Source organism: Camelina sativa, chromosome 14 (assembly GCF_030686135.1).
Source record: "Camelina sativa cultivar CO46 ecotype springtype chromosome 14, ASM3068613v1".
In the NCBI taxonomy this organism is placed as follows: Eukaryota; Viridiplantae; Streptophyta; class Magnoliopsida; order Brassicales; family Brassicaceae; genus Camelina; species Camelina sativa.
In genome coordinates this window covers 17537733-17678124 of record NC_141893.1, presented here as the reverse complement: position 1 = coordinate 17678124, position 140392 = coordinate 17537733, and the positions used below count along the sequence as shown (strand labels likewise).

Here is a 140392-nt window from a genome sequence, read left to right as displayed (position 1 = left end):
TTGTTGCCGCTGCATCTGAGCTCAAGCCGGATTCCGGTGTCAATCGTAAGGTAAATCAGTGTTCATTTGTGGTGTAAATTGCTAATATCAGTCTATCATGTAGAAACTCAGCACAGATTGATGTATGATGTAGCTGAAAGTAATTTATATGAATCCTTAACTTAGTATCTGTAAATCCTTAGAATTACATGTCCATTTCTAGACTTAGTATTCTTTATCTATCTTGCTGTCTGAATCACTTACGTCCATTGTCTGGTTCAGTCTAGTAGAAACAAGGAATTTGTTCATGTTTTCATATTTTCCCAAATCAATTTTGCAGTTGGTGGAGTTGCTCTCTGTTCGTGCTCCTTCCCCAGAAACTAAACTGAAACTTCTCAAGGAAATTGCTGAAGAACATGAACTTGATTGGGACCCTGCTTCTACAGAAACTGATCTCTTCAAATCGCATGAAGATCTCCTTGTCAGTACTTCTTTCTTCGTACTTCCTTTCTATCTCTTCTCTTCATATAATGTGTTTAGGTGCTTTAAATTTGTGTTTGCATCAACCCAGTATTTAGTGTTAGGCACTGAATCTGCATTTCAGTGTATCTAATTGTTTCTCGGACCTCACATTAAAGATGTTTGATATTGGGTCTGCATTAAAATGATCCGCCCATGTTTTCTTCTGTGTCAAAGATCTTTTTTCCCTTCTTGGACCCCTGTGTACAGTTATCCTCGGCCTTGAGTTTCTTTTTGTCACAGTCTCTCTGTTTTTCCTAAATTGTCATCTTTCTTTTCAGGATGGACCAAAACAATTTGGTGGGGGATCTAAGCTTCCACTACCGGAGGAACAAAATGAAGGGACACATTTGACATCTAATTCAGCGCCAAAAGAGAAGTCTGATTCAGACTCAGAGTATGATATATTGGACTTTCCCGAGGTTCCAAATGTCTTGCTGCGGCCAACTCCTGGTGCTACCCCTGTAAATGCACCGGATGCACCGAAATCTGCTAATTATGAACATACCTCTCACAACTTGCACTTTGATTCAGAGAATGTAGGTGTCGAAAAACCGGCTTCGAAAAGGGATGAACATCCTGCAAAAGCTAGCAGAACTGCCGGGGAAGGCCAACAATCTTCACCCATTGTGATGGAATCTTTGGAAAGGAAAAATTATTCTCCACCTTCTCCACCATCCGTTGATGTAGTAGAGCCCGTCCCTACAAAAGAGAGTGGTACATCGAGGGATACTATAAGGAAAATATCCGATGGAGACTTGCAGGATGTCCTAACGGCTGCTCAAGCTGCTGCTGACTCAGCAGAACGTGCAGCAGCAGCTGCCCGTTCAGCTGCAAGTCTTGCACAACTCAGAATCTCTGAGCTTACCAAGAAGAATTCTGATCAGTATCCAGAAAGTCCGTCAGAGAACCCTTTCCATGCTACCTCAATAGAAAACCCACATTTTGATCATCAGCATTCGCATTCTTCGGCCAGCAGTAGCGGAGATCTTACAGAGTTCCAGAGAGCAGAAACTTCATCACTTTTCAACTCTGGGCAGAACAACCACCAGCCACAGAGACTCCCTTCAGTGGGAGAACCGCAGTTTGATCATCAGAACTCAGCATTCAGCAGCTACGATGATCTTACGCCACAGAGACTCCATTCAATGGAAAAACCGCATTTTGATCATCAGAACTCATCAGTCAGCAGCTATGGTGATCGTACGCCACAGAGATTTCCTTCAATGGAAAAACCGCAGTTTGATCATCAGAACTCATCAGTCAGCAGCTATGGTGATCTTACAGAGTTCCAAAGGCCAGAGTCTTCATTACTTGACAGACTCAACCCTGACCAGGACCACCAGCAAATGAGACTGCCTTCCATGGAAGATGACCCCTATTACTCATACCCCAATCTGTTCTCATCGCAGAATCCTGATCGCTCATCTGGTTCTCATTCATTGTCAGACAATACAAGACCTGCCCATGATTAACTCTTACATGTTATAATGCAAGCTTGGTGTTTTTCAGTGTGTCTGCCTGTGCGGTTCCTTCTCTTGCGGAACAAAGAACTCAAAACGTTTTTTGAACACAGCCTTTTCTTCCTCTTTATTCAGTGGAAGACATATGTAATGTATAGAACTTGGTGTGCGTGATTTTGTTAAATTAAAGGCCTTGGTTTGCTCAAGAAATGACTCGGACTACATTTTTTTTTTTCAACCAAAGAATACAAAGAAGTGATTTGCCTTAATTTTTCTCTATTCTTTATCGTTTCTGTTAGACAAATTACAATGTCTTTTATCTCGGACCAGACAACTCAACAGCATGAAGATTATCCGTAGAATCAAGGATCCGCATGAGAAGACAGCTCCACTTCTTGCCTGAGAACTTCTACTTTCTGCCACTGGTCCCATTTCTCAGCCAAACCGGTCACCTTCAAGCATTCGGACAACCTCAGACATCTTAGGTCGTTCTATAGGTGAGCTCTGTGTGCAGAGAAGAGCCGCTTGTATGAGCTGTTCTACTTCTGCTTCTGTGTAATTGCTCTGCAGATCAGGATCCACAAGCATCTCTAGTTTCTTTTCCTTCAAAAGCCCTTTCACCTGAGAAGATCATCAAAAACAGAGAAATTAGCTTCCAGAGTAGACAGAGATACCCAAATATGTGCTGAAAGACCTGTGTATTATACCCAATCTAGGAGCATAACGTCATCGTCATTCGCCAGTCTTGCAAGATCAAAAGCTCTCTGACCTGTAATCAGTTCCAAAAGCATGATCCCGTAGCCAAAAACATCGGTTTTCTCTGATGATTTTCCAGTTGAGAGATACTCAGGAGCAATGTGACCAATAGTCCCACGCACAGCCGTTGTCACATGTGTATCCTTATAATCCATAAGCCTAGCCAACCCGAAATCGCCTACCACCGCCTCAAAATCCTCGTCCAACAGAATATTAGCAGCTTTCACATCACGGTGGATAATTTTGGGGTCGCAATGATCATGAAGATAAGACAAACCCCTCGCTGATCCTAGTGCGATTTGCTGTCTTATTGGCCAGGCTAGTGGCAACTGTGATGGTGGACGTTCTGCAATCATTTCAAACAAGCTCCATGGAAAATTTGTACATTATTGTGGAAATCTTTCTACTTTATGACACAAACAGTCAAGATTCTAAGGTTACCTCTCAAACAGGAAGCAACACTTCCATTAGCCATGCAAGGGTAAACAAGCAATCTCTCGGTAGGGGTCATACAGAAACCGCGTAGTCTGAGGAGATTTCTGTGAACGGCCATGCTTATCATCTCCACTTCTGTCTGAAACTGAAGCTCACCACCTGGGGTGCGCTCTTCTTTAAGCCGTTTTACTGCCACAAGTGTTCCATCAGCAAGACGGCCTTTGTAGACTTTTCCAAACCCACCTCGACCCAAGATGTTCTTGTTGCTGAAGCTATCCGTCGCTACTTGCAGTTCTCGTAGTGAGAACCGCTTCAGCTGTCCCAAGTGAACCTCAGGGTCCTCCTCGGCTGCATCACAGAACCGAAAATCAAGTATTACATACTAAACCAATTCTAAAAGGAAACAAAGCTTGGTAATGAAAAACCCATTGACTAACCAGGAACATCAAAAAATAATTCTTGAGGTTTTCTTCTACGCAACCAAGCAAAAGCTAAAGCAGGAGCAGCAAATAGCAAAGCAGCACCAGCAGCAACTCCTCCTGCAATGGCTCCAGTAGCACTATATCCGCCTTCAACACAATTTTAAGCAACAAAATAGTCAACAATCCAAAGACCTACCAGAGAAGTTAACCTATTTCCAATCAAAATCCAATATGTTTCCAAGAATGAGTGAATATAAAGATCTAACTTTACTGTCTACTTCATCTCATTACCTGGTGTAGGAATTGTGGGAGGTGGTATAAAAGGTGGAGGAGGAGAAAATGGGGGAGATCCAGGACAGGGACGGCTAGTAACTGGGCCGCATAAACCCAAGTTATTAGCAAAACTGTGCAGAAGAGCACAGCTTGTGAGGTCAACTGCTAATTATTTTCATATCCACCAATACAAGTAACAAAATGTGGGCAATGTAGTATGTATGTCTCTTGACAAAATATGGTTAAGATGATTAAAGGAATCTTTGGTTCAGACTTTAAATATAATAGCCTCTTGTGTTTGATCCTAGCTTTATTCTAGTATGCAGAACACAATGAATTAGAGAAATCTATAGCCTCAGTTCCCATAATGCGAGTGGTTAATGTTTAATAGTATGAATTCCATCAAACCTGATGGGAGTGAAAAGCGAGAAGGACCCATTGTCAGGAACGGATCCAGATAATTGGTTGTTCGACAGATCCCTGCATTTTGCAAGATAATAAGGAAAACTCAGAGGATCCATTAAGAGTGGAAGTTCAAAAGAGCATTACGTGAAGTTGAATTAGTGATACTTACAAAACTTGAAGAGTCGTGATATTAGTCAATGACAAGGGAATTGGTCCGGTAAGACTGTTATTGTTGAGCCGGCTATCCTTGCAACAAAAACTCATACCACATTACCACCTTCCCATTCAGAGTTCAGTCAAACAAGTTATGAATATGTTGTACTCGAAATTTGTCCTAAATAAATTTCTAATATAGCAAAACATTTGGCCAGTGCATGATGAGGAAGAGAAGACTAAGATGTACTTACAGAAAGCGCAGCTTGAAGAGGTTTCCCAGAGAATCTGGAATGGGATCAATGAAGCTGTTCAAGTAAAGATCCAAGCTTACTAAGTTTGTCAGATTTCCAAGATCACTTGGAACCGGCCCAGTTATGTTATTACTATAAAGCTCCCTGCAATTAAGAGTATCACATCCTCAGAAGAAACTTAACAATCTAATGACAAATGCATATTTACGTAAATAAGTGCTAACTAAAATGAGAAAACCAAATTGCCTGTAAACAGCATTTTGGCTACCATGTGTGAGAAATTACAATTCACTGAGCAAAAATAGTTACAAACACACCATGATTTGATTGTAATCATATATTAATAAAAAATGAAAAATCACAATGTAAAATTCATCATACAATAAATATATTAATTGTTTATAAGTGCAAAAAATAATCATAATGATAAATTAACTATATATTAAGAGTTTATTGGTCAAATGATCATTAATAGAAATAGAAAATGTGATAAAATGACCACTAATTTTTATTTTATTTAACACAACCACTAATTTTCTTATAAAATTTGATAAATGCAGATGGTCATTTAGTATGGTGATTGCAATTGGTAATATTTTGAGAGACTTGTTTATTTTTACTGATCAACATGATTCACATGAATTACTTGTTTTCCTATTGGATTGTCTTGATCAAAATTTGACAAATGGCCGAAACGACTCAGTCATAAAAAGATGTCTTCCAAGGATAGTTCAAGTCAAATCTGGTTTGGCAAGATTTTGGAAGAGAATCAAGTTCCATTAATCACTTCATGTAGTTGTATTTCACATGAAACGGTTCGCCTATATCAATACTGTCGAGAATATTGAAACATTGGTAGATTTTCCAATACACTATCTATATTTGCGTAAGTTCGTAGATAGTAAAGATACTCAGTATGTTTATGAACTTTATGGCATAAGTAATCCCAAGGGTGGTGGCCTCGTTGATGATCTTTATATTGCGTCTACTGTTCCTGACATCAAGACTAATGGTTGCCTCTCAACTGCATACTTGTTGTTCTATCATAGGGTTATGCGGTTAGAAACAATTAGAATAGGCTATTTTAGGTTATTTTAAACAACACATAGTCATTGATTTTAGGGAGAGAGCTGATAACAAATCATTTATCACTAACATCTTCTTTCTGGGTGTGACCATGTTTTTTTGGCTTAGCACGTTAGTCACATTGTACAAAAATATCATTTTTTTATACCTTTTTGCAAAAATATATTCTGATATAGTCCATTTTCAATAATATCAATTTCTACATACAAAATGAGTAAATTGTAAACCCTAAACTCTAAATAATAAACTCTACTCTCTTCAAAACTATACATTAAATGTAAAATAGAGAATCCAAACCTAAAACCAAAAATTTAAAAATGAAAATGACCAAAAAAAGTAGTTTTGAAAAGGATATCTATAAAAGGGTATTACTAACAATTTTTCAAAGATTAATTAATAGACCTTATACTTGAGATAGTATATAGAATTTTCTAAGACTAACAAGTGCAGCAACAATATTGACATCTTCATAAGCCATCAGGTTCTAGCCTATCCACCACGAAGATATCCTCTAACATGATAATATTGCTCTCAATCTACAAACACGAGAATTGGAGAAGCGAGAGAGATGCTTGCTATAACTTGTTTATTTTATTTTCAGCAACATAAGTTTTGCAGTATCTGTTGGTTAATATCGTTGTTGTAGTTTTCGACAATCTCAAAAGTCCAAAAAGGTATTAGTTTGAGACATCAATTTTTTATTTCGTAAAGATAGAATATATTTTTTTAGTTAAATAACTAACTAACTCCCATCTTACACATCATTTATTCATCTTGAAAATGAAAAAAATCTAGAGAAAGGGGGAGAGGTGGACGCCCAGAGCAGTGAGGTATACATCAGAGCTTCTTCCATAAAATCAGAGATCTTCGAGCCTCGTCCTCTTTCAGGCACAAAGGGCATACCCTCTAATAATCCTAACAGTAGCGATGTTTTGCCCTTGTGTGACCGGAACATGATGGAGGTGATGTTACTCTCAGTGTAAATCCCCTCGACGGCTTCAATGTAGTCATCGTCGACAACTATAATCTATATGTTACCGTTGTAGTAGTAAAACTTGACAAAAATGACGTCAAAGTTATTAAAATCTACAATTTTTTTTTTACATCTTCAAAGAAACCATTGTTCTACTCGTCTCCTCCAAGGCTCCAACTCCAACGCTCACTTGTACTCCCCTCGGGAGCTTGAAGCGGGATTCAACCTTCTGCTGTTGGGTTATACCCCTACCGCTCATCGTGAACGTAGGAACTTGCATCAAACTTGGAAAATAGGTACAATGACAAGGACGATACTGACCAATCAAATTTTTTATTTTAGTTTCACGGAACTTATCTCCCTTGGCGATATAAATACAAGCATTTCCCTCCTCGTTATAACAACATATTACAAGAGGCTCATGAGACTTTTATCTTAATTGACGAAGTAACTTGGCGGGTAGTAGCTGACATCTAAACTCGACCATTCAGGCACCTACACACTCATCAGATTCACCCACACTACAGCTTCTCCATCCCCATTTTTAATCTTTTCTTTTTTCACCCAAATCTCAATATTCCTATTGTAGTAATCTTGCTCTAAAATGAAATTGATCTTCCCTAAATACGGCAAGAAATAGTTACGATTGTGATCAGATGTGGTCTGCTCTGTTTTATTTTTTTTTTTAATTTTGGTGCAATACGTAAATATTATTATTTGTTTGGTTCAAAGAGTGTAAATAATTCGAGCAAACCAATTCGGCGTCCTTAATCCCATTAATCGGTAAGCAGTTATCATCACAAAGTTTAGAAATATACATGTAGCTAAATTGGTGACCCAAAAAAAAAGAGAGGAAAATTAGCTAAGTTTTTCTAATTTTCTAATATCTTTAGGATTTAGTATGAAAATTGGAAATCATTTATATTTAGCTAATGAAAAAAGGAAATATAGTAAAACCTTAATGTGTAAATAAGGAAAATCTAATGGGATTGAGTTGAGTCTCTCTCTATATATATACCACAGAACCCCATCATTCACACATTAGGATCGAAAGTTTTCAAACCCTGTAGTCGATCATCTTAAATCTCTCTTACGAATTTTGTCTCTCTCTCTCTCTCTCTCTCTTTCTTTCAGGATGGCTCCTTGCGGGAAGAAACCAAACAAGTCCTCGAACTATTTCAAACAGATATTTCCTGCTTTTAAGAAGAAAGCGACAGAGCTCTCTGTTCTTTGCGGGAACTCTGTCGGTTTCATCTGTTACGGCCCCGACAACGATCTCCATGTCTGGCCTGAGCCTCAAGATAACCCACAAGCGTTACCGGAGATTGTTGGTGTTGGGCTAAACTTGAAGTGTGACTTGGGGAAGAAGTAATCCTAATAAAGATTAGGATTAGAGTTATTTTAGGAGACATCTAGAATAAACAGTTGTAATAAGTTCTAATGAGATTAGGAGATATCTAATCCCAAATAGTTTTAGGAGAACTATCTCTATATATAGAGTTGCCAAAGCTTGTGGTAAACCTATGAGTTTAGAGAGAGAAGTTTTAGAACTTGAGAGAGAAAGCTTTAAGGTTTTTGTGTAAGATTTCCTTTTGCTGAATAAAGAGAGTAATTCTTTACATTCTTGTTCTAAATTTTTCATTGAAACAATAATTGGTATTAGAGCTACTCAGGTTTTAAGATTCTGAAACAAGTCTTATTCGAGAGATGAGTGAAATCGTTGAGATGACCAACAAGGCAAAGGAAAACGTCCGGTCCTCCATACAATGCCCGATGCTGACATCAATCAACTATACGGTGTGGGAGATGCGAATGAATGTTGCGTTACGAGTACACAAGGTGTGGGAAGCGATTGATCCTGGAACAGAAGAAGAAGAAAAGAACGACCTAGCAAGAGCACTTCTATTTCAGTCTATTCCAGAATCAATGATCCTGCAGGTTGGTGAACAGAAGACTGCAAAAGGTGTATGGGACTCCATCAAAGCTAGGAATCTTGGTGCTGAAAGAGTAAGAGAAGCAAGATTACAAACCCTCATGGCCGAATTTGATAGACTCACAATGAAAGAAACTGGGTCAATCGACGATTTTGTAGGCAAACTTTCTGAAATTTCTACAAAATCAGCCTCCTTAGGTGAAACTATTGAAGAGATCAAGATTGTGAAAAAGTTTCTTAAGAGCCTACCGAGGAAGAAATATATACACATCACTGCAGCCCTTGAACAAGTCCTAGATTTGAAGACAACCACCTTTGAAGACATCGTTGGAAGATTAAAGACCTATGAAGAAAGAATCAAAGAAGAAGATGATTCACAAGAGAGTCAGAGCAAGCTCATGTATGTTAACTCTGACTCATATGAAGGATACTATGATGGTGGCAGAGGAAGAGGTTCAAACCGTGGGAGAGGTAGAGGACGAGGAAGGTCTGGATATCAACAGAAGGACAAATCCAAGGTTACCTGTTACCGTTGTGACAAAGTTGGTCATTATGCCTCCAACTGTCCAGATCGTCTGCTCAAACTGATCAAAGCACAAGAAAGCGCCGAAAAAGAAGAAGAAGACAACACCCATGAAGCCGACTCTTTGATGATGCATGAGGTAGTGTACCTAAATGAAAAAAATGTGAAACCTATGGATTTTGAAGAAGACTGCTCAGGGAATACTTGGTACTTGGACAATGGAGCCAGTAATCATATGACCGGAAACCATACTCTGTTTTTCAAAATGAACCGTATGGTCACATGACGAGTTCGATTTGGTGATGACTCTCACATAGACATAAAAGGGAAAGGATCAATTATGTTTATTACAAGAGGAGGAGAAAGAAAGAAGCTTGTAGACGTTTACTACATACCGGGGTTAAAAAGTAACATCATAAGCTTGGGACAAGCAACGGAATCAGGTTGCGACGTAAGAATGAAAGAAGACCTCCTCACTATACACGACAGAGATGGACATCTATTGGTTAAAACAACAAGGTCGAGAAACAGATTGTACAAGGTAAAATTGGAAGTTGAAAACACAAAGTGCCTGCAACTTACAACCACATCAGATTCAAACATGTGGCATGCACGACTAGGACACATTAGCACTGACACTATAAAAACAATGGTTGTGAAAGAGCTAGTTACTGGAATCCCTAGTGCACCAACAGAAAAGGACACTTGTGCTTCTTGTCTACTTGGAAAACAGACAAGACAAACATTTCCCAAAGCAACACCTTTTAGAGCAACACAAACCTTGGAACTGATTCACGGAGATCTTTTTGAGCTCATCGAACACAACATCTCTACTAACCACAACCTTCTTGTTTGAAGGATCAAACAATCTGTATGCCTTTGAGCCTAGTTCGGTACCAAGATATACGAGCATCCTAGATCTATCTTCAAGTTTCCTGAGATGTGGTGTTTCAATTTTGGCATAGGCCACACAACCAAACACTCGTAGATGCTCCACATTGGGTTTCTTTGCCTTGAATACTTCATATGGTGTTTGGTTGATCAGACTCCTTGTTCCTACTCTATTAATGACATAGGTTGCGTGCCTTACTGCCTCTCCCCACAGATAGTTTGGCATATTTAAATGCTTCAGAAGGCTTCTAGTCATCTCAAAGAGTGTCCTGTTCCGTCTCTCCACAACCCCATTCTGTTGTGGAGTGTATGGTGCTGTGAGGTGTCTGTTTATGCCCTCCTTCTCACAAAATGCTTGAAACTCGTGAGACATGAATTCTCCTCCTCGGTCTGTCCAGAATGTCTTGATTGTGGTTCCAGCTTCATTCTCAACTAGTGACTTGAAGATCTTGAATTTTTCAAACGGTTCATTTTTCTCTTTTAGAGAATAGACCACATATACCGTGAATGATCATCGATCAGGACAAAGACATAACTCTTTTGTGCAGCTGTAGGAGGTGTGATTGGACCGCAAACAAGAAGGAGGCATACAGATTGTTTGATCCTTCAAACAAGAAGGTTGTGGTTAGTAGAGATGTTGTGTTCAATGAGCTCAAAAGCTGGAAATGGAACAACTCTGAGAAGGACTCTGCTGATTCAGGCACATTTACTCTCAGCATCAGTAATGTTTTCAACACAGCTTCTGGAACAGAGAATGAAACAAACGCAGAAGAAAACATAGAAGATGGAGCAGACACAGAAGGTGACGAAAATGACATAGAGGGGAGTGATAATGAAACTGCAGAGGAGCAAGCTACTGTGGAAGAACAACCTCAAATGTTGAGACAGTCAACAAGACAAGTTAAAAGGCCTATCTATCTCAATGATTATGTCCTGTTATCAGACATAGAAGGAGAAACTCTTCTACTAGCAGTTAATGAAGAACCATGGAATTTCCAGGAAGCAAGCGAGTTGAAGGTATGGAGAGACGCTTGTGAGGATGAATTGTCAAGCATAATAAAGAACAAGACATGGAGTTTAGTTGAGCTACCTTTCGGAGTAAAACCAATTGGCCTGAAGTGGGTGTTTAAACTAAAACGGAACATAGACAATAGCATAAACAAGTACAAGGCAAGGCTTGTAGCTAAAGGCTATGTACAAAAACATGGGATTGATTTTGAAGAAGTCTTTGCCCCCGTTGCTAGAATCGAAACAATTCGCTCTATTCTTGCCTTAGCAGCCTCCAGAAGCTGGGAAGTACATCATCTTGATGTAAAGACCGCATTCCTCCACGGAGACTTGCAAGAAGATGTCTACGTCACTCAACCAGAAGGGTTTGTCGTGAAAGACCATGAAGAAAAGGTGTACAAGCTACACAAGGCCCTCTACGGACTGAAACAAGCACCTCGTGCCTGGAACATCAAGCTTAACAGCATTCTCAGTGAGCTAAAATTCGAAAAATGCAGTAAAGAACCATCTCTTTACAGAAAACAGAACAATGAACATCTTCTGATTGTGGCAGTCTACGTAGACGATCTTCTTGTCACAGATTCATCATTGAAACTGATTTCTGATTTCAAGAATGAGATGGCTGGAAAATTCGAAATGAGTGATTTAGGAAGACTCACCTACTATCTTGGCATTGAGGTTTGCTAAAGTGAGAACGGGATCGTGTTAAGACAGGAAAAGTATGCAAAGAAAATTCTTGAAGAGACCGGAATGAGTGAGTGTAACTCTGTTTTGTTGCCAATGGAACCGGGTCTGGAGCTTTCAAAAACTCAAGATCCAAAGCGCATTGATGAACGAGCTTATAGAAAAAGTATTGGCTGTCTGAGATATTTGCCCCATACTCGACCAGACCTATCATACTCTGTTGGAATTCTGAGTCGTTATTTGCAGGAACCTGGAGAATCACACGGAGCCGCACTGAAGCAGATTCTGAGATATCTTCAAGGCACTTCTGGCTATGGTCTACACTTCAAACCAGGAACTCAAACAGGACTAATAGGATACAGTGACAGCAGTCATAGTGTGGATGTGGATGATGGGAGAAGTACTGCTGGTCATGTGTTTTATCTCAATGAATGTCCTATCACATGGTGTTCTCAGAAGCAACAGGTGGTGGCGCTATCCTCTTGTGAAGCCGAGTTTATGGCAGCAACAGAAGCTGCTAAGCAAGCCATTTGGCTACAAGAGTTACTCGCTGAGATTACTGGAACAACGTGTGAGAAAATAACAATTTGTGTAGACAACAAGTCTGCCATTGCTCTCACAAAGAATCCTGTCTTCCATGGTCGCAGCAAACACATTCACCGAAGATATCACTTCATACGGGAGTGTGTTGAAAATGGACAAGTTGATGTGGTACATGTTCCCGGGATCGAACAAAAGGCTGATGTGTTAACCAAGGCTCTCGACAAGATCAAATTCAAGAATATGAGGAACCTCATCGGAGTTCATGAACTGTCAAAGAAGGATTTCAAGCTTAGAGGGGAGATTGTTGGGCTAAGCTTGAAGTGTGACTTGCGGAAGAAGTAATCCTAATAAAGATTAGGATTAGAGTTATTTTAGGAGACATCTAGAATAAACAGTTGTAATAAGTTCTAATGAGATTAGGAGATATCTAATCCCAAATAGTTTTAGGAGAACTATCTCTATATATAGAGTTGCCAAAGCTTGTGGTAAACCTATGAGTTTAGAGAGAGAAGTTTTAGAACTTGAGAGAGAAAGCTTTAAGGTTTTTGTGTAAGATTTCCTTTTGCTGAATAAAGAGAGTAATTCTTTACATTCTCGTTCTAAATCTTTCATTGAAACAATAGTTGGGAAATTCAATGCGTTGAGCGATCACATGAGGATGAGTCACGCGTCGGATCTCTTCGACTTGCCATATCTCAAGGGTTTGTCGGGTGACGAGTTGAGGAACCATCTCATTAACCTTGAATCACACTTACTTGGGATCAAACAAAAAAAGTTAAGAATATCAACAAGAGAAAACTCCAAGCCGAGTGGGGATATTGGTGTTTCTGCGCTCCATCCGTCAGGGTTTGCTTGCGGGGACTATCTTCCGGTGGATCCAATGGAAGTTTGTACCAACAACGAAGGTGCTTGGGATCTTTGTCGGATAGATTTTGGGTTTGCTTCATCACTGTTACCTAGTTAGGAGCCACTGATTCTTTTGGAGCTGTATTGTGCGTTCTGCTCCAACGCAAATCCATGTTTGTAATTGTAAGGTTGGTAGTTACTTCTCTTCTTGTTTGTTTATTATTTGATGAATGAATGAAATTCTTCTCGATCACTATATATGTCATCTCTAACTCATATCTGCAATTGCTTCTTCAACCTTAATTCTCACAAGGTATATATCACTAACATTCAGGTTATGCATTTATGTACTAATCATTGCTTTCTCTTTTGCGATTCTCGGAACCATCACCTCCTTTGCTTTAGCTTAGGACTCTTTTGACTTGAACCATGCATCACCTCGGCTTTCTCTTAACCGTAGTCGTTCCTTGAACCCTCAGTTTCTCCTTTTCATTTTCAGGTTCAAAGGATTGGAGCTTGTCAACACCATTGCTGCCACCTTATTTGCTTCCTCTTTGATGCAAGGCTTCATTGCCTACATGTCATCTTTGATGCTGCAACCAAGCTTGCATTGGTGCCTTCTTCCTTGTTCTGCTTCAGGTACAGATTTCTTCCTCTTGGTTTGGCACTTCACAGGTTTGTTCTTGGCATCAGCCTTCTTCTCAATCCATCTCTGTTGAAGCTTTGAATTCTGTTTATGCAGGATAACCTCTTGAGTTTCTGTTTTCTTCACGGCTTCTTTGCCGTCTCACTCTTTCTTTTCCTTTTCAGCCTCATGCTGGACTGATATATTTTTTTTTATCCTCACCGTCTTCCCAGTCTTCTTCGTTCCACATATTATCAAGTACAATCAAACAATTACAGGTTTTCAACAGTTGAGATAGTTTGTCTTGAAGCTCGTCTTCTGCAGTCATATTTGCGTCTCTATGCTCATCATGTTTTGGACTAAGCTTCTACAAAATCGTCTGCCACACATATTTCCTTGTAAACACTGTTGTGCTATACACACCCCCACCCACGCAGCTCCATCAAAATGAATTTTACCATCCCAGTTATAGAAATTACTTGATTGCTACCTTCCTCCTGTAAGAATATAAAGCCTATGTGTCTTTTGATTTAATAATAAAGTTCAAGTTTATATTTAACATTGTAAATTCTAATATTAAAGACGACACCGTGATGAATCGGTTTCGATTAATGTATTAGAATTTGAGTGTATTGATAACCCTCTTCCCTTCTCTTAATTATATCATATAAGTAATATATATACATGTATTAAGAGGTGCTATTACGAACCAGTACAACTCTTCAAAGGTGATTGTATATACATGTATATATATGTGTGGCTGTTGAATCATTACTGCAACGGTTGTGTTCTCGTAACGTGAGAAACACTACCACACCAAATACACACCAGAAAAAGAGATTAGTAATCTTCATCAAAGATCACATGAAAGCAATAAGGAGTAAGGGAAGAAAAAAATCAATTGCTGAAGACTTGGATCCATCATCAAGCATAATCAAGCAATGGATCCAGGTTAGTGTTTTCTTCTTCTTTAATAACATGTTTACTAGATTAAGACCCGTGCTAGAGCACGGGTTGAAAATTATTTTATTTTTATTTTAATTTTTATATAAATTATAATTTATGTGATTGTTTTTAAAAGTTTTTTTGGATAAAAAATTATGCAATCAAATCATATGCTAAATATGATGGCATGAAAAAATACACATATTTTGTAAATTTTATATTGTTAATGATTCTAGATAAGTATTCGTGCTATAACACTGGTTAAATTTTATTTTATACAAAATTTTGTATATTTTATATTTCAAAATAAAATTTTAATATGTTGTATTAATTTATGTATGTGAATTTATTTCAACAATGTATATCTACACCATGACTTGAATGTCATTATAAAACATAATTTTGGAAATTTGGTTTTTAAAAAGCGAGTTATTATATTATGAGTAATTTAATATATTTTTATACTTTTTTCTTAATATACTTGGTTTCTTGGTGTTCTTTCACGTTATAGTGACATATTATTGACATTGTTATAACAAATCAATTTAGAGTGTTTATAGTTTCTAACTTTTATATCAACTTTCAATGTTTTTAAAATATTTCAAAATAAATTATTTGAAGTTTATTATATAATATAAAATTATAAAATTCAAGAAAAAAATATGAAATTGAATTTAAATATTCAAATTTTGACCCGTTACTCAGTAAATTTTTTAATTCAATAATTTTATTTTTAAAGAATAATATTACTAAAGCTTGAATAGTTTATAGATTGAACAATTTCTATTTGTTTTTAAAAATTCAACTTATGGTATATCCAGAAATAAAACTAATTTTAATTATAATAAATAATATGATAATTTATTTGTTTTACAAAATAGACTCATAGATAAAAATGAGAGGTGAAGTATAATGATAATTAACCAATTAATATGTTAAGTTAGATATCAAATGATTTTCTTTGATGAATAATTTAATAAAGGAAATTAATGATTTAAAATGATTATTTAGTCTTTACGATTTTTGGAAACAATGTGCTCTAGTAATAAAATTTTCCAAAAATAAATTAAGGTTGCACCCACTATTTAACTTGTAACCAATTAATCTATAACATATTGTAATCAACTTATTAAAATTATATAGTCTATGAAACAATGTTGTGTAGTTCCGTTTTATTATAAAGGGGATGTTTGAATTAGATCTAATCTAGATGATCTCTGAATTTATATTTGGTATCTGAGCAAACTAGATTTATTTAGAGGAAGGTATTCAAATGAGGATTTTGGAGGATTTTGGTTTTTAATTAAAATCATCTGTTATTCAACTTATGATTTTTAAATCACTATCCAAATCCAATGTTATTCAATTTGGAATTTCTATAAAATCATTCAAAACCACTCACAATATCTTGTTATTCAATCAATAATTTGTCAAAATCATATAGAATCAACTGTTATTCAAAATCTAACTTTTTTAAAATAGAAAACCAAAACACAGATTTTAGGAGACTTTTGAATACATTCTTACATGGGAAATCCAATAGAAAAAATCACACCTTAAGAGGTATTATTTTGTTTTTAAAAAAGAAATAATCAAAACATGTCCCTATGTGGTGTCGTTTATCCTCCGGAACTCTTATGCGTGCTTGGGAGCACATCAGCCATGTTCATTCTGTGGAGAGAAAGATGAGTCAAGAGATCACCTCTTCTTTGCTTGTCCATTCACCTTCACCGTATGGTCTGAGCTGATTACTCTTAAATTACACAATGGGAGACCTGACTGGTGGTGTATTAAAAGACTTCTTCTCACGCTTAGGTAAACTCTTCCTTAAGTCTTGCCACAATCTTAAATTAGGTTCGCTTAGGCTAGAGAGAGAAAGAAAAACTCTGAACGTGATCATGCTTTTCAGGGATATCGAAACTGTGGTTCAAGCCAGCTTACAACCCTTACACCGAGCCAAGTATGGAAATTTTCAGCTACCATGAAGGTATAGGGAAGTGGGTGGAGATTGGTAACTCGGGAATGTTCAGACCCAAAATGCTTCTTCCAATGGGTCTCCCGGAAGATGTTAGAGTAATTGCTTGGGGTCTTTCTCTTGAAAGCTAAGAATTTTTAATTTCCCTCAACATTTCAGGGTCGTTCGTTGCTGATTCTTTCTTGGTTTTTTGTTCATAAACCAGACCGACAATGATATCCGAGATTTGTTTGGACACAAGGTAACCAAGAGATCTTTACTTCTTCTGACTTCTTTGTATAAACATCCTCTTCTTTTTGATTCAAGTTGATGCTCCTTCTTTCAAGTTGATGCTCCTTAACTTTTATTGGTACTAGACCGGATCTCTCATATTGTGTGGGAATTTTGAGTAGGTATACGCAGAGTCCAAGAGTATCACACGGTGCAGCATTGAAACAGTGTTTGACGTACTTGAGAGGAACTGTAGGCATGTGATTATTTTATGAGAGATCGAGAGTACCTAAACTAGTTGGTTACAGTGACTCTAGTCATAGTGGTGATCTAGTTGATGGAAGGAGTACTTATGGACATATTTTCTATTTTGGGAACAGTCCGATCACATGGTGTTCAAGAAATCAAGATGTTGTGGCTTTGTCATTTTGTAATGCTGAGTTTATGGCAGGGACTGAAGCTGCAAAACAAGCAATTTGGCTGCAGGATTTGTTGGCAGAGATCATTGGGACTTCGTTTGAGAAGGTCATTATTCGAATTGACAATGAATCAGCAATTGCATTAACAAGGAATCCGATGTTCCACGGACGTAGTAAGCATATCCACCGTCGATACCATTTCATAAGGGAGTGTGTTGAAAACGGACAAGTAGAGGTGGAGCATGTTGCAGGTACTAATCAAAAGGCGGACATTCTCACCTAGGCGTTAGGAAGAACCAAGTTTAAAGAAATGAGGGAGCTCATGGGAGTTGAGGACTTGGCAGCATTGGAGTTCAAGCTTAAGGAGGAGTATGTTGGATTAAGCTTCAAAAGACCTTGAAGTTATCCTAAACCTATTTGGAATTAAGTTTCTTGAGGGATAAGGACTTGGAGTTGTTTAGGAGTTCTCTACACATACATTTCCAAATAGGGTTAAGACTAAAAGGTTTTTCTGGTGTTATAAATATGGATGCAATTGTGTTGCAGAACATATAAGTTTTACAAGAGAGATTGTAGTTTGAGAGATTGGGAGAGCCTTAGGTTTTGAGTTATTTTGCTAAGGATTAAATAAAGAGAGCAAGTTCTTTGTTTATTTTTCATTCTTCAAGCTAAAACTTTGTGATTCTATAGTACGTACCTCATTTATTTGCAGATCAGCCAATTTAGAGTAGTTGATGGCATCCGTTGTATAAAACCGACTAATTGATAATCTTTGTATTAAACCAATATGCGGTTTAAAAGTACCCCATCCATAAACGTACCTTTGATGAACAATTGAAGATTTGTTACAGGACACATCTGAAGGATGTGATACAACTTACAAGGATAATATGCAATCAGTTCTGCCCATGGCATGGGACTCTACGAATACATTGAGTTAGACGAACAATTCGCTGGTATGTTTAACCATGGTATGTCAGAATCTTAAGTGTTTAGAAAATGTGCATACAGTCACTGTTTTATTGTTTCAACGGCACTAAACGAAAACCAAAAACAAAAGAAAATGAAGAGACATCTCAACGACCTCGTCTTAATTAGTGTTTCTCGTTTTTATCATCGCCGTGGAATTGGGGAAGGGACAGAATACGACAATCCAAGTGATTAATGTTGAGGTTGTGACTGATGTTGGGACAACTGCCTCCAACTTGAGCTTGCTCGCCATTAACATGTCTCTCTCAGACTTTTACTCTACTCGTCCAGAATCTCGTACCAGGCTTCTTCTTAACTTTGCCGACTCGAGGGACGATGTTGTTGGCGCTGCAGCAGCTGGTATGTTATCTCTGTAATGATTTGATTGTTTCTTTACGTAATCGTGAAAGGCAAATGAAAGCAAAATATTTCGTTTGTTTGTATTTTGCGTTTCCACGTTACTATATATATTATAAAATCTAAAAAGGGTTTATATAGTTCAGAACTGTGAATTTTCTTTCTGAGTCAAAACTCCCTGCTTCATTGGGAAACCTTGCTTATCACAACCACCCATGATCTTGAGAACGTAACCCTTGAAGTCCTGCAATAACATTTCATAATATTATAATTCCATCATCTGTTTAAAAGAGATAAAATCACAATCAAAGATAGACGAAATCTACGCACCTCGCCCAACGCATCTCCACTGACTTCTTAGAGAGTCTTTTGACTCTCTTGTCGAAAAACGCACGTCTGCATCAACATAAGCCAAGCTCAATACTATATACTATAATCTAGACATGTTTTTGAGCAGATACGAAGCTTAACTTTGTATTAATATTGAACATAGACGGAACATACGAAAATATATAGAGCAATTCGCAACAATTTTTTTGTAACCTAAGAGCTACCAATTTCCAAGTGATATCTACAAGCATGAATCAACAGATCTAGAGAACCTATCGCGAAATCTACAAAAATGAGTAAAGATGAATACAATAGAGCAAAATCTTACAGTTTCTGGTCATCGACGATCTCGAGCTTCTTCTGGCAACCAGTGGTTGGATTTGCAATGTGGAACTAAAACACAGAAACATGAAAAGAGAAGCAAAACAAGAGACGAGAAACGAATTAGGAAAATGTAGACTCTGCTCGCCGTCACATACCTTCATCTTCTCAGGCGCTTAGGGTTTCTGAGCTAGCGAGAGTAGCAAATTCATACGAAGAGGCAAGGTTTATTTGGTTTCTTTTTTATGGGCCGTTTGGCCCATTCATCTTTTTTTTTCTTCTTCTTAATTTGATGATGAAATAATAAAGTCAAAATGACAAAACATGGTGTATACTTTCTCTGTCTTTATATATACCGTAGGAGTATTTTTACTTACATAATTTTGAGTTCAAAGTATTGTAAAAAAAAATTTAATATTTTGCATTTCTAGGATCTGTCTAAAAAAATTAAGATTAACTTAATTCAATACATAGACTGAAGAAAAAATTTGTAAACTCAATTTTGTTTTGGTTTTGAATGATCGCATTTATTTTATCTTATTAGTCTGCCCTAATAATAGAATTTTGTAGACAAAAAGTGTGAACAAAAAAAGAAGAAATAGAAATAGAACTTTAATAAATTGTATGATTTATTAATTAATCCGTTACATCCGAACGAAAGAGAGGAAAATATAAATATAACTACATATTGAACAAAATTTTTCCTAAACCCAAAACAGAGGTTACAAAAATGACTTTATTTTCATACTTGATTCACGATGATGTTTTATGGCTATTGTCTTCTCCTCTCTGTGTGCCAACGGCTTTGTTAAACGACGTCTATGGTTCAGCAATTTTTATACGAGACATAATGTTTTAGTTTCGTTTCATTTTGATGGACAAAAATAAATCACGTAAAAAGAAAGAGTTGAACACGTTCCAAGATTTGAAAATAAAAAACAAAATCATCAACTGAAAAGTTATACTCTTGCTGAAATCCTTCAACCATCCCTCGTTGATATATTATCTGACCACTTGGATATGTCCTGGTCATCCTGACACACTACGCCTAACAAATTATAATTAAGGTTTGGTTATACCATATGCTGTATCTTGTGTCATTAATTAAAGTATCATCCTTTAGCTCATTGATATATTAGTTACTTCTTCCTCATTGATCTCTGGTGTCACTTCTTCGTTTGCCTAACATCACCCAAACCAACCAAGAAGCTTAATACCGAACTGTTTTATGCAATTAGGTTTGCTATTAATATATATAGCTAGCAAAAATATATATATATATATAGCTAGCCTCCACTGGGAACTACGTCTTTCATAGATTGTCACGTGGGTTGTTCCTTGCTCGGCTAGAGATCTCATACCGAATTCCGAAACCCTTGCATGCAGCTAGAGATTTCATTTTAATAATTTATGATGGCGGTTCACAATTTATCCCTCGTCAAGTCTTTATGAATTACATTATTTCCATATATATATATATATATATATATATATATATATATAAAAATTTGACATATTTATATATAAATCGATGCAAGCAAAATTTAGATATTGTTCAGCATAAACAATTTTAGACATAGGGTAATATTTTTAGACTGATATATATCAGATAATGTTTCTTAAAAATAAAAATATTAGGCAAAAATCTGTAGTCATACGTACATGGGTCAGGGTCACCAAATCAAAAAGTCGGTACACTTGGTTTTGAGATATCTCCCTATAAAATGGTGCAATAAGTCTAACTGTTAACCATCCTATCTTCCCATCTCTGCCTTCTTCAATTTTATTTCCAACCAACAACAGCAATGGAGAACCATCTTCAAGAGCCCTTAACCACTTACTCTAAACCGGGTCTAACCAAAGAACAAGAACAAGTTGCCGAAGAAATGATGAGCTTGCAAGCGTTGAGGATCACGAACTCATTGGCTTTTCCTATGGTTTTCAAAGCTGCCTTGGAGCTTGGCGTCATCGACACAATTGTTGCTGCTGACGACGACGTATGGCTCTCGCCTTCCGAAATAGCTTTTGCTCTCCCTACCAAGCCCACCAACCCAGAGGCGCCAATGTTGCTAGACCGTATGTTACGGCTACTCGCGAGCCACTCGATATTGAAGTGTCGTATAGTTGAAACCGGAGAAAACGATCGAATCCGAAAGACCCAAAGGGTATATGCAGCTGAACCAGTTTGCACGTTTTTCTTAAACCGTGGTGACGACTCGGGTTCCCTCATGTCCTTGTTCAAGTTGCACCAAAGCGAAGTATTTTTCAAAACTTGGTACGTACCTCATTATTTGCCAATCAGCCAAATTAGTAGTTGATCCTCAATTATAACAAACCGGCTAATAACCTTCTTATTAAACCGCCAATATACAAAAAAGTACTATCTATACACGTCCTTTCAGTGAACAATTGAAGATTTGTTACAAGACACATCTGAAGGATGTGATACAAGAAGAGAAAGATGCATTCAGCTCTGCCCATGGCATGAAACTCTTCGAATACATTGGGTTGGACGAACAATTCGCTGGTATGTTTAACCAGGCAATGTCAGAAACTTCTAGCATGATCATGAAGAAGATTTTAGAAGTTTACAAAGGATTCAAAGATGTAAATACTTTAGTTGATATCGGCGGAGGACTTGGCACCACACTAAATCTTGTCACTTGCAAGTATCCTCAAATTAAGGGTATCAATTTCGATTTAGCAGGGGTTTTAGCCACTGCTCCTTTGTATCCAGGTACAACAGAGTAGATCATTAGTCTGACATGTTGAAAATTGAAGTGTTTTCCAAAAAAAATCAAAAAAATACTTTTTCAGTTTTTTAAAATCCTACTAAAAATATGCTATAGGAGTGGAACATGTATCCGGAGATATGTTTATAGAAGTTCCAAAAGGGGATGCAATCTTCACGAAAGTAAGTAAACTGCATTTAAATGAAAAAGGCTAATACTTTTATGATTTAAACAGTTCATTCACAAACTAAGTTGAATAAATTGCTGGCAGTGGATATTACATGACTGGAACGACGAAGATTGTGTAAAGATACTAAGAAACTGTTGGAAGAGTCTTCCGGAAAAGGGAAAATAGGTAATCGTTGACATGGTTACACCAACGGAACCAAAGAGTGACGACTTTTTCTCTAACATAGTCTTTGGCATGGACATGTTGATGTTAACACAATGCTCGGGTGGTAAAGAGAGGTCGTTTTCACAGTTTGAAGCTTTAGCCTCTGCTTTGGGTTTTCATAAATGTGAAATAGCTGCTCTCGCTTACACATTTTCTGCTGTCGAATTCCACAAATAGATTCAGAGTTTACAACGAAAACAATAATAAGCAATACTTGATTTCGTGGGAGGAGATTATAATTTAAATAAACGTTTCTCTTCAATGGTTTTTTAATAATATATTTAAATTGTTTGTAATGAAGATTTCTGCTATTGGTTGTTTGTTCTTCTTTCAAGGTTGTGTTGATCATTTTACAGTTGGGACATTGTCTCTATGCTAAATTAATATTTGGGAGTGTTTCACGACAAAAATAAAAAAATAAAAAAATATTCTAGAACCTCTAACTTGATATATACATTATCCAATATGAAGATGACTTCTTTAGCTTGATTCCCTCGTTGGCCTTTGATCAAAATTAGTATTATTGAATCTGTATCGATAATTCTTTTTTACAGCCACCAAAATTTTATTATACATATATAATTGAAAATTAAAAATAATAAAAAGACAAAAAAGGAAGGAAGAAAAACATAAAAACAAAGGAATAAAATTAAACAAAATATAAGATATATCTAATAAAATATATAATCACACTATTGCCATGAATTTTTAACTCATGCAAGAACATAAACAAAAATATATATATATATATATATATATATATATATATATATATATATATATATATATATATATAGAAATTGAGATATGGTAGATGATGATGTGAGAATGGTTATTTATAGAATTTCAAAGGATGGAAGTTATATTTCTAAAATATTTTATTATACATATGTAATTGAAAATTAAAAATAATAAGAAGACAAAGAAGGAAGGAAAAAATACATAAAAACAAATAAATAAAATTGAACAAAATATAAGATAAATCTAAAAAAATATATAATTACACTCTTACCATGAGTTTTCAACCCTTGCAAGAACATAAACAAAACCAAGAAAATATTTAGAATTTGAGGATATGGTGGACGATGATGTGAGAGTGGTTATTTATAGGATTTTAAGAGATGAAAGTTAAATTTCCAAAATAAATTAATTAGAGGAGTTACAATTATAATTTATAGTGTTTGAATGAAAATGAATGGAAAATAGTCAATTCATAATTTATGTAATTTCAGTTACAATATAGTAGTAAAGTGTAGATTTCACTACAAGAAAACGCGGCGAGTTCGGACGGATTTTCTGACGAAAGATCCGTAGGAAATTTCCGACAGCTTTCCAAGAGGTTTCCAACATATTTCTGAGGAAATTCTGAGGAAACGACGTCTCTCAGAAAACCCTCTGAAATTTGTTATTCTGTCGGTAATATCTTGGAAATTTCTCACGAAAACCAGGTCGTCGAAAAATTGTCGGAAATATTTCAAAATTTCCGACAGCTTTCCGAGGGAAAGAAGAGCGTCGGTATCTTCTAACAGATTTCCAACGGATTACTGAGAACTTTGCGATTTTATACGTTGCGATTATATCCGTTACGATTATATCTGTTGCGATATAGCCTTTGCGAATATATCCGTTGAATGTGACCGTTAAAATTTAAAAAACCCTCGGAAATCCGTTGGAAATCTCTTGGAAATTTTGTGTATATATATTCAAGTTATGATTCACTTGTTTGGTAAACGAAAATATACACAATACCAACAATAACGTCTTCTTCAGATCCTTATGGTTATTTTCGTTCATGGGATGGATAAACCTAGATACAATGAAGAGACAAGCAAACTTACAGAAGAGTTCAAGGAAGGTCTTAGACAATTCATGTTATTCGCGTCAAACCAGAGCATAACGCGAGAAACATGTACTATGTCTTGTCCTTGTCCAAAATGTCAGAATTATAAAAATCCGGAGGTATCATTAGTAAAGAAACATTTGTTTAGGGATGGATTTATGCCGGGTTATAAGATATGGTTTTCGCATGGGGAAAGTGAATCAATGGTAGATTATGGCAGTACTAGTCAACATTGTACTCCGGGTAGTGTAGAAGAACCATCGATAGAAGTAGATGTAGGTACATTTCAGATGGTGAACGATGCGTTTAGGGAAAATACGCCCTCATTAATTCAGGATGGAGATAGAGTAGAACAGCCGAATTTAGAAGCCCGAAGATTCTTTGATATGTTAGATGCGGCAAATATGTCATTGTATGATGGTTGTAAGAAGGGTCATTCACCATTATCATCTACAAGTAGGTTGATGGGCATAGACGGATTGGAATTTATCAGAGGGTTGTGTGGATGCGAGTACTGATTTTGTGAAAGAAATTTTGCCAGAGAATAATCTTTCACCAGCTTCGTACTATAAGGTGCAGAAACTCGTAGCTGGACTTGCTTTACCATATCAGGTGATAGATGTGTGCAGTGATAATTGTATGATTTATTGGAGAGAAGACAAAGGCCGCACTTCATGTCGTTTTTGTCGTAAACCTCGGTATCAGGACACAAGTGGAAGAGTTCCCATACCATATAAAAAAATGTGGTATTTACCGTTAGCAGAGAGGTTGAAAAGATTGTATCAGTCAGAGCGTACAGCAGGAGCAATGTGATGGCATGCAGAACATACATCAGACGGTTTAATTACGCACCCATCAGATGTAGAAACATTGAAACATTTTCAGTCACTCTACCCTGGCTTTGCGTATGAGCCAAGGAACGTTTATCTTGGTTTGTCTACAGATGGTTTTAATCCTTTTGGGAAACATGGGAGGCAATATTCCTTGTGGCCAGTTATCGTGACACCATATAATTTGCCGCCATCTTTGTGTATGAAACGGGAGTTTCTTTTTCTCACCATTCTTGTTCCAGGTCCAGATCATCCGAAGAAAGCACTTGATTTTTTTTTGCAGCCATTGATATATGAGTTACAAATGTTATGGGAGCATGGTGTAGAAGCGTTCGATGTTTCAATGAACCAAAATTTCAACATGTGGGATGCTTATGTGGACTATAAGCGATTTTCCAGCCTATGGTATGTTATCTGGATGGACAACGCATGGACGATTAGCTTGTCCGTATTGTCAAGATAACACCGATGCAATTCAGCTGAAACACGGACGTAAAACGAGTTGGTATAATTTTCACAGACGATGGCTCCCTGAAGACCATCCTTATCGTTGGAGCACCACATTATTTAAAAAGAACAGACAAGTCTTTGATAGTCCACCTCCTGAGTATTCTGGCGAAGAAATTTTGAATCAGTTAAGAGATTTTGGTGCTGAGAAGACAGTGGTTTGCGGTGGTAATGGGCACGATATTGTTGATGGATATGGCGATCATCTCAACTGTCACAAGTTTAGTACATCTCAACTGTCACAAGTTTAGTATCTTCTTCGAATTACCATTTTGGAAGGATCTTTTGTTGAAGCACAATCTTGATGTCATGCATACAAAAAAGAACGTTTTCGATAATCTCATGAACACCGTACTAAATGTTCCAGGAAAGACAAAAGACAATTTGAAGTCTAGATTGGACTTGCCTGATATATGTTCTCGAAGAAAACTTCACCAAATGGGAAAGCACCAACCCCTCGATTCCGATTAGATGCATCTTCCAAGGAAGCATTTTTAGAGTGGATTATGATGCATGTCAAATTTTCTGATGGGTATGCATCTAATCTTCGTAATTGCGTGAATGTGGGAAAAGGGAGGTTTCAAGGAATGAAAAGCCATGATTGTCATGTCATTATGCAGCGCCTCCTTCCATTTGCCTTTCAGCATCTTCTACCACATGATGTACACAAAGCAATTGCAAGTATTTTGTCATAGAAATTCTTTAACTTTTATGCCTAATTATCAATGTTTATTAATATCTTAACATTTCATGTTATAATATATGCAGTTATAAATGTGTTCTTTCGAGATTTATGCACAAGGACGCTTACAGTAGAAGGGATACATAACTTGGAGCAAAATATACCGGTGATCCTTTGTAACCTTGAGAAGATTTTTCCATCGTCTTTTTTTGATGTTATGGAACATCTTGCAATTCATCTCCCACGAGAGTTATCACTTGGCGGTCCTATTCATTATCGATGGATGTATCCTTTTAAGCGCTACATGGGCACTCTTAAGAAGAAAGTTAAAAATTTGGTGAGAGTCGAAGGTTCTATTGTAGCACAAAGCATCAACGAAGAAACTGCACACTTCCCGGAATATTATTTTTCGAAACACGTCCAAACAAAGATGCGAAAACCTGCTCGACATGATGACGGTGGGGAGACACCTTTTTACCCTGTACAAGTCCCAAATATATTTTCTCAAATTGGTCGATTAAGTGGAAAAACTAAGAAACGAAGGCTTACAGAGGAAGAGGTACAACACTTGCACATGTACATAATCACAAATTGTGAAGAGCTTATAGAGTATTAGAGGTAAAAAATTTACAATTGAAATTCTAATTCATTTTTATTATATTTGAAATTGCAAATTTATTTATCCTCATGTTAATTAATTTATAGGATTTACTTGGACCAAGTACGCTTTACATATCCAGACATGAGCGAGGATGAAGTTCAAAAACTCAAGCAGGCTGAATTTAGTCGTTGGCTAAAATTCTACGTAAGTTTTTTCTTATTTAAAATTTTTTAGTAAATATTTTTTCAAATTAAAGTTATTTTATTTTTTTTAATATTTTCTAAAAAAATATTTCTATAGGTAACAACAATGTCTTCTAAAGGGCAATCATTTCCTACATGGTTATTGGAGTTTGCTAATGGGTCTTTATATGTTGCGGAAGCGTATCCCATGTATTGTACTCGTGGGTACGCATTCAAGATTCTTAGACCCAAAACGACTAGGCCAAGTTGTGATTATGGTGTGTCGGCACAATCTGGTGATCTTGTATACTATGGTGTCCTTCGCAAAATCTTAGAAGTTCGTTATCCAGAGATGATCAATTTACGGTGCATTGTTTTCTCATGTGATTGGTACGATCCAATTGTTGGGTCTGGTGTGAAACATGACGAATTCGGTGTCACAACATTACATTTGAGAAAGAGCTCCAGGAATATGATCCATTCATTCTCGCTTCACAAGCCCATCAAGTATGCTACATTAGATATCCACGGGTAACTGCAGCAAACGACCCTTGGATCACAGTGATGTCAGTAAATCCTAGAGGAAGGATTGTTGGGTTTTCTGATGATAGTGAGCATGAACCAATGCAGCAAAACTCATTGGGTACCATAGGAGCGGTTGACCACTCTCTAGAAATTGATCTTGTCGTTGATTTCACCAACTTTGTAGATGACGAGGTTTACGATGATTCTGAGGAAGAGAGTGGAGAATTTGAGGATGCTTATGATTCAGACAATTCTGAATATTCATCAGATGAAGAAGACGAAGAATAAATTGTATTAATTTTATTTTATTCCATTTTCATAATCATGTATTTATAAAAAACATGGAAATAAATTTTAACTCTTGAAGTTTTCATATAATGTTTTCATAAATTTAAATTAGCAATTATATATATAATTTGGTATGTATTTGTACATTTATATTTAAATATATATATATATTAGTCTCGGTATACAGACGGATAACCAAGTAGACTAATATGGTCTCGCAAATCCGTCGGAAAAATCCTCAGAAATCCGTAAAAAATTTCAGAGGGCTGCCCGAGGGAAGACGAATGTGGTCAGATTTAAGGAAAAACACTTGTTTCCTAGGAAAATCCTCGGATGCTCCTGGCATTATTTACTCTTGACTTTTGGACTTTCCATCACTCAGAGGCCTAGACCTAGAGTTTTTATTGGCTCCTCATCAGACCTAAGTTTGCATGCCATAATGTTGGCTCCTCATCGGGCCTAAGCCCGCATGCCATAATATATAAGGAAAAATCCAATACTCATCTCTCGGGTTGCCACCCTACAGCGCACCCTCGGATTGTCATCCGAAGCCGATATACCAACCATACTCCCAAATCACAAAGTCTCAGAATATGGCAGTACTAGGAGAACCTAGGTTCCCCAAGAGTCGCGAGAAAACAATTCTGAACACGTCTGAGTCCTATCCCTATCCAGGTTTCCTTCCCGTGGCTCGCGTAAGACATCTCAATGTCCTACCAACCACATATCCCCTCACTGGAATACCTCATGACCACACATGGATCATCTCACTGCCACAAGGGCCGCCACAAAGACCAAACAAATGTCCTAAACAGGACCGCCACCAAGGCCAAACAAATTTCCTAAACAGGACCGCCACCAAGGCCAAACAAATTTCCTAAACAGGACCGCCACCAAGGCCGAACAAATGTCCTAAACAGGACTGTCACAAAGACCATCTGTCCTGAAGGACCGCCTAAACAGGCACTCTGGCTAAACAGCCCGCCACAAAGGCCACACATCTGGCTAAACAGCCCGCCACAAAGGCCACACATCTGGCTAAACAGCCCGCCACAAAGGCCACACAATATCTCAAAAGACCGCCACTAAGGCCACACAATGACTAAAAGTCCGCCACAAAGGCCTCACAAGCCCCTCCAAGGCCCTCTCCACTAAAATGGACAAATTTTTAACTCACATAAAACTTTCCACTTTTACCAATTTCCACTTTTGGAAACTTCTAATTCAGGAAACTTTCCTCCAAAAAACCCCGTCTCACGGAAACTTTGTACCACAACCAACCACTCCAAGCAACCAAGTAAACAAGAGAGATGGGCTGGAATACTCCATTTCCGCTCCAGCCACGGATTACAGATGGGACCAGGCTAGACAAGCTCAAGTTGCAGCTTACTTCTCATACCACTTCTTAAACCTTGCCTTCATCCTCGCCTCAGGCTCCCAAGTCTGCTCCTCAACACCATCACAGTCCCAAAGGACTCTCATCAAAGGAATCATCTTCTTCTGAAGTTCCTTGATCCTCCTCTCGAGAACCCTCACTGGTCTCGCCTCCAAAGTCATGTTGGGCTGAAGATCCTCAGGAATCTTAGCCAACAACTGATCATCCTCACAGAGACACTTCCTCAACATAGAAACATGGAAAACCTTATGGAATGCACGCATAACCTCACGTAACTCCAGTCTATAAGCCACTGGTCCAACACGCTCAATCACTGAACGGACCCACATACCTCAGACTCAACTTAGTCTCAGTCAATGACCTGTTCAGACCCCGCAACATGGCCATCTTGAGGTACACTCTGTCTCCTACCTGAAACTCAAGATCTCTCCTCCTTCTATCGGCATAACTCCTCTGCCGATCCTGAGCCTCCTTCATGTTCAGCTTGAAAACCTGAATCTTCTCTGAGGTCTCCTGAACAAAATCTGCCCCGTAAATGCTCCTCTCCCCCACCTGAATCCAGCATAACGGTGTACGATACGGCCTCCCATACAAAGCCTCATAAGGAGCCATCTTAATACTTGCCTGATAACTGTTGTTGTAAGCAAACTCTACCAAGCTCAAGTGATCTGCCCAATGGACTCCCCAATCCAACACACACATCCTCAGCAAATCCTCCAGCGTCTGGATCGTCCTCTCAGACTGTCCATCTGCCTGGGGATGATAAGCTGTACTCATATGCACCTTAGTGCCCATCTCTGCCTGAAACGCTCTCCAGAACACCGAAGTGAACTTAGAATCCTTATTAGACACAATGCTCGCTGGCACCCCATGCAACCTAACTATCTCCTTCACATACTTCTTAGCCAAGACCGCTGCTCCATCCGTCTTCTTAATGGCCAGAAAACGTGCCGACTTAGTCAACCGGTCCACAATGACTCAAATAGCATCAAACATCCTGGACACTGGCAAACCTACCACGAAGTCCCTTGTAATCATATCCCACTTCCACTCTGGAATGGGAAGACTCTTCAGTAACTCTCCTAGAACCTGATGCTCAGCCTTCACTAGCTGACACACGTCGCACCTCGCGACCCAACTAGCTACATCCTTCTTCATCCCGACCCAATGATAGTACCTCTTGAGATCACGATATATCTTAGTCACTCCTGGATGAATAGAAAACTTGCTCCCATGAGCCTCTCTCAGGATCTCCTGCCTCAACTCCTCATCCTTGGGCACACAAACCCGACCGTGCACCAAGATAGTACCATTATCGGAGACCTGATACTCTGAATCTACATCCTTTGAGGCATTCACCAACCCCAAGTCCTTCTCCTGAGCCCACCACACCCTGCTCAGAAGATCTGCTCTATCAACCGCCTCCAAACCCAATGGTTCCTGAGACACAACACACAAACTCAAAGCACCAATCTCTCCTACCATAGACTCCATCTCCTGCTCCTGAGCCGAAGGTACCCTCTTTCGACTCAGATCATCTGCAACCAAGTTAGCCTTACCAGGGTGGTAGGCTATCTCCAAATCATAATCCACCACAAGCTCCATCCATCACCTCTACCTCAAATTCAGCTCAGGCTGAGTGAATATATACTTCAGACTCTTATGATATGTAAACACCTGTACCTTTGCACCATAAAGATAAGATCTCCAAATCTTCAAGGCAAAAACTACAACACCCATCTCCAAATCATGAGTAGGATAGTTGCCCTCATTCTTCCGCAACTGCCGCAAAGCGTAGGCAATCACCTTCCCATGCTGCATCAACACACATCCCAAACCAACTCTAGATACATCTGTATAAACCACATAGAGTTCTCCCTGCTCGGGGAAAGCCAACATTGGTGCAGTAGTCAACATCTCCTTCAGGCTGGCAAAGCCTTCCTCACACTCGTGTGACCAAATAAAAGGAACATCCTTCCTTGTCAACTTAGTCATAGGACGTGCTCTGCCCGCAAACCCCTGCACGAATCTCCTGTAGTAACCTGCCAATCCCAGAAAACTCCTGATCTCTGTGGTATTCTACGGTCTAGGCCAATCTCTGATAGCCTGAATCTTCTCCGGACCTACAGAAACCCCATCTGCAGAAACATTGTGACCCAGAAAACCCATCTCACGATTCCAGAAACTACACTTGCTCAGCTTAGCAAACAACTTCTGCTCCCGCAGCTTCTCCATAACTGCCCTCAAATGCATTGCATGCTCCTCAGGACTCTTAGAATAAACCAGGATGTCGTCGATGAAAATGATGATAGACACGTCCAGAAACTCCTGAAACACGCTGTTCATCAATCTCATAAATGCAGCTGGTGCGTTAGTCAACCCAAACGGCATCACCACAAACTCATAATGCCCATACCTCATCCTGAAAGCAGTCTTCCTCACATCCGCCTCATCTATCGGGATCTGATGATAACCGACGCCAGATCTATCTTGGAGAACCAAGTAGCACCTCCCAACTGATCCAACAACTCATCGATCCTCGGCAGAGGGTATTTGTTCTTCACAGTGACCCGGTTGAGACCCCTGTAATCAATACACAAGCAAAAACTCTCATCCTTCTTCTTAACGAATAACACCAGCGCTCCCCACGGTGATACACTAGGACGGATGAATCCCTTGCTCAACAAATCCTCTAGCTGCTTCTTCAGCTCTGCCATCTCTGCTGGAGCCATCCGGTAAGGAGCCATGGATAACGGTGTCGTCCCTGGTTCTAGTTCAATCGTAAAAGGATCAAACGGATAATGTGGGAGTCCTTGCAATGACTGGAACACGTCCTCAAACTCCTCTACAACCTGAATACCGCTAACCGTAGACTTCCCCACTGACTCTGGCATAGATATAGTAACCAAATAAGCCTCACGGCCCTTATCGATCATCTTCCCATCCTGAATGGCCGAGATCACAAGACTCCCCAAAGTCGGTCTAATACCCTGAAAAACCAACTTCCCTCCCGGACGCTCAAACTCCACTCTACCCCGATAGCAATCCAAATGCACCATATGCCCATGCAACCAATCCATCCCGAGAATCACATCATACAACTCCACTGGACTGATAAGCAAATCCGCTGGCCACGACTCCCCTGCGATCTGAATATCAATTCCTCTGGCTCGTCCAATAACCCTCAGAAACTTGCCTCCAGCAACTCTGACAACTCATGTACGCTCTGCGGGATCTCCCACTCATGTACGCTCTGCACAGTCCAGGGTAATGAAGCTATGAGTAGCTCCAGAATCAAACATAATGTGGGACTTAAACCCTCTCACCAACACGGTCCCTACACAAACCTCATGTGTTGAGAACCTAGCACTTTATCACAGGACAACATAAAATCTGAACTTACTAAGAATTCACAAAGATTAAGTATCATAAATTATACCTGTGCCTAGATATCCTCCTCAATCCTTTATGTAGTCTCAACCAGCTCTTCATGCGTAGCATAACTCCGCCCTCTACAGTGAACCCTCAAATCGTCACGTAGGGCCCTCAAAAACCTCCTGATCTGAGCCTCCTCAGACTCCATATCCCGACCCCCATACCGCAGAAGTCGACTGAACTCCAAGTCAAGCTCCCGCATTGACCGAGTTCCCTGAGCTAGCTGAAAGAACTGCACCTCCAACCTATCCAATGCCTCTCTAGGGAAGTACTTGCGGTTGAACTCCAAGACGAAGTCAGCCCAAGACATCTCCCTCTGCACTCTCCTGGCTGCCACAAAACTCCACCACAACTGAGCATCACCAGTCAAATGGTGGACGCCAATGTCCACCCAAAACTTCTTAGGACATCTCAGAGTATGGAAGTTACGTTCCACACTCGTCCTCCACGCCTCCGCAGCGGTAGGATCAGTACCTCCCAAAAACCGCTCGGTACGAATAAGGCCTATCTCTGTCAACATGCTGATATAACGAGAATGGACCCCCACATCCGCAGCCACTGGCTGCCGCTGCTCCACCACCACAGGTGGCACTACCTAAGCCTGAGACGGTGCCACTGGCGGCAACCGCTCTATCAACTGTGCCAGCAAACCCGCAAGGTTGACACCGGGGACTCCACCCACTGGGACACCCGCACCTGGGGCCCTAACATCACCGACTACTGGAGCATCAACACCGCCCCCTCCGGCCACACTCACGGAATCCCCGTGGACATCCTGCGACTCGCCAACACCCTCTGCTGTCACACTCTTGTACTCGGTCTCACTAACCACTGGGGCTCTCCCCCTACCACGACCACGTCCGCGTCCACGACCACGACCACGACCAGCAACAGCATCTTCTCTAACCATCTGCACTACCATGAACAGAAGGCTAAGCACATAATTAACATAACACAAAATCATAAACTCACCGTGGAATCACACTGTAGGCTCGAAGAGGATGTTCTAGGACTCCATGCCACACACAATTGACTAACTCACATAATCAATCAAGACATGCAAATCCCAAACATCACAACAGAAACATAGTGAACCCAAACCTAGAACCGTAAGGGCTCTCATACCAAACTGAAACGACCTGACCCGTTTTTTTTTAATTAATAAATAATAAATAATAATAATAAATAACTACAGCAAGTGGTCCCATACCCACTAGCCACCTAACCACAAACACAACCAACAGCGGAAATTATAGATACCAATATCCAATAAAGAATTCAATAAATAATAACCAATAACCAACATTAATTCCAAATCATAACCTAATGATCCAAACAGCATAAACCAGAGAACCAACAATCCTAAACAACATTCAAGGACTCAACTCTAGCCACCTAGCCACCTAACAGAAGCCAGACAACCAAGCGAACCACTAGAACATCCTCCTCTTCATTTCCTTGATTCCATGATCACACTTTGCCTTTACCTTCACCACAAATACAAATTGCAATGCATGAGTATTTTATAAACACTCCGTAAGGCAATCCTTCCATCTACTGGGCTATACACACAAGCAATAGAGATACTCTAACCATGAAACAACAATCAACAAACAAACCAGGCTCTGCATCGATCGACACAAAGATTGCATCGACCGACACCATCAGGGACCAGCATCGACTGACACAAGGTATGCATCGGTCGACACCAGGTTCACTTGCATCGACCGATGCTTCCACTTGCATCAATCGAAACATGCTCGACATCACGCGGAAGCCCTAATCCCATCGACCGACGCCTCCACCTGGCATCGACCGATGCTCCTAGGTCAATCCGCGTCATCCTCGCACTAGCATCGACCACGCACATAGTTCATCGACCGATGCTCATGCCAAGCATTGTTTTCCCCGAAGCTTCTCGCCGGATCTTCGTTCCTGCAACCACAAGAATCGATCCCAAGCCACAAAAAAGCTTCCTAACGCCTCAAATAACATACTAGCAAGCCTAACAACAGAGAAACAAACAGATCAGAGTAATCTCCAGCTTAGATAAGCCATGGTCATGCACTTACCTTTGCCAAGAAGTTTCTGAACCTTAAACAATCAAGAACACGCTCCTAGGAAGCTCCTACAACGATCCCAACTACAGATCTCTACAAGAAACGCTTCCAAACACCAGGAATCACCAAGAACACTCAATAACACTTTTTCTCCCTTCTTTTCTCCCTTCTTTTCTCCCTTCTTTTCTCCCAAAAACGGCCAAAGTCGTCTTACGAGACAAAAAGAACGACTTAAGGGTTTTCTTTTCCCTTTTGCCCAAAACGCAGCGTTTAACTTAAGTCAAAATGCAGAAACTCAACCCTGCATTGACCGATGCACAACCTGCATCGACCGACGCAATCCCTAAACCGGGATTTCGGTTCGCGGGTGTTACAAATAAGGAGAGAGTGAAACCTTAATTTCATGTATATGATTGGACATATGATTTTGACAGAATTTAATAGACATTTGTATTCTAGTGTTATTCAAAGTGAGATTTAACAAAAAAAATTAAATTCTAGTGTTATTCATCTTGTATATTTTTTCATTCTATTACATTCACGTGTTATTCAATGTTTTCTAATTTTGCAAACAAACATGATTTTATGAGAATTTAATAGAAAACTATGTGTAAAATGTACAGAACAAATTCTGAACTTTTACGCTGAGATTTGGATGGAATATATATATTTAACGTTAAGGGCTCAAATGGTTAGAGAGATTAGTCATTAGTCAAAAGTCAAAACCGAGATTCATATGTCTTCTGTAATTCGCCTTCATCATAGAGTGAGGTGATCATATCTTCTTTCATTTCTCGTTCTAATTAGAGGTTTTTGGTTTTCCAAGTCCCAATTGATTCTAGATTTCGGTAGTTTAGACAAATAAACGAACTAATCTGCTCCGACCTCTCTCTTTCTCTCTCTCTCTCTCATCCTTTGCATCTCCAAAGATTTTCTATCCTCTTTTGATTGGACGGAGCAGATCGAGCATCAACGCACGTGACACAACCTGGAACAACGGCAAACGCTGGCAACAAAACCACAACTTTGGTGCGATATTCTTTTGGTGGATGAGATTTCTGCTAGGTTTTAATGCTTCATGGTTGCTAACGTAGTGGGAACAAAGTAGAAAAATTAGAAGAATTGAAATCTTTTTAATTCTACTAAAATGTTGTAAAATATAATCGCTAGAATTAAAGAGAAAGATTTGAAAGTCTTTTGCACTACTAGAAAATCTGCTATTTATGTCTTTAATTCCATTCAGTCAGATTCTATTAAATTCTTTCATCCAATACCCCCTCCTAAAATTATAAAGATTAGAGTGTACATGAATTATAGCACCAACTAGGATTTACCCCGTAGTATACCACGGGTCTATTCGTTTTTATAAATCATTTAAATAAGTTAGTATACTAATATAATCAGGTCAAGTTAATATAAATATTAGAATATTATATATAATATGTTGTATTTGCAAAATTTACCCCATAGTAAATTTCTTTGTTTTGTAATATCAATGCACTTATATATATTTTATGTTGGTGTTTTTACAATAATTAACGGTACTTGTTAATAAAATTATATGGATTGACTTTGAAAGAACAATAAATATTTGTACTTTCCAAAATACAATGAACTATGATTAAAATCAAAAAAAAAATTAAGACCATGGTTTTGTGCATGGTCTTAAACCATGGTCAAAAATACAATGAAATATGATTAAAATCAAATTTAAGGTGATTAATAGTGTTTAAGACCATGGTTTTTTGGAAAATCATTTCAAAAAAGATTATTGCACAAAAATATACTTCAAAAATGTTAAGATAGATTTTTAAAATATATATCCGTTTATAAATATTCAAATCACATCATATGCTGAAAAAAAATCTAATATTTTTTTAACTTTATGTATTAAATAGTAATTCAAATAATTAAAGATAAGATTAAATAAAAGTGAAAGGAGAATTATATTTTAATCTAACATATTGCTTTAAATTAGGTAGATAGATTTTAGGAAATTTGAAATTAATATTATCAAATAAGGAAATGATTGTGTTTGGTTGTAAGGATTGTAGAGAATTTAATTGAGACTTGTTTGCATACAAAGATAAAAAAAAAGGTGGCACAAAAATATACTCCAAAAATGTTAAGATAGATTAATCTTTCAAAATTAAATCCTAAATTCAAAATATTAAACCCTACCCCTCAAAACTGTATACCCTAAATGTGAAATTGAGAACCCGAACCTAAAAAAAAAATCTAAAAATTAATTTTAAATATTTTAATTTGTTAAATAGTGCTATTTTTGGAAATTTATGGAATGTGTGCTATACTTGTCCATTCAACTTGTTTTAATGCTATTTTAGAGTATTTCTCTTAAATAAATAAATATTTTAATGTTTATATTGTGTATAACTTGTTAGTCATCAAAGTGGCCTTGTTATATTACATATAGATATTAAATTTTTTTTAAATTATTAATTGATCATGATTAAAGAGATGCTAAAAAAATGACATAAAAGTTTTGATTGATCAATTATTTTGTTATCTAATAATATGAAAAGAATTAATCATTTTCAATATAGTCAATAAATTGTATACCCAAAGGTAACAAATTTATTTGATTAATATGTGATTTGATTAATTATTAAATTATAAATTTAACATCGCTAAAAGTGTTTGTGTTTAAATATTACCCAAAGGTTATTTAAATTCATGTATTAAATTTAAGTTAGGCTTTAAGAGTCTCTATAAAAGTGTCAAAGCACTAATAGGTACGCATGTTTACATGTTTGCAGCTTCTTCAAACTTGTATACATCCGCTAACTCTGTCGTAAAGTTCAATGGGTTGAATTACGATGAATGGTCTGACCAGATCCAGTTTGCATTGGGTATTATGGCTTTGGACTCTGCAATACTAACAGATGAGGAACCTGCAGCCATTACAGGAGATAGCTCTGAAACTGAAAAATCTCGTTATGAGATTTGGGAGCGATCTAACAGGCTGAGTCTGAACCTCATGAGAATAACGATGGAAGAAAGTGTTAAGCCATCTATGCCTTAGACAGAGAAAGCAAGGGAATTCATAGAGAAAATTAAGGAGTGTTCACAATCTGATCTAGCTGACAAGTTGATTGTAGGAAGTCTCATGAATGAGCTTACTATGAAAAATTTTGATTGGTTTCAGCCAATTCATGATCATGTGACCCACATGTCTAACTTGGCAGCAAGGTTGTCAACTTTGGGAATGGAAGTTCATGAGAATTTCTTGGTCCAATTCATTATAAACTCTCTACCTTTTGAGTTTAGCCAGTTCCAGGTGAATTACAACACCATTAAAGATAAATGGGACTTTAAGGAGTTAAAAGCTATGTTGGTTCAAGAGGAAGGGAGAATTAAGAAAATGAAAGATCATGTTGTCAATCTTGTGGGCTATGGAAATGCTAGCAGCAATAAAGGAAAACCAAGTAGGAAGGACAATATGAAGGATAAAGCTTTAATGAAAGGCCCCGAAAGTCAAATCCAGAAGGAAAGGAAGTGTTTCTTTTGTAAGAAAATGGGACACTTCAAGAAAGATTGTCCGAAAAAAAATGCTTGGTTCGAAAAGAAAGGTATGCAACATATTTATGTATGCTCTTAATTGAACCTTGTCGAAGTAGCTAAAAATACTTGGTGGTTAGATACTGGTGCTATTACTCATGTGTCTCATATTAAACATGGATTCAGTTCGATACAACCCATAAGAGGACCTGAACAATTCTTGTTCATAGGAAACAGAATGAAGACACGAATTGAAGGCATTGAGACTTATAAGTTGATCTTGGAAATTGGATGTCATGTAGATCTTGAAGGGTGTCTCTATGTACCTGAGTGTGCTAGAAATCTTGTTTCTGTAAGTAGGTTGGATAATTTAGGTTTTGTTTTCTAGATTGGACACGGTGTTTTCTCATTGTACCGAAATGATTACTTTAATGGAAGTGGTATTTTGTTTGATTCACTTTATCGTTTCAATCTTGATATAAAGTTTTATGAATCTTTGTTTAATATTTAAAGTCAAGGCATTAAGCATAGTGCATCTAATGAAAGCTCAGATTTCTTGTGGTATCAAAGACTATATCACATTTCCAAGGAAAGAATTATGAGGTTGGTAAAGAATGAAATTCTTCCTCACTTGGATTTTAGTGATCTAGATGTGTGTGTAGACTACATGAAAGGAAAGCAGACTAAACACATTACAAAGAAACCAGCCACAAGAAGTACTCAAGTTCTTGAGTTACTTCACACTGATATATGTGGTATGTTTGATGCTCCATCTTGGAGCAGTGAAAAATATTTTATCACCTTTATTGATGATTACTCACGTTATGGTTATACTTATCTATTGCCTGAAAAGTCTCAGTCTGTGTATATCCTAGAGATATTCATTAATGAGGTGGAAAGGCAATTAGATAGAAAAGTGAAAGTAGTGAGGTCTGATAGAGGTGGTGAGTTTTATGGAAAGTTCATAGAAAATAGAAAATGTCCTTGTCCATTTGCAAAGCTACTTGAGAGTAGAGGCATTTGTGCACAGTATACAATGTCTGGTACTCCTCAGCATAATGGTGTAGCTGAGAGGGAGAATCGTACTTTAATGGAAATGGACAGGAGCATGATAAGTAATAGTTCTTTACCCCTTTCGTTGTGGACAGATGCATTAAAGACTGCAACGTATGTCTTAAACCAGGTTTCTAGTAAGGCAGTTCCAAGGATTCCTTTTGAACTGTGGATGGGAAGGAAACCTAGTTTAAAACATTTGCGTGGTTGGAGATGTCCAGCAGAAGTAAAGTTATATAATCCACATGAAAAGAAACTTGATTCGAGGACTGTTAGTGGCTTCTTTATTGGCTATCCGTAAAAATCAAAGGGGTATGTATTTTACTGTCCTAAGCATAGTATAAGAATAGTTGAAGCGGGAAATGTTAGGTTCATTGAAAATGGTCAAACTAGTGGGAGTGGTGAACCAAGAAAGGTGGACAATGGACATTCAAGAAGTTCAGGTTGAAGTTTCTTCACCTGTTGTCATACCTAAGGTTGTTGTTCCTATTGTTTTCAGTACAGTCAAATAAGACAATAGAAAAACATGATGATGTACCAATTCCAATAGATGAAGGGACAGTTAATGAACCTGTCGCTATTCATGAAGAAAATGGTATACTACAAGAACCATTAAGGCGATCTGGAAGGAACCGAAGATCTGACATTTCAAATGACTATGTGGTTTATGCTGTTGAAAGTGAATTTGACTTAAGCATTAACGAAGACCGAACACATTCCAAAAAGCCATGGAAAGTGGCAATTCTGAAAAATGGTCTATTGCTGCAAAAGAAGAAATAAAATCTATGGGTGATAATAATGTTTGAGACTTAGTAGAGTTGCTAAATGACTTCAAAACTGTTGGTTCTAAATGGGTCTTTAAGACTAAACGCGACTCGAAATGTAACATTAAAAGATACAAGGCTCGCCTTGTTGTCAAAGGTTTCACCCAAAAAGATGGCATTGACTATAACGAGACCTTCTCTCCAGTTTCAAAGAAGGATTCTCTTAGAATTGTTTTGGCTTTGGTGGCTCATTATGATCTGGAGCTTCACCAAATGGATGTGAAAGTCGCCTTTCTGAATGGAGAGCTTGAGGAAGAAGTATACATGGATCAGCCTGAAGGGTTTGTGACTACAGGAAATGAACATCTGGTGTGTGAGCTGAAAAAGTCAATATATGGACTTAAACAAGCTTCCAGACAATGGTATTTGAAATTTAATGATACCATTATGTCATATGGGTTTGTAGAGGTTACAGTTGACCGATGCATCTACATAAAGGTCAGTGGGAGCAAGTTTGTAATTTTAGTCTTATCTGTTGATGATATTTTGCTTGCTGCGAATGACATGGGTATGCTACATGATATAAACAAATATCTATCTAAGAACTTTGAAATGAAAGATATGGCCATATGGGTGAGGCATCTTATGTGATAGGAATAGAAATAATTCGAGATAGATCACAAGGATTGCTAAGTTTGTCTCAGAATCAATAATGTCTTAGAGAGATATAGAATGAGTGAATGCTCTGCTGGCAGGCCCGACCCACATGAGAAGCCACTGAAGCAAAGGATTCGGGCCTAAATTTTTTAAGGCCTTTTTACTTAAAAATCTGTTAAGGCCTTTTTTTTTAAACAAAAAATGTAAAAGGCCTTTAAAAATAAATTGTGGCCTTTTAACCTAAAACTTGAAAACACTAGAGCAGAATAATAAAAAAAATCAGAGACGATCTTACATATTCTCCTTTTCTAGTTTCTTCAACAGGCTACTTCTGCACATATGTGAGTAAATTTGGTTTAATGTGATTTTATTTTTATTATTGTTGGTTATGTTTTTTCTAATATGTTAAAAGGGCACGATTTAAAATTTTGGCGTAGAGCACTCGTAAATGTTGGGCCGGCGATGTCTGCTGATAAAATTCTAATTCAGAAAGGGGACAAATTCAGTAAAATGCAATGTCCAAAGAATGAATTGGAGCGTAACGAAATGGAAGTAATTCCTTATGCATCAATGGTTGGGAGTTTGAACTATGTTCAAACATGTACTCGACTAGATATCAGTTTTGTTGTTGGTATGTTGGGTCGATATCAAAATAATCCCGGAATGGACTACTGGAAGGCTGCAAAGAAGGTTCTCAGGTACTTACAAGGCACCAAAGAGTTCATGCTTACATAAAGGAGATCTGATGACCTCGAGGTCAATGGATATTCAGATTCAGACTATGTTGGATGCGTTGATAGTAGGAAATCGATGTTTGGATATTTGTTCTTGTTAGCTGGAGGAGCAATATCGTGGAAAAGTGGAAAGCAGTCTATCATTGCTTCTTCCACTATGGAGGCCGAATTTGTGGCATGCTTTGAGGCCACAGTTCATTCATTGTGGCTGCAGAATTTTATCTCATGGCTTCGGATTGTCGACAACATAGAGAAGCCGCTGAAAATTTACTGTGATAATTCTGCAGCTGTCTTCTTTTCAAAGAATGACAAGTACTCAAAGGTGCTAAACACATGGAGATAAAGTATTTGTCTGTCAAAGAAGAAGTGCAGAAATGTAGAATGTCTTTTGAGCATATAAGGACGGATATGATGGTTGCAGATCCGCTAACTAAGGGATTACCACCCAATGTGTTCACTGGCCATGTAGAGCGTATAGGTGTTATAGATAAGACCTTGCTGTTTTGATTATAGGATGCTTATTATGTATGAGACACTATGAATTCACTTAATGTTATGTTTCTGTTTTTTATTAAACATATTATCATTAAAGTATGTATACACATTTATGGTTTATAGATAACATAAGTATTTTGAGAATTAAGGTTCTTCTCAATATAAAAGAATAATATAAAATTGGAATTGATTTGTGATACATGGAAGGGAACATGTCGTTCAATGACGTGTGACCGCCATGATTCGATTAGTTTGATTTTATTTAAGTTATTAAAGGTTAAGAGAACTTGATATTAAAATGCGCATTAAAGTTATTAAACCATTAATTTGACACAAAATTCAAGTAGGAGAATGTAAAAATATTTTATATTATATGTTGTGTGGCCTGTGTCTTTCATATTAACATTGTGGTCTATGTGTCTTTCATCACGGTGTCGTTTTTAATATAAGAATCCACAGTGTTTATATTTAACACTGTGGATTCTTATATTAAAAACGACACCGTGATGAATCGGTTTCAATTAATGTATTAGAATTTGGATGTATTGATAACCATCTTCCCTTCTCTTAATTATATCATATAAATAATATATATACATGTATATGTTATGTCTATACATATTAAGGGGAGTTATTACGAACCAATAAAACTCTTTAAAAGTGATTATATATACATGTATATATATATATATGTGTGTGGTTGTTGAATCATTACTGCAACGGTTGTGTTCTCATAACGTGAGAAACACTACCACACCAAATACACACCAGAAAAAAAGATTAGTGATCTTCTTCATCAAAGATCACGTCAAAGCAATAAGGAGTAAGGGAAGAAACAAATCAATTGCTGAAGACTTGGATCCATCATCAAGCATAATCAAGCAATGGATCAAGATTAGTGTATTCTTCTTCTCTAATAAAGTGATCTTTGGGAGATATAGATTTCATAAATATAGAAATCTGAATTTATACCTCCACCAAATTAATAGCCAACTAATATCTTAACATTCTCCTCAAACCCCACAAGATCGTTTGCTAGGAAATGTTTCCCACATCTCCCTTTGTCTTTCTTGCAGGGGATGTGTATATTTGTCGCCATCAACCATCATCTGTTGCACTCTGCATATCGAGAATCACCTTGGAGATCCTTTTAGTTATTATACCTTCCATATCTGAAGCAATTTCCTTACGGGCCACTATAATGCAGGAAAATCTTCTCAAACGCATCTTGATGCCACTTGTTCGTTGAATCATATGATCTGAGCTCTTTCTTTACCGTCCGGAGAGAATAACCGGTTCAAGGTTATTATCAATCGACTCTTTCACGGCATCAACAAGCAGCTGCGTCTTCCGGCTAAAGCTCAGCCAAAACCCATCCGGTTTAGCTCCTCTGTTTTTGACTTCTCCAACCAACCGAGCAAACTCTATCACCATACACGCCTCTTGTGGAAGCTCGGTCATGACTTTGTGTTCACTAAGACAACCTCTAGTGCTCGTAGTAAACGCAGCCTCGGTTTCCCGATACGGGATAACAAAGTCGTGAACACTGACCGTACCTTTCGCACCGATCGCGGTTATCTCCATCGTTAGATTTGCCAAGAAGGAACAGTAGATCGTCGCGGTAATCCCATCTTCTTCCCAATCGAACAATGCACCACAAGAAAGAACGATTCCGGCATCGTTTAAGACAGGACCGGGCAAGGCAGTGACGGTTTTCGGAAGTTCGAAGTTGTTGGCAACAAGAGCTGCTTGGATTGTGTACCATCCAGTATCACCAAGAGCTCCAAGCCCATCAAGACCAGCTTTTACACGAATATCATGCTTTAAGAAGTTTTCGTTTGCTGCAAATGAGAAACAACTATGCACCTGCATATATGAACCAACCATCGTTGTGTAATTAATTTCAAGAAACTAAGATTAAGTTACTAATTTAAGACTTACAGTTTTAATCTCAAAATCCTTTATAAAGTCCATGAACTTAGCAGTTCTAGGATTATGCATCCACTGAGTCCCATCCATAAACTGAACACCATTAACCTCACAAGCTTCCACGATCTGATCAAACTCAGAGACGTTTAAAGCAACAGGCTTATCAAGAAGTATATGCTTACCCTGCCACGCGGCGCGTACAGCCCACTCCACGTGGAGACTAGCCGGAATAGGTAAATAGACGGCGTCTACATCAGGATCTTCTAGAAGCGACTCGTAGGAGCTGTGGATCTTCGTGTTCGGAGGGAAGTTGTTAGATTCAGCAAATGATTTAGCTTCTTCGATGGAGCTGGTGGTGGTGGTGGCTAAGGCGGAGATAGTTGCGTTTGGAGAGAGATTGATGGCTCGAGAGAGTTTACGGACTATGTTGGTGCAGCTTAACAGTCCGATTCGGATTGGGTTGTCGCCGGACATTATTACATCAACCTTTTTTTTCCGGTAAGAGAAGTGAAGAAGACTCTGGTCCCTTATTACATCAATCTTTTTGTCGGCTAATTTCTATATTTAATTGGTAAATTATTTTTTTAAAAAATTATTCAGATGTACCCCAAAAACAAAAAATTGGTTTATTCTTGATGTATAAAAATTTTCAAAAAATTGCTCAGATATTTTAGTATGAGTATAATTACAATTTATTTCTTAGATTTATTTTTTTAATTTTGATTAGAAAAATAATAAAAAATACACATCAATAAATTAAAATACACATCATTTTCCATAATCCATCTTATTATACAGTTTTTTTTTCTTTCTAGAATCCATATTTTCTTCTTTATATCAAAAAAGAGGGAAACTGAACAGTTTTTACTGTTCACAATCCGGAAAAAAACTCTCTCTCTCGTCGTCGAACTCTAATTCCACCGGCGATATTCTGTCTTTCTCTACTCTCTCTCCGTCATCTCTCGTCGAACTCGCTTGCTATCCTCTCTCGCTCTCTATCTCTTCGTCGTCGTTGTCTTGTTTGTTTCCATCTAAGCTGCCCTTGTTTTCGAGTTCCGGAATGTGACGGCTGAGTTATAGTATTTACGAGAAAACAAAAGGTCTCGTCGATTCATATGACGGCTGAGTTATAATGCTTTGTGGCTGAGTTATCACAATAAATAATCTGAAAACAAATGACTGATTTATACGACTTGACGGCTGAGTTATAGTATTTACGGGAAAACGAAAGGTCTTGTTGATTCATATGGCGGCTGAGTTATAATGCTTTCGGGCTGAGTTATTACAAGAAATAATTTGAAAGCAGAAAACGAAAAGTCACATCGATTAATATGACAGCTGAGTTATAATGCTTGACGGCTGAGTTATTACACAAAATAAAACAAATGTATTAAAACAATACTACATCCGACAAGTTTCCACATTGTGCCTAACTTGTTTACATCGCGAACATGCGTGTTGCTTAAATACATATTTGTGTTTTTTTAGCCAATTACTGGAAACACAATTACCGGAACTGGATCCATGAAAAAAAATGAAAAAGAATGAGGAAATTAATAAGAATGAGTGTAATTACGAAGTTAAGAACGAGGAGAAAAACAAGGGGAAGAACAAGGTGAAGCACACTTTTTAACCAGTTGAAGAACAAGAGTCGAATGAACGACGTTTCGTATTTCCGGAGAAGATGATGACATGGAATGCTGACATGGATGATGTGTCCGAAGTGGCAAGATAGCCACCAAATGAACATGTAAATCAGCCAAATTAAATCAGCCATCAAACAAAATTATAACTCAGCCGCAACATGAATACTATTACAGTGATTAAAAAGCAAAAAAATGGCTGCCAAATTCAGCCGCTTAATCAACTGAAAATTTGTAACTCAACTGTAACTGAATGATATTATAGTAATTAATCTTTTGCTACTAAGTTAGCCGTAAAATGGTTGAGTTGTCCGATAAGTCAGCTTGTGACGGCTGAGTTATAGTGTTTAACCATAACTCAGCCGTAACGACATCTCATAAGTCAGCCGTTGTTAATAACTCAGCCAGCCGGAAAAATTTAATTCAGCCGTGTCGTAGTGATAACTTAGCCAAAATTTTGACAACTCAACCATCGGATGAAAACTCAGCCGTAAGGACGGCTGAGTTATAGCATAACTCATCCATATTTCATTAAGTCAGCCGTAACGCTTGGCTGAGTTATTCTTTAAGTCAGCCGTCCGCTCATAGTCAAATGTTTTTTCCATAAATCAGCCCCAACATACCATAACTCAGCCGTCATTACCTCTAAAACGCGTTACGGCTGAGTTATTTAATATACATCAACGATTTCTGACGTGGCAATGGCATTTTTGTAATTACGTTTTTTCCTGTAACATAAAACAAGGACACACTGGGTATTTTGAAAATAACCGAAATATCCTAGTAATAAAAAAAATATTTGTTGGTTCTAGTAATATTACCTAATTTGGAGTACATCTGAGTAAATCTCCCTTATTTTTTTTATACTAAATATAGATATTAAGTTTTGTGAATACAAAAAGTACATTTTACCTCTATCATATAAATTACGAATCTATACTTAAATACTTACAGACAATGACTTTGTTTTGATATTTTTAAATAAAAAGGTTAGTAATCCACAATTATTTATATATTAGTATATAATTGAAATAAAATTCTCTAACATTTCAAATTTAGTCAGATACATGTAGATCAACCATTACCCGATTAGTTGACTCGATTATCTCTTCAAATATATTTATTATGTAATAAACCAACCATAATCATTCTTGCCTAAATCTTAATCAGTTAGAATATTTAATTAAGGAAAACATATACATTAGAATTACATAAGAAAAACGTTTAAATACATAATAAATCAAATCTAAATGTCTGATTCTTTATAAATATTTTAGGAAAAAACGAAAAAAACAAGAAAAAGAAATTACAGCTAATACTTGTGCATATTTTTCCTCATAATTTTAGGAACAAATAAATAAATTCAGTTTAATTTTGAAAAATGATTTAAAATAAAAATTACATTACTTTAAAAGGTATTTTAAAATAGTAAAGTATTCATTATAGCCTTAATAATATAAAGTTAATTAATATATAAGATATGTGAAATTAATAAAAATCAATTCAAATTAGTTTAATGGATATATAAAATATATCTAAAATCAACTTATTTGTAAATACTCTCTAAAACACAAGATATGGAAGAAATATATATAAAAAAATCTTATGTAACTAATATATTTTGTAATCATAAATAAAAATCATATATATTTATGAAAATAAACTATTTCGTGGATAACATTTATTGTTTAAGAAAAATGATAAAAAAAAAAATCATTTTCTAAAAGCAAAAAAGATGCAAAGAATTTTTAATTTATATTTGTATTTCTAAATAGTAATTATCCTAAAATAAGTATTTAAAACTCTAAAATTCAATAATTACAATTGGTTGACTATATTGTATTACTATATATTTATGCAAAAATTAATATTAATAAGTAGCTTTTTAATTTATGTACTATGAACAAATCTTTGTAGAAGGAAATAAATTATATGTCAAAAAATGTGAGAAAAGCACAAATTTCAGTATGTTCTCATCCAAAAATTTTGGATGATAAAAATTATCCAATAGTTAATTATTTAAAAGAGAACAGTTATGTGAAATAAAAAAAATTTACGGGTAGGGACGAGATGAAACATGACAGGACAGGACAAGACGTGATAAGACGAGATGTCTTTGCTATTCTAAAATAGTTACATGTAGGTTATATACGTGCAATAGTCCAAACTAAAACCAAATTAAAACATGATATTTGGATTTAACACCTTTAAGCATACCGTTATCGCTTAAAAGCTTCAAAACGATAAAAAGGATTAACGATGTCTAAACAACGTACTTATCTAAATATATTTTAACATTTACCATGTAAGTAAATCAAATATACTACTCAACACTATTTAAAATTTCAAAACTATAAAAAACACATAAACCAAAACATTTTATGCATTCGAAATATACATAAATTAATTACAATATGTGTCCTTCCGTGTTGTAGCACAGGATATCACCTAGTCAATATTTATTAATAACTTCGTAAAAATCTATTCATGTTATAAACTGGATAATAACACATGTGATTATCTATCACATTACTTCTACTCGAAGTAAATTTAATCTTATCTATATTTACCTTAATTCCCAAGTTACTAGTATATATAATGTATGTATATACTTTAGCTTAGTCACCAAGTTTAGGTACTATATATGTGGTCGATGAAGACAAGAAGTAATAACACAAGAGGAAGAGAGATGAGTTCTTTCACTTACCTCTCGTCTCTCTCGTTTCACACACATATACATATATAATATAATAATATTATATATATTTGCATTATGTTTTATAACATGTTATTAGTACGATGTCTTTATTGCTGGAGTTTTTACGAGACAATGAAATGTCTTTAAAATCAAAAATATTTCTCTTATGAAAATATATGAAGTACATGCCAGTATATCTTAGACAGTGCAAACATAATTGGAAAGTCTAGATGAGTTAGTCTCTCGACTTTCAAAAACATCAGATTCATAATTATCAATGTTTAGCATTCTCAGAAGTCCAAAGAAACTCATGGAGTTTCAAAGACTTTTTGTCTTAATAAAATTATTATATTGAGACTATAAATAAATATGGTATCGCAAGTATCAGCCATATTGGAAACAAGCATGTATATGACTATATCATGCAAAAACAAAGATAGCAAAATAATATGAAATATGAAATTCTCTTATGCTTCAAGTATAACATTTCCGGTCAAGCAATCCCGGTCAATCAATGATATTAAAAATCATTGAGAATTTGTTGAGGGAACAAAAGTTCTTTTAAAAGTATTGCATGTTCCCGTTCACATTTCATGAGGTTGTAAGCACTGCACTTTATTCATATTTCAGGTAACATTTAATTTATGTTGAATTTATTTAAGTTTATTTAAACTCATTTAAATTTCTATTTATTGTTTATGATGTCGATGGTTATATACCTCCTCCTTATTTCTGTAGTAGGATATACCTCTAGAGTCATATAATGTTGGCTCATTCGCCATCTTTTTGGATTAACAAACTTATTGTATATATATGATGGATTGATTTCTTTGATAAATCCGAAAATTAAACCCCAAATATAACCGATCTAAAAAATAAGACTCGGTAAAAGGTGAATGAACATAAAAGTTATCATCTTGAGAGGAGATAATACTAATTTCACATCTTATAAGGATCTAAGATAATACACATAAACGAAATCGGTATGTTGTTGATCCTAAAGTGGGATTCAGTACGAGATAAACGAACTCCAAGAATTATCATTTCGAGGAGGAGAATTCAAGAAATCCCATATCAACAATAAGTCGATAAACGGTGATGGATACTAAAGAGAAAGTGTTATAAACCGGATAATAATACATGTGATTATCCATCATATTACTTCTACTCTAAATAAATTTAATCTTATCTATATTTATCTTAATCCCTAAGTTACTAGAATATATACTGTATGTATCTACTTTAGCTTAGTCACTAAGTTTCTGTAATATATGTGGTCGATGAAGACAAGAAGTAATAACAGAAGAGCAGATCCGGCGCAAATTAATTGGATGCATAAAGCAAAAAAAAAATTATTCACCACTAAACACAAAAAAAGAATTATTCAAAACATACATATCCCAGTTTCCAACTTGTCAAGCTTTGCAAGTGTGTGAAGGACGATAACCACTGTACCATAACTAATTTTCAATTATGATGCCCATAAATTTTAATATATTATCTACTGTTTAAAGCCTATGCTTTATCAGCTTTAGCTACGGACCGGAATTGCACAAGAGAAAGAGATGAATTCTTTCACTTACCTCTCGTCTCTCGTTTCACACACATATACATAATAATATTATATATATTTATGTTATGTTTTATAACAATTCTTTAATAAATTTGCTTATTTTCGTATGGATATCTATAATCTCTGTTTTAGAAATCGCTAGGCGCTAGTCGAACGATCAGGATGGACCTAGTGCTTAGCGAAAAAATCAGAGATTAAACGTGAATTAATCGGGAACTAGTTTTTGGATTATTTTATTAAAATTAATAATAAATTAAAAATATATAATACTAAATATACGTATAATTATGTTTATGTGAAAAGAAAAATATCAAATAAAATATAAAGCTATAGTATTATCTTTAAAATTACGGTAAAAACATAAAAACGTAATATTAAGAAAAAAAAATAATGATTTTAATTAAAAGTTTATACATTAGTTATTGTAAAACATCATAAACTCTTAATTTAAATGTCTAAATAATAGAAATATATATATATTTGATTTATATTTGGTTTTAAAAATAATCGGTATATACAAAATTATGCAGGAATTAATCGGGTTAGACGATATAATCGGATAATGAATGCTAGACGGAGATTAGTCATTAATCGAAGCGAAAAGGGTAGACCTAACGATTTTATGGAGTGTAATCAGTGTTGTTAGAGGGGGATTTTTAAAACAGAGTTTATAATTAATAATTTTCAATTTTATGTAAGGAAACGATAAAGAAAGATTTTGTTTCTCATTTTTCCAACTTATAATAATAAAATATATTTAAATAATTTGCGCGTAACATTTTTAAAAGAATTGGCGAGAAGAGAAACAAAATACTTCCATTTTCTTAAATCACTTAAAACATTATCTGATCCTATAAAATTTCCGCATGAGATTTTTTAAATGTAGCCGACTCGGCAACTAGAAACTTCATTCAAGAGTGGCGGCGACAATTGTAATTTGTAAGGCAAACCGCCTCAGCGATCAATAACAAAGAGGTACGAGACGGGATGAAATATGCTTTAAGCCTTCTCTTGGGAAGCTGCAATGAGTAGAACAGAAGAAACTTCGGTTGGTTGTCTTGTCGGTATCTGCTCTCTGGTTTCTCAAGCTTGCAGATTCCTTCGGATCCTACTCTCTTTCCTCAGTAACAGTTCCACCAATCGGGATCACAATCACCGTCGTCAAGATAAAGATCACCAGAGCTCAGCCTGAAGCTCTTCAAACCACAGCAGACTTCAACAGAGATGAATACAAGAGTTTGCTTCACGATTCACAGTACCTCTTCTAGAGCATCCTTTGATAAAACCAAAACAAGACGGGCAACTTCTCTTGCGAGTCTTTGTCAATATTGAAACCCAGAAGATAAGATATGCAGGAAAAAAAACAACGACAATCTAGAAGAAAAGAAACTCTTTTATCAAGAATTATCGGTTCTTTACTCTTTTCAAACTCTGTACATAATTCAAAGCTTCATATATTAAAATAGGTTAATAATCCCATGATTTCTTCTTCTAGCTTGCCTGTGTAATTAAGAGTTCAAGAAAACCACCACGAGTCTTTCAAGAGAAGACGGTTCTACCTGAGACTCGAACAGTGGCTATAAACACCCAGAAGATGGCACACAAGGCACCCACGATTGATAAGAGAAGAAAACCTCTGTTTCTGATACCCTTCTTTGCTATGGTACTAGTCACTGGCGTTCCATTAGCCTTGAACCTGATACGGCTGAAGCTAGACATACGTACAAAGGTTCGGTTAAGAGGACCCTCGCATGCAGAGGCTGGCGTTGAAGGTATTGAGTCCATTAGTGCCCACAGAGCCGATGAGAACTGGCTTGTTGTTCCACCACCATTTTGGCGTTCCTGGTCTTGGGCATGCACACTCATAGTAGGATTGGTGGAATCAGGCATCACACCTAAGTAAAGGGGGAGTATTCACAAAGTATCAGTGGAAAAGCTTAGTCTTAAAGTTATTGCGTTTTAATATATCAACAAGAGGGTTTGATAATCAAGGAATAACAACAGCCAGAGTATCATATATACATGTTTTGATTTAGGTCAAAGAAAAATGCAGAAAAAATATTCGTGCTTAGTGGAAATAAGTTAAGTTAGCAGAGACAACAAAGGTGAGTGCCCCGAGACAAGTATGAGTCTAAGTACCTGATGAGGGTGGAGCAAATGATCCAGAAAAAGCTTGTTGTTCATCAAAGAGAACAGCCTGATCATCTTGGAACCATATCTCGTCAGTAAATTGATTGAGAGTTGTACTAGGATCCATGATGTTGTTCAACTGGTTCTCAGGAGTCTGGTCCTCGAGCTGTTGATAAAGGAATTGCTGTCTTTGGTTTGATGTGTCATTAGCAAAACTACTCACAGAAGTCAGATTTGTAGAAGTTCCCTGATCAATAAGTTCCATATCCAAAGACATGGAAACATCATGGAACAATTGGTCAAAGTCATTAAAGTCGCCGAATTCACCATGGTTGGAGACCTGTGCGGCTTTCTCAGTTGAAGAAGCTCCAAGTTCAGGTATCAGAAGATCATCCATTTCAATGAAATCCTCCTTCTCAAACACCAGAGGTACTGACGTAGCTTCAGTGGTCTCTAAAGAGTCAAAACTTGAGGGCCTGTTGTATGGCTGGCTGTTTGGTACAAAATCTCTAGCAGAATCATTCACCAACGTGCTCTGCAGCTCTTCCTCACTGTGCACCTGCAATTAAAATAATCCATTTAGTGAGCAAATCGCAACAAAACGAACATGTAAAACAAGACCTTGGTGGTAAAATCATCTTTCTCATTCAAAGAGAGAAGAAACTGACCTGAGGAATACATCTTGGAGGAACACCAGGTGCATCTGGGATACCATTGAGAAGCACATCGATATCCTCTAACTGAAGACTGACAGGATTGAAAAGTCGCCTCTCATCCTCATAACGAACCACAGGTTGATCTGGTACAGCAACAGTGTTCTCATCTTCATTGTCATCATCAACCCATTCCTCTTCTTGGAAAGGAGCACCATACTGCTCACCATTCTTAGGACCAGCCCCACTCTTCTTGAACAGCTTATAAAGAGCATAGTAATCCTGGGGGTACTTACATCTCCCTAGTTCGTCTTCATCCATTGTGTACTCGTGCATCACCCAATCAGTCCGCTCACCATTAGGTGCCCGGCCTCTATAGAAAACAAGAGTCTTCTTGAGTCCTACAGATCTTGAATTATACTCAATGACTCGATCCTTCCCTGTAGCCTTCCAATACCCAGTCTCAGTGCCTCTGCTTGACCTAGCTGCGTTTGGATACTTCCTACTCCTTGGAGTGAAATAGAACCACTGTCTATCTCCTGTCTTCAACATCGATTGACCTGTGTCAACGAAACGAAATCAGTTGATGCAACTTTATCTCATATTCCTTTTAGCAAGTAGTCAACGATAACCAAATCTAATCTCGAATCAAATAAGAGAAAGAGATGAAATGGTTTGTTTACCAGGCAATTCCTGAGGATCCATTTTGTAAACATCAACGACACCAATAACGTTAACTCTAAGCCTCTTCCTACAAATCTTCCTCTTGAGATAATACATGACAAGCTCTTCATCAGTCGGGTGAAATCTAAACCCTGGAGCACTAAATTTGCCTCCTTTGAAACACGAATCAGGAGATGATTCCGCCATCTACGTAACGAATCAGAGCAGATTTCTCGAAAATAATTGAAAATTCTCAAGCGATTAAAGAAAGAAAACAAAAAAAGAACCGATCGGGTCAACGAGGGAGCAAATCTTTATCTCTCTCTCGCAGAAGACCTCAGATCTCTTCTTCTCTTCGTCGCTCAAGATCCAGAAGAGAAGAAGAATCAAACCTACATGACAGTGAGAGCAACCCTCGGCGATTGAACGGTTTGAAAATCCTAGGGTTTGATCGGCCAGAGAGAAGAGAAGAGAAGAGAAGAAAAATGGTAAAGAAGGAGAAATGAGATTTGAGTTGATTTGGTTGGCTATCTGAGAAGAAAGATATTTTCAGCTTTGCTTTGGTGCTATACTTAGCAGCCTTCGCGATCACTTGGACTTACAAAGTTTGTGAGAGCCTAATGGGCTCAATATACACTTGTTCCAGCCCATTAATTATGAATTGACTGCATGCATGAAGAATATTGTAGTTTTTTAAATTTTTTTTAGATTTTGGTTTTTTTTTTTCTGGTGTAATTTTTTTTTTTTAAATTTGAATGGTAGTTTTTTTAGTTGTTGGTTTTATTTTGACGATCATTTTATTTTTTTTCAGAAAACAAAAAAAAATAATAATAAACTTATCAATGGTTTTTGCGGGAGAAAACCCAAAAATTATAGATTTTGTTTTAACGAAATTTTTTTTAACACACTCAAAAACTAAATTCAAGTCTACAAAATAAGTTATTGCAAAACTAAAGCGAAAAAACTACTTCAAAAACCACAAACGTTCAAATGATATCTAACATCTTAAAATGCTAAACCATTTTTTGAATTCAAAGAGCTTAAATATGTATAGTCGTTCGAGTTATGATATGTTCATTGAGTGTTTATCCATCGACTCTCGTTGTGAATAAGACACATGTAGACAAACAATTTTGCTACTCTAGCTAGTTAATGTAATGAGAACACCATTAGATCATTTCTTTTGTAATATTCCATTTTTGGGCTAAGATTTGCAGGAATTTTAGCCAACATTTCATCATCCTTGTAAAAATACTTTTTCAGCATTTACATTATCACACACATATATATATATATATATATATAACGTATGCATAATCTCCAACAACTCCAAGTCTCCAACCTATATGAAATGAGAATCGGTCCGATTTAATTTGATATTCGAATTAGGTCGTTTTTCTTCACTTGGGTGTAATGTAAAAAAAGCCTTTGAAACGAACCAATTAACGTGTCATGTTTTACAGGTAACACGTATAACATATAGCGTTGTCAATTTGTAATGAAGCACTGTACCACGTACGATTCGTTATATGTTTGGTGAAGAAAAAGTTTATTATTGGGAATTATTTTCCCAAATTTTATCATGTAAAGATGTTATAAGAAATGTTTTTTTTTTTGTGTCAAAAATGTTTTTTTTTTCTTTTAAAAGGATTTTAAATAAGAAGTTTATGAATCATGAATGTGTTCGGATGATGGATGTGATCATTAAATACTAGAGTTTGTAGGAAAGTGACACGCCTTCTCCGTTGTATGGGAGAGAAGTGTCACAATCAGTGTGTCTGAAAGAGAGAAAATGATACTATTGAATAAAGAAAGAGTAGCTATAAAACCTGGATCGACTTGTTTGCTAAATTTGGCAAATATGAAAAATAGAGAAGAAGTTGAGTTGATTGGGAGTTAAATTAGTACGTTTTAAATCGTTGCATATTTCATATTTGTCATCTTAGGACTCCACTCTGCTTGAACATCCGCAATATGTCAAAAAGTGCTTTTGTGAAACAGAGATGTACGTATTGATTATTTTAGAGTTGAGAAATTGGACATTAGTTTTAGAAGGCTTCTCTTGAATAATCTAATGACAATCTAATGTGGGGAGCGTAACCAATAAAGTGACATCTCACATATACCATATAGGTTGTCATTCCTCTATAACGTTCGTTGGATTGACAACACCTTTTACTTTGACTTCAAAAACAAAGAAAAGTTAACAAACTTCAAATTATTGTGGCACTGAACACCCATAAGGGAATTAAAGTCTAATTGAGAAAGGAAAAAAAAAAAAAAAAACCCCTTTAAAAATTATTTTTCTTAGCTCTTTCAAACTCTATACATAAATCAAAGATTCCATAATCACTAATGTTGAATTGCTTTCTTCTAAACTTATCCTGAATCAAGAGCCTAGATCACGAGAGGCAGGGTCTTTCCATAACTCCAACGGTGGCTATGAACACCCAGAAGATGGCACACAAAGCACCCATAATTGATAACAGAAGAAATCCTCTGTTACTAATACGCTTCTTTGCTACTGTGACTTTTTTACTAGTCACTGACGTTCCATTGAACCTGATGCGGCTGAAGCTAGACATACGCACAAAGGTCTGGTTAAGAGGACCCTCACAGGCAGAGGCTGGTGTTGAAGGTATCGATTCCAATAATTCCCACAGAGCCGATGAGAACTGGCTCTTTGTTCCACCACCATTTTGGCCTTCCTTGTTTTGGGCATTTACACTCACAGTAGGATTCATAGACTCAGGCTTCACACCTAAGCAAATTGGTATTCACAAAGTCTCAGTAAAAAGGCCTAAGGTTATTACGTTTCAATATCTAAACAAAAGGGCATACCCAGTGTATTATGAGTAATCATATATACACTTCTTGGTTCAATTCAAAAACAAATGCAGAAAAAAAAACAGTTTTAATTCATGGGAAATAACTTGGCAGACAACATAAGTGAATGCGAGTTTGAGACTTTTAAGTACCTGTTGAATGTGAAGTGAATACTCCAGAAGAAGATTGTGGTTGTTGGTCAAAGAGAGCAGCCTGACCATCTTTAAACCACATACTGTCAGTGAACTGATTAAGAGTTGTACTAGGATGCATGAAGTTATTCTGCTGGTTCTCAAGGGTCTGGTCCAACTGTTGATAAATGAATTGCTGCCTTTGGTCTGATGTGTTGTTAGCAAAATTACTCAGAGAAGACAGATCTGTAGAAGTTCCCTGAAAAACAGGGTCTGCATCCAAAGACATGGAAATGTCATGGAACAATTGGTCGAATTCACTAATGTCACTGACTTCACCATTGTTCAAGAAATGTGTGGATATCTCAGTTGAAGAAGCTCCGAGTTCAGGGATCAGAAGATCATTCATTTCAATGTAGTCCTCCTTCTCAAAATCTAGAAGTGGTGACATACCAGAGGTAGCCTCAAATGAATTTTTAGACTTGAGACCGGACTGAAAACTAGACTGCCTGTTGTATGGCTGGCTATTTGGCAAGAACACTCCAGTGTTCCGGGGGTCAACAAACTCTCCAGAAGAACTATTCAGCAATGTGCTCTGTATCTCTCCTGCGCTATTACCCTACAAATACAAGTATTCAGTTAGTGAAGGAAGCACCAAAAAAAAAAAAAGCCTAAGCCAAATAATATGTTGGTAGCAAAACCATATTATTACTCATAGCAAGAGAGAAGAAACAGACCTGCGGAACACCAGTAAACCCGTTAAATTGTCTTGTAGTAACCCCGGGTGCATCTGGAATTTCATTGAGAAGCTTCTCGATGTCCTGTAACCGAACATTGACAGGATTGCAAAATTTAGTATCATCCATACGACGACTGTTCTCATAGTGAACCACAGGATCATCCATACGACGACTGTTGTCATAGTGGACCACAGAATCATCCATACGACGACAGTTCTCGTAGTGAACCACAGGATCATCCATAGGACGACAGTTCTCATAGTGGACCACAGCCGGATCATCCGGTACAGCAACGTTATCGCCCTCTTCACTATCACTATCAACCCATTCTTCTTCTTGGAACGGAGCACCATACTGTTCACCATTTTTGGGACCAGCCCCACTTTTCTTGTACAGCTTATAAAGAGCATAATACTCCTGTAGAAATAAATAAAAAAAGAAGCTTAGTTAACTACGAATTAATAATGAACTGAGACCAGGAGATATAATTTTGACAAAGAGCTATAAATATATAATAATACCTTGGCGTTCTTACATCTCCCAAGCTCATATTCATCCATTGTATACTCATGCATCACCCAATCAGTCCGCTCACCATTAGGAGCCCGACCTCTATAGAAAACAAGAGTCTTCTTGAGTCCAACCGATCTTGAATTATACTCAATGACTCGATCCTTTCCTGTAGCCTTCCAATACCCAGTTACAGTGCCTCTGCTTGACCTAGCTGCGTTTGGATACTTCCTATTCCTCGGAGTGAAAAAGAACCACTGTCTATCTCCCGTCTTCAACATCGACAGACCTGTACGTACATTCAGCCGTGTTAGAGAAGTTATTGTGAACCCAAAACATTGTGAGAAAACAACAGAGAAAATGATTATATATGAAAATCAAGAAATGTTCAAAATCACAAGACAGAAACGGATTCATTAACAGAGGCTTACTAGTAATCACATAATCAACGAATCATCAACAACCAAAACTATAATTGATCAGGATACCTACAAAGAGAAAGAGGATGAAAAAAGTTACCAGGCAATTCAGAAGGATCGACTTTGTAAACATCAACGACACCAATGGCGTTGATACGAAGCTTTCTACCACAGATCTTCCTCTTAAGATAATAAACAACAAGCTCCTCATCAGTCGGGTGAAATCGAAACCCAGGTGCGCTAAACTCACCCGCTTTGAAACACGAATCAGCCATCTCCGATAACAATCAGAATCGATTGGGGTCAACGAGAAGTAAACCCTTAAAAAAATAAAACAGAACACACACCCTTTCTCTTTCGCCTCTCACGGGTTTTTGTCAGTGGAGACAAACGAGATCAAACCTACATAACACGGTGAAAAAAGAACAGCGACGATCGAACGGAACAAGAGAGCGAGGATTGATGAAGATTTTTTAGGGTTTTTTTTTATCGGCGATAGGAGTAAGTTTTTTTTGGATTGAGTTAAAAGGAATGATTTGGTTTGGTTTTTTTTTATGTGTCAGCTTCTGACTAAACGAAGTTTCGGAGAATCTGCTGGGCTTTTTGGGATACGTCCAAGTGGCCTACAATTTTATTTATTTATTTGACTTTTAGGATATTTTACCAACATAAAGTTGAATCTATACTAATAAGTATGAGCTATAAGTTTTTTATATAAATAACAAGGCCATTCACATAAAACTTTAAACTACCAATAAAAATTTAACATATCACTTATTGACATTTTATACAATTTCTATAATTTTTTATATTAAAAGTTATTTTAAACAACTTATCATGATTTAATATGTTATTCATTAACATTTTTTAAATTTACAGAATTTTTTAGAAAGAGGAAAATTTTAAATTTATGGAAATCAAAGAACTAAGCACAACATCCTACATCGGCTAAAAATTTTTTAGACAATGGTTCAGAACCATTATAAATAAGATTAATATGTTTCCAACAACAAATGAGCAGGAAAACTTGATTTATGAGGCGTCCAAGTTTAAAAGTTTTATTTGGTTTGATCTGGTTTTTTATTTGATCAAATTAAAACTTTAAACAGTTTCAAAAAAATATTATAATATTTAAAAATTTTAAAAGTTTAAATATTATAAATATTGAAATTTTTAAAAGTTTAAATATTATAAATATTAAAACTTTTAAAAGTTCTTAGCTTTTAAAAAAAAAAATATTATAAGTTTTAAATTTTAAAAGTTTAAAATATTATAAATATTGAAAATTTTTAAAAGGTTCAAATTTTATATTTCGAAACCTTTTAAAAGTTTAAAATATTATAAATATTGATGCAAAACATAAATTATCTTATTTATCTACATTTGTGCTTTTTTATTTCTTATGAGCTGTAAAACTTATTTTTGTGTATGATTTTATAGATGAGTTTATTTTTGGGTCTAGGGAAGAAGGATTGACATCGCAAGACTTTAACTTGATGTTTGAGTCAAATTTTGAGATTTAAAGAAGAAAGATGGACGACAAACACACATTTTTTATTAGCTATACATAGGCATGACCAGGGTTACAGTTGTCACGGTTAAGGTTTATTAACTATCGGTTATAGTTAGAAACTTTTGTAACCTTAACCAGAACCGTTTAACAAACGGTTAAAAGGTTACGTTTAAATATGGTTACGGTTCAAGCGGTTATTGTTATATACGGTTACGGTTATTTGATAATATGATACGGTTGATATTATTTGATGATATAAATAATTGATATTATTTATTTATAATTAATATGTTCTTATAGTGTACTCATATTTCTATATATCATATGATTCATATTAAATAAATAATTATTAGTATATTTTATTATGTTTTTAAAATATTATAAACTAAGTAAGGATTTTGGTTTGAGAAGTTTCTAAATGTGTGGATCTAAAACCAAATAAGTATATGGATAAAAGTGTCAATAATTGGGTGCATGTGTTGATCATGCTGGTAATCATGAATTTCACAAATTTTATGAGAAAAGAAATAATTTTGTTCTTGGAGTTTGATGGGTTAACAAGTTGTGTGGTAGTCTAAAAAAAAGTTTTTCAGTGGAAAAACGTGAAGAAGTTGACGAGAAAGAAGAAAAAAAAGAGTATAACGAAGAACCAAACGGTAAAAGTTACGATGACAATTAACACAAAATTTGACAATGAAAATGACAAGAAAGAATATGAAGACTAAGAAAACATTGAATAAAAAACATGAAAACATAGGTGGTAGCGATCAATTAAATATGAAAACGAGTTAAATTCATGATTATAAAATTGTTTCATTTTTTTTGTGGTCAAAGAATTGGTTTAGGATATGTGAGGTTATCAGTTTGATTCGCCTCGCCTGGACGTCGAGTTAAATTCATGATTTTTTTATTTATCAGATTTGATTTTATAACACAATTGATTTTTATATTTTAAAAAATTGTGCAACTGAAATTTAATTTTTTTTTCTTAATACTAATTTAAATTTTTTTATAAGATAATATTTTATTACCATCATCAATCATATATAGATTTTAAAAGTTTTTAGCTTTTAAAAAGTTTTTAAATTTTATAATTTTTAAATTTTAAAAGTTTAAAATATTATAAGTATTGAAACTTTTTAAAAGGTTCAAATTTTATATTTTGAAACCTTTTAAAAGTTTAAAATATTATAAATATTGCTGTAAAACATAAATTATCTTATTTATCTACGTTTGTGCTTTTTATTTCTTATGAGCTGTAAAACATATTTTTGTGTATGATTATATAGATGAGTTGATATTCTTTCATTAATTTTTTATTTTTTATCTTATTTTTTATTTTTGTGAGAAAAGAAATGATTTTGTTATTGGAGTTTGATGGGTTAACAAGTTGTGTGGTAGTCTAAAAAAAGGGTTTTAAGTGGAAAAATGTGAAGAAGTTGACAAGGAAGAAGAAGAAAAAGAGTATAACAAAGAACCAGACGGTAAAAGTAACGATGACAATTACCACAAAATTTGATAATGAAAATGACTAGAAAGAATATGAAAAATAAGAAAACATTGAATAAAAAACACGAAAATATAGGTGATAGCGATCAATTAAATATGAAAACGAGTTAAATACATGATGATAAAATTGTTTTATTTTTTTGGTGGTCAAATAATTGGTTTAGGATATGTGAGGTCATCAGTTTGATTCGCCTCGCCTGGACGTCGAGTTAAGTTCATGATTTTTTTATTTATCAGATTTGATATTATAACACAACTGATTTTTATATTTTAAAAAATTGTGTATCTGAAATTTAATTTTTTTCTTTAATACTAATTTAAATATTTTTATAAGATAATATTTTATTACCATCATCAATTATATATAATTTTCATCAAAATATATCATGGGTTCAAAACCTAGTACTAATATTAGTTGAATACTTATGAAACTAACATTTTAAAGAAAAAAAAAAAAAAAAAAAAAAAAAAAAAAAAAAAAAAACAAATATGACTCAAGTCTGTATATCACAATTACATAAATCGCAAGGTATAAATAAAATAAAATTGTTTAACAAAATTTGCAGAATGATCATTAGTCAAAAATAAATTTTTTTTTTAAGAAGCAAACGTCGAGTCTAAAACAAATTACTACAAAGAAGGAAAAAAAAACAATGATGCGCCACTTTATTAGTAGAAACTGCTATTCGATGACCATCCCATCTGTTAAACCTATTTATTTATGCCATGAATTTCTCTTTAGAGATAATAATACCTTGACCAATCTTGATGGTTAATGCTATTTGAATACAGATGGCGGGACTTTTCTTGTTTTACCACTGGACCAAGGAGACTTGGTTAATCCTGATGGTTATTAGTTGCCTCTATCGTCGGATACATTGTCTGAGATTAATACCACTCTGATAATATGCAGGTTTTGTAAAGTCTAAAGTGCTTACAAAATGCAACATAGCGCATCACTCATCTATGCTTGGAAAAGCGTCTCTAGCATGAAACACTAACTCTCTTGTAATTAGTTAAGGAGCTATTAATCCATGAAGAAGCAATGTTACACTTCATAATATGTGGTAATGTTACATTTTATAACTTCCTCCAAAGTAGATTTCTTCTTGCGGTCTAGATTCCATACTCGTGTTTTTGTTTTGATCATCTTTCCCCTTGAGATGAGTCTTGTAGAGCTTTTAATACCATCTCGTTTTCCTTAACACAAAGTTATTTATATAAATCGATGAAATCAGCCGTTCACCCTCGCCCAACCATGCATGATCCCCTTCCTATCACCCTCTCTCAGCTTGTGAACTCAATTACGATGGTAATATATTAATCTGGTTATTTTAAAATCCACATGACTAATTTTAAAATATGTGAGAATTTCTAAATTATATGTAGAATAATAAATCAATTAAAATTTATGAACCAACAACCTAAGTCTTTCCTCATTCACCACCGTATTTTAGAACTGAGAGTGTTTTTTATATATTGTTAGTTTGAAATCACTTTGGTTACGTAGATGATACAACTTCTTTCAATACAACAAATACTCATATTTTGAAAATTAAAATCACAAATTCGTCGAAAACAACATGTACTGATGGAAAACTTTGTCGAAAAAATTGTTGAATATTTATGAAGAAATTATACTAAAAATCCAAAAATATTTTTCAAACTAAAAATTCTATTTTTTATAATTTTAAAGAACTCAAAAATAAATTAATATATCAATTCAATAATAAAATCTAAAACCCAAATTAATACTTCCTCCGTTTTATAATATAGAATTTTAGAGAAGTATTTTTGTTTCATAATATAGGATGTTTCCAACTTTCTATGCAACTTTTAGATTAAATTTATATTTTACATTATGCACACTTGTTTATAATTGGTTAAATTTTTTAAAAGTAATTATTTATTAATATGTGTGTTTTCACTAAAACATGCTATATTTGAAATGGAGGGAGTATATTTCAAGCGTGTTGTTGATATTTATTGTTTACGATTTGAGTTTCGCTTTAGGCTCTCTTAGAAATTAGGATTACATCTAGATAACATTGTTGATTTCCGGAAATGAGATTTTTTGTGAGAAAAATTAATGCCGACAAAAAACCCATAACTGAAGACCCGACTCAAAACCAAACCAAAATAGAGGTATCAAACCAAACCAAAACTGGCAAAATACCCTAATGAGACCTAAATCCCTAGATCTGGAGAAACATAATAAAAAATTTCTAGTAATTTACATATATATTTTCTAGTAATTTACATATATTTGGATAATATATATATATATATTTTTGATATATAATGTAATTTCAAAAAATTCAAGTATATTTAGGTACTACAATAACAATTTTTAAGTAGTTTATACTTTTAGGGTAATTCGGATATAAAGTAACTAATCCGAAGTGTAAGCAAATTTGGTACTAAAACCGATGACCCAAAAACTCGGGTCCGAATCCAAAATATACTCGAATCCAAATTGCACCAAACCAATAATTTCACATAACCGAAGAGGAACTTAACCTCTTGACCCAAAACTCCAAAGCCGGAAAGAACCGATCCAGATCTAATCCATGTAATCAAATACCTAGGCCTAATTTTTCGTCACAAGCTTGTCAAAAACGAATACATGCAACCAAATTTGTTTGGTTTTTCAACGTGATGGTTTGAAATCTTGAATAGTTTTGACTATTTTCTCCAAATCTGTTAGACACTAGTTAAAAATGATACAGTAAATTTAATTATTTTGGACCTGCTAAATCAAATACAATGACTTGCTTTAATGAGTGAGAGATTTCAATGACATTAGACGATTTTAAAAGTTTGTTCGAAACTTGCCGGATATAAAAACCAACGATAAAATGTGTCACGGTTTTTCTGATAATTTTGTGATGTTCTTTCATTGTTCGAGTAATTACTCGATACACTTAACTGTGAGACAATATATGTGGAGACGAATACACAAGGATCAATGATATACTACAGATTTTCGAGATCTGTAAATAGCTAAAACGAATGAATGTTTGTTGGTTTTCAAAATTGTAAAATAAAAATGCAAAGAAATAAAACAATTTAATTTATGAGATTTAAAACATTGGATCATATACTCATATGGTATTTTAGAGATACATGAGTAATGGATAAAATGAAACAAAGAATTCAATAATTGACAACCGTTCTTAAACATGAACACAAAATTCGATTAATCCTCTTTCAAGGTATTAGTCACTAAATTTGACTACTCAATCACTAAACTTTCATTTGTAACCCCCTTATCAAATTTGCATTATCAAATAAGTCCACTTAGTTCATAATATTCCATCACATTAACTTTCGCAGGCTAGAGAAATATTGCTCAATTCATATTAGTTCAGGCATTCTATCGAACACTTTTGATGTATAGAAAAACCTAGAATCTAGAACAAGGTGCTCAATTCTATTCTAAAATTAAAATCATATGAATCAAAAAACCACAAAGAAATAGATTTCCCTAGTAGACAACTAAACCATTAAATTATTGAATCTCCTACTTAGAACCCTAAAACCCAATTAGGGGAACTAGTCACACATATTGAAATTAACAACACAAAGAAATGAGGAAAACATAATTAGATTGATGAAATAAAAAGCAAAGAGTTTATAATTCTTTTCCAAATTTTTTAAAAAGATGAATGAATCTCTAATCTCCAAAAATAGCTTCAAAAGGTCTCAAGTGTTGCACAAAAAACTCAGAAAAGAACGTAAACCGTGTCTTAGGTTTTGAGGGTTTTTTTATAGCCAATACAGAAAATAGAAGTAAAATTCGGTTAAGGAAAACCAATTCAGCTCGTCAGAAGGGTCGACCTTCATTCCTTCGGTCTCAGACCAGTCCCTTTGCTTCAGATTTTTTTACGTCAGTCACTTTGTAACGGGATCGATCGATCACTTGGAAGGACCGATCGATCTTTCTTCCTTGTTTGCAGAACTTCTCTTTCTTTGCCTCTGTAACATCCGCGAACCAAACTTTGCGTTTTAGGGATGGGTGTCGATCGACACCAAGGGTAGTGTCGATCGACCCCATTATTCTCTGGTTCGACCAGCTCGATTTAGATCGGTTTGGTTTAGGGAAAACCATTAAACCGAGTGATTTAAGTGTTTTGTCGACATAAAAGGGATTTGGGGAAGGTTGTGTTGTCGCCGTTTCTCTTGTTTTTGAGAGAAAAGAGAGAAAACAAGTGTTCTTAAGAGTTTTAGAGAGATTGTGAGATTTCTGGGTTGTTCTTGTGAGATCTAAAGCTCAGAAGGAGCTAGAAGCTTGTTAGAAGGGTTGTATTCGTTGCTGTTGGTCAGAATCTTCCTGCAAAGAGGTGAGAGCATGACCACGACTGAGCTAAGCATGAAATTTCCTTTGTCTTGCTTCTTTGGTGTTTTTTGTGGTGTTTTCTTGCTTGTTATGGTTTCTATAGGATTCCTACGGATTCATATGGCCTTGGGATTGAGTATTGGACGGATTGGAGGTGATGGGAAGCGAGATTCGACTCTTGGATTCGAGCGGTTCGCGATTGCAGAGTCAGTGTTGATCGACACCATGAGGGTGTTGGTCGACACCAGTGAGCAGCATCGGTCGACACTGTGAGGTAGTGTCGGTCGACACCAAGTGCCAGTGTCGGTCGACACCTCCCTTCCAGCGAGACTATGTTTGCTTCCTGGTTTGTTTGCTTTGTTTGTTGTTTGTTTTGGACATTGGTATCTCAGTTGCTTGTGTGTATAGCCGAGTCGATGGAATGATTGTCTCACTGAGTGTTTATTAAATACTCATGCATCTCAATTTGTGTTTGTGGTGCAGGTAAAGGCAAAGTATGATCGTGGAATCAAGGCAATGAAGAGAAAGATGTTCTAGGGACTCGATTAGTTGTTGTCTGGCATTGCTAGGTTGTTAAAGTTGGGTCATTAGAACATTGCTAGGTTGGTGGTTCTATGTTTCATGTTGTTTGGTTATTGGATTTTTGCTATACTTTGATATTGGCTATTTGTTATTGGATATTTATTGGATATTAGTATTGTTTCTGTTATCCGCTGTTGTGTGTTTGTGGTTAGGTGGCTAGTGGGTATAAGACCACTAGTTATAGAGTATTTATTATTATTATTATTTATTTTTTATTAAAAAAAAATAGATCGGGTCGTTTCAGCCTCGAACTGGTCTAAAAGCCTTTAACTCCAATGGTACTTCCTAACACATTCTCATGACTTCAAAGACACAAAAAACAGACAAAAACTCGATAAAAATATTCAAAAAAAATATATAAAGAAGGTTAAAAGACCCTAAAAACACCACATATCTGAAACGACTCGACCAGTTTTTTTTTAATATAATTATTAAAACGAGTGCATAATGACTAACAATATAACCACAATCAAATCAAACAGCGGAAATAACCAAACATATGATCCTTATCATAAGAATTCTTCTTTGGTAGAGGTGTGCTTGGTGGAGGGTACTCTCTTCTTCCCCATCTCCTACAAGGCATGAAAAGTTGGTTTTATTAGACGTTATACTCATTACAAAATAATAAAATATAAGTAAAATCCAGTTAAAAAAAAAACCGATTTGGCTCGTTAGAAGGGTGGACCGATCGGTCCATAGTATAGACCGATCAGTCCTTCGGTCTCAGGAAATGTTTTCTCGACGTCTTAGGTGGAGGACGACCGATCGGTGGAAGGGAGCGGTCCCTTTTCTTTGGGGTTTTTACATCGGTCAATTTGCAACAGGATCGATTGATCGTTTGGAGGAACCAATCGATCTTTCTTCCTTATCTGCAAAACTTCCCTTTCTTTGCCTCGAACTGATCCAAAAGTCTCCAATTCCAATGTTACTTCCTAACACATGCTGACGATTAAAAATAAGAATCAAAAGACACAAAAGACGGGTGAAAACTCGATGACAGACTCAAAAAGAATATAAACAGAAGGTTAAAAGACCCTAAAACACTACATATCATTCTTTCGGACGAATTTCCCATACTCATTCTTTATAAATTCTTACGATTTTCTGATTGTTTTTCCGAATGACTGTGACGTTATCAAAAAAAATTGACGACTTTAAAATTGATCAGAGTATGGTCGGTGGAAACATATATGTTTTCTTGTAGTAATTTTAATATGAAAATTAACTCATTAATGCAAAACTTCTTCTTTTCTCATTTTGAAATTTTAAATACTTTTTTTATTTGTGCTCCTTTAACATATAACTATGTTTTTAACAGTACCAATATTTAACAAATAACTATGTTTTTAAAAGTATTATCATATTAAAATATTATATTATAAATATATTATGCTCTTTTTGAATCATGTCTGAATTTATCGCTAATTTTAGTTCAATAACTATACATTTAGAAAAATTATGGCTATCTATTAAAAAATTCCTACTTTTTTTTGGTCTGTAAATATTTAACGTATATCATGAAGATAATCGTACGATGGTGAAGGTAAAACTCAAATCTTAAGACAGATAAACTCTACCTTTGAAGAAGTGAGATGATGAGTTTTTATCAATATTTTTCAATTACTTTACGACTGATTTTATTTTTATGATATCATTTAAGTTGTTCCGTTATATTATAGCATTATTTTTTTTTGTTAATTGAATGAAATTAAAATTTATGAAGTTTCCTTTTTATTCGGTCAAATAAATAGCCAATAATCTTAAATTTATTAATATAATCAATATGCAATTTTAGGGTTTTGTTGACGAAGTTTTTAGTAGGTTCGTAATTTACTCACATGTGTTTTTAAGTAATAGTAAGCTAACAAAAATGATCTTGAACATGTTCAAATCAAATTAAATTTTAATGAGGTCTTATTTTCTTATAAATAGATGTATGTCCTAATCAAAATCAATCACAAAAAAATAGATCAATAAAAAAGAGTATTCCTTTGTAGAAGTACCTTTCACCAATATTAGGAATCTCTTTCAATTTCATTAAACATTGGTATGATGCTAATTATGTATTTTTATGATTTATCATGATATTTTGTAGTCTAGGAATTCTCAGGAATTCCAAATTTTCATTTCTTTTATCTATCAAATAAATAGTTTTTAATGGGGAAAGGCTAAAAATCATCAACCTTCATTATTGATAACATTCTTTATTTATATATAAATAGATAAACAATAAAATTTCGTTATTTGTCTGATTTTTTTCAATCTTAAATTAAAACTATTACCCGATATCATATGAGATACAACATCAACATTTCTTCGAAATCATATATCTGATGGAGATTTTCTTTCCAAAATATAGTTTTTCCCTAAACCATACACTTTACATGTTGTTGATGATTTTCTTGCTTTATGATTTTCAGAAAATTGGTCCTTGATAAAAACTAATGAAAAATAATGAAGATATTAATTCACAACCAGAGCTATTAAGCATAAGTAAGGAATTTGTATTATTAATATTTCTATGAATAATTTTCTTTGATAATATTTATTTATTTATTTATTAGTTGATGGAACCAAGAGTTATATTTATGAACAATTGTGGAATATATGTGCTGGACCTTTGTGTGATCTTCCAAAGCCCGGGGAAAAGGTTTATTACTTTCCTCAAGGGCATATTGAGCTTGTGAGTCTCTTTATCTCTTTGTATGTATATATATATATATATATATATATATATATATATAATACTTTGGTATTTATATGTATAATCTATGTTTTGGTATTTTGTATGGTTTGTGAAATATTTACAGGTTGAGACATCAACAAGAGAAGTGTTGTTGGATGAAATGAGGCCAAACATTAATCTGCCTTCGAAGCTTCCATGTCCTGTAATTTCTATTCAGCTTAAGGTATGTGTTTTAAGTTCATGGGAATAAAAATGAGCTATACAATTTTATTTTGTAAGTTTTCTTTTCATTGTAGAAAGACATAATTTGGTGCTTATTTTTTTTGTAGATGGAAAAAAATACGGATGAAGTTTATGCTCAGATTTCTTTGATGCCAGATACAACAGTGAGTTGTAAAAAGTTTAAAATTTAATGTCAAACTTTATTGTAATTTTCTTTATTTTTTCCTAACCGATTTTATGAATTTGTAATAGGAAGTTGTAATCCCAATTACTAATGATGGTAATCGAAAGCCAATGGTTTGTTCTTTTACTAAAGCACTAACAGCGTCCGACACTAGCACACATGGTGTATTATCTCTACCTAAAAAACATGCCCTTGAATGTCTTCCGCCGCTGGTAATTCTGCATCGCTTCTCTATTGAATAAACTAGAATTTTAAGTTTCATAATATATATTCAATTTTTGGTTTAGGATATGTCTCAACCAGTGCCTACACAAGAACTTGTCGTAAAAGATCTTCATGATAATCAGTGGACATTTAAACATACCTTTAGAGGTATTGACTATTTTTTCATCAAAAATCAGTGACCATTTGATTAGTAAATAATGATCTTATTTTTGCATTCAGGTACACCGCGGAGGCATCTATTCACCACTGGCTGGACTGCGTTTGTAACATCAAAAAAATTAGCTGCTGGGGACAATTTCATTATCCTTAAGTATATTTCCGTCTTACTACATGTCTTTTAGTTTTTGGATTTTGATATTAATTATTTTTGTCGTTCTAGAGGAGAGAATGGAGAGCTGCTAGTTGGCATTAGACGAGCGAAGTACGAAATAGACCACATACCTTCATCTGTAATATCAGCGCAATGTATGCTACATGGAGTCATTGCTTCTGTAGTAAATGCATTCAATACCAATTGTATGTTCATTGTGGTTTATAAGCCAAGGTATATTTCAAAATACTACTTAATTTCTTTTTTTTTTTAATGAAAACTACTTGATTTTTATTCTATCGAAATAATGCGGATTAGTTTCTTCAACAAGTATGTTTACATTTTGGTTTTTGATATAATCTCAGGGCAAGTCAATTTGTTGTTAGATATGACAAGTTTGTAGATGCATTGAAGAATAAATTTAATTTCGGTTCAAGATTTAAGATGCGGTGCGAGGGTGAGGATTTTTCTGAAAAAGGTAATGTTTAATCATCATTTCTTTTCTCCATTTCTAAAACCCATTATCTATATAACACATTTTGTTTCACAATATAAGGTACTCTGGGATTGTTATTGGTGTAAAAGATTTTTCCCCACATTGGAAAAATTTAGAGTGGCGAAGCCTACAAGTATTTATAATTCATACTTTAATTATATTTGTTTAAAATACATTTTTGTGTGTAAGCAATAACATATCAGTAATTAACTATGTTTTGTTTTGAAGGTGCAATGGGACGAGGTATCACCACAAAAACCTGATAAACTTTCACCATGGGAAATTGAACATTTAGTGCCTTCATCAAATATTTTAAAGACAACTTTGCTCAAGAAAGAAAGCCCTTGTCACCTTCATGAAATGGGTAAAGACACATTTCTTATAACTTTATTTGTTTCACAAGCTAAAGCTTTCTTATGCAAATTTATTTCTCATTCTAACTATCTTCATATATAGGTTCATCATCATCCATTCTTTCGACTGACAACCAAATTGGACGATCGAACATGAGTTCTCCAAAGAATGTGTCTTATCATGACGTAGTTGATGATTCCAAGGTTTCTTATGGTTCGCTAATGAGTTACAGAGTCCCAACCATGCCCAATCCAAACTGTGCTACCGACCAAATTGTTCAACCAATGCAAGAAGATATAACTACCGATGCAACCACTAGTTGCATGTTGTTTGGAGTTGATCTTCTGGCCACACCCTCAAAAAAATGAAGCCGGCAAACAAATTCTCTCAAGTTGAATCAAAATTTTCAACATCTTATGTAGTACCAACAAATGTTAAAACAAATAATTCACATATTATGATGTACCACCAACAATTACTGGGGTATCTGTTTTTTTTTTGGTTTTGTAATGTTTTGGAATTTAGTATGCCGAGTGAGAGAAGGCAAAGAATAAACTAAAATTTAAATGAGTTGAAATTTTAGTTTAATGAAAATATAAGAGAGTCGAGAATTAGAAGAGAAGGTGTTGTTTAAACTTTCACTGAAAAACAGTATTCTGTTACTGGAAAAAAAAAAGATTTTGTTGATTTTGTAAAGAATTACAATGGAAGATAATATTTTGATAAGACATTTATACTAAATGAGAATTTGAGATATAAGTGAAAATAAATTGGTGATGTAAGAAAAACAGTAATAAGCGAGATAAATAGACCAAATTAACAACGTAAAATCCCACTTTGCACTAAAATAGTAATAACCAATAAATAGATGATCTGAATTTTATAGTTAAGAATGATCACCTGCAACGATGCCACCATTACTATTAGCGCCAAATATTTTCCAAAAGTTTTTTTTTTAAAGGGTTAAATCCAAATGTCATCTTTGCCAAGTGTTTTGTTCTCATCTCATGGCTTTCCTCGCCTCCTCAAATATATTTACAAATCGTCTCCATCACTTCTCTTGAAGTCTTCAAACAAACAGATAAACATTCAGAAAATACTCATCACTCAAAAAAAAGTGGTCAGCTTTTACGGAGTACCCTTTAAAACTAAGATCAGAGTTTCGGACCAAAATCATTGTTAGAATGTTGATTTGTTTGTAAAGATTAGAGAAAAATATTTATTTGACTTATCATGCATTCATAGCCCAAACAAGCGCTTCCACTTCGGGATGGAGGGGAAAAAGACTTCGCCGGTGGTTGGCAGCTCCCATGGTAGGCGATGGATCATGAGAAAGTGTACAAAACCATCATCATCTTTAGGAGTCATCCACATAACAACGGTAGCCCGTAAAATTGGTGTTAAGAGAGGCTTCGCGTGCCCTCACTCGGTGTTGTGATCTAGTTTCATTGACGTTGTTTTATACCTTGTTAAAATTAAACATTGTAATATGGTATTGTTGTTTCACACTGTCATCCTCATTACCCATAAGAGGTAGTGTTCGAGATTTTCATGAAAAATAACATAATCAATTAATCATCACCACCTTTAACTTTGTAACGTCACCAATAATCTTTGCAAGAGCATGAACCATCTTTGAACCGATGAAATCGAACTCGATCCCTAACAATGATCTCTCTCTTATAAATCTTTGAAATATGTTTGAAAACAACGTGACAGTCCCCACAAATTCTCAGGTTCTTTATAACTCTCACCGGACTCTCCTCTTCCACACCATCCATCATCATCAGTCCGTAGGCCACCGCCAATTTCTCGCTGTGATAGCACAAAGCGTTCTCTTTCTCTTCCTCTCCAATGTCGTGCAACACGAGTCCCGTCTGTGCCACGTAACCCTCCTCCCTTATCTTGAACCTGACCTCATCAACCAAAACCCAAGAAGTTAAAATAAATCCAAAAGCATTAGAGTTTTGCCAATCGCAGCTGTTAGATGTGGTTGTTTTATACCTGATCTCGTCGATCTTCTCATAAATCTCTCTCCACTGCTCATGGATCTTGTCACCATTGTAGAATTTATGAATCGTTCCTTTGGCTTCTATGTAGCTAAGACCGGGAATTTTCTTCACTTGTTTGGTCTCCATATCATCTCTCACTCGTCCAACGTCCTTCCATCGTCCCTGCGCTGCATAAACGTTTGATAGCAACACAAAATCCCCGTCGTCGTTAACACCCATCTCATTCACTTTCCTAGAAGCTATCTCAGCCATTTCGACATTATTGTGAATCTCTGAAGCTCCAAGGAGGCTCTGCCACAAAACAGGATCCGGAACCATCGACATCGAACATATGATGTCGTGTGCTTCTCTCAGCTTTCCTGCACGGCCTAACAGATCAACCACACAACCGTAATGCTTCATGTTAGGCCCCACCCCGTTACGAGCCATGTTGTTGAACACTGATGTCCCGTACTCCACTAATCCTGCGTGTCTACAAGCAGTTAAAGCAGCTAAGTATGAGACATCATCAGGCTTGATACCATTAACCTCCAATTTCTCAAAAACCTCTAGCGCTCTATGCGCTTCTCCGTGTACTGCAAACCCCATGATCATAGTGTTCCATGTAACAACGCTCTTCTTACCCGTGATTTGATCAAACACTTGGAAAGCTTTATCAACAAACCCGCATTTCGAATACATATCGATAGCCGCGTTGCTAACAATCACGTTATGATCCAAGTTTGCATCTTTAAAGTAACCATAGATGTTTTCACCTTCCTTAACAGCACCCAAGTGAGAACAAGCTCCCAAAGCAGCAACAACAGTTATTTCATTTCTTCTGATTCCTTCTATTTCCATTCGTTTATACAACTCCAACGCCTCACTCGCTCTATTCCCCGAGGCTAACCCCGAAATCAACGCATTCCACGACGCAATGTCTCTCCCAGACATTTCGTCGAACAACTTGTGCGCACTAACCAAATCTCCATTTTTAGAGTAAGCATCAAGCAACGTAGTACCGAGACGCGCGTCATCGGAAAACCCATGACGACTAATCTGACAATGAAGTTGAACCGTAGCGGAAGAACAAAGCGCACGCGCACAAGCTTTAAGAGTGAAAGAGCAAGTCAAAGCATCGACTCTACATATAGCCGACGATGAAGTTTGCCGCAACATGGAACGAAACCATGAAAACGCGAGCGACGGATGAGGACTAGCGGCGAATCCGCGGATGACGGCGTTCCAATCGTTGGTTAAAGGTTTCGGGATGTGACGGAAGATTTTTACGGCGAATGAAAGGTCTCCGAACGGTGAAACTGCGCAGCGTTCGAGAAGACGAGAACGGAGGAAGGAAGATTGAAAATGGCCGGCGGTGAGGAAATGAGATTGGAGTTGTTTGATTTGAGAGAAGGTGACGCATCTCTGTATCATCGTCTCCATGTAGACACGAGCCATTCCATTCACGAGCTTTTCACCAAATTAATTGGTACAACGGTTTTAATTGACCCGGTTTTGTTTTGTTTTTTTTTTCATACCGAAGTAAATTTAAACCGAAATTAAAACCAAACCAATAAAATAGCCAAGCCAAACAAAGTGAGAAGCAAAAATAGCTAAAAGACTGTGTTTTAAGAAGAGCAACAACTCCAGCCATGACTTTGAATAAAAAAACACTGAACCATCAAGATTACATGAGGTTTACATGGAGGAGAGCTTTTATGTGATTTGGGGAGCAAGGGTATCAAATTTGTTGGAGGTGAGCAACGGTCCGTCCTCACTTGATGCATTGATTATGTTGCAGCATATGGTGTCTTCGTAACATCAAAGTTAAGATCCTCTACATGGTCTACAAAGACGTAAACTTCATGATAATCGTCAGACCATTCTACACCGTCTTGTCTAGTAATACCTTGGATTTCAACACTTCGGAGGATGTTGCTTTCGGGATTAAAATAGAAAACATCAAACGGTGCAGATGCATTATCCTTCACCAAAACAATTTCACCTGAAGCAGTCGCCCCAACGACGGAAATATACTGGTCATCCTTAACGACTTTATCCTCATCAGTCCTTAAAGTGTAGACATATGCAGAGAATTCCCGTTTCTCGATATCCTCTAGAACCCACATATGTAACTTAAGGGGAAATCCACCATCATGACAATCATTCTCCATATTAATCAACCCTAGCTTACCCTTATAGTTTATCAATGTAGTAATCTCATTCATACCGCAGGTGCCTGGATCTACAAACTCAACCTTCTCAGACCTAATATCAAAACAACTCAAAAAAGTATACCCACAATCCTCGTCGTAACATAAGTAATACAAAACTCCATCGATGCATATCCCATTACCCCTAAATCCACTATAAGGATGTGAGGGACATTCTGTCGTCCTCCATCTCAGTTCTTCAGTTCCTAATGTCAGGATATAACGACCATTAACCAAAACCTTGAATTGTTTGGCAATTGGATCGAACCCTAAAAAGCCACCACCCCCTCTGTATGTTGTTCTCGGTTCAGGTAAGATCGCATACTGTCCCATGCTAGGGTTACATATCGCATGCATTTCATCCTTATCATACGTATCATGATTATTCTCCTTTGAGATACGTATGCTAGGGAAATAAAGCAAACCAGAGGCATATCTACAACTCTCGTAGTAAATTAAGTCAAAAGACATCTTCATATGAAAATCAGCTGCGACAACAAGAGAGGACGGATTCTGAGGCTGAGGCGCCGAAAACAAAAACCACTCACCGTCTTGTTTGACCCCAATTAAGAGACGTGGATGAGCCAACGACCTAGTCAAGAACAACTCGGTGAAATATGGCTCGCAAAGCAAGGATCCCCATAGCTTCGACACGCAGAGAAACCTCGTGATTGATTTCGCAGGCAATCTCGAGAGTATATCAGAAATCAGATCAATAGAGATGGAATCTGAGTTTTCTCCTCTATTCATGATCGTGTCGTGTGTTTGCTTATGGATTTTGGGGCCGCAGGCTCTTCTCCCAAAGAAATTAAATAAAGGGTTTAGTCAATTCGGTTTGGCCAAAAGAAAAACCCTAGTAATCATAATTCTGTTTGACCACACAAATAAACATAAATAAATTTTCATGCATGTGTAGATTATTTACTTTTTAAAAATTCTGTAAAAATATACGAATGTCAATTATGTTTGTAAGTTGTTAAATAATTTTTGGATTAGATGTGGTTTTTGGTTTTCAGATTTTGCAAAAATATGAAAAAAAAAAAAGGGAGAAAAATAAAAAATCCATCGCCATTCATATTTAGAATATTACGTTTGAAAATTTGATGAAAACCATATATAAAACTCCAAAAACCAATATTTCATTGAAAAATTTTATATACTTTTTAGGGAATATATTTTATATACAATCATGAATGGGTAAAACTGATTATTTTCAAAAATTAAACCCAAAACTAAAAAGGGTTGATATCTCACGAATGGCATAAATGATAATTTGCATCATTATCATGCACATACAATGCTAAAGCTATTTGATATCTCACGAATGGCTCGATTGCTTACGTTTTTTTCGTTTTGGCTACATGGCAGGTCTAAGGTGCAAATACGTACTTTGCATCATTATCATGCACATACATACCCATCGTCCGCTCTTGTTGCTTTCTTGTTCATAAAACTAAACCAAAAATTATTGCGGACATCGATGCTCTTGTTCTACTACGTACATCAATGTCGTTTTTACATGACCGGGCACCCTCGGATTTTGGTTTCTTCATGGGTGAATGCGCGAGTCATGTCTTTGGGTTCCGTCTTGCTTCTCTATTTTATTTCAAACCCACTTCAATAGGAGGACATGGACAACACGAAGCTAGAAAGAACAAAATACCAAAGCCAAGAGTGATAGATCTAACATGAAACCTGTAAATGAGAAGTATAACATCCACAAGCAAAATAGCTTAGACTCTCTATTATATATATTAAGAAGACTTCAGCCCAAAATAGAGAGATTTTAGCTGATACTGAGAGCTATCAAGTTTTGACACCTATAATTAATTAACCATCTTCTAAAAGACACAGAACATAATATTAATTTTCTTTCTCTCTCAAACGTACCACGATCTTGTTGCAGGTGCGCAAGGGAACCTCACTTGATGATCTTCTTCAGATGATGTTGATGTGCTTTTGTTCTGGTCGGCTTATAGATGTTGCAGTATATGGTGTCTTCATAACATCAAAGTGAAGATCCTCTACATGGTCTACAAAGACTTCATGATAATCGTTAGACCATTCTACCCCTTCTTGTCTAAGACCTTGGATTTCAACATATTGGAGAGTGTTCCTTTCGGGATTAAAATAGAAAATACAAAACGATTCACATGCATTATCATATTTGGCTAAAACAATCTCACCTGAAGCCGTCGCCCCAACAACCCTAATAAAATCGTCATCCTTAACAACTTTATTCTCAGTCCTCAAAGTGTAGGCATATTTAGACCATTCTCGTTTCTCAGTATCCTCTAGTACCCACATATGTAACGTAAGGGGAAATCCACAACCATATTCACCCCTCAAGTCAAAATCAATCACACCTAATTTACCCTTATAGTTTATGAATTTAGTAGACCAACCATAAAAGCATTGAAGAGCTTGAAGCTGCTTAAATTTCTCTGATCTGACATCAAAGCAAACTATAAAACAGTCACTTAAATAAGCTCCCTTACCAACGTAATATAAAACCCCATTGATGCATATCCCATTACCTCTAGGTTGATGATAATGAATATATGAGGGAGATTGGATCGTCCTCCACCTCAGTTTTTCAGTTCCTAAAGTCAGGATATGATGAAAATTGACACTACTGTGCATGACCAAAGCCATCATCCAGTCTGTACTTTCCCCTCGGTTTAGGTAAGATCTCATACTGTCCGGTGCTAGGGTTACATATCACTTGCATTGCATCCTTATAATTATCCTCCTTGGAGATATGTATTCTAGGGAAATAGAGCAAACCAGAGGCATATCTACAACTCTCGTAGTAATTTAAGTCAAAAGACATCTTCATATGAAAATCAGCGGCGACAAAAAGAGAGGACGGATTCTGAGGCTGAGGCGACGAAAAGAAAAACCACTCACCTCTCCATTCATTTTTTACCCCAATTAAGAGACGTAGACGAGCCGAGGACCTAGTCAAGAACAACTCGGTGAAGTATGGCTTCCGAAGCAAGGACCCCCATAGCTTTGACACGCAGCGAAACCTCGCGATTGACTTTGCAGGCAGCCTCGAGAGTATATCAGGAATGAGATCATCAATAGGGATGGAATCTGAGTTTTCTTCTCTATTAGGCATCTATGCTAAACCAAATCAACGTTTTGTTAATTTGGTTGGATTTCGATTTCCATGCATTAATTGACCATTATTTTGTTCGGTTTACCGTTCGGGTGGGTTCAAACCGACTTAAAAACTGAAACCGATCGGTTTGACTATATGAAACCCCTAGTCATATATATAAAAGTAAGGTTTCACTCTCTCCTTATTGGTCCACTTGACAATGCATTTTTAACAAAAAAATATTTATATTAAAACACAAATTTAAAAATAATTAATTTTCACATTTAACTCACATAATATAAAACTGAAATCATATGAATTCCCCCTATAAATTATGCATTAACTTTATTTCTCCACTAAGTTGTATTAATCAATTGTATTAAATAAAAACAATAAATTAGAATTGTAACTTTCATTTTTCTAAATGTAATTTTTCATTATTTCTCTTCCTATGAATACCCATTATTATTCTCTTAGTCTATCACTCTTTCATTCTCTCATCTTCTTCCACTACTCTCAAATCTCTTTTTGTTTTGTTTTGTTTTTTTTTGTATTTTTTTTGTTATTGTTGTTGTATGGGTTATAAAAAATCAAATCAAATATCATTGTAAAAGCTTAGTTTTAGAGTTTGTATGATATGTAGATCTTATATATATATATCTTTTAATTTTTTAATCTTCTAAAAGGTTTATCTCCATTTTCTATTTTATATTAACATCTTATAAGTCATTATTTTCATACTTTCTTACAATATTCACCACACAATAAGATCATAAAGTTGAAATGATCCATATCTAATTATCTATTATGTCTCTGGTTATCTCACATATTCATGTATCATTTTTAATAATTTATAAAGATCAATATAATATTTAAAGATCAACATATTTATCCATTTGTAAAGTCTATTTTGTTTTGTAAAGTCTATTTTTTTTTGTAAAGTCTATCAACTCTATTTATAAAGACTATTTTTTTTTTGTGATCCAATTGATTAATCTGCAAAGATCAATATAATTTATATATATTTTTATGATTTGAGGTTTTTGAAAACAAAAAGAACATAATTAAACAATTGGTTTTTGTGTGTTTAATCAAAAAAAAAATGTTCCAAAAAAGAAATATTCAACTGGAACTTAAATATAAAAATAAAATATAATTTTAAAAATACCATTTAACTAAATTCTCTAAAAATGAAACCATTAGTATGAAATCTAGCACTATAAATTAAATTGATGAGTGAAAAACAAAAAAAAAAAACCAAAAAAATATAAGTTATCCTTGGGGTTTTAAAAATTATTGAGATTGAAGAATTTATATAATTTTATAAGAAAACTAATTTAGTTTGTCACTTAAAAAGTAATATTTTTTATTTTGAAATATTATGTGTAAGTGTTGAGTTTATATCAACAAACAACCAAATCATGTGAATTTTCATTCAGCCCTTTGGTATTCCTTTTATTTTAGGTTATAAAAAATTAAAATATTTATTTATAATTAAAGGCATGTTTTTTCATTTAACTCAAATGTAACTCCTATTGAATAATTGTAAATTAATTCATTCATCCTACTAACTTATTTATCTTACAAGAGAAAATGTTTTTGGTTAAATTTTGATATTGTTTAATTATTTTGGTTGGCTAAACTAATATTCATATTTTGGTTGGCTAAATTAATATATTTCTCATGTAAAATTATTGTTTATAATATATTTCTCATTTCAAAGTTTAAAGCAGTATATCATATATATAAAAGTAAGGTTTTGGTCTCTCCTTATTGGTTGATTTTCATTTAAAGTTTTCTAATTTTTTTTATTTTTTATTTGCTTTTTAATTGCTTTAAACAATATTTAAGACCCAATAAACACAATACATTTAACTCGCACATTAAAATAAAATTATAACTGAAAATAAAATAAATTATGCATTAATCATATTCTACCACTTAATTTTATTCAAACACAATAAATTACTATTGTAACTTCATAATTCAAAATGTAACTTCCATCATTTCTTATATATCATATAAATAAGCATTCTCTCAATCTCTCATTCTCTCATATTGACATTATTTTACTATCTAATTTTCACATTCTCTCTTTCTCTTCTACAATACCTCAAATCATTTTTCGTTTTTATTTTATTTTTGATTTCTTGTTTTTTTGTATGGGTTGTAAAAAACAAATGAAATATCATTGTAAATTTTTAATGCTAAATTTTAATTTTAGAGACTACATGATATATATTTTACATTGTTCTTATTTTAAAGATTCATCTCCATTATCTAATTTGGATTATTATCTTATAAGTAATCATTCTCTCCTCCTCTCCCACCAATATCAAATGTTGTTATATCTCATATGTTGTAAGAGTTTGATTCTATATTTTAATTTAGAAAGTATTATATATATATATATATATATATATATATATATATTACATTGTTCTATTTTTTAAAGATTCATCTCCATTATCTTATTTGGATTACCATCTTATAGTAATCATTCTCTCCTCCTCTCCCACCAATATCAAATGTTGTTATATCTCATATGTGTTGTAACTTGTAAGAGTTTGATTCTATATTTTAATTTAGAAAGTATTATATATATTTAATATTGTTTTCAAATTTTATATATTTCTATAAAAATAAAATATTTCTTTTATATTTCTTGCCTTTCTAATCTATTCATATTTATTTTTCAAATTTGCATAGTTAAATTTAAATTCACATATGTTGGTTTTAACAAAAAAATCAACTTTATTTGAGAATTAAATGTTCCTATTCATTTTTAAACGATCAATGTGTAACATAATATATATAAGCATTTTGTCTTGCAATCACAAGTTCCATTTCCATTGATTAACTCCATATGTTGTCCTATTTGTAGGAACAACAACATAGTTATTTAATATATTTAAAAGAGCAGATGATTAATCGAAATAAACATTTCTCCAAATTTTATAACTCAATCAGTGTGAGTGTACTTATTACTTTGAAAAACCTTTACATTGAAGTTCATAAAATCATATAAAAAAACTAAAATATTATATTACTTCAAATTTGGAAGGAAACACTTGGTATTCCTTTTTAAAAAAGTCAAGACACATATAAAAATTTATTAATATTCAACTCACTTTAAAGGCATAAAAGGTCATTTAACTCAAAAAATAACTTCTATCCAATAATTTCATACGTTCCTCCCAAAAATAATATATATATATATATATATGTTCAAGATTATATTTAAATATTACAGAATTTTTTAGTTAGCTAAACTTATAGTCACATATATACAATATATATACATAAGAATTTATATTACTTATTAACACCATGATTCGACTCATTATTTGCTTAACTCAAATTAAAATTGGTTTCAAAGCCAACTAAAGAAAAACAAAAACGATCTTATTGATATTAGACCAAAATATGGGCATACAAACATAATCACTTACACGGAAGATAATTATTTTTAAAAAATAACTTATTATTGCAACATCAACGTATGAAGGGTTTACATAAGCAGTTAATTAGAAAATCTAAAATACAATAAATGTATTGGGAACAATATCAGTCAATGATAAGATTAGATCCTCAAAAGCAAGAAACAACATCCTCATAATTCATAAAAAAATAAACGTCATAATTGTCCACTTCTAAACGAAATGGTATAAACATATAGTGTATAAATACAAGTGACTGCGAAACCCATATATGCCTAATTAAAACGAAATAATACAAAACAGAAAACGAAAAAGACCAAAAAAAATAAAAAAGTGCCAACTACACCACAACCCAGGCGTTGCGTGGGGTAGCACCTAGTTAAACATAATAGAAGCCTTGATACCACAACTATAGACATTTTTAAAGAAATTTTCATGTAAATTATAATCATGAGTTAGAATTAATCTTTATAATATGAAATCAATCGAAACTGTAAAATAATCAACTGATACAACAAACAATAGACTGAAAACCTCTCTATTCTTTGATGACGGTCGCCCACATGCCCCTTACACTTACACTACACATGACAAGTTTCTTGTTTCCTTGGTTTCATTTTCGCAGCTCGTTCTTCGTACGATGCTGCAGGAACAAGAAAAAAGTAAGAGGACATATGAGCTTTCCATATGTACATGTTGCAGCGAGAAATCGAAGAAGACTTACGCTCAGTTGGTCGAGATAATAGGGGAACGTGTTCTGTTCGTTTCTTCTTTTTTTCTACATCATTGCATGAGCTTTGTTCTGTCGAAACTGAACATTTTGAGTTGATTCTCTCTTTCATAGAAGTCATCTTAATACTTACGGTAAATGAGATACTTATATATCATACCATTGCATGGTGGTAAACAGTTCCGGAGAGCCTCCTGATAAATCACAGACTCTAATTGGTATGTCAACGACTCATTCTTGAAGTGAGACCGAAGTGACTCTGCAGCGCCTTTAGGCATGAAATAAGGGTTGTTAGTATCATATCTACTGAATCTAAAACCACTTCCAAGATATCTCCATCAGACTTGTTTACCTGGAGAACATATGAAGTCAACATTTTCAAATTCACATGAACGGAGGACTAAGGGAATCTCAGAGGCCAACAGATATTGAGGTTTTCTTGGCGTTTTCTTGGTGTCCAACAATGTGTCTATCACCTGCGTAAGTACCATTCAGTTCATTGCAGAAACAACAACTGAAGAAAATATAAACACCTAAGTAAGGGTTGGAATGAACTGGAAATGGAAATTGGAACAAACATGAAGGCCCCCAACAAGTACATACATCAACCGATTCAACGCCCTGCCCAATCATGAATAGCACCGCAACCATGCAGCGGATCTGGTGCCACAGGAAAGCACTGCCTCTCATTGTAAATGTGCAAAGCTGATCACCCTCATGACTTCACAAAGAAAAACAAGGACATTGGAGGTTTTTGGACCAAAAGACGAAAATAAAAAGTAAAAGATCAGATAATAATAGGGGTATATAAACTAGCGACTGGAGTGAGGTTAACAGTGGGTGCCATTGTGCCCTGGAGGATGCAAAATTTTCTATTGTTCCTGTGACTTCTAGAACATGATTTGGTCTGCCCTATAATTTATCCAATTCTATTAGTCATAACCCTATGACCTAATGGTCTACCATTCGTTCCTGAATAATCTTACGTAGTTGAACCTCATCCTTTATAGCATCCAAAATCAGTTTAAAGAATACTAATGCAGTCAGCAGTCATCAAATAAGGAACAAAAGATTTGCTTGAATGTGCATTTTACCAAAGCCGACCTATTTTGACAAGGAGAGACATCAAAGAAAGTAACATTTCGTGTATAGCAATGCACATTTGCCACGTCCATCTTGCAGAAGTTCCTAAAATCATGCTCTCCGATGAACTTCTTCCCAGCAATGTCCATGGCCTAGAGGAAGATGTGAATCAAAATGATCATCTACATTGTTTCACTTTTGAATTCTTTGAACTTTATTAACAAAGAGTAGAGATTACTGCACCGAGAGATTCAGATTTTGTCTCCAAAAGAAATATTTGTATTCTCTAGCAGAGCAACTGAACCTGTACACAAGGAAACTAAAAACGATAAGCAACACACAAAGGTATTCTGCAGTCTTACGAGCGGGAATAGTCAACACCAGAACGAAGGAGATACAAAAAAGGTAACACATAAACCTTGCATGAAAGTCAATAGGAGCCGGAGACCATCCAGTAACTCGGATGTCATCAGGGAGAGCACGATTTAGAACTCTCACATAATCATATTCTGGTCCTAAACCAGAGAAAGTAGAGAGTTACAGCAACACCATTAAGAAAAGGGAAATCACCAAAATAAATTACATTCTCAGAGTGAACTTACTTTCACCCGTTCTCCCATTAACTTGTCCTTCAGAGTCTCCAGTAGGTGCCTTCAGTCTGGATCTTAAAAACAGAGCAATCACCTGCATCAACAATCAAACATTTGAGATTCCACGAGGCTACCTTAAAGATATTTGGGAATGCTCATATAACAGTGTTTTAGAAGAACATGAGCACAATGAGAAAATGATTCTTAAACTGGTGAGATTATATGATAAATGATTGGCACACTAGTTCATTCGCTACAGACAACCAGTGAGATTGCCAAGTAAGACTGAAACAAGAAATCCTAAGCAAAAACAATCAAAAGAGGCCCAAGCAATCCACCTGCCCTGTGGACGAAACACCTTTATCTGTTCTTCCGCATCTCGAGTAACAAGAGTCTTTCTTGTCACCAATTAAAAGCCGTGTCCTTTCAAGTGCTTTAAAAATTTCTGACTGTGAGAAAGATAGAAGTTACTCATCATGTAAAAAACACATCAGTTATCTGTTAACTAACAAAAAAAAAAAGAGAACCTCAATACTTGGTTCCATTTGTGCTTCAGCTGAAAAGCCATAAAATCTGTAACAAAGACAAGTCTACGATTAGGAACAATGACATGGCGTGGAGAAGATAAAATAACCTATAAGAAGAACATATGGCATACCTCTTACCAAAATACATGATTTTTAGTGCAACATATCTCCTTGAGATAAGATGACTCGGTATACTATTCTTATCTCCCTTTCTAACTCTCCTTCTCCTAACTAACCGATCATCCTTCACTTCCATCTACAACATAAACACCAAGGAGAGGTTCTTGGCAACCTCGAACGAACTAGTTTAAATTCAATCAAAGGTTAAGAATATGTTTACCTGTTGGCATTGGCAACTTGAAACCTGAGACAACAATTCAGCATTTTCCGCTTCCAACTCCTGATGATATATATAGAACAAAAAATGAGAATTAACAAATACGAAACACCATCTAACACTTGTACATGAGATTTAACCGAAGATTGAATACAAATTTCAAATTCAACCTCAAGCAATGTGTATTCAGATCGTTCCACTAACAAAAAAATGATTAACCAACCACGAAGGGCAGAAGCGTATGGCGAAGAGACTACGGAGAACCAGAAAAAGCTGGAAGAAGCGAAGATGACAAGTTGTTCGGAGATTTCTACCTTGACGCGATTACGGAGAAACACTAGTTCGGTTTCTTTAGCGATTTCAGAGTCTCGGTCATCGCCGCCGGGATCAGATTTTTCATCGGACATAGTCATTAATTAGCGCCGCCTTTTAAGACGGTTGCTCGTACGACGGCGACGAAACGATTCGACGCCGGTTGGAAAAAAGTTCAACGCGGCGTCGACGAGATACAAGCTTGGGCTTTGGGATGGTCACAGACACAGAGATACTTATGCTTCTCTATTTACATTTTAGTCCCTCTTGTTATTTGATATTTCTCTGATAACCTTTCCCTTTTATTTTTGTTTAGTGTAAGTCTTTAAGATGATAGGGATAATGGGGTAAAACGGCCAAAATCTACCCCAACTATTTGTCAAACGTTTTTTCATACCAAAAATTCAAATTTTAAACCTAAACTATATGATTTTGGCCGATTTTAACATCTATTTAAACAGGGTTAATTAGCGGGTTAACGGTGTTGAGTCACATGACACCATGGCAAACACATAAAATTAAAATAATTCAAAACGACGTCGTTTTGAAGTGAAAACGATATTGACGGTTACATGACGGTTACAAGGTGGACTCGAACCTGCGGAGCGTACACCACCTAAATTTATCACATACCACTGAGCCATATTGATTCATCGCTTAATAGCTCACAACGCTTCAATATATCTTTTTCCATTTGTCTCTTCTTCTTACCAGCCGCCAGGACAAAAACTTTAGAATCCAAAAATCAAATTGGAAAAGAAGCCTCTGTTCATAATTTGATTTGTGTTCTGCCTTTAAAGTTATCCATAACAATTTGAATCATAAATTGGCAAATCATAATCAAAACTAGAAAGGTTGTCTGATGCGGACCTACGTACAAGCAAGGCAGGTCATATGACCTGGGTAAATTTTTAAATTTCCCTATGGTTATTAAGAAAAAAAACACATTTACCCTCATCAATTTTTTTTACTTGTGTTTGACCTGGTTTAAAATTCATCATGGGTCCGCTATTGGTTGTCTCTACTCTTAATTTTGAAATGACACGAGGTCAATTGCTTCGACGGAGAGAAACCAAACACTTCTCCCCGGATTCTACAGATCCGGAGATTCATCGGCATAGTAGAAGAAGAAACAGTGTTAAATGAACAAAGCGGATGGTTCGCTACAGGAAGTGAGAAGAAACAGTGTTAGAACAATAGAGAGATGGTTGCAGGCAGAGAGGAGAGACGAAGATGACAAGCCCGACAAGATTAAATTATTGCTTTACAGATAATTCTGTTTAATAATGTATCTTACAAAACATAACACAATATGTCCTAGTGGTTATAGCGTGAAGTTAATTTTATTTGGGTTTCATCCACCCGAGTTCGAACCCTACAACATTTGATTTTATACAATTTTTAAAACTAAAACGACGCCGTATGGAATTTTTTGCCATGTGTTTGCCACGGTGTCATGTGACTCAGCACCGTTAACCCACTAATTAACACCGTTTAAATAGATGTTGAAATCGGCCAAATACACATAGTTTAAGTGTAAAATTTGAATTTTTGGATGATTTAGGTTGATTTTTACATGGTACTAAAGTTCAAGTATGAAAAAGTATTTGACAAATAGTTGAGGTTGATTTTGGCCGTTTTCCCAGTGACGATCTATTTAATTTTGATTTTGTAGTTAAAACTATGATGACAAATTAAAAATATATATATATATTTTATAATGTAGTGTTTTAAATAAATAAAATAGTGAAGGAAAGCTTAATTTAGTATTTTTCTTCTCACCAAATTTTTTTTTAATATTTTTCTATATATTTATTAAATTCAGAATTTATTAATAATTTTTTAAAAAAATAATATTTTAGTCTTATTAGTATAAGGAAAACCCTAATTCTAACGATATAATTATTGTTGTTTTCTCTTAACAAGCGACAGAGTACCAGACGTCCTATTCCTGTTTTCGTTTCAATTATGGGAACTACTAGTCTTGATCATATTCTGAGTATAATCTCAGAAGACGACTATGAAAAGCTTACGTTATACGTGGGAGATCTTGATTCGAGTGTTAAAGAGAGCGACTTATACACAAAATTCAATGAGATAACCCATGATGTATCCTCGGTTAAAATTTGTCGCAACCGAAACACGGGTTCATCTCTTCGTTATGCGTATGTCAATTTCAACGATAGTTCCCAAGGTAATAATATTCTATATGTTTGTATATTGTTCAATCAAGCATGTTGGCTATTTATAGTGTTTAATCGGTTTGAGAAAGAGTTTACTTTCAACCTTTAAGTCACTGATCTAAACATTTGTTAGTTTTTTATTCGTTATTATTTAGGCGACCATTGCATGATTTTGGTAAACGTGTTCATGTTTGGATTTGAATTATGTGAAGTTCATTAATTAACGAATTTGATTGTTTCTGGTTTGGTGTGTGTCTTTTTTTTTTTTTTTGTGCGTGGAAAAAACAGCAAAGATCGCAATGGATGCACTGAACTTTCATAAGTTAAAGGGGAAACCGATGAGGATAATGTTTTCAGAACGTGATCCTAGCAAGAGGAGGAGCGGTCGAGGCAACGTGTTCGTCAAGAATTTACACGAATCTGTCGACAGCAAGCAACTTTGCGACATGTTCTCTACATTTGGAAAAGTTGTATCAAGCAAAGTGGTTTGTGATGCTTCTGGAGTTTCGAAAGGATACGGGTTCGTCCGGTTCTACTCGGAGCTTTCAGTCAATATCGCATGCAATGTTCGCAATAATGACACACTCGTCCGTAATCAACATATTTACGTTTGTCCATTCGTTAGTCGTCGTCAATGGGATGAATCGCCGGTTTTCACTAATGTCTATGTTAAAAACTTGGCTGAGACTGCGACGGATGCTGATTTGAAGAGGCTTTTTGGGGAGTTTGGCGAGATAACTAGTGCAGTGGTAATGAAAGACGGAGAAGGTATGTCTAGGAGGTTTGGGTTTGTGAACTTCGAGAAGGCTGAGGACGCGGTTATTGCGATAGAGAAGATGAACGGGACAATAGTCGATGAGAAAAAGTTGTATGTAGGGAGGGCTCAGAGGAAAAATAATAGAGTTGAGGATTTGAAAGCCAAATTCAAAGTAGAGAAAACAGAACGGGATGTGAGAACAAGTAAAAGGTTGAATCTTTATGTGAAGAATCTTGAGGATTCTGTTGATAACAAAAAGCTTCAAGAATTATTCTCCGAGTTTGGAACCATCACTTCCTGCAAGGTACCGTATGCAATCTCTTAGTAAATTTTTTCATTTGACTTATGAATTTAACATATGAATTTTGTAGGTCTTGGTACATTCCAATCGTATGAGCAAAGGTGTTGGATTTGTTGAGTTCTCAACAAGCGAGGAAGCTTCTGAAGCAGTAAGTTTGTAAACCAAGTAATTTTTTTTAGTGTTGCCTTATCAATCAAGAAAACTCACGATTAATTATTATTATCTTCTTTTTTGAACATAGATGCTCAAGATGGATGGGAGGATGGTGGGAAACAAAACTATCTATGTTTCTTTGGCACAATGTAAAGAGGAACGTCGGTTTCATGATTTACAAACTCGATTTGATAACCTCCCGCAAAACGTTGTTTCGTCATCAACTATAACATCAAGTCCTCACCAACATCCTTTCTTTAGTCAAGCGGCCGCTCCGACAACAATGATATATCCGCAACCTCCAGTCAACAATTTCCAACCGTATTTCATGTGTGGATCAAGATTGCCAAACAGTTTCCCTCCAATGCCTATCCCTAATTTTATGGTGCCACAACCATTTCGTCCAGCACTATACCCATCTGCTCCTCCTGTCGGCCTCCACCCTAGTTTGCCACAATGCCACTACTACAACCGAAGCTATTAAACCCACCCTGTAACAATTTAGTAGCTGGTGGGAATTAACATTATGCTTCCAAAAGACGAACTGGATTGATAGTCTTCTTTTATTTTGTCGTGGTGGAAATTTTTTAAGTTATGTCAGGATTTACTCTTTGGTTTTAATATGGCTACCGTTTCTTCCATCTCTAATTTTCAACACATGTTTACTTTGAGCTCGATCAAACCAAAATTAAATTACGTAACCTGTTTCAAAAAAAGACGAACGAACCAATGCAAATATGTTTTAACTTAAGTGATGGAAAAACTACAAAAATTGTCAATGCATAAAAATAAAACTAAGTCCAAGAAAATCCAAAATTGTATGGTTCATCCTCAAAACTATCAACTATCTAAAGCCATTTTTGTAACACTGAAGTATCACAACCTATTCGTCGGAGGTTTGACTCTATAAATACGAACTATCCAGTTGGATGTTGTGTAAGCTTCTTCTAAGTGTTCAAGTTTGATGTCTTTGTTCCCTATCTCCACCCCTCTTGCTCTATCATACCTGCCAATAATTTCCACCACTCAACTTTTTGCATGCGTAAACTAAATGTGTGTATGATAAATTAAAACTATCTTCAAAATGCAAAACGCAAGTGTTTAACATACCCGGGTGGCTTGCCATATTCTGTGGTCAGCTCACCGAACCTGTAATAACATAACTTGTACCTATACACGGAAAACACATTTAAGATTTATTGCATCGTCTTCAAAATTTTAACAAGCTAAAAGTAGAGTCTTGAGTTGAGTGTGAACTTACATGAGACAGTTCAGCATCTTTGGTGATGCACCTTTGTCTACACGGAATTCACCATTCACAAGGTAATCAGGTTCCTTGATCACTGGGAATACTCCACCTCCAATTCTCACCATCCACAAGAACCTAACTCACGTAATTTTTCTTATGAGGATCAGTAAATACACTAGCACAAAAACGTTTTCTTACGACTCCTAAGAACTGGAAGACCATTGAAGGTATTAACGTGCCAGGGATGGTAGAGATGTATGTAATAACGACTAAATCTTAATTGGGCGACTCAAACCAATTGCCACAAGTCACATGTAGAATCTACCCATGACAGCTAGTTTCTAAATCACCAGCCACCTCCATATTTGGTTGATAAGTATCCACTTAATACTAGCCCAAGCCATTCATTTTCTCACTACTAGTCAAAATTAGTGACCACAAACCCACAGTTATATAATTGAGAATGTTGCATAAGCAAACGTTTGAGTATTTCTTTAGCAAGCCACCACCAATTAATGACATATTTGATTGACACGCAACAATAACTAGATTTTCAGTAATAAATGGGGCGAGGAGTATACATGAATTCATGAGAGACGTAAAGAGACTTACTTGTTGATATCATCTGAGGAATAACCAGTAACACCACCAAAGACGACCAATACATAGTTCACATCAAGTGACCTCATGATTTCATACGCCTCGTCTTCATTAGAAGACATAGCACGTCCAACAGTAGCAATATGTGTGTTGTTCCAGGTATTGTTATCAACGATGACGGTTCTGTTTCCCATTGCAGTGATTTGGTACCCATAGTCCCACCATGACATGATCTTAGCATCAGTGGGAGTGTTTTGCCTAAGCCAGTAGTAGGCCTCACGGTAATCATCAAAAAGGATTCTGTTCCCATGGGCTCCTCTTGCAGCTAGGACAATTGAGGGAGATGAATATGCCTCTGATGTCACCCATGTGCAGTGAATAGCATATCTACTGAGCAGATAAAATACTCCAACAAGAAGAGCACTGGCACCATTCTTCTGGAAAGGCTGAGACTGATCAAGTGTAACCTGCTAGGACATAGGAGACAAGGATTAAAATTTCTCCTTTCACCAGAGAAGCATGCTACAATTCAAAGTAGTAGAATAGTTTAAACAAAAACCGATCAAATTTTGGTGGGGACAAGGATACTAAAGATTCACCTTTGAAGAGGCTTTTGAACTACCAGCTCCTTTGGTGGAACCAGTCTGGGAAACCTTTTGTTTCGTCCTTAACAGAGAAGTTAAATTCTTGACAGTGGCAGAGACAGCTATGGCACTGATAAGACAAACTGCTGGAGTGGCGACGAGAATAAGCCGAACCATGACACCAGCAAAGTACAAGCTAGTGAGACCATACATGACGATAAATATTGTAGCATCTGACAAGCGCTTGAAACAGAAGTAAAGTCCCGCTGGGAAAAGGAAGAGCAGAATATGGTAGTCAAACATGAAAGATGACCAGGCCGTAGGCTGATGCTCAGAAACAGAAGCAATAATGGGAATGTGATCCTTTGCGTAAGTCGGATCAAGCAACGAGTAAAATCGACCAGTCCATGGAGATATATAGCCAGACGCTGTTCCTACACCCAAAGCAATACCACCAACCAGAATAGCCGATGTCACAGTTATCCTCAAAAAGGTTTGGAACAACTTAGTGTCATTGAGCTGGTACTTCACCCAGTCCAAGAAGTAAAACACCTGTACAAGTAGATCAACAAGATTTTATCTTTACCCTATACTCTTAACAAGATCTCAAATTCAGGTGGTGGAAAGAGAACAAACCTGCATCAATAAGAAAACTCCCATTGCACCCATATGCTCACCAGATTGAACATGTTGAAAACCAACAAACCGAATTTGCATAGCGAGCAACATCCCCAAGATATACATGCAGTTATAAGCAATGTAAAGCCTCATTGAATACCTCCCCGTGATCAACAACACCAAGACGTAAAGCGGAACCAAGTTAATAATAAACACATACCCGCCCCAAGCCGAAACCATATAAAAGTAACCAAACGCAGAGCCAAGAGCCCAAGCTAATGAACCAGTGTTCACCGCTTTAACAAACAGATAAAACGTCAACAAAAGTGCGAAAATCGCCACAGCTTCGTTATCATAAGAACCAGCTACAGACCGAGAAATGTATCCAGGGCAAATTGCGATAAGAACAGCAGCAACAAGACCAGCTCCTGTATCCCAAATCTCTTTACCAAAGAAATACGCAACGAGAGTCGTATTCGACGCGAAGAACGGAGCCGTCAACACACAAACCTCACGGATATGAACGAAGAATCGGAGAAACCGCAATGCCCAGTAGATTAAAGCGGCGGTGACCATGAGACCAGGATAAAGCGTACCGCCGATGATACGACCAAGAGGATACCAACTCTCGGAATCGAACCAGTTCCAAAACTCGTAGAAGCCTTTCTCGGTAAGGAAAAGAGTGGTACGGTAGTTGAAATACGGATCGAATTCGTGGATCATGGATTCGTAACGGAGAACACTGAAGAGACGTGCTATGAAGGCTAAGATGTAGACGAGACCAAGGATCGAGATACGGAGCAAGAGCTCTTGCTGCTTCGTCTTCAATTTTAGGGATTTGAAAGAGAAGAAACTACTGTTGATCAGATCTGGACTCTTCGTCGTCGTCGTCGCCATGGATTCCGATTTCGCCGGCTCTGATTTACCTCCCATTGAAATGGATAAAGTAACGCGATCTCCGACGGTAATGATCTGAGTCAAGTCGTCTGTGTTGAGAGTGTTTAAGCTCGGTTAAGCTCTGTGAGTTTTGTTCATGGGGATTTGTGATTTTTTTTTTTTTTTTTTTTAAAGAATAGAAAAATCAAAGTCAGTGGAGAATTGAAGTGAGTGACAGATCTTTTGGGCTTTACTGAGCCCATTGTCAATTAATTTTTTTTTGTCAATAGTAGAAAGACTAAGCACGAACGAGGCTTCCCTTGTTTTCAGAATCAGGAATACAACACCTTTGGTATCAAACGCAAGCTCGGTTCTGTTCTATACAGACAAGGTTGTAATGTACAATGGTAAGTGGTAACTCCTCGCATACTAGATCGGCTGACTAGTAACTAATTTAACTGATCACGTGATTAGCTCATGGTCTTGTCTAGTCATGGAATATGGTGTTGGTTAATGTAATTGTCGAACAGTCCTATAGAAGACTTCGTCTGTATTCTATCTACAAAGCAAGTATGATTATGTTTTTACGTGAACACTATTTATACATTTCCTTCAATGGGAATTATTGAATGTACGAAATGAATATAAGTTGTAAAATTACTCTACACAGAACAGAATCTGACCGGAGAGGGTATGCATTTAGAAGTCTGCATGGCCTTCGATCTCGGAGTACGTGAGTGCAAGCGCACGATGAAGTTTCCGTGGAGACAAAACCTCAACCTCGGCCAAGAACGTTGCTGTGACAGGCCGGTGATCCGATAGTTTAATCTCGTTTCTTCTGTAATTAAAGAGCTTCATTCCCTTCCCATTCCAAATGATGCGGTCACACCTGATCAATCACAGTCACTTCAAACTCATCATTTTTGCCTTTTTGTGCATATTACGGAAATATGTTGTAATTGTATCACAGTTTATGAAGAAAATACCAAGCCGGTCTGCGTTTCCCGGATTCCGGGTCATCTCCGATGTAGTTTTCTGAATCGATTTCGTACTTGTATGTTGGTGCAAAATCTAAAGTTCCCTCTGACCATCCCTCGAATACGTTCCCTTTTGTCATCTCTCTTGAAAGCTACCAGAGAATAAAACATATAATTGCAAACGTGGTTTAGACCCTCTATCAATAGATTGCTTCATCTTTTAACTTTAAAAACATAAGAGTTCGAACTTTGTCACTTAGTATTAAACCTAAACAATGCAGTGAAGGTACCTGGTCATACTCTACCAACCTCTGCCATTCCTTTCTTGCAATAAGTTCATGTATCTCCTCATACGACAAGTTAATCCGATAATTCAGATCTCCCAGCCAGATTATTCTTCTACAAAAGGTTATCTTGTTATGTTCAAAACTTAAATATTCAAATGTGGTTGAATGTATCAGTTGAGAAATTAAACGTACTCATGATCATGGATGCTTCTTGGAAGCTCATTCTCATTTAAAGAATGCGAAAGAAACTGTGTTCTTCTATGAATTTCACGTACATCTTCGTTTCTTTTCTCTTCATCTGTATCCTTTTCCCCAGATGACAGATGCGAGCACAAGAAACAAAACGGTGTCTGATAGATTGACATGCTTACCGATACAGATCCCTATAATAAAATAAGAAAAGTTATTTGCTAGCCTAAGAATAATTATTGAGAATAGCTAGTATGAGAAATCAAGACCTTGTTACCAATGTAGCCCATAATACCAACACCAACAGTAGATACACAAAGGTTGCTTATGTGCTTGCGCAACTTCCTCCGAACCCAAATGGTGAGAAACACTCCAACCATCTGTTTGCTCACAATCCGTACATACGAAGGTTTTCTCAGATTCTTGATAGTTAGATTCACTGACTTGAAGGAACTACGTCTTTCCGAAACATATTGATTAAGCAGTTTCAGTGGAGGCTCTGGCAACCTCAAACCAACTCTTTCAGAGTAACTAAATCTTTCTTCCCTTTGGGAATCACTATTAATCTGCATTGAGAGAGAGCGGTCTGGCGTATTTTCTGATGAAAATTGCCTTGGTAAATATTCTTGTATGGGCAAGCAAGATGCGTTGTCATTGGTAGAACCCAAAACGTCTATATTAGTAAGTGAATCTTCACCTACGACTGGTCTGTCCGTGCTTTCACTACAACTGGGTTTCTTATCCATTGAATGAATCGCATCGCAAGCATCATGACTGGTAAACATATCTTGTACGCTGTAAGAGACCTCTTCAGATTGCTTAAACTTCGATGGAGAAGGGGGTTCACTGTGACTTATAATCTTCAGCTTTCTAGGTTGAACTCGGTTTAAGGCCTCCCGTATCAAGTTCTCCCATTCATAAGCAGGCTGATCATCCTCCATACCAAAAATGTTTCCAGCATTTAAGGGAACGATTTCCTGAAGACTGAAATGAAATGAATCATAAATACTGAATACAGAACTCATTAACCAAGGTAGTTAAACAAAAGATGTCAGAACGAAATAAAAAAACATACCCAAGAACATAAATGTCAGCAGGTTCAGCAATGTCTAACCAACCATCGATATCCAAGTCAGACGGTGGAACTCTTCCCGCAGCATTCCATGTCCCAGCACAGATTCTAGCTACATCAAAACCATATACCAGGGACTCACTACGGTTGACGCTAAGCAACACTGTTTACACATGAAACAGTGGGACTTCTTAAAGCAAATGTTCGACAACATATAGCATTACAGGAGAAAAGAGAGACAAGAAACAAAATATCTGTCTAAAAACTCACAAAATAACAGAAACATTAACAATCAGCAAGACAACATTGAGGATGCAAAGATAAGCAGAGAAATCCAGAAGACCTGATTGCTTTGGTATCCATATACTGCACCCTGAAAGTTTCTGAATTTCGTCTTCTAAGCTTAGGCACATCTGAAAATTAGTTTTGGATAGAAACAATTAGGAAAACTGAATCTGAATAAGCAATAATGTTTAAACCTACGTAGAGAGTATTCTTCATCAAACGCAAACGCTATCACTATAAAATTAGCCTAAACAACAAAGTTGTAACGATTCAAGGTACATAAATTGAGAGCTGAGAGTTACAAATCACATTACCATCAGTATCAACACGTTGATTGGTAACTCCAGAGCTAGTCGGGTCAAGTTCTGCTAACACCAGGTTCAGGTTCAGCCACAAAATAATATGAAAAAAAAAAAACTAATTGTTCCCGGAGAACTAGGATAAGCTGACCGTGGACTCTCTCTCCGCAGTCATCGTCACTATCAGCGCTATAATCTGATTCAATAGCAGAAACGTTGAACCATTTACGGATTACAAGACGTGCCCAGTAGAGCTGGAGACAGGAGAAAGCTGAGCAGCAAATCGTAGCCCAATTGCTCTGCAAAATTTCACATTTGAGTTATCCCCAATTAAAAAAAAAAAAAACTACTTCAATCAACTATACGACAATGATATAGCAGAAGATAGAGATCTGCATACCTCCGTTCGTCGTGATCGTGATCGTAGTGCCGCCATTAAATCCGAGGAGGAGGAAGAAGAAGACGCGGTTGAGACTTAACGACGCTTTGGTGGGAGACAGATTGAAAATGCAGATATCATTTTTATTTCTTTCTTACGTTAGAACCGGCGGTTTAGTAAATTGATTAAATTTCGGGTTAAATCGGTTTAGAAAGGTCAACTAACATAAATAGGTTGGTTTTTTCCTTTCTTCTTTATGATGTGTGCCAATAATAAACTAGAAAAAAAAAAAAAAAAAAATTGGGATTGCTTCAATACCTCCAAATCATATTCGAATGTTCAGTGTGAAAATATTCCAGTTTGAGCAAATAGATACATTGTTGGATAAATTGATTAATCAGAGTTTAAAATTTGTTTTAGTTTCAAAATACTAGCTAGTGAGTATTGAGCTCGATATAATTCTCATTAGTAGTAAAGCTTCTTCGTAAAGAGTATTTCAAAGTTTTGAATATTTTAAATCGCTAAAATTTTCATGCTATAATACGGTTATTCTTATGATTGAGTGTTTCATTTTTTGACATGTAAAATTTGATATCGCCAATTGTTTGTTATCTTATATTATTATTAGATGTATGTTTTTTTCTTTTGTTTAGGAAGACATACATAATACTTGTTAAAAAAATTCACTGGTAGTCAAACAATTTTATTCACTTTCCATGGATTCAAATAATTAAAAAAAACAATCTTTTAGCAATTAGCGAATCAAAATATATAAATAGTAAAAAAAAAAAAAAAAATTAAACAGTGGTTTAGCAAAAACAAAATGTTTAAATTCTGATGTGATCATGGATGGAGCTAAGGAGGAGAAGCTTGTAGCTGAGCTTGAATCTGAGGAACTTGTTTCTGAGCTTGAACCCGAGGAGCTTGTAGCGGAGGAACCATTGCTTGTACCTGAAGGACCAATGACTAGAGCAAAAGCTAAGAGGCTAAGAAATGCACTAAATGAGCTTATGGCCAAAGAGAGCATGGGAATAACTATTGGGGATGATACCTATCAAGTCCAACCCACTTTGAGTCTAATTCAAGTCCAAGAAAGCCCAAAATAATCACTTTGTTTTGTGGTCAAAGAGGAGTGACGAAAATTGAGTTCAACTCACCTTGGGAAGACAAAGTTCAAGAGTTGAATCTTTATTAAACTATCTATCTTTATTTTGTTTTAGTTTCAAGAATAATTAATATTTGGCTTTGTTACCAAGTTTCTTATCACTATATAAACTCATGTAATCTCATTTGAGAATCATCAATCAATTTTCCTTTTCATTTTATGAGTTTATCTCTTTGTTCTTTGTCTAGAACATTTATTTGTTTCTTGGTGTGTAATATCCAAGCAACAGCCTCCTTTTTGCTGGACTAGTGTTTCATATCTAGCAGTGATTGGAGTTGGGAATATCAGCAGCCTTCCGCAACGGTTGTGCGACCCCTCAATCCATCAAATATCCCTTGTTGCACCTTGCACCTTGGCGAGTTTCTATCCTTTTTAGTCCGGCTGAGTGATCCTCGAATTTGGGCGTATCAAGTGGTATCAGAGCCACTCAACCGGTATTTGTCTGTTCATCTTCTCATCTTTCATTTCTAAATTCTTCTTCTTCTTCTTTCTATCTTAAATCTGGGTCATCTCCTTACCTAGGCCAAATCTATTTCAAAAGAAAAAAAAAAGAGAAAAAAGAGAAAAAAAAAAGAGAAAAAAAGAAGAAAAAAAAAATCTGATACAAAAAAAAAAGAAAAAAAAAGATCTGCTTTTGGCTAGGTGGTGGAAGAGAAATCATGCTGGCTGAGGAGAAATCCAGCCTTGGTGTGGTTAAAACAGATTTCACAAAATTCTCTTGTCTTTCTATCTTCCTTCTTCCCTTGTTGCTTTGGAATTCCATTGGGTTGCTTGGATTTGTTCTCTTAGAACTTAGGGAGAAAGCTCTTGAGTGACCTACCAAAATTGAGAGAAACACTTTTGTGTGTGAGGATTTTTTTATCTGCTAACTTTTGGTGTTAAGTTTTCAGGAAACCATGGAAAGTGATGGAGAAAGAGATCGGCCAGGAAATTCTGTCGCCGGGCTATCTAACTTGCAAATGAGGGCATTGAATGACACTATTACTAATATTATGAATACAGGTCTACAAGAACTACACCAGAGGCTCGACGAGATTCAGAATAGCCAACAAACCCGTTCTAGACCCGTAGCCAGGAGAGAACGTTCAAGGAGGACTCACCGGCCCGAGGAGGAAATTGAAGAAGAGGAGTTCCATGAAGAAGATGATCGATCCATCAACCGACCTAGACGAAGTCATAGAAACCGTGATCAAGGTGATGTTAATCCTTTTGGTACAAAAAATGACAATTTAGGTGGTTTAAAGCTTAAAATTCCAACCTTTGAAGGTAAGAACGATCCGGATGTTTACTTAGAATGGGAAAGGAAAATGGAGTTAATGTTCGATTGTCAAAATTTTTCTGAACTCAAGAAGGTTAGGTTAGCAGCAACTGAGTTTATAGGCTATGTTATTAACTGGTATGATCAAGTTTTGTCTCACAGGAGAAGGACAGGTGGAAGACCAATAGCTTCATGGGATGAGCTCACTACCTTGATGAGGAAACGGTTTGTGCCGGCTCATTACCACAGAGATCTCCACCAAAAACTCAGACGTTTGCTTCAAGGAACTAAATCTGTGGAGGACTATTTCCAGGAAATGGAAAGCTTAATGATCAAGGCGGACGTAAATGAAACCTTAGAAGCTACCATGGCCAGATTCCTTGCAGGCCTCAATCGGGACATTCAGGACAGAATGGAGCTTCAAGAATATGAAAGCTTGGAGGGAATGTTGCACAAGGCGATTCTAATCGAACAACAAACCAAGAGGAATGGTTTCTCTAAACTTTCCTTTGCTCCAAAACCAAGTTATCAAGATAAAGGTAAGTCTCCAACCCCATCAAATTCAGTTTTTAAGACTAATGTTTCAGCTCGTCTTGATAAAGGAAAGGCAGTCGAAACCAACAATCGGGCAAGAGATATTCGGTGTTTCAAATGTCAAGGACTTGGACATTATGCAAACAAATATCTGAATCAAAAGGTAATGATCCTCCTAGACAACGGTGATGTGGAGTCCGAGGATGATAAAGAAAAAGAGGAAGATCTCGGTCCAATCTTTGACGAAGAGGAAGAACAACTTGAATATCCAACTAAAGGGACACTTCTGGTTACTAGGAGATCCTTGAGCGTTCAGCCTAAGTCTAATGACCGAGAACAAAGGGAGAATCTCTTTCACACTAGATGTTTAGTTCAAGATAAAGTTTGTTCTTTGATCATTGACGGTGGAAGTTGTACTAACGTTGCTAGTGATACTGTTGTTAGGAAGCTTGGACTTGAGACCATACCTCATCCGCGGCCCTTTAAACTGGAATGGTTGAATGAAACAGGTGAACAGTAAGTTAGGGAGCAAGTCACGGTTCCTCTTACCATCGGCCGATATGAAGACGAGATCCTATGCAATATCCTTCCCATGGATGCAAGTCATATCCTTCTAGGACGACCTTGGCAGTTTGACATGAGGGCGATACATGATGGCTACACCAACCGGCATACCTTTGAGCATAAAGGAAAGAAGATCACTCTGGTTCCTTTAACTCTGTTGGAGGTCCATCAAGACCAGGTCCAGTTGAAGAAAAGCCGGGACAAAGAAATTAAACCAGCAAAGCCTGAGGTATCTCCTAAGAACTTCAACTTCTTTGTCAAGGAGAGTCAAGTAAGGAAATCTTTGTACTCTCAACAGCCATTGCTTTTGCTTGTGTATAAAGAAACACTAATGGGATTTTCTGACCTTGCACCGGAGCTCCCGAGTGATTTGATAGACGTTTTGCAGGAATTCTCAGATATCTTTCCAGAAGAGAACCCCAACGGTTTGCCGCCAATAAGAGGTATAAAACATCAAATTGACTTCATCCCAGGTGCGTCACTTCCAAACCGGCCAGCTTATCGAACCAATCCGTTGGAAACCAAGGAAATTCAAAAGCAGATTGGAGAGCTTCTTGAAAAAGGTTACATCAGGGAGAGCCTAAGCCCATGTGTTGTACCTGTTCTCCTTGTGCCTAAGAAGGATGGCTCTTGGCGCATGTGTGTTGATTGTAGAGCCATCAACAACAACATTACGGTAAAGTATCATCATCCTATTCCCAGGCCTTATGATATGCTTGACGAACTGCATGGTTCTTGTGTCTTTTCTAAGATAGATCTCAAAAGTGGTTATCACCAAATTCGCATGAAAGAGGGTGATGAATGGAGAACTGCTTTCAAAACTAAGCATGTGTTGTATGAATGGTTGGTTTTGCCTTTTAGGCTAACAAATGCACCCATCACTTTTATGAGGTTAATGAACCATGTTTTGAGAACATTCATTGGAGTCTTTGTTGTAGTTTACCTTGATGATATCTTAGTCTATAACAAGATTTTGGATGAACATGATAAGCATCTAAAAGCGGTTCGAACAATTCTTAGAGAGGAAAAGTTATTTGCCAATCTTAAGAAATTCACTTTTTGTACAGATAACTTTGTCTTTCTAGGTTTTGTTGTTAGTGCAGATGACATTAAGGTTGAGGAGGAGAAAGATAAAGCTATAAGATTCTGGCAAAGTCCTAAGTTCGTTGGAGAAGTAAGGAGCTTTCATGGACTAGCTGGATTGTATAGGCGCTTTGTGAAGGATTTCATCAAGAAAGATTTAGGATTCAAATTGGAGATCAAAAGAAAGATCAATGACAATGCCTACCAACTTGATCTTCAAGGTAAGTACAATGTGAGTTCAAGCTTTAATGTTTCTGATTTAGTTCCATTTGTGGCAGATGATCCAGATTTGAGGACAAATCCTTTTCAAGAGGAGGGGGATGATGTGATCATGAATGGAGCTAAGGAGGAGAAGCTTGTAGCTGAGCTTGAACCTGAGGAACTTGTTTCTGAGCTTGAACCCAAAGAGCTTGTAGCGGAGGAACCATTGCTTGTACCTGAAGGACCAATGACTAGAGCAAAAGCTAAGAGGCTAAGAAATGCACTAAATGAGATTATTCAAGAGCTTATGGCCAAAGAGAGCATGAGAAGAACTATTGGGGATGATACCTATCAAGTCCAGCCCACTTTGAGCCTAATTCAAGTCTAAGAAAGCCTAAAATAATCACTTTGTTTTGTGGTCAAAGAGGAGTGACGAAAATTGAGTTCAACTCACCTTGGGAAGACAAAGTTCAATAGTTGAATCTTCATTAAACTATATATCTTTATTGTGTTTTAGTTTCAAGAATAATTAATATTTGGCTTTGTTACCAAGTTTCTTATCATTATATAAACTCATGTAATCTCATGTAATCTCATTTGAGAATCATCAATCAATTTTCCTTTTCATTTTATGAGTTTATCTCTTTGTTCTTTGTCTAGAACATTTTTTTGTTTTTTGGTGTGTAATATAGAAGCAACAACCTCGTTTTGCTGGACTAGTGTGTCATATCTAGCAGTGATTGGATTTGGGAATATCAGCAGGCTTCCGCAACTGCTGTGCATCCCCTCAATCCATCAAATCTCCCTTGTTGCACCTTGCACCTTGGCGAGTTTTTATCCTTTTTAGTACGGCTGAGTGATCCTCGAATTTTGGGCGTATCAAATCCTAAAAAAAACAAAATGTTTAAATAGTGTGATATTACTTTTTTTTTAATTCTTTTTATCCTAATCAATCTAGAAAATAGAATAAATGAATTAAAAAAATTTAACGTATTAGGAAACAAATTAACGAGTTAGATAAGCAGTTCCTAAACTATTGGGAACAGTCACAGAAATGATCTGAAGTTGTTTTTACAATTTTACATATATAATACTTTTTTATTTTTTATTTCGTTTGGTCGAATTTGGATGTTGGTGAAAGCATTAAGAAAGAAAACAAAGATATATATTTCGTATGATTGAGAACCATAATTTTTTGTTTTGTTTCTTATGTTCTATTATTTTTTCATTTGTTATTTTGTTTAAGAATCATGTACAAAGCTTGTTCCATCTTACGAGTTTGGTATGTCATATAATCGTCTAATACAAATTACTTACACAGCAATATATTTTGTGTTTTAAATATGATGTTCATCATGCTTGTGAAATTTTACCTTTGTTTTTGAATGAATGTAAAAAATATATATATATACTCTCGTTTTTTAGTTATCATTTTGTATTTACGATACAAATTTATAAAACAAAATTTAAGTTTTATCTATAACTGAAATTAATAAACTAATAAACTAAAAAATTATAGATATAACTGAAATTTTGTTTTATAAATTTGTATTGTATATAAGACTAAGGATATCTAACAACGTTTTCTCATCAACTATTGTTCCATTCATCATCTTCAAAAAAATCTTACACTTCTCGAAGTTCACAAACCCAAACCTTCTAGACCTACTTTTTCCGTCTTTAATTTATAAAACAAAATTTTCAGTTTTATCTATAAATTATTTTCTTAACATATATGATATTATCTAGAACGATAAATAATGTGAAACAGAGAAATTACATCTTAAATTAAAGGTGTAAAGGTTTTTTATTTTACAATATATGAATATATATATAGTGTTAATAATATATTGCTATCTAGTAATTTTTCTTTTTGTCAGCCATCACCTAGTAAACATAAAAATAAGATAATTATGTTGTTTGGAGAAACGGAGGAATTTCTTTTTCAATTTATTGGTTGGTTTTAAAAAATAATAATAATAATCATGTTGCTTGAAATGTATAATCTGGTTATATATATAGTCTACGTAATAGTGTAATTTTGAAGGTTGACTTCCACAGTTCCACTTCAAAATTAGATCAATACTTCCATATTTTTAATAAATAAATAAAAATTATTGTAGAAGAGATATAGTAGAACTTCTATAAATTAATATTTGCTATAAATTAATAAAATTTTCCGATTTCGAATTGGGTCTTTGTAAAAATAATACAATTCGATAAAATAATTTTTTTTTGAAATCCTATGTAAAATATTGTCCTATAAATATCATAAATTAATAATAATATAAACTAAATATATATGTATAAGAAATTTAGTAAAATATGACTCTTTTGTTATTTATCTATTCTTGAATTTGTATTCTTGTTGGAGCTCATCTATAATCTTTATTGTTGCATCAATAACCTTTTGTGTTGTTTTCTCAAATTTCATCCAAAAGTTGTGGAACGTCTTATCTATAAAAGATAGTAATAACAATTTCTTCATTATAAAAGATAGTAATAACAATTTCTTCAAAACTCTGAACTTCTAATTATTAATCATTTCACCTAGATAGTATAGTAAACTATTGACATCTATCATATTAGGATAGCTGAACTTATTAATTAAGAAAATTTTATAAAGATGTGAATTATAACAAATTTTTTTTTATTTTAAATAAAAAATATTCAAAACTATAAAAATGAAAAAAATCTCTTCATGAATTATCGTATCGATAAATTAAAATCTATATAAATTAATAAAATTTTATAGTCCCAACTTTATTAATTTATAGAAATTTTACACTTTTACTATAATAATAATAAAACAGGTCCCCAACATAGGAAAAGAAAGAAAAGTCTCCAAAAATGTTAGTATTTTATGTGAAGTGACCTTAGTGCAGTGACAGAAGGTAAGTCTATTTGTAGAAGGCACCATCACATCAGGGATCGGATCCCGCTTTATAAGAATTTGGTTAATGGGCCGGCCAGTTGTGGCCCAATGGTTGAAAAAAAAAATGTTAGTATTTTACAAATACGTTAGCTGGAGAACAGCCATTAATTAAGCATTTTGCTTTTGCAGCGTGCCATGCAGACAAATTAGCCACACTTAAATTAAATCATTAGTTACCCTAGCTATTAATATGATCTCTTTTGGTTGATTTATTTGCTATATAGTACATATACCAAAGTTTGTGAGACATGAGTTAACTAGGGATTTGATTTATTTACATACTATTAGTATTGTAGTAGTTTCACCATTACTGAAATATATACTAAGCAAAGCTAAAGCATATCTTATCAGCTTAATATGGGTAGTAAAAAGAGGTCAAAGTCTAAAAAGTAAAAATATAGTATTATTTTTAATACATTCATAGTAGCTCTCTCCTTCATGTGTGTGTTTTTTCTATAAACAATCTTTTGATGCTGCTCAGCGCTCACCTCCCAAAACGCACCCACCTCCTCTGTCTTGGTAATGTAATTTTGAATTTTACGTATCGTTTTAATGAAGTGTAATTTCTTTTTATGTTTACGATAGTTTCTTTAATCAAATTACACTTATTTTAGGATATTTATAAAATAAAAGTAAACACCCAATCTGATTAATCAAAGAAACACGACAAGAACAAAAGGGGTTTCCCTCCAAAATCACTTTTTTAAGTTGTTTTTTTTTGTTTTCTTTTTTAACTTTCGCCGTCTCCTAGGCCATGCTGCCTCTAATCACTTGTGTGTTCCCTATTACTACTCCTAATTTATTCATTATCAAGATAATTCTGATCTTTTATTATCATTTCCTCGTGCTAAATAACTAGATATCATCACCCAATATAATGACAATGTATATAGATCAGTTTTGGTGATCAGATCGTAACTATAGAAGACTATGTTGGGTACGATGGCAATTACCATAATGTGATACCTTTGCAAATACTATTTTTTGGTGATCAGATCCGTCCATTGATCCAAATCCAACAATCCAATTAGTAAAAATTATGTAGAAATCATCACCCAATATAAGTATAGATCAGTTTTGCTCTTTCATTAGAACAACAAACTATATATAGTAGTGCAACCTATTAGTGGATCATCAGTTCTGATAAACTTAGTTGTCGTATAGTATGGGTTCATCATCTAATGTACAGAGCAAATAAGATAGCAAGCAGAAAGATCCAACGGTTGGGACTGGCCGACAAAAGGAGAAGAAGATGGGAGAAGAAGACAAGAGCAATAACATGTATTGTTACTTTGTTAGCTACATTACTTCGTGGTTTGATTTTATCATACCCTAAACCTCTAAAATATGTGTGGATAACATTATACGTATAAGCAAAACATATAATAACTTTGTTGCTTATACGTCACAACTGAAGATCCTTTAACAAAAAACTGAGAGATCATCTCTTCAATTTTTTTTCTTTTGGGAGATTGATAGATTACAAATCAAGACATACCGCGAGATTACATGAAAAATCGATCAATCTTATAAAGAGACATTAAGTTTAAACATAAAAAGTTAAAACCAGAATTGAGCAATAATGGAAATGTGTATTTCACTATTCAATATTCACATGCACCTGTTTTTTTCTTTTATTGAAAAATCTTATAAATAGACGTTAAGAAATCGAACATGACTAAACTTAATGTCTTATCAAGCGAATGTGGTGATTCGTCGAGTGACTAGACCGTTGTGAATTCTCTCATTCCGTTATAAACTTAATCGAACTTAAATTTGGGCAAAGTAAAACTCCTTTTCTTTTTCTTTCTTTATTGTACATTAGTAGTCTTATCAAGCGAATGTGGTGATCCGTCGAGTGACTAGACACCGTTGTGAATTCTCTCATTCCGTTAAGTAGAGCATAGTTTTTCTCCAATGTGTTACTCTATACTTGACTTTAGAATAGAGGTAGTGTAAAAAAATAGAATTGAGAATAGAGTTACTCTAAATATAGAGCAATCTCGTAATTTTTTCTATTTTAAAATAAAATATAGAGTAGGCTTTGAGCAAATGTTGCTCTATAATAGAATTTTGACTCTAAAATAGAGTATGAGTTAGAGATGCCCTAAACTTGGTATATTGTTGTCAATAACGGTCTCTATCAAACGTTGATGATACTAGACTCGACCAATTCGGATCGGCTGAGCAATTATCCTTCACGGCCAAAAAAATAAACTACAAAAAAATGTAGTAGTTTTCACATAAAAAAAATGGTTTTACAATCCTATTAACGCTTTCTTGAAACTGATATTTTGACAAAAATAAAAAATGGATTACTACAAATTAACTTAAATTTACATAAAATTATTTGTCCGTGAATAACTTTATAAAAAGCTAAGCATAAAACTAACCTTGATATTTGGAAGGTAGACTTAGTTTAAATACATTGGGTATTGAAAGAAAAAAATTATCAGGGAGATAGAGTTTTGCTTATTGTAAAAAATGTTAAAATGTTTGAACATTTTCACAAAAAAGAATACACTTATTATTAGTAGTAATTTATATAGCACACACATCCACGAAAAAACGGAAGAAAATCCGGTGGCGCCCAAATCACTGCAGTATAATAATCTAAAAAAAACTTTATAACAATATAAAATAATCAGAGTAATTCAATCTTTTTATTATTAGTCTTCCCAAGAAGGCAAGGCAACAACACCAAACGAGAAGAAAGAGAGAGAGAGAAAGCAAAAAACTCAAAGTCCAAGGTCACCTTCTTCAACCTCTCAGCTCCGGCTACAGTAGTCACCACCACCGTCGCTGGGTTAAAGCAGTTTCAACCTTTTTTTTCTTCTCCCCAGCTAGAGAGTTTCTTCTCAATGGGAGAGAGAGTGTGAAAACCTCACTCTTAGCTCCACATGGTTTGTTATCTACTACAGTTAATACTCCTGCTGTTCTTGTTCTGCAATGGTTTAGTGTAAACCTTAAGCAATCACATAGCTCTTACACATGCTTCTTGTCTCCTCAAGGTTCAACAAATAAAAAAGATAAGACAACTTTGCTTTCTTCTTCATCTTCTCCATTTACACCACCACCAATCATTTCAACAACGCTTTCGTAAACCTATCAACTTCGTTTTATTCCCCAGAGAGATTCCATGGAGAGAGAACAACAACCTCATTTTTCCTTCTTGTTTTTGTTCTTCTTTTGTTCATGGGTCTCCATGGTCCAACCCACTCTTTCTCTTTCATCAGATGGCCAAGCTCTTCTCTCTCTCAAGAGGCCATCGCCATCCTTGTTCTCTTCATGGGACCCACGAGACCAGACACCATGTTCATGGTATGGCATTACATGTTCTGCAGACAACAGAGTGATCTCTGTCTCTATCCCCGACACTTTCCTTAACCTGTCTTCAATCCCAGACCTCTCTTCTCTCTCCTCTCTTCAGTTCCTAAACCTCTCCTCCACCAACATCTCTGGTCCAATCCCTCCTTCGTTTGGAAAACTCACCCACCTCAGGCTTCTTGACCTTTCTTCAAACTCTCTCTCTGGTTCAATCCCATCAGAGCTTGGCCGCCTGGCTTCTCTCCAGTTCCTTATCTTGAATGCCAACAAGCTCTCTGGCTCAATCCCTTCACAGATTTCAAATCTATTTGCCTTGCAAGTTCTTTGTCTTCAGGACAATCTGTTGAATGGTTCGATTCCTTCAAGTTTTGGCTCTTTGGTCTCTCTTCAGCAGTTCAGACTTGGTGGTAACCCTAATCTCGGAGGCCCTATCCCTGCTCAGCTAGGGTTTCTGAAAAATTTGACAACTTTGGGGTTTGCAGCCAGTGGTTTGTCAGGTTCAATCCCTTCCACATTTGGGAACTTGGTAAATTTGCAAACTTTGGCTCTGTATGACACTGAGGTCTCTGGTACCATTCCTCCTCAACTGGGTTTGTGCTCAGAGCTTAGGAACTTGTATTTGCACATGAACAAGCTCACTGGATCCATCCCAAAAGAACTGGGTAAGCTCCAGAAGATCACTAGCTTGCTTCTATGGGGGAATTCTTTATCTGGGGTCATCCCACCCGAGATTTCCAACTGTTCTTCCCTTGTGGTGTTTGATGTTTCGGCCAACGATCTAACCGGTGAGATTCCTGGAGATTTGGGGAAGCTTGTTTGGTTGGAGCAGCTTCAGTTGTCTGATAATATGTTTACCGGTCAGATTCCTTGGGAACTAAGCAACTGTTCCAGCCTCATTGCTCTACAGCTGGATAAGAACAAGTTATCAGGCTCCATCCCCTCCCAAATCGGAAGCCTTAAGTCTCTGCAGAGTTTTTTCTTGTGGGAGAACTCGATTTCAGGAACAATTCCGTCTTCTTTTGGCAATTGCACAGACCTAGTGGCCCTGGACCTCTCTAGGAACAAGCTAACAGGAAGAATCCCAGAAGAGCTCTTCAGTTTAAAGAGGCTCAGCAAGCTTCTGCTTCTAGGAAACTCCTTATCCGGTGGATTACCAAAGAGTGTATCAAAATGTCAGTCGCTTGTTAGGCTAAGAGTGGGAGAGAACCAACTCTCAGGTCAGATACCTAAAGAGATAGGCGAGTTACAGAACCTGGTGTTTCTTGATCTCTACATGAACCATTTCTCTGGTGGACTTCCTTACGAGATCTCTAACATCACTGTCCTTGAGCTATTAGATGTGCACAACAACTACATCACTGGAGATATTCCTGCTCAGCTAGGGAACCTTGTGAATCTAGAGCAGCTTGATTTAAGCAGAAACAGCTTCACCGGAAACATACCGCTGAGTTTTGGCAACTTAAGTTACTTAAACAAGCTGATCCTCAACAACAATCTCCTCACCGGTCAAATCCCAAAATCAATCAAGAATCTACAGAAGCTTACACTTCTTGATCTTAGCTACAACAGCTTATCAGGTGAAATCCCACAAGAACTCGGCCAAGTAACAAGCTTGACCATAAATCTCGACTTGAGCTACAACGCCTTCACTGGAGACATCCCAAAAACCTTCTCAGGCCTCACGCAGCTACAATCACTCGACCTCTCACGCAACTCCTTACACGGTGACATCAAAGTCCTCGGTTCACTCACAAGCCTAGCTTCACTCAACATCTCCTGCAACAACTTCTCAGGTCCAATCCCATCCACACCGTTCTTCAAAACAATCTCCACAACATCATATCTCCAAAACACAAACCTCTGCCACTCACTCGACGGCGTCACTTGCTCATCACACAACGGACAAAGCAACGGAGTAAGATCACCAAAGATCGTAGCTTTAATCGCTGTAATCCTCGCTTCAATCACAATCGCAATCCTCGCAGCTTGGCTACTCGTCTTACGAAACAACCACCGCTACAAAACCCAAAAAACATCTCAGAACTCGTCTTCATTACAATCAACAGCAGAAGACTTCTCATACCCTTGGACATTCATACCATTCCAAAAACTCGGTATAAGCGTCAACAACATTGTGAACTGCTTAACAGACGAAAACGTAATCGGCAAAGGATGCTCAGGAGTCGTTTACAAAGCCGAGATGCCCAACGGAGAGACCGTAGCGGTGAAAAAGCTATGGAAAACTAAAGACAACGACGAAGGAGGCGATTCGTTCGCAGCTGAGATTCAGATTCTTGGTAACATCAGACACAGGAACATAGTGAAGCTTCTAGGTTACTGTTCGAACAAGTCGGTGAAGCTGCTGCTTTACAATTACTTCCCAAATGGGAATCTTCAGCAGCTGTTGCAAGGGAATCGAAACTTGGATTGGGAAACACGGTACAAGATCGCGATTGGATCTGCTCAGGGTTTGGCTTATCTTCACCATGATTGTGTTCCGGCGATTCTTCATAGAGATGTCAAGTGTAATAATATACTTTTGGATTCCAAGTACGAAGCGATTCTTGCGGATTTTGGACTCGCGAAGCTTATGATGAACTCGCCGAATTATCATAATGCCATGTCTCGTGTCGCTGGTTCTTATGGCTACATCGCACCAGGCAAGTTTCTTCTCTTTTTTCAAAGGAGTGGGTTTTTTGCACTATTACAAAAGGTTTGGGTTTTTAAATAAATCTGTTAAAGTACAGGGTTTCATTTGCATACTACAAATGATTTTTTGGTTGGCAAATTAGGTGTTTTTTTTTAAGAATTGGTAAAATCAGGGTTTCATTTTCATTCAAACAAAATATTGGGGTGTTTTATTATGAATATTTTGTTAACAATCAGGTTTTCATTTGCACTATTACAAAATTAAATCATTAGGTGATTTTTAATAAAAAGTTAAAATCAAGGTTTTCATTTGCATTATTACAAAATATTTTGTGTTTTTTGAGTGAATACCATTTTGTTTCATTTGCATTATTACAAAATGTTTGGGGATTTGGATTTTCATTTGCATTATCACAAAATTGGGGGATTTGTAAATGAATTTGTTTAAAATCATGGTTTTTATTTGCACTGTAACAAAATATTGGGGTTTGTTGATAAAGTTAATTATAAGTAAGAGGTTTTTGTGTAATTTTCGCAGAATATGGATACACGATGAACATAACAGAGAAGAGTGACGTGTACAGCTACGGCGTCGTTTTATTAGAGATTCTAAGTGGCCGGAGCGCCGTGGCGCCTCAAATCGGCGACGGACTTCACATAGTAGAATGGGTGAAGAAGAAGATGGGAAGCTTCGAGCCAGCTTTATCTGTACTTGACGTGAAGCTCCAGGGCTTACCGGATCAGATAGTTCAAGAGATGCTTCAGACACTAGGGATCGCGATGTTCTGTGTGAACCCGTCGCCTGTGGAGAGACCAACGATGAAGGAAGTTGTAACGTTGTTAATGGAGGTTAAGTGTAGTCCTGAAGAATGGGGGAAAACATCTCAGCCTCTAATAAAGCCTTCTTCTTCATAACCAATGGTGATTGTGTTTCTTGTTCTTGTTTCTTGATTTAGGTCAAATTTGGTTGAGAATTTGTTGGTAAGGTTTTGAGATTTCTTGTACATATTTAGAAGTATGAGTGTTAGTTTAATGTCCTGTTGTATGGATAATTTGTTGGAATTTGAGAGCATTCAATTTACAATTTGGGAACGTTTCAGGTTTTTGGATTGGTTTTTAGAATTGATTAGATTTGGTTACAACTTTTTGCGTTACATCATTTGGTGCTTGAAACATACAGTTTAAGAGGAGAAGGAAGATAAGAGCTTGGGTTTTTGAAGCCAGTACTGTTTGAATCTCTGTCTTGAGTACTCTGTGTAATCGAAGTCGATCTTGTTCACATACCCCTACACATTTTTCAGAACACTTTTTTAGATTGCTCTGTTACATTATTTCTTTTGGATTGAAAAGAAGAAGAGTCTTACAGAGATGATTCCCCATAAGCCCCAGAAGAGATCTATGATGCACGAGTACGTCTATTTGGTAGCCGTCCCCGGTACGGGGACATGTTGGGAACGGGAACTCTATGGGGACTCTATGGGGACGTCTTAGATGCTTTAGGGGAAGATAACATCAAATTTTTGATATTTGCATCCATTTCATTTCATTCAAAGCACTCTTATCATAAGCATAATTTTATTTTTTTGTGTGTTTTCTACTTTCTAGACTCTTTTCCCCCTCTCTCCTTATCCCATTAGCTTTACTAATCAGCTCTTACTAAAGGTATGGGTATCTTTTCTTATGTGTTTATTGAAGTACCCATACCGTACCCGTATCTATAAATTTTTACTTTGCCGTTTTCCGTCCCCGATTCCGTACCCGTTTCTAGTTCCCGTACCCGTTTCAGTGCAACATAGGAAGAGATGGCTTGCCAATGTGTACTTCTCAGCATCATCCAAGAGCTGTTTTATGTCTTCTTCCTTTGGTTCTTTGCCTGACAAAAGAAGAAGGCGTATTAATTAGTCCATGAGACTTTGTTATGATCAGAAGAAGGAACTATGTTTCTTTGAGAAACTGACCTGAAGAGCTGAGATAGTTATGGATGAATCGTCTTCGTTCCTCTTCTCCTGCAATTCCCAAACCAATCAGTCAAATACAAATGTAATTTTCACTTTCCGACTTGTTTAAACTGTAATCTAAGACATAGAGTGAGTACCTGGGTATAGAGTGTAATCTAAGATATGGGGAGTCTCAGAATGGTAATTTGCAGCCATTTCGCAGAAGTGATTTGCAATGTCGTATGCAACTGGGTTATAACTAGCGTACTCGTAGTCCTGTTAGAGAAATCTCATATTGGTCTACATGTGATGGTATTTTTGACCTTAAGGGTAATGAGAAACTTACAATGATAGTAATGGCATTGGTGTCGTCATCAATCATTACGTTACCATACTGTAAATCATTGTGACAAAACCCAACCTCCTGTTGCTTACACTCCTTGTGCAGCTCATATTCCAGCAAGTTTATCTCAGCTTCAATGTTGTCTAGACAAAACTCTGCTGAATCTTCAGATGACACATACTCTTGACTTGTCTAAGCCAATTCCTGGTCACATGTTTTTAAGATTCTTTTATTAGATGAAACAACTTCATGCTGTCACAATAACAGAGAAAGATGATTACTCACCTCATCCTATCCCAAATGACCACATTTCTATCACCAGGGATGTTTATACAATTAAATTCTCTTAGCTTAGCCGCGACCCGAGCAGATACTGCGGTCTCACGTAGATCAGCTGCCGATAACGTCTGATGAAACAAATCACAATTAAAGATCCTTATTGGTGAAAGACAAGACCCAAGTCATGATGATGAAGTCCACAACAAAAGAAAGTTCAATGTTCCTTGTTACTCAATCGGTACACAACTAAACCGAGTATACCAATGTTGGTATTTCCCGGTTTCAACATTAATCTAATACAAATCAGAGGTCGTTACTCGTTATGTTCTATCCTTCTCATACAGTCAAATTCAGACCAAACACTATCATCTCTTGAGAGTCACAACATTAAATAAAACACAAATCAGAGGTCGTTACTCGTTATGTTCTATCCTTCTCATACAGTCAAATTCAGACCAAACACTATCATCTCTTGAGAGTCACAACATAATGCATCTAATCAAAAGGGTTTGGTGAATTAATATTGCACAAGAAACATATACATACCCGGGCATTAATAAACTCCTCGATTCTACCGCCAGCAAACCGGCCAAGAAGCTTAGGACCGTGACCGTAACGAGAGAAACCTCGAACGTATGAATCTCATCTTTCCTGTTGAACAACAGATCACCAACTCCTTCGCCATAAACACGAACAAGAAGCTTCCTATAGATACAATCGTTACCCTTAACAGGCCAACTCACCATGTAAACATCGTTGGTCATTGCACCTTTCATGGGTTTCACTTGACGACTGGCGAGATCTTCCACTACGTCTCCCCATTTTATAGACAGTGTTTGAAGTACTTTCTTTAGTGATGTGAGCACCGGATCGGACATCCGACCAGGAACACTCGCACAAGACCCGGACACCATTGGAACACTCGGATCACCCGCAGGACAACTCCGGACCAGCATGCCTAGGATAACTCCCGGTGCAACCACTCGCTCGAAGAGCTCGGCCAGAACATCCAAGCACAAGATTAACCACTTCGTCCAAGCTTTCGTCCAAGAAGACCAAGAGAGCGACTCGGACAAGGCAACCATCGGCGAGACCGTCCGTACAGCCTTCGTCCTTAACCAAGGATGAGGGCGCCAAGTCGTCAGGATCATGACTCGTACTCTTTTCCCTTACTTCGGGTTTTTCCCATGAGGTTTACCGGAGAAGGTTTTAACGAGGCGACGAGTCCTGACGCACAACGCCGCGTTTTGAAGCCAGTGACGCGGTTCCCGCGTTCAGCCTAAGGACGTGGCCTATTTTGTCTTTTTCTTTAAGCTTTGCGTTTTGAACCTTTTCTAGATCCTTCCCTTGTGAACGTTGGAATAGTGTGACGTGTTCACCGTCTGTGGAGACGCGTCAAGGGCTACGTGTGCGGTCCATTATGAGTCCGCGTGCCCTAGTTCCCTTTAAACCCTTACGCTATTTAAGCGTCCAACGCCACGAGCTTAGGTTCTGGAGACTTGAATAAAATATAACTTTTCCCAAAGAGAGATTCTTTGTGTTCTTGTCTCCCCTCTCTTTCTCGCATCTTAGTCCGGGACTGGGCTTGAAAGAAACCCTAGAAAGACCGATCCGGGATCGATCTCTCTAGACGGCGTACGACGCTTTCCACCGCTCGTGTACACCGCCGTTCGAACCATATCGTCTCTATCGCACCGCGGTCAAACCGATCGTTAGTTGTGTTTCCCTTTCGCCCCCATCTCTTCCTAGTCAACCGAGGTCGAGTTTCTTACTCGGTTCGCTAGCCATCGTTCGTCTCCGTCCGTCCGTCCGTAGCGTCCGTCCGTCCGTGCGACTCGGCAGACGACCGCGTCCGGCGTTCACATCAGCTGGTATCAGAGCTCTAAAAGCTCCTGACTCAAAGGTTGTGTCTTTCTAACCCAGAAACTCCTTCCTTTTGTTTAAAGTTTCGATCTTTAGCCTTTGTCTTAGTCTAGATCGCTTATTCTTGTTTCCGCTTGCTGAGTTAGTCTTTAGCTTTATTTTTTTTGGTGTTTGTGTTGTGTTATTAGACGTGTGCTTAGGTTGTTTCGTGTTCTTCCTGTTCTTCTTTTTGTTCGTCGTTGTTCTTGTCTAGGACTCCTTAGATCCATAAAGTAGCGCGTTTGCTTTTGGGTTTGTGTTGTGGTCCCAAAAGTTTTGCTTTTTGTGCGTGAGTTTGCTTTTAGGCGCGTGTAGGTTTCTTTTTGTCTAGTCATAGGTTGTCGTTAGCTTTGTTGTCTTCAATCATTGACTGTCCCAAATAAATATCTCATCCGTCAGTTTTAGACGCATTATACTCACGAATATTCGTTTTGGTTTGGACGAGGTACGTGACTCATTCGGCCAGCGCATCGCGTACGGACGAAGTCCACGTCACCGTCCGAGAATCAGCTCCCGACCGTGATATCTACCGTTCTTGACCCGAAGTCTGTCCGAGATATCAACCGTCCGAGTTTCCTGTCAATCCCTCGGCTCCAAGTACCGTATCTCCGTCAATCCGTACGACCACCATCCGTACCACGGACGCTATGGCTGCACAACAACAACCGGAGATTCCATTACCCCCGCCGGAGATCGGTGCCACCTTAACGGCCCTTCGTAACGGCATAGAACATCTGGCCGAACGATTAGCCCGACTTGAACTTGCCAATCCTCCGAGAGAAGATCCGCCGCCCGTGCGACGACGTAGGCAAGAACCAGAACCGAGTGACCAGTCCGACGACGAGTATGAACCGCGTCCAAGACAACGATACCGACGCGATGATCGGTACGAACCAGGGCACAAGTTGTCACCTCCGACCTTTGCCGGCAAGTCCGACCCCGAAGCATACCTCGATTGGGAAAGCCGGATGGACCACATCTACTCGTGCTACAACTATCCGGAGTTACGCAAAGTTTCTTACGCCGTGGCCCAACTCACCGACCACGCACTCACATGGTGGGATCGTCTGGTCGCTGATGAGCGTCGCAATCATGACCGACCGATCACCACTTGGGAAGTCATGAAAACCGTCATGAGACGTCGTTATGTTCCACCACTTTACCATCGCGAGCTCCAAAAGAGATTTAGGAGACTCACGCAAGGTTCGCGATCCGTGGAGGAATATTACGAGGAGTTCGAGCACCTAAGCAACCGACTCCAAGTAGAAGACTCCGAGGAGTCTCTCATGGCTCAGTTCCTTGATGGATTACAGGACCGGATTGCGCGTAAGGTCGAACGCCAACCATACCAGGGGTTCGAAGAGCTGCTGCACTTAGCAGTGCAAATCGAAGCCCAAGTCAAGAAGAAGATCGCCACCACGAGCCGGACCAGAGCCCAAGGTGTTCCCAACTGGTCCCCAAGCGCATCACCTTCCAACCGGCCACAAGAGAAGTCCCAAACGGCCGTCGTCGACTCGCGATTCAAGTCAAGAGAAACCACCAAAGATAGCCGACAAGATCCTCGCAAGACAACCAGCGACGCGCGCAGTCGGGACATCGTCTGTTTCAAATGCCAAGGCCGAGGCCATTATGCCCGCGACTGTCCGAATGCCCGCACCATGATCATTACCGAGTCCGGAGAACTCGAGTCCGAAGGAGAAAGGTCCGAGGCAAATGACCAAGACAATGCGGACTTGGAGGAAGCCATAGCTGAGCCCGAAGTTGGAGAGCTGTTGATGATCCGAAGAATCCTCAATGCCAGCCAAGAGCCGGACGACTCCAACCAACGAGACAACATCTTCCACACGCGATGCACGGTAAGCGGGAAGGTGTGTGGCTTGATCATTGATGGAGGCTCCTGCACGAATGTAGCGAGCTCCTACATGGTCAAGAAACTTTCCTTGCCCACCACATGCCATCCCAAGCCCTATAAGCTTAAGTGGTTAGACGATAAGACCGTGATACGCGTAAAGGACCAAGTCCTCGTCCCATTTAGTGTCGGACCGTACAAGGACCAAGTCCTATGTGATGTAGTACCGATGCAAGCTAGTCACCTCTTACTGGGGAGACCATGGCAGTTTGATAAGGGAACGTCACATTGCGGACGCACCAACCAGTATACGTTTGTACACGATAACAAACGTATTAGTTTAAAGCCTTTAACACCGACGCAAGTCCGCGAAATGCAATCCAAGTTGTCTAAGGATTCGGACTCTAAAATGAACTTCCTGATCCAGTCAAGTGACGTTAGAAAGTCCGTTAAGGACTCCAACCAAGTGTTATTGATGGTTTTTAGAGATTTGTTGGTTGAAGGAACAGGAGACTTGGGGGATACACTCCCGGACGAAATCAAGGACGTGCTTAAGCGATACTCGGACGTGTTCCCAGATGACTTGCCCGAAGGTCTACCACCTCTTCGAGGAATCGAGCATCAGATCGACTTGATTCCTGGAGCCCAGCTACCAAACCGTCCCGCATACCGAGTAAACCCGGAGGAAGCTAAGGAACTGGAGCGGCAAGTATCCGAGCTCATGTCGCAAGGATATGTCCGAGAGAGTCTTAGCCCCTGTGCCGTCCCTGTCCTACTTGTTCCGAAGAAAGACGGATCTTGGCGCATGTGCGTCGATTGCCGGGCCGTAAACAACATCACGATCAAGTACCGGCATCCGATTCCGCGTCTTGACGACATGTTAGACGAGCTCAGCGGATCAACCATCTTCTCTAAGATCGACCTCAAAAGTGGATACCATCAAGTGAGGATGAAAGAAGGAGATGAATGGAAGACCGCATTCAAAACCAAGCAAGGTTTGTACGAATGGTTGGTTATGCCATTCGGTCTATCTAATGCACCTTCGACCTTTATGCGTCTAATGAACCATGTGCTTAGAGCTTTTATCAACAAGTTCGTTGTGGTCTATTTCGATGATATCCTCGTTTATAGCTCTTGCCTATCTGACCATGTCGAGCATTTGGAACTTGTTTTAAGCACTCTCCGCGAAGAGCAATTGTACGCTAACTTGAAAAAGTGCGTCTTTGCTGCTAATGAACTTGTCTTCTTAGGTTTTGTTGTTAGTGAACAGGGGCTTAAGGTGGACGGCGAGAAGGTCCGAGCCATAGAGGAATGGCCAACACCTACCAGCGTTTCCCAAGTCCGATCGTTCCACGGGCTGGCCAGTTTCTACCGACGGTTCGTGAGAGACTTTAGCACGGTCGCCGCACCCCTTACCGCGGTGATCAAGAAGAATCAGGAGTTCAAGTGGGGAGCCGAACAAGAACGATCCTTCCTGGAACTCAAGAAGCGACTCACTCAAGCTCCTCTCCTTGTCTTACCCGACTTCAACAAGACCTTCGAGGTGGAATGCGACGCATCGGGCGTCGGCATTGGAGCCGTTCTCACGCAAGGCGGCAAACCGGTGGCCTATTTCAGCGAAAAGCTCAGCGGGGCCACTCTTAATTATCCCACTTATGACAAAGAGCTGTACGCGTTGGTCCGAGCCATGGAGACTTGGCAGCACTGCTTGTTAGCTCGGGAGTGCGTAATCCACACGGACCACGAGACTTTGAAGCATTTGCGCGGCCAAACGAATCTCAAGAAGAGGCATGCGAAATGGCTGGAGTTCGTCGAATCCTTTCCATACGTCATCAAGTATAAGAAAGGAAAGGAGAACGTTGTCGCCGATGCCCTATCCCGAAGACACGCCTTAATCACCACCATGGACGCCAAAGTTTTGGGGTTCGAGAGCATCAAGGATGCGTACGCGGAAGACGCTGAGTTTGGGGAATGTTTCAAAAATTTCGGTAAAGGCAACTATGCGGAGTTCTATCTATATAAGGGCTACTTATTCAGAGGTCGGCGCCTTTGCATCCCAGCCGGCTCTATCCGCGACCTATTAATCCGAGAAGCGCATAGTGGAGGTCTGACCGGACATTTTGGCGTGGCTAAAACTTTAACCATGCTTCAAGAACACTTCTTCTGGCCAAGGATGCGGAGCATGGTCGAGAAGCATTGCGGCCAGTGTGTGGTGTGTCGAGCCTCAAAGTCAACCACTCATCCCCACGGACTCTACACACCGCTACCAGTCTCGACAGGTCCTTGGGTCGACTTGTCCATGGACTTTGTCCTCGGACTACCGCCTATACATCGGAATGACACTATTTTTGTGGTGGTCGATCGTTTTTCCAAGATGGCGCACTTCATGCCATGCCAGAAGAGCAACGACGCAGTGCGCTTAGCCAATCTATTCTTTAGCCATGTAGTCCGTCTTCATGGCCTCCCGCGGACGATCATCTCGGACCGGGAACCGAGATTCCTTGGTCACTTCTGGCGTACCTTGTGGAAAAAGCTGGGCACGAAGTTACTCTATTCCACTGCCGCGCATCCTCAGACCGACGAACAGACCGAAGTCGTCAACCGGACACTTGGCGCATTACTCCGAACGGCTATCGCAAGCAACAAAGGAACCTGGTTAGAATGCATTCCTCTCATCGAGTTTGCCTACAACCAAGCGGTTCACTCGGCCACCAAGAAATCACCATTCGAAGTCGCCTACGGATTTAAACCTTTAACACCGATGGACTTGCTACCATTGCCACCGGACGAGACCGTTTGTCAAGATGGAGCCACTAAGGCCGAAATGGTTAAACGTTTGCACGAAGAGGTCCAAGCCAACATCGAGAGGAAAAACGAGCAATACGCACGCTTTGCCAACAAGGGCCGAAAGCCAATGCTCTTTCAACCTGGCGATTGGGTCTGGCTGCACCTACGGCCGGAGCGTTTCACGCAAAAACGGAAAGACAAACTAAGCCCCCGAGGCGACGGACCATTCCGGATCGTCGAGAAGATCAACGACAATGCCTACCGCCTTGAGCTGCCCGGTAAGTACAATACGTCCACATCGTTTAACGTTGCTGATCTTGTTCCGTTTGATGCAGGTGATGACGAAGATGTTTTGGGGACAAAACCTTCGCAAGGGGGAGGGAATGATGTGAGCACCGGATCGGACATCCGACCAGGAACACTCGCACAAGACCCGGACACCATTGGAACACTCGGATCACCCGCAGGACAACTCCGGACCAGCATGCCTAGGATAACTCCCGGTGCAACCACTCGCTCGAAGAGCTCGGCCAGAACATCCAAGCACAAGATTAACCACTTCGTCCAAGCTTTCGTCCAAGAAGACCAAGAGAGCGACTCGGACAAGGCAACCATCGGCGAGACCGTCCGTACAGCCTTCGTCCTTAACCAAGGATGAGGGCGCCAAGACGTCAGGATCATGACTCGTACTCTTTTCCCTTACTTCGGGTTTTTCCCATGAGGTTTACCGGAGAAGGTTTTAACGAGGCGACGAGTCCTGACGCACAACGCCGCGTTTTGAAGCCAGTGACGCGGTTCCCGCGTTCAGCCTAAGGACGTGGCCTATTTTGTCTTTTTCTTTAAGCTTTGCGTTTTGAACCTTTTCTAGATCCTTCCCTTGTGAACGTTGGAATAGTGTGACGTGTTCACCGTCTGTGGAGACGCGTCAAGGGCTACGTGTGCGGTCCATTATGAGTCCGCGTGCCCTAGTTCCCTTTAAACCCTTACGCTATTTAAGCGTCCAACGCCACGAGCTTAGGTTCTGGAGACTTGAATAAAATATAACTTTTCCCAAAGAGAGATTCTTTGTGTTCTTGTCTCCCCTCTCTTTCTCGCATCTTAGTCCGGGACTGGGCTTGAAAGAAACCCTAGAAAGACCGATCCGGGATCGATCTCTCTAGACGGCGTACGACGCTTTCCACCGCTCGTGTACACCGCCGTTCGAACCATATCGTCTCTATCGCACCGCGGTCAAACCGATCGTTAGTTGTGTTTCCCTTTCTCCCCCATCTCTTCCTAGTCAACCGAGGTCGAGTTTCTTACTCGGTTCGCTAGCCATCGTTCGTCTCCGTCCGTCCGTCCGTAGCGTCCGTCCGTCCGTGCGACTCGGCAGACGACCGCGTCCGGCGTTCACATCAGCTAGACTATCTGGTGATGAAATTGGGATCAAACCAAAGATTTCTGTTCTCTGTCTCCTCCGAAATTGTAAGAAGCTACGACAAAAGCTCTCTGCTATCCGAAACATTGGGAAGTATAAAGAGATAAAAAGAAAAGGGCAATCTTGGATGAATTCGAATTCACTTGTCTATGTCACTGTGTCGTATTCCAGCCGAAATTTTAGGTGCACGTCTTAACTCAAACCCTAAATTCGAAGGATAAAAATGTAATTACGATAATTACAATTTAGTAATTTACAAACACTAATTCCAACGTTGAAAAAAAAAAATAAACACTAATTCCAACATAAAACTTAAATGTAATAATATTTTGACAAGTGAAAACTTACAACATTTAGAGTTAGGGCAACATAGGTATGTGGTTGAAAATTGATGTAAAATATAGTAATTAGGTCTCAACAAATTACCGGAAGATCTGATTCGAATCTGTATCCAAAATTTTAAAATATCCAAACGGACTCCAAATCTCTAAATACAAAAATTAAATTCCAATTCCAAACGATACTGATATATCCACAATATGAATATATAGTAATAATATATTAGTAATTGTAACATCCACAAACCGGAATTTCAGTTTGGGATGTCCATCGACCGATGCAAGACCGGTTTGGTCGAGAAACGTGTAAGTTAAACGTTGCGTTTTGGGATTAGGGAAACCCTGGAAATCGAGTATAAAAGGAGAAACTCGTGGGATTGGCCGAGTTTGGCCGTTTCTGAGAAAAAGAGAGGAGAGAAAGAAGTTCTTAAGCTTTTGGTGAGTTTTTGGGAGATTCATAGCTGTTCTTGAGAGATATGAAACTAGGAACGTTGTACGAGCTTGCTAGGAGCGTAGATCCGCTTGTTTAAGGGTCATAATCTTCTTGGCAAACGTGAGTGCAGGACCATGGCTTATCTAAGCTTGAGATTTATTTGATTTGCTTGTTTATGTGTTATATGGTTGATTCCCTGGCTTGTTAGAACGTTGTTGGGTCACTCGAGGCTTTAAGAAGCTTCTTTGTGGCTTTGAATTGTGTTTTGGTGGTTTAGGAACGGAGATCCGGTGAGAAGCTTTGGGAAAAAACGATGTTCGGCATGTGCGTCAGTGGATGCAAGCTTGTTTCGGTAGATGCAACTCCAGTTGGTGTCGGTCGATGCATGGGTTGGTGTCGGTCGATGCAGTTGTCCTCGTTTGTTTGTTTGATGGTTAGAGATATCTCAATTGCTTGTGTGTATAGCCCAGTGATGGGAGGATTGTCTCACTGTGTGTTTATGAAATACTCACGCATCTCATATGTGTTGTGGTGCATGTAAAGGCAAAGTGTGATCGTGGAATCAAGGCGATTAAGAGGAGGATGTTCTAGTGGCTCGATTGGTTGTCTGGCTTCTGTTATGTTGCTAGAGTTGAGTCAGTAGAACATTGTTGGGTTGTTGGTTTCATGTTTTATGATTGTGTTGGTTGGTTATTATTGTTATTGAATTATTGGTTTATTGGTTATTGGTTTAATGGTATCTGTTGGTTATTTTCCGCTGTATGGTTTGATCGTGGTTAGGCAACTAGTGGATATGTGACCACTTGTTGAATTAGTAATTATTATTAAAAAAAAAAAACGGGTCGGTCGTTTCAGTAATATTTATATTTTTAATAATGAAAGTGTCCAAAATATTCAAATTTTTTGGATATTTTAGATATTTTTAAGTATTTAAACTATTTTTTAATAAATTTGGATAAAAAATATTCTAAGTTTTAGATATTTTTGGTATTTTTGAATAATTTAGACACTAAAATTCTGAATTGTGAGAATTTTGGGTAATCTGAATTAGAACCCAAAATACATGAATCAAACCCGAAGCCTAGAACGGGTAGCCGAACGCCCATGCCTAAGCTACCTAAACGGGTCCTAAACCTCTAAATCCAAAATACTTGATCCGAACCCAAACAGGTATCCAGACTCCCAGGTCTAATCGTAATTACCCGTAATGAAAATACTACATTAATAATAGTAATAATAAAGTTCCTACCAAAATAAATAATAATAATAAAAAAGTTTATATCTTTTGAACAAATAATGTCTGAATCATATAAAATTAAAACTTTTTTAAAAAATCTTTAAAATAAAATAAAAACAACCTTTTGTTGAATATCAATATAGTGTGAGAATCATTCATATTACTTATATATAGATAATCTAAGTATAAACAAAGTTTATTAAAATTTCAAACTTGATGATAACTCTATCTTTTTGGTAGATACTAAATACAGTAAAACCTCTATAAATTAATAAGGTCGGAACCACCAAATTTTATTAATTTATAGAGGTTTTAGTTTACCGATAAATTAATAATTACTAATTTATCAATAAATTAATATTTTATTAATTTATAAAGAGATTTTTCATTTTTATAGTTTTAAATATTTTCTATTAAAAATAAGATACTTTTGTTATAATTCATATTTTTATAGAATTTTCTTAATTTATAGTTTCGGTTATCATAATATGATGGATGTCAATAGTTTATTAGATTCTCCAGATGAAAATGATTAATATTTAAAAATCCAGAGTTTATAAGAAATTGTTGTTACTATCCTTCATAATAGAAGTCTACAAATATATTGTGGTATCTTTAGAACCAAATACACGTAAGAAAACAATTATTGCATCTAGAATATATTGTAAATATTTACGCTCTGATGAGAGATCAGAATTACTGGGAAGATCCCGACGAATTTAAGCCAGAGAGGTTTTTAGTTCCTTCAAGATCAGGGCGAGTAGAAGAGGGAGAGAAAGCACTAACGTTCCTTCCTTTTGGAAGCGGAAGGACAGGTTGTCCTGCTGTAAATATGGGATACATCTTTGTTGGAACTGCGTTTGACTGGAGAATCAAAGGAGATAAAGTTGTGCAGTGCTTTGACTGGAGAATCAAAGGAGATAAAGTTGTTAACTTGCAAGACACGGTTGCAGGAATGACCTTGACTATGGCTCATCCCCCAAGCTTCACTCATCTTCCTCGAATTGATCCTTTAAACTTAAATCTGTAGATTCCAAGCTCGTATCTTTGAGAGATTGTTGATTCGGGTTAAATGACATTTTTTTTATTACTCCGTTCTTGGTTAAATTAAATGACATTTGCTCTGTTCTTCACATATGAAAACAAATAATACGTACTAAATAGTAAATATGGTAAGAGTGAGAAGGTGTACTAGATATGTAAAATTGTCTCATTGTATTGATCATCTAGTTTATCATATCCATCAAGAACCCAAGCCGAGTATTTATCTTTTAGTTAAATTTACATTATATTTTATTTATTAAGTTTTGTTGTAACCGGCGATGAGTATTTATGGGCTGCAAGTCCAAATGTTGTTGAAAAGATTATAGCTACTTAAATAAACAAAAAGCATGGTTAAATGACCAGGGAGTAGGGGGCTGGAATCGAACGCGGGTGCAAACCACTAAATACCTACTACTTTTACCAGTAGACCAAGAGAACTTTTCAATAATTAGGGCCGCTTAATTACTATATTATTTGATGGCCGCAAGCACCTGCTTGCCCTGCTTATTCTCATGACTGGCTCTGAGGGTAAGTCAGGTAATCTGGAAAGAAATTACATGAATGAGGATGATATAAAGCTTAAAAGATCTAATGATTGGAGAACTTACACAAATGAGAAAAATGTCATTTAGACCATGAATTTTTAAATTTTTGTCATTTAAATCATGAATTTTGTTGTAGGTCATTTAAAACATCAACTTTCATTGATTAGCTCTTTTTAAACATTAAATTTTATTGACTAAGCCAAAAAATATATGACGTTAAATCTTATAATTGAGCAAGTAACAACATTACTGTTCCGTTAACCACTCTCTATTTGTAACAACACAACGTCGTTTTAATGAAATATTTAATTCGAGAAAGAAGTCATTTAAATTTTAAAACATGAAGTTTCAAATTTAAGTCATTTAAACTATGAGTTTTCAAATCTATGTCATTTAAACCATAAAATTTGTTGAAGGTTATTTAAAACATCAACTTTCATTGACTAGGATTTTTTAGCATTAAGTTTTGTTGACCAAATCAAACTCGACATGACATAAAATATATTGCTAACAAAACAAGTGATATCTGGTGCTTTTAGCATCTTTCGTCTTTCGTTTCATACTCATTTTTTTGTCGTTTTGTCGTGTTTTTGTGTCTTTTTGATTGTGCCTTGAGTCTTTTTCATGTGTTGGGACACTACACTTGATAAGCCCAAATTCGAGGATCACTCAGCCGGATTAAAAAGGATAGAAACTCGCCAAGGTGCAAGGTGCAACAAGAGAGATTTGATGGATTGAGGGGTCACACAACAGTTGCGGAAGGCTGGTGATATTTCCAACTCCAATCGCTGCTAGATATGACACACTAGTCCAACAAGAGCAGACTGTTGCTTGGATATTACACACCAAGAAACAAGAAAGTGTTCTAGAAAAAGAACAAAGAGATAGGCATGGAGTGGATCTTGGATATTACACAACAAGAAAGTGTTGCTTGAAGATTATATATGATTGATTGATGATTATGTTTTTCAAATTTTATAGTAAATTAGGCATGGAGTGGATGAAGGTTTTCCTAATTATGCAGAAATTTAGGAATGGAGTGGAAGGAAGTTAAAAAAGATTGTTTCAATTTCTATATTTTCGGGTATAGGAAGATATGGTTACAGATTTATTTTTTCAAATGATATGCGAGTTTAGTGTGACAGAAATTTCGGAGGATTAGAATTCGACTATGGTATTAATTGACTGGAGAATTGAATGGAGATTTTGAATTAGATTGTTTAGATTAGTATTCGTTTCAATTAGAAGGTTTTGTAAATTGTATTTTTTTTAAATATAAAAAGGAATTAATGATAATGGCATAGTTTTAAATACTTTTCAACTTCAAGCATTTTTTTGCCAAAATTGTTGTGAAAATGTTAATATAGATGGTCAAAATTTGAAAATTTATGTTTTCAATGACATTTTTCTCAATTAAGAATATATAATTTTCATCAATATCACTGGTGAAACTTATATTAATTTAAAATTAATTTGTATGTCATTATAAAAAACTCATATTTTTTTTTTTGTAATTAGATCAAACTTAGCTTTATTAACATTTTAGCCAATCTATGATTTTATTTATTCAGTAATTGTATACGTGGAAGAAGACCACCGCAATGAGAGGAACTGAATCAGTGATTTTGAGTGGAAAGTCAAGAATTGTTAATCAGTTAAGAAGACTTTATGGAAAGAGGAATAAGAATTAAATGGCAGCAACGTTGTTGAATTAATCGTCCAATGCAAATGCTTATCAGCCCACACTGCATATATTTGAATGAAGAGTTGCGAATCACGTTTTTGGTACCCCGACAAAGCGACGATCCAGGATGAGAGGACGAAAACTAATATAATAATTTTTCTAACAAACATAAAATAACATGTTCTTAATATCTTTCACGGTTTATTTTTCTTGCTGTTGAAAGTTTGAGACTAGCTAAATCTTTCACTAAAACCTTCATATTAAATCAGAAATATCCTTTCGGTTTAGGGTTTTTTATCCAATTATGGGTTCCAAAGTATTAGTATATTTTACTTAGCTTAGCTTAGTATAAGATAAAATAAATATAAGTATAAGTGTATATAAAGGGAAGCTTGTATAACTTTTCTTTAATGAGGATAACAGAAATATTTCACATTTCTCTCTCAGCTCGATCTCACTCTCTCTCTAGTTTATCGTCTTCCTCATCTCAGATTCTGTTACAAGAGTCTTGATATGGTATCAGAGCCTCCACGATTCTGTGAGCTATGAGTGCATCTTCGATTGAGCTGATTCTCATTCATCTCTTTTGCTTTCTTTCGTTTTTGTTGGATCTATTGTATCTTCTCGTCTCTGCGATTCTTCAATTTGTGTTCGCGAGCGAGATCTGATCTTTGTTTCTTGTTCTATTCTCTATTTGATTGATCTTTGTCTCTTTCATGGCGTCGAATGGGACGCGTCCGTCAAATTCCCCAATTCGTTCTACGGCTCCGAATGTTCCGAATCGTACGGATCTTTATGCTAGTCCTTATTCTCTATTGAGTATCGATCATGCTGGGTTGCAGATTGTTACCGATCAGCTTGATGCAAGAGCTGAGTTTCATTCTTGGAAGAGATCTGTTAGGATGGCCTTGAATGTGCGTAATAAGCTTGGCTTCATCGATGGTACGATTTCTAAACCGCCTTTAGATCATCCGGATTCAGATGCTTGGTCTAGATGTAACGATATCGTTATCACTTGGTTGATTGGGTCTGTTTCGAAGAAGATAGGCCAGAGTTTATTGTATATCCCTACTGCAGCAAAGATCTGGAAAAAATCTAGTCTCTCGCTTTAAGCAAGATGATGCACCTCGTGTGTATGAAATTGAACAAAGACTCAGTACTATCCAACAAGGAGATTTAGATGTGAGTGCATATTACACAGAGCTTATTACCTTATGGGAAGAGTATACGAATTACATAGAGCTTCCTGTGTGTACATGCGGTCATTGTGAGTGTAATGCTGCGATCTTATGGGAGAAGCTGCAACAACGCAGTAGAGTTACAAAATTTCTGATGGGGCTTAATGAGAGTTATGAACAAACAAGAAGACATATTCTCATGTTAAAGCCTATTCCTGATATTGAAGAAGCGTATAACATTGTTGCTCAGGATGAGAGACAACGTGTTGTGAAGCCTGTTATTAAAACGGAGAGTGTTGCTTTCCAGGCTACAGGATCTTTTGATGGAAACCAATCTTTTGGGCAGCATTAGATGGAGTTTGCTGCGGCCTATAATACATATCGTCCAAGAGGAAACCTACCTCTATGTACTCATTGTGGAAAGTTGGGTCATACTGTTCAAACATGTTTCAAGGTACACGAATATCCTCCTGGTTACAAACCTCCTGGTTCCATGACTACAGGGCAATCTGGTAGCAAATCTACTTTTGTTCCTAAGGTGCATCCAACACGAGACCACAATATCCATAGTATATGCAGAATCCAAACTTCAACTTCGGTTCACAGCAAAGGACTGTTGCAAATGTCTTTACTGAACAACAATCGTCTTCTTTGGCTGGGATTAATGGTGCAACACCTGCCTCTATGCCATATTATCCATCTCTGGCTGTTAATCCTGTGAATCTTGATGTCAGTAGGTTGACTCAAGAACAAGCTCAGACATTGATTAACCAATTGACTTCACATGCTCAGAGTTCGGCTTCAGAGCCTCCAGTTGCATTGAATCAGGCTTCCATCTCTGAACAGGGTGTCATGGCTGTTCAATCGTCTTCTGGTAAAGTTTTCAATATCTCTAGTAACCTTCGCTATGAAAATCATATTCTTACATATCGTCATCATTGTCTTTCGTCTTTACAAAACACTTTGCCTAGTGGTTCTTGGATAATAGATAGTGGTGCTACTAGTCATGTTTGCTGTGATTTGTCAAGATTTAGAGAAACTTACTTAGTCTCAGGGGTCATGGTAACTCTACCTGATGGTAATAAACTCGAAATCAAGCATGTTGGAACCATACATTTGTCTGATGCATTAGTTTTATACAATGTTCTATATGTTCCTGCTTTTCAATTCAATATGATTAGCGTAAGTTCATTGTTACATGATAGTAGTTGCTCAGCTCATTTTTATCCTACTGCATGTTTTCTACAGGAGTCTTCTCAGGGATGGATGATTGGGAGTGGTAGACTTTATCGCAATCTCTACATTCTTAATACTCACTCTCAATCTGCATCTACACCTGCTGAGTCTCCTGCTTGCGTCAACTTCTGTGGAACCTTGTCTACTGATGGTTGTCTCTGGCATCAACGCCTTGGGCATCCCTCAGTTGCCAAGTTACAAAGTTTAGCTAGTACTTCAGCATTGTCCAAGTCCATCATTCAGATTCATGATCATTGTCACATATGTCCACTTGTCTTTTCCGTTTCATAATAACATGTCTTCATCTCCTTTCGATTTGATTCATTTAGATATTTGGGGACCTTTTCCTATTGTGTCTGTAGATGGTTATAAGTATTTTCTTACTATTGTTGATGATTGTACAAGGGTGACTTGGATTTACATGCTCAAAAATAAAAGTGATGTTTCAAAAGTGTTTCCAGTTTTTCTTTCTTTAGTACATACTCAATACAAATCAAAAGTCAAAGCTATTAGAAGTGGTAATGCACCAGAATTAGGTTTTACTTCTTTAGTTCAGGAACATGGTATCATTCACTATTTCTCTTGTGCATATACACCTCAACAAAATTCTGTTGTAGAAAGGAAACATCAACATTTACTCAATGTGGCTAGGGCTTTGCTTTTCCAATCTAATATACCAATAGTTTACTGGAATGACTGCATTCTTACTGCTGCTTTCTTAATCAATAGGATTCTCTCTGTTCTTTTAGATAATATGTCTCCATATGAAAAGTTGATTCATAAGAAACCAAATTACTCTGCTCTTAAAACGTTTGGTTGTTTATGCTATGCTAGTACTTTGCAAATTGATCGTACAAAGTTTACTCCTAGAGCTCAATCTTGTATTTTTCTAGGATATCCTTTAGGCTACAAAGGTTATAAAGTTCTAGACTTAACAACAAATATGATTTCGATCACTAGAAATGTTATTTTCCATGAAACAATTTTTCCATTTTTGAAAAAGGAACAATATCAATCTGATTATTTCTCTCATACCATTTTACCAACTTTTCCTGCTTCCGTTATTCCATCTGATGATATATTACCATCTGTTTCATCTACTGCATCACCATCTCATACTTCTATAAAACATCTAGCTGATACTCATGCATCTTGTTTATCTTCGAATCCTAATGCTTCATCGGGTGTAGTATCTAGAGGCATTCGAACTGGGAACTCTGAGACTAATAATCTTTCTTTACCTAGTGGTAGGTCTAAGCGACAGACTAAGGCACCTAGTTACTTATCCGATTATCAGTGTGCATTAACATCCACTTCTTCACCATTACCAATTACTCATACCACTCCATATCCTCTTTCATCTGTTCTTTCATATGATCGTTTCAATCCACATTATTGTTCCTATATCGTATCATATTCTGTGGAGACTGAACCAAAGACTTTTAAGCAAGCCATGGCCTCTGATAAGTGGAAGGGAGCCTGGAATGATGAACTGTTTGCTATGGAGCTTAACAAGACATGGACGGTTACTTCTCTTCCACCTGGGAAAAATGTAGTTGGTTGCAAATGGGTTTTCACTATCATCACTCTGATGGTTCAGTGGAGAGATACAAAGCTAGATTAGTTGTCAAAGGATACACTCAGCAAGAAGGAGTTGATTATGATGAAACCTTCTCTCCTGTGGCTAAATTAACTAGTGTTAAACTGATGTTGGACTTGGCAGCTAAAGGGGGCTGGAGATTAACACAAATGGATGTTTCCAATGCTTTCTTGCACAGTGAGCTTGATGAGGAGATTTACATGAGTCTTCCTCAAGGTTATACTCCAGGTAACATGGAATCACTTCCCCCTAATCCGGTTTGTCGATTACACAAGTCGATCTACGGTTTAAAGCAAGCATCTAGACAATGGAATAAGCTTTTTACCTCTGTTCTGGTTGGTGTTGGGTTTCTGCAATCTAAGTCTGACACAACATTGTTTGTGAAGTATACAACAACTAGTTTCATTGCAGTTCTGGTTTATGTGGACGACATAGCCATTGCTAGTAGTAATGATGAGGATCTCGATGATCTTAAGCGAGTCTTCCACACTGCTTTTAAGATCAAGGATTTAGGACCTCTTAGGTTTTTTCTTGGCTTGGAGATTGCCAGGACAACTAAGGGCATTTCTGTGTGTCAACGCAAGTACACGTTGGATCTTCTGGAGGATACTGGTCTTTTAGCGTGCAAACCTGCTATTGTGCCAATGGATCCTTATGTTGCTCTTACTAAAGATACTGGTACGCCGATGGATTCAACAACACCATATCGGGAACTCATTGGTCGACTCTTGTATCTGACTATTACGAGACCAAATATTGCCTATGCGGTGCATACTTTGAGTCAATTCTTGCAATTTCCCACTGATGTTCATATGCAGGCTGCTCTACGGATCCTCAAGTATCTTAAGGGAAGTCCTGAACAGGGCTTGTTCTATTCGGCAGCTAATGATACTTGTATCAATGCCTTTGCTGATGCAGAATGGGGGACATGTCTTGACTCACGACGCTCTGTTTCTGGCATTTGCATCTACATTGGACGATCCCTGATTTCATGGAAGTCGAAGAAACAAAAGGTTGCTAGTAGAAGCAGTACTGAAGCTGAATACAAGAGCTTGGCTGATGCTACTTGTGAGATACTTTGGATACAAAAGCTTTTGAAGGATTTTCGTGCACCGGTCTCAACCATGGCAAAATTATTCTGTGATAATAAGTCGGCAATCTATATTGCTACAAATCCAGTCTTTCACGAACGGACTAAGCATATTGACATCGACTGCCATGTTACAAGGGATCAGATCACGCTTGGGAATCTCAAAGTTCTTCATGTTTCCAGTGAGAATCAATTGGCTGATATACTGACTAAACCGCTGCATCCAAAGCCATTTCACTCTCTACTTGGTCGAATGTCGTTGTCAAACCTTTATAATCCTTCCTCTGTTCAGGATTCAAAGGTTTGCGGGGGTGTCACAAGTATAAGTATATTTTACTTAGCTTAGTATAAGATAAAATAAATACAAGTATAAGTGTATATAAGGGGAAGCTTGTACAACTTAATTTCTTTAATGAGAATAACAGAAATATTTCACATCTCTCTCTCAGCTCGATCTCACTCTCTCTCTAGTTCATCGTCTTCCTCATCTCAGATTCTGTTACAAGAGTCTTGATAAGTTCCAATAATAAGAAAAAAAAAACGTGTGGAAAGCAGTTAGGATAAGCAGCCCTTTAACAAAAACCAAAAAAAGGAACAGTTAGGATCAAAGGAGGAAAATACACAAGGAAGTAAATGAGCTGTGCATGAGATTTCGAGAAAAAAGACAGAAATCTTGTTGATTTTTTTGTAATTGGCTTTAACTTCTTCCGTCGTGTCCAATAATTCCAAGAAGATGTGATTGCCTGAATATGACACAACACGTTGATCGAGCTTGGATTGATCTCTCGGTTGGCAATCTAATGAGAACATTAATTATTAGCAGGAAATGAAGATATTTACGGCTTTTTTGTCCTAAACATATATAGACTAAGACCAAACTGCCTTAAAGCTCGTTTAATCTTAAATCTGTTGGAACTGAATTTTCAGAAAGAAGTTTCAGAAAATTGCAGATTTTAGGACAGTGACTTTCCGGCGACTTTCCGGCCAAATTCCGGCCAAATGGCTGATCGGAATTGTCGGGTTGATAGTGCAATGGAAAGCTGGTAACGATTACTACAAGATGGTATACTCATACGTCCAAAACGGAGTTGATTTGAATGATAAATAAGAGTGTGAAGGAAGCTACTTGGGATAGTTTGGGAAATATCCCACATCGGAAATATGACCGATTTTTCACTCATATATATATAGTTTCACACTCTTCTAGTTTCAAAAGTGTGTAGATGGAAGAGGAAAGATTCCCACACGCGAACCGAACCGAACCGGGCTGGGCCGAGCATGGACGCAGGGCGGGCCGAGTACGGACGCGGGACGGGCTGAGCTGGGCGTGGACGCGGGCCGTAGGCCCTGGGATTTTGAGTTTTTTTGGAAAGCTTTAGACCCATTTAATTTTTTGGAAAGACTTGGTGTGAACTCCAAGCAAACTTGGGCAGTACTCCGAGAATATTCACTGAATATTTTCTTGAGACCTCCCTCCTTCCACTATATATAGAGGCACAACCTCTCATTATTTTTCACACACAAAAACACAAAGCACTCCTTTCTCTGAAGATCTCTCTCCCTCTCCCTTGCTTAGTTTAAGTAAGTTCTTAGTTTAGTAGTCTCGAAAGTATAACGTAGATCTGTTCGCTTGAGTTTTATTACGGATGTGCTACTGTAATAGTTCGTGATCGGTTGTATCCTGGGATTCATAAATCGTGATTGTCCGAAAGCACTTACGGCCGATTTATTTAATTAAGGAAAGAGATATCATATCTTGCCTCCATGATTTATTTTATGCTTTATATTTTGTTGTTGTAATTCATTTCTGATTTCGTTAATTTAAATATAATTCGCATCTTTTCTCAATTCAATTTTTGTGCTCCTAACATCCTTAATCCAATAAATCTGCTTTCTGTTTATCGCTTTAAACGGATTGAGAATTTTTCGAATTTTTAGTTCAAAAAAAAAAATGTCTGGAAACAACACTAACAACGTTGACGGTGCTAGAGTTAATGAGACCCCTGTTGAAACTCTTGAAGAGGTGTCTTCACGTCTTGCTAAAGAACTTGCAAACACGAAGCTTACCGACTCTAGTTTGGAAAACGTGCGCCGAAATCTGTCCGGTAATGGATCAACCCACATGGGGATACCACCTTCGGCTTCCCAAGGGATGATGCCAGATAAGTTAAATGGCAAAGCTGGGTTCAAAACGTGGCAAAACAAGATGCGCTACTACTTGGCCAACATGAACATGGAAAGGTACCTCACAGAGGATCCACCAACGCTTCCACAAGGTGACACTGACGTGTATGTGGTTGGCCGTATGGATAGCTGGGCTCAAGGAGACTATTGTTGCAAAGGTCAGATTCTGAACCATTTGGTCAATAATCTGTATGAACTCTACAGTATGTACAAGACTTCAAAAGCATTGTGGCTAACTTTGGAGACCAAGTACAAGACAGATGAGTCTGGGATGCAGAAATTCTCAACTACGAAGTTTCTGAACTTCAAGATGGTGGATTCCAAACCAATTATGGGACAAGTGGAGGCTCTTCAACGCATCTTTCAGGAGATCGAGTTGGAAGGGATGTCGATCTGCAATGTCTTCAAGACGAATTGCTTGATCGAGAAGCTACCACCAGGCTGGTCGAATTTCAAGCATTACCTTAACTTCAAGCGTAAGGCAATGTCTCTTGATGATCTCATCTGTCGGTTGAGAGTTGAGGACAATAATCGTGGAGCTCATTCGGATGCTCAAAGCCAGGGGCATGATGTTCATGTAGCTGAGCATAAGGCCAAGTTTAAAGGCAAGGGTAAAAGGATCTCTATTCCTCTTAAATCGTTGAAGGTGTCATCTGGACCAAACTTCAAGAAGAGCAATCTTGAGAGGAAGTTCAAAGGCAAGTTTCATCATTGTGGTAAGATTGGACACAAGGCTGATGTTTGCAAAAGCAAAGCAAAAGATCTCAAGTTGCAGGCAAACCTAACTGAAGAAGACATGGTTGCGGTGGTTACTGAATGTAACATGGTGGAAGACAACCCAATGGAGTGGTACTACGACACTGGTGCTACCACACACATATGCTCTGATAGGACCATGTTCACCACCTATGTGCAGAACAAGTCAAATGAGCAGCTTTTCATGGGCAAAAAGGTGATGTCCAAGATTGAAGGTAAGGGCAAAGTGGTTCTGAAGCTAACTTCTGATCGGGAGCTCACCCTGCAGAACGTGAAGCACGTACCTGATATGCGGAAGAATCTCATCTCTGGAACAGTTGTAAGCAAGCATGGTTTTTCCATCAATTTTGAGGCTGATAAGTTAGTTCTTAAGAAAAATGGGATGTATTTGGGAAAGGGTTTTGTAAAGGGTGAACTGATCAAGATGTTTGTAACGACAGTCCATCCGAAAATTGTACCTTCTGCTTCTGTTGCTGAAATGAAAGAAAACCCTATTGCTTACTTGGTTGAGTCGTTTACTACTTGGCATGAACGTTTAGGACATGTCAATTACAAAACAATGCGGAAAATGCAAAACTTGAATTTGATTCCGAAATGCAAAATTGACCAAGAAAAATGTGAAGTGTGCGTACAGGCCAAACTCACTAAAACTCCCTCACCACGCGTTGAAAGAACAACCGAACCTCTAGGCTTAATTCACACAAACTTATGTGATTTAAAGTATGTGAAAACTAGAGGTGATAAGAAATACTTTGTTACCTTCATTGATGATTGCACAAGATATTGCTATGTATATCTCTTGCATAGCAAAGATGGAGCACTGGAAAAATTTAAAGAGTTCACCCTCGAAGTAGAAAATCAGCTTCAGAAAACTATAAAAGTAATTCGAAGTGATAGAGGAGGAGATTATAATGAGCCGTTCAATGCATTTTGTAGAGAAAAAGGCATTCTACATCAGACAACCGCTCCCTACTCGCCAGAATCTAACGGAGTAGCGGAACAAAAGAATCGAACTCTGAAAGAGATGATGAATGCGTTGTTGCAGGAATCTGGGTTAACCCAGAACATGTGGGGGGAAGCTTTGCTTACCACTAATTACATCCTCAACAGGATACCGCATAAGGTTACTGGCAAGTCACCATATGAGCTTTGGAAAGGTATAGTACCTTCGTACAAATACCTCAAAGTGTGGAGTGTCTAGCAAAAGTGGCTGTACCACCTCCTAAAAAGGTCACAATTGGGCCTAAGACCGTAGATTGTATCTTCATCGGATATGCACATAACAGTAGTGCATATCGATTTCTGGTTCATAAATCAGATATTCCAAATATCCATGTGAATACAGTTATGGAATCGAGAAATGCTTCATTTTTTGACGATATTTTCCCCTGTAGGAAAACTCAAAAACGGACTTGTGAACAACGAGATGCAGCGACTTTGGAAGCTGGCAATACTTTGAGTACTACTTCTGTAGAAACAGAACTGGAACCTAGAAGGAGCAGACGAGCTCGCAAAAGTAAATCGTTTGGTGATGATTTTCTGATGATGGCATTTCTAGTTGAAAAGCTACCTAGAACATACTCAGAAGCTATGTCTACACCTGATGCACCTTATTGGAAGGAAGCTGTCAAAACCGAAATAGACTCTATCATGCAACATCATACGTATGAGATGGCAGATCTACCACAAGGATTTAAGCCTTTGGGGTGTAAATGGATTTTTACGATAAAACGAAAACCCAATGGCGATATTGAGCGGTACAAGGCTAGGCTTGTAGTCCAAGGATTTAGGCAAAATGAAGGCTTAGATTTCTTTGATACTTATTCACCGGTAAATAGACTATCTTCGATCAGGATGCTCATAGGTATTGCAGCCTTGAGAAATCTTGAAATCCATCAAATGGATGTAAAAACTGCTTTTCTCCATGGAGATTTAGAGGAGGAAATATACATGAAACAACCTGAGCGATTTGTTATTCCAGGACAAGAACACAAAGTGTGCAAACTTGTGAAGTCATTATATGGAGTCAAACAGGTTCCTAAGCAGTGGCATGAGAAGTTTAACAGTATGATGATATCTAATGGTTTTCGCATTAATGAATGTGACAAATGCATATACTACAAATCTACTCCATCAGGGTACATTTTGTTATGCTTATATGTAGATGATATGCTCATCATTGGAAGCAACAAAGACATCATAACTCAAAAGAAATTTTGACATGAAGGACTTGGGTTTAACAAATGTAATTTTGGGGATAAAAATCATCAGAACTGATGAGGACCTTATCTTGTCTCAAACCCACTATGCTGAAAAAGTTCTTAATCGATTCAAGCATTACTCAAATGGGACTGCAAAAACTCCAGAGGATCCTCAAATTCACTTGACCAAAAATTCTGGTGAACCTGTGCAACAAGTGGAGTATGCAAGGGTAATTGGCAGTCTAATGTACTTGACAAACTGTACAAGACCGGATTTAGCGCACTCTGTAAATGTACTTAGTCGATACACAAGTAATCCAGGACATAAGCATTGGATGGCTATAACTAGAGTTTTGGACTATCTACGTTCTACCAAAGATCATGGCTTGCACTATGGTAGAGAACCCAGAGTTTTGGAAGGATACAATGATGCCAACTGGATCGCAGACTCGAGAAACTCAAAATCCACAAGTGGATATGTTTTTACACTTGGAGGTGCAGCAGTGTCCTGGAAGTCTTCCAAACAAACTCTGGCAGCTAAATCAACTATGGAATCTGAATTCATAGCTTTAGAGATAGCCATGTCGGAAGCTGAATCACTTTGTAATTTCTTGGAAGACATCCCAATGTGGGGGAATCCTGTGCCTGCAATACGTGTACACTGTGATAGCCAATCGGTTTTGGGCAGGGCAAGGAATACCCATTACAATGGCAAATCTCGTCACATCAAACGGAGACATAACACTGTTAGACAACTTATCTCAACTGGTGTAGTTACGATTGATTACATCCATACGAAAGAAAACCTAGCAGTTCCATTTACAAAAGGTTTGGCGAGAGATCAAGTTATAAAATCATCAAGAGGAATGGGTTTAAAGCCTACGACTTAAGAGGAGGTTTGATGGTAACCCCACCTACTCAGATTGGAGACCCCATGACCTAGGTTCAAAGGGACAACTAAATCAAGCTGAATCTGCTACAAGCACTAAGAGACTTTTGTCTTTTACCAGTTCCTAAAATGATGTAAAGTGCTTCATGTATGTTAGAGGCTAAGCATATGCTTTTAATGATTTGAAATGTAGCTTTGTAAAATATTTGAAATAATTACTGGATATTTCTTTAAATACAAGCAGCTATTAAAATCACCTTGTGAGTGTGAAATGGGGCCGTTTCTAGGAGAATATATGAGGCTATACTCTCCAAGTTCACTCATGATTAACCAGGCATGTTCAAGGCCACAATGAACACAATAGAGACCTCGTTCTACGAGAAAATGAAGTTGTGTTATGCCTGCTGTCTAAGTTTACATACAAATCCGGATGGTTCAAGACATCATGTTCACCATCTGGCCGAGTAAACTCGACAGGTATAACAATGAGTCGGTTCAAGGTTGAAAAACACCACTAACTCAGATACAGTTAGTTTTCGCATATACTCTTGAAGGTCTGTCTAGTCTAGCTAGTAGTGTCAGTCTATAGAGTTAGTTATGTAGTCATATGTTTAGACTTATTTCTATTCATGTGGGGGATTGTTGGAACTGAATTTTCAGAAAGAAGTTTCAGAAAATTGCAGGTTTTGGGACAGTGACTTTCCGGCCAAATGGCTGATCGGAATTGTCGGGTTAATAGTGCAATGGAAAGCTGGTAACGAGTACTACAAGATGGTATACTCATACGTCCAAAAAGGAGTTGATTTGAATGAGAAATAAGAGTGTGAAGTAAGCTACTTGGGATGGTTTGAGAAATATCCCACATCGGAAATATGACTGATTTTTCACGCATATATATATAGTTTCACACTCTTCTGGTTTCAAAAGTGTGTAGATGGAAGAGGGAAGATTCCCACACGCGAACCGAACCGAACCGGGCTGGGCCAAGCACGGACGCGGGGCGGGCCGAGCACGGACGCAGGACGGGCCGGGCTGGGCGTGGATGCGGGCCGTAGGCCCTGGGCTTTTGAGTTTTTTGGAAAGCTTTAGGCCCATTTAATTTTTTGGAAAGACTTGGTGTGAACTCCAAGCAAACTTGGGCAGTACTCCAAGAATATTCATTGAATATTTTCTTGAGACCTCCCTCCTTCCACTATATATAGAGGCACAACCTCTCATTATTTTTCACACACAAAAACACAAAGCACTCCTTTCTCTGAAGATCTCTCTCCCTCTCCCTTGCTTAGTTCAAGTAAGTTCTTAGTTTATTAGTCTCGAGAGTATAACGTAGATCTGTTCGCTTGAGTTCTATTACGGGTGTGCTACTGTAATAGTTCGTGATCGGTTGTATCCTGGAATTCATAAATCGTGATTGTCCGAAAGCACTTACGGCCGATTTATTGAATTAAGGAAAGAGATATTATATCTTGCCTGCATGATTTATTTTATGCTTTATATTATGCTGTTATAATTCGTTTATGATTTCGTTATTTTAAATATAATTTGCATCTTTTCTCAATTCGATTTTTGCGCTCCTAATAAAATTTTGTGTGATATACAATTTATTTTACGTAAATATAAAATAATAGTACTTGTATTTTCGTGTCTAAAGGCTAAAGGGATACGAATATCTATACAATATATAATTTTTCTGTCATCATACAAGGAACAGAATATATAGTCTTTAAACATCATTAGTTTTGTTACTTTAGCTCAAAAACGTATACGATTTCTTCACGACTGTTCGCGTCCTTACTTACGTACGTTATCTATTGGGACCGGCGTTTGATCGCAATTAAAACCTTTGATTTTTTGTTCGTGGCAAGTTAATGTCTCCACCGGCAAGAATTACAAACCCATGATGGCTAGAATTTGGAGATGCAAATAATTGAAAATATCATTTTTTTTTGTTGACTTCAACTATCCTTATATATATATCTATCTATACCATGTTTAGCCACTTTAGAAACACAAATGGACATCATCTCTCGACAAACTATGATTCTCCTCTTTTGCTTTATCTTATCATGTTTTTATATCCTCGTTACCTCAAGATCCCGACAACGCCTTCGTCAAGTATCGGCGACACCTGCGGGACCTCCACGGTTACCCTTCATCGGAAACATTCATCTTGTCGGAAAGAACCCACATCGCTCATTCGCAGATCTCTCAAAAAAATATGGATCAATCATGAGTCTTAAGCTTGGATGTTTAAACTCAGTGGTCATAACTTCACGGGATTCTGCGAGAGAAGTACTAAGAACACATGATCAAGTCTTGTCTGCCCGGTACGTAAATGCAGCGGTACAATCCATCAATCATCATGACTTCTCCGTTGCCTGGCTTCATCCGACGTCTACTCGTTGGAGGTAACTAAATTTGATTTGTTTTCTTCTATGATTTCTCTTTTTAGTAACTAGGAAGTTCCAGATCGATAAACATGATGATCTTTGGAACCCTATAGCTTTGGAAAAAAAAACAATAGCTTCGAAAAAAACAAATTTTAAAATTAAAGTGGTTTAAGCTAATAGCGCTTGAGCTTTTATTAATGGTTACAGATCATGGTTTCTATTTATATAATGCTTTTCAGGATGTTGAGGAAAATATCCGTGACTCAGATATTTTCACCACAACGTATCGAAGCCACCAAAGCTATGAGGATGAAGAGGGCGCAAGAACTTGTGAACTTCATAAGTGAAAGCAGTGAGAGAGAAGAAGCTGTTGATATTTCTCGAGCATCTTTCGTCACAGCTCTCAATAAGTCAATATCATATCCAACATGTTGTTTTCAGTCAATCTCGGTAGCTACGATTAGAAAAATTCCAGTGTGTTTCAAGAGTTGATGACTGGTGTCATGGAAGCTATCGGAAACCCAGACCTTGCTAACTTCTTCCCATTTACGAGGTTTCTTGACTTGCAAGGTAATAGTAAGAAAATGAAGCACTGCTCGGAGAAGTTGTTTCAGGTATTTCGCGAGTTTTACAATGCTCGAATTGTAGAAAAATCATCTCGGATAGACGAGAAAGATGTTTCGAGCAACGACTTCGTGGATGCACTTATCGATCTCCACCAAGGAAATCAACCTGAAATCAACATTTACGAGATAGAATACCTACTTCTCGTAAGTCTAACTCTTATAGCTTATTGCATAACATGATCTTATATTAATTAATTAGTTCACAGATATATAATATATTCTTCTATGTGACAGGATCTGTTTACAGCGGGCACGGATACAACCTCTAGTACCGTGGAATGGGCAATGGCAGAATTACTTCGATCCCCAAAAACAATGACTAAAGTTCAAGATGAAATCAATCGTGTGATGGGCCAAAACGGTGTCATTCAAGAGTCTGATATTTCAGAATTGTCGTATTTACAAGCGGTCGTTAAAGAAACTTTCCGATTACACCCAGCTGCTCCACTTCTCCTCCCACGGGAAGCGGAAACGGACGTGGATATTCTTGGTTTCCATGTGCCTAAAAACACTCAGGTTCCCGAACAGGTTCGAGCCAGATAGGTTTCTGGGTAAGGAAATGGACGTGAAACGGTGAAAGGTAGAGATTATGAGCTTACACCGTTTGGGGCCGGGCGTAGAATTTGTCCGGGAATGCCTTTGGCTGTGAAAACCGTGCCTCTCATGCTTGCTTCTCTTCTCTATTCATTTGACTGGAAGCTTCCAAACGGCGTCGGTTCAGAAGATTTGGACATGGACGAGACCTTTGGGCTCACACTGCACAAAACCAACCCGTTACATGCCGTGCCACTCAGAAAACGCGCCACAGATTAATACGTTTTGTTTAGTTTAGTTTTGTTTGGTTTGAATGTAATGATTTCACAAACCATATTAATAATCATCAATCACCTTGTGATTCGAATAATAATAATTTAGAGATACAGTTTCTGTCTTTTTTTCGGGCGTTTTTAGTCTAATCTATATAATAATAACAATCCGAATAAATACGACCAACAATTGTGTTTTTTCAATCATACTTTTTGAATATTTTCTGAAAAGTCATCTATATAATAATAACAATCCGAATAAATGTGACCAACAACAGTTGTGTTTTTTCAATCGTACCTTTTGGATATTTTCTGAAAAGTCATGATGGATCACTAAACCAGTTAATTATGAAAAGTTACAATTGTTCACTGTAAAGTTGTGTTGATTTAAACATTCATATCTTTTGAAATCTATATAGATTTGTCTATTTGAACTGTTTTCATTTTTTTTTGCCATAACT

The 140392-nt window shown here is 36.9% G+C and overlaps 12 protein-coding genes, 1 long non-coding RNA gene and 9 pseudogenes across 35 annotated transcripts in view; 9 read left to right on the top strand and 13 right to left on the bottom strand.

Annotated features, from left to right (window-relative positions):
* The window catches only part of LOC104757769 (uncharacterized), a 3371-nt gene extending 1200 nt beyond the window's left edge, over nt 1–2171 (top strand). The window contains exons 4-6 of the mRNA XM_087485349.1: nt 1–50; nt 320–460; nt 780–2171. The exon at nt 1–50 is cut by the window's left edge and continues 122 nt beyond it. Coding sequence (XP_087341475.1) covers nt 1–50; nt 320–460; nt 780–1973 — 1385 coding nt within the window. The 3' untranslated portion in view covers nt 1974–2171. The remainder of the gene's footprint in view (nt 51–319; nt 461–779) is intronic.
* On the bottom strand, nt 2159–4930 carry LOC104743776 (somatic embryogenesis receptor kinase 2-like; annotated as a pseudogene). Its single transcript, XR_015580802.1, has 9 exons — nt 4906–4930; nt 4660–4825; nt 4422–4493; nt 4256–4327; nt 3866–3978; nt 3590–3721; nt 3159–3500; nt 2669–3063; nt 2159–2582 (listed from the first exon to the last, which is right to left on the bottom strand). The product of XR_015580802.1 is annotated as a somatic embryogenesis receptor kinase 2-like (transcript).
* A 1606-nt stretch (nt 4931–6536) lies between these two features.
* Nucleotides 6537–7355, bottom strand: LOC109128706 (jacalin-related lectin 38 pseudogene; annotated as a pseudogene).
* Nucleotides 7356–18704: 11349 nt separating this feature from the next.
* Nucleotides 18705–19556, bottom strand: LOC104741994 (uncharacterized). 2 transcript variants are annotated; one of them, XR_760410.3, is made up of 4 exons: nt 19456–19556; nt 19305–19369; nt 18977–19042; nt 18705–18890 (listed from the first exon to the last, which is right to left on the bottom strand). It is a non-coding gene; the product is annotated as an uncharacterized LOC104741994 (long non-coding RNA). The 2 variants fall into 2 exon arrangements; XR_015580991.1 differs by lacking the exon at nt 19456–19556 and having other exon boundaries at nt 19305–19446.
* Nucleotides 19557–21041: 1485 nt separating this feature from the next.
* Nucleotides 21042–22807, top strand: LOC104741993 (indole glucosinolate O-methyltransferase 4-like). Of its 2 annotated transcripts, none has more exons than XM_087483030.1 (4): nt 21042–21572; nt 21700–22034; nt 22147–22211; nt 22301–22807. In XM_087483030.1, exons 1-4 carry the CDS (start codon nt 21103–21105, stop codon nt 22382–22384), a joined length of 954 nt encoding a protein of 317 aa, XP_087339156.1. In that variant the 5' UTR covers nt 21042–21102; the 3' UTR covers nt 22385–22807. The 2 variants fall into 2 exon arrangements, with proteins under 2 accessions (XP_087339156.1, XP_019091399.1); XM_019235854.2 differs by having other exon boundaries at nt 21676–22034.
* A 1413-nt stretch (nt 22808–24220) lies between these two features.
* Nucleotides 24221–27878, top strand: LOC147928352 (uncharacterized; annotated as a pseudogene).
* Nucleotides 27879–42815: 14937 nt separating this feature from the next.
* LOC104741991 (putative oxidoreductase At4g09670) lies at nt 42816–44534 on the bottom strand. The gene is made up of 2 exons (XM_010462948.3): nt 43933–44534; nt 42816–43857 (listed from the first exon to the last, which is right to left on the bottom strand). The coding sequence occupies exons 1-2, from the start codon at nt 44392–44394 to the stop codon at nt 43264–43266; spliced, it is 1056 nt and encodes a 351-aa protein (XP_010461250.1). The 5' UTR covers nt 44395–44534; the 3' UTR covers nt 42816–43263.
* Nucleotides 44535–51209: 6675 nt separating this feature from the next.
* LOC104741990 (NAC domain-containing protein 17) lies at nt 51210–53882 on the bottom strand. The gene is made up of 4 exons (XM_087485302.1): nt 53301–53882; nt 52633–53177; nt 51974–52523; nt 51210–51729 (listed from the first exon to the last, which is right to left on the bottom strand). Exons 1-4 carry the CDS (start codon nt 53485–53487, stop codon nt 51374–51376), a joined length of 1638 nt encoding a protein of 545 aa, XP_087341428.1. The 5' UTR covers nt 53488–53882; the 3' UTR covers nt 51210–51373.
* Nucleotides 53883–55459: 1577 nt separating this feature from the next.
* LOC104741989 (NAC domain-containing protein 16) lies at nt 55460–58662 on the bottom strand. The gene is made up of 5 exons (XM_010462945.2): nt 58007–58662; nt 57499–57776; nt 56975–57394; nt 56259–56856; nt 55460–56041 (listed from the first exon to the last, which is right to left on the bottom strand). Exons 1-5 carry the CDS (start codon nt 58179–58181, stop codon nt 55683–55685), a joined length of 1830 nt encoding a protein of 609 aa, XP_010461247.2. The 5' UTR covers nt 58182–58662; the 3' UTR covers nt 55460–55682.
* A 9125-nt stretch (nt 58663–67787) lies between these two features.
* Nucleotides 67788–70259, top strand: LOC104741988 (auxin response factor 12-like). The gene is made up of 12 exons (XM_087483078.1): nt 67788–67896; nt 68270–68342; nt 68414–68532; nt 68660–68758; nt 68865–68921; nt 69010–69153; nt 69229–69313; nt 69386–69476; nt 69546–69710; nt 69842–69954; nt 70033–70105; nt 70201–70259. The coding sequence occupies exons 2-11, from the start codon at nt 68294–68296 to the stop codon at nt 70056–70058; spliced, it is 948 nt and encodes a 315-aa protein (XP_087339204.1). The 5' UTR covers nt 67788–67896; nt 68270–68293; the 3' UTR covers nt 70059–70105; nt 70201–70259.
* LOC104743774 (pentatricopeptide repeat-containing protein At1g34160) lies at nt 70050–73792 on the bottom strand. 3 transcript variants are annotated; one of them, XM_087483077.1, is made up of 3 exons: nt 73595–73782; nt 72331–73491; nt 71873–72237 (listed from the first exon to the last, which is right to left on the bottom strand). In XM_087483077.1, the coding sequence occupies exons 1-3, from the start codon at nt 73738–73740 to the stop codon at nt 71928–71930; spliced, it is 1617 nt and encodes a 538-aa protein (XP_087339203.1). In that variant the 5' UTR covers nt 73741–73782; the 3' UTR covers nt 71873–71927. The 3 variants fall into 3 exon arrangements, with proteins under 3 accessions (XP_087339202.1, XP_087339203.1, XP_087339200.1); XM_087483076.1 differs by lacking the exon at nt 71873–72237 and adding an exon at nt 70050–70231 and having other exon boundaries at nt 72331–73792; XM_087483074.1 differs by having other exon boundaries at nt 72331–73792.
* Nucleotides 73793–73909: 117 nt separating this feature from the next.
* LOC104743773 (putative F-box protein At1g31090 pseudogene) lies at nt 73910–75284 on the bottom strand (annotated as a pseudogene).
* Nucleotides 75285–75734: 450 nt separating this feature from the next.
* On the bottom strand, nt 75735–77818 carry LOC104743772 (F-box protein At1g31080 pseudogene; annotated as a pseudogene). Its single transcript, XR_015580709.1, has 2 exons — nt 76421–77818; nt 75735–76225 (listed from the first exon to the last, which is right to left on the bottom strand). The product of XR_015580709.1 is annotated as an F-box protein At1g31080 pseudogene (transcript).
* A 3676-nt stretch (nt 77819–81494) lies between these two features.
* On the bottom strand, nt 81495–84945 carry LOC104741987 (uncharacterized). 10 transcript variants are annotated; one of them, XR_015580568.1, is made up of 14 exons: nt 84514–84886; nt 84347–84406; nt 84138–84262; nt 84007–84052; nt 83818–83928; nt 83492–83573; nt 83308–83404; nt 83133–83193; nt 82901–83041; nt 82410–82527; nt 82159–82282; nt 81967–82074; nt 81801–81887; nt 81495–81719 (listed from the first exon to the last, which is right to left on the bottom strand). XR_015580568.1 is itself a non-coding variant. In XM_010462942.3 (14 exons), the coding sequence occupies exons 1-14, from the start codon at nt 84754–84756 to the stop codon at nt 81658–81660; spliced, it is 1311 nt and encodes a 436-aa protein (XP_010461244.1). In that variant the 5' UTR covers nt 84757–84945; the 3' UTR covers nt 81495–81657. The 10 variants fall into 10 exon arrangements, 6 of the variants coding, with proteins under 6 accessions (XP_010461244.1, XP_010461245.1, XP_087341792.1 ...); XR_015580567.1 differs by having other exon boundaries at nt 81801–81878; XR_015580570.1 differs by having other exon boundaries at nt 84658–84883.
* A 2181-nt stretch (nt 84946–87126) lies between these two features.
* Nucleotides 87127–88664, top strand: LOC104757758 (polyadenylate-binding protein 1-like; annotated as a pseudogene).
* Nucleotides 88665–88772: 108 nt separating this feature from the next.
* On the bottom strand, nt 88773–92200 carry LOC104741985 (dolichyl-diphosphooligosaccharide--protein glycosyltransferase subunit STT3B-like). The gene is made up of 6 exons (XM_087484478.1): nt 91119–92200; nt 90498–91034; nt 89911–90365; nt 89311–89433; nt 89160–89219; nt 88773–89055 (listed from the first exon to the last, which is right to left on the bottom strand). The coding sequence occupies exons 1-6, from the start codon at nt 92031–92033 to the stop codon at nt 88926–88928; spliced, it is 2220 nt and encodes a 739-aa protein (XP_087340604.1). The 5' UTR covers nt 92034–92200; the 3' UTR covers nt 88773–88925.
* A 329-nt stretch (nt 92201–92529) lies between these two features.
* LOC104741984 (type I inositol polyphosphate 5-phosphatase 1) lies at nt 92530–95634 on the bottom strand. Of its 6 annotated transcripts, none has more exons than XM_010462936.3 (10): nt 95486–95634; nt 95237–95384; nt 95101–95151; nt 94845–94914; nt 94505–94609; nt 93699–94413; nt 93433–93623; nt 93244–93352; nt 92963–93105; nt 92530–92865 (listed from the first exon to the last, which is right to left on the bottom strand). In XM_010462936.3, exons 1-10 carry the CDS (start codon nt 95519–95521, stop codon nt 92676–92678), a joined length of 1758 nt encoding a protein of 585 aa, XP_010461238.1. In that variant the 5' UTR covers nt 95522–95634; the 3' UTR covers nt 92530–92675. The 6 variants fall into 6 exon arrangements, with proteins under 6 accessions (XP_010461238.1, XP_010461239.1, XP_087340605.1 ...); XM_010462937.3 differs by having other exon boundaries at nt 94505–94664; nt 95486–95595; XM_087484479.1 differs by having other exon boundaries at nt 93244–93349; nt 94505–94664; nt 95486–95595.
* Nucleotides 95635–97525: 1891 nt separating this feature from the next.
* LOC147928351 (uncharacterized) lies at nt 97526–98921 on the top strand (annotated as a pseudogene).
* Nucleotides 98922–105900: 6979 nt separating this feature from the next.
* Nucleotides 105901–110283, top strand: LOC104741983 (LRR receptor-like serine/threonine-protein kinase RGI5). Its single transcript, XM_010462935.3, has 2 exons — nt 105901–109191; nt 109719–110283. Exons 1-2 carry the CDS (start codon nt 106344–106346, stop codon nt 110093–110095), a joined length of 3225 nt encoding a protein of 1074 aa, XP_010461237.2. The 5' UTR covers nt 105901–106343; the 3' UTR covers nt 110096–110283.
* Nucleotides 109810–119791, bottom strand: LOC104743771 (putative choline kinase 3). Of its 2 annotated transcripts, XM_087485461.1 has the most exons (7): nt 119671–119791; nt 112286–112587; nt 111746–111867; nt 111464–111664; nt 111276–111393; nt 111139–111186; nt 110754–111053 (listed from the first exon to the last, which is right to left on the bottom strand). In XM_087485461.1, exons 4-7 carry the CDS (start codon nt 111497–111499, stop codon nt 110896–110898), a joined length of 360 nt encoding a protein of 119 aa, XP_087341587.1. In that variant the 5' UTR covers nt 111500–111664; nt 111746–111867; nt 112286–112587; nt 119671–119791; the 3' UTR covers nt 110754–110895. The 2 variants fall into 2 exon arrangements, with proteins under 2 accessions (XP_087341588.1, XP_087341587.1); XM_087485462.1 differs by lacking the exons at nt 111464–111664; nt 111746–111867; nt 112286–112587; nt 119671–119791 and adding exons at nt 109810–110466; nt 110545–110576 and having other exon boundaries at nt 110973–111053.
* Nucleotides 119792–125691: 5900 nt separating this feature from the next.
* Nucleotides 125692–127680, top strand: LOC104743769 (uncharacterized; annotated as a pseudogene).
* Nucleotides 127681–138105: 10425 nt separating this feature from the next.
* On the top strand, nt 138106–140047 carry LOC104741980 (cytochrome P450 76C2-like; annotated as a pseudogene). The gene is made up of 3 exons (XR_015580704.1): nt 138106–138517; nt 138739–139269; nt 139360–140047. The product of XR_015580704.1 is annotated as a cytochrome P450 76C2-like (transcript).
* Nucleotides 140048–140392: the final 345 nt, after the last annotated feature.

Excerpts from the sequence above, each read along its gene's own strand:
- LOC104741988 (XM_087483078.1), top strand. The coding sequence starts at position 68,294 with ATGAAAAATAATGAAGATATTAATTCACAACCAGAGCTATTAAGCATA. Across the intron at positions 69,154-69,228 it reads TTGAATGTCTTCCGCCGCTG|GATATGTCTCAACCAGTGCC; the intron begins GTAATTCTGCAT and ends TTTTTGGTTTAG. Across the intron at positions 69,711-69,841 it reads ATTGTGGTTTATAAGCCAAG|GGCAAGTCAATTTGTTGTTA; the intron begins GTATATTTCAAA and ends ATATAATCTCAG.
- LOC104741984 (XM_010462936.3), bottom strand. The coding sequence starts at position 95,521 with ATGGCGGCACTACGATCACGATCACGACGAACGGAG. Across the intron at positions 94,414-94,504 it reads GCTGACATTTATGTTCTTGG|TCTTCAGGAAATCGTTCCCT; the intron begins GTATGTTTTTTT and ends ATTTCATTTCAG. Across the intron at positions 92,866-92,962 it reads GGGAAACGCAGACCGGCTTG|GTGTGACCGCATCATTTGGA; the intron begins GTATTTTCTTCA and ends GTGATTGATCAG.
- LOC104741990 (XM_087485302.1), bottom strand. The coding sequence starts at position 53,487 with ATGGCGGAATCATCTCCTGATTCGTGTTTCAAAGGAGGCAAATTTAGT. Across the intron at positions 52,524-52,632 it reads CTCCAAGATGTATTCCTCAG|GTGCACAGTGAGGAAGAGCT; the intron begins GTCAGTTTCTTC and ends TTTTAATTGCAG. Across the intron at positions 51,730-51,973 it reads ATTTGCTCCACCCTCATCAG|GTGTGATGCCTGATTCCACC; the intron begins GTACTTAGACTC and ends CCCTTTACTTAG.
- LOC104741989 (XM_010462945.2), bottom strand. The coding sequence starts at position 58,181 with ATGGCTGATTCGTGTTTCAAAGCGGGTGAGTTTAGCGCACCTGGGTTT. Across the intron at positions 57,777-58,006 it reads CGATCCTTCTGAATTGCCTG|GTCTGTCGATGTTGAAGACG; the intron begins GTAACTTTTTTC and ends ATGTACGTACAG. Across the intron at positions 56,042-56,258 it reads ATTCACTTCACATTCAACAG|GTGTGAAGCCTGAGTCTATG; the intron begins GTACTTAAAAGT and ends CAATTTGCTTAG.
- LOC104741993 (XM_019235854.2), top strand. The coding sequence starts at position 21,103 with ATGGAGAACCATCTTCAAGAGCCCTTAACCACTTACTCTAAACCGGGT. Across the intron at positions 21,573-21,675 it reads GAAGTATTTTTCAAAACTTG|TACTATCTATACACGTCCTT; the intron begins GTACGTACCTCA and ends TATACAAAAAAG. Across the intron at positions 22,212-22,300 it reads GGGATGCAATCTTCACGAAA|TGGATATTACATGACTGGAA; the intron begins GTAAGTAAACTG and ends AATTGCTGGCAG.
- LOC104741987 (XM_087485666.1), bottom strand. The coding sequence starts at position 84,756 with ATGACTATGTCCGATGAAAAATCTGATCCCGGCGGCGATGACCGAGAC. Across the intron at positions 83,405-83,491 it reads TAATGGGAGAACGGGTGAAA|GACCAGAATATGATTATGTG; the intron begins GTAAGTTCACTC and ends TCTCTGGTTTAG. Across the intron at positions 81,888-81,966 it reads CTGTTTACCACCATGCAATG|TTTCGACAGAACAAAGCTCA; the intron begins GTATGATATATA and ends CAAAATGTTCAG.
- LOC104741991 (XM_010462948.3), bottom strand. The coding sequence starts at position 44,394 with ATGTCCGGCGACAACCCAATCCGAATCGGACTGTTAAGCTGCACCAAC. Across the intron at positions 43,858-43,932 it reads AGGATTTTGAGATTAAAACT|GTGCATAGTTGTTTCTCATT; the intron begins GTAAGTCTTAAA and ends TCATATATGCAG.
- LOC104741985 (XM_087484478.1), bottom strand. The coding sequence starts at position 92,033 with ATGGGAGGTAAATCAGAGCCGGCGAAATCGGAATCCATGGCGACGACG. Across the intron at positions 89,220-89,310 it reads AAGATGCTGAACTGTCTCAT|GTACAAGTTATGTTATTACA; the intron begins GTAAGTTCACAC and ends TTCCGTGTATAG. Across the intron at positions 89,056-89,159 it reads GAATATGGCAAGCCACCCGG|GTATGATAGAGCAAGAGGGG; the intron begins GTATGTTAAACA and ends AATTATTGGCAG.
- LOC104743771 (XM_087485461.1), bottom strand. The coding sequence starts at position 111,499 with ATGATTGATGACGACACCAATGCCATTACTATCATT. Across the intron at positions 111,187-111,275 it reads AGATTACACTCTATACCCAG|GAGAAGAGGAACGAAGACGA; the intron begins GTACTCACTCTA and ends TGGGAATTGCAG. Across the intron at positions 111,054-111,138 it reads TAACTATCTCAGCTCTTCAG|GCAAAGAACCAAAGGAAGAA; the intron begins GTCAGTTTCTCA and ends TTCTTTTGTCAG.
- LOC104741983 (XM_010462935.3), top strand. The coding sequence starts at position 106,344 with ATGGAGAGAGAACAACAACCTCATTTTTCCTTCTTGTTTTTGTTCTTC. Across the intron at positions 109,192-109,718 it reads TTATGGCTACATCGCACCAG|AATATGGATACACGATGAAC; the intron begins GCAAGTTTCTTC and ends TAATTTTCGCAG.
- LOC104743774 (XM_087483074.1), bottom strand. The coding sequence starts at position 73,775 with ATGGCTCGTGTCTACATGGAGACGATGATACAGAGATGCGTCACCTTC. Across the intron at positions 72,238-72,330 it reads GAGAAGATCGACGAGATCAG|GTTCAAGATAAGGGAGGAGG; the intron begins GTATAAAACAAC and ends TGATGAGGTCAG.